The 127,395-nt window shown below is 41.0% G+C and overlaps 1 protein-coding gene and 1 non-coding gene across 3 annotated transcripts; one reads left to right on the forward strand and one right to left on the reverse strand.

Moving 5' to 3' along the window:
- The first annotated feature begins 23,855 nt into the window (after positions 1-23,855).
- Positions 23,856-23,926, forward strand: trnae-uuc. The gene has a single exon. It is a non-coding gene; the product is annotated as a tRNA-Glu (tRNA).
- A 25,219-nt stretch (positions 23,927-49,145) lies between these two features.
- Positions 49,146-121,491, reverse strand: LOC103185165 (melatonin receptor type 1B-like). 2 transcript variants are annotated; one of them, XM_042334294.1, is made up of 3 exons: positions 121,446-121,491; positions 111,386-111,514; positions 49,146-50,014 (listed from the first exon to the last, which is right to left on the reverse strand). In XM_042334294.1, the coding sequence occupies exons 1-3, from the start codon at positions 121,489-121,491 to the stop codon at positions 49,146-49,148; spliced, it is 1,044 nt and encodes a 347-aa protein (XP_042190228.1). The 2 variants fall into 2 exon arrangements, with proteins under 2 accessions (XP_042190228.1, XP_042190227.1); XM_042334293.1 differs by lacking the exon at positions 121,446-121,491 and having other exon boundaries at positions 111,386-111,575.
- Between the last annotated feature and the right edge of the window lie 5,904 nt (positions 121,492-127,395).

Here is a 127,395-nt window from a genome sequence, read left to right on the forward strand (position 1 = left end):
TTTGTATGTGCCTTGGATACAGCTTATATTCACGTTCTAGAAAACTCCAAAATCAAAAAGGCAAGATTGCGACTTTCACTATATTCAGGCAATACTGTAGAAGGTTGGCTTCTTTCATTTTTATAATTGTTAAAACATTCAGTAACTAAATTACTAAGGTAACTTCCAGAGATCTTAATAGAGTCATAGTCCAGCCTGGCACTCCACTTCAGTGCTGGATTTTCAGAATGCCAAGCTTCAAATGAAATGTTTAACTGAGGCTTCCTGTTCATGTCGATGTTAACGATTCGATTCCATGGTACTATTTGATCAGACAAGGAAGTTTCTCCTAGTGTCCTGGACAACAATCTCCCAGATAAAACTGATCATGGTTATTTGTGGGACATCGCTGTGAGCAAATTGGCTTTTATGTTTGTCTAGAAAATATGCAATCACTGCACTTCACAGTAAACATCCAGTGAAGTGCTTTGAGCTGTTTTGATGACATAATAAGGCTCTATATTAAAAGTCTCTTGACCAGTAGAATGCAGATTCTCATAACCCAGAGAGCAGGCAGATGAACAGAATCTGGTCCTTGCCAATACATTTCTGACCAGCTCATGAGAAGAAGAGTGAGAATGTGAGTTTGTCTTGTTTATAGACATAGGAATTTATAAGACCAAGAAATGCCATTATATTCCCTCTGGTGAGTCCTAAGACAAAATAAAATCCTACAGTACACTAGTTCCCATACCTCTCAAATAAATTCTTCAGCAATATATAATTTTCTTTTGAATTTGCTGACGAGTTTTCCTCTGCCACTTTGCTATTTTTCTATGCCTCAAGGAAAAACTGTACTATCTCTCCAGACACTTCCATTTAAGATCAGATATTGTTGCATTTGAAAAAAAAGAACATAAGGGGTGAGGCAGTGGCGGAGTTGGTCAATGTTGCGGAGGTGGGGGAAGGCAGAGCAGGTCATGCATGGATATGGGGGAGAAAGGACATTTGAGGGTCGAACAAGATGTCCAGGTTCCTAACTGCTTGGTGAGGTGGAGTTTGCAACCGTGGATGCTGATGCTGCCAGTGCCTGAGTTGCTGAGGCGCTGGCGCATGCCAATCAGAAAGGCCTCACTCTTGCTGACATTCAGCTGTAGAAAGTTGGCTCTCATCCAAGACTTGATGTCAGATAAACAGTCTGTCAAGAAGTCAGTTGTCCTGGAATCGAGAGTGGTGGCAGAGAGATAGAGTTGGGTGTCATCCGCGTATATGACAAGTCTTATGATGAAGCTTGGTTGCAAGTTACAATATGGAAAACATAATTTCTCACTTTGACAAATGTAAAAAAATAAAAATAATATTAGCCAACATGGTCTGCTATAGAAAAAGAATCTTTAGCCAAGACTGAAACAGAGTTTTGCACAGTCAGTGAACAAAGGAATATGTCTAGGTTTTTTCTCAGCTTTATTCTTTGGCGGTGACACATATTACCTGACACATACATTATCTGTCTTATCGCTACACTTATCAACCTTTGGCAGTGTGGTCCAGTGAAGGTTGGTGAATTTACTGACAAGCAGAGAACAGCCCACAAAACAATGAGATAAGCAGATTCTCTCTACAACTACCAGTATTGAGATTTTGTCTAGATATTCTGCTTATCAGTATGGGACAGGTGACAGTTGAAACTTACAGGATAGGTTGCTAATATGAACAGATAATGACTTCCAGCTCAACCATGCAATACAATAGCAAAACATATGCAATGGTGAAACTAGAGCTGGACAAACGTCCATCATATCGGGTTGCGTCAACATTTAGGTGCACTATATTCAACTAGAAGCTGAAAGATTCAGTCAATGTGTCAGAACACCGACGTATATTTTGGAAAACTACAAGCGTGGTGTGATGATTAATCCTCTATTGGGAAAAAAACAGGTTACTGATATACGCTTTTATTTGAGTCACCATTTAACCACCTTGTCCATTGTCTGGGTCAACTTCAATCTAAACTTAAATGTTGTAGTTCCTGTGTACTGATTGTGGCTGAAGCAAAAAGCAATTGAAGAGAATAGGCACATCTATAAGCACACAAAACTACTTCCATGTACCAAGACAACTTTATTCATTTCATATATAACTTTCAAGGAATTGCTTGTGACTTCAAGGAAAGGGTCCAGCATTGATTCCATAATGTCTGCAATGCAAAAATATAATTATTATAAAACAACGTGAAACACTACACTGCAAGTGGCTATTAAAGTTCAATCAATTATAACATTTAAAAGGGAATTAGAAAAATGTAGAAAGATTTTTTTTTTAATCTGGCTTTTATGCATGACCCAGTTAGTAAGCACTCTCTCCTCTGAGTCAAAAATAAGGCTATAGGTTCATGTCCCGCATTGGGAATTTGAACTCACAGTCAAGGATGACATTCCAATGTGATGTTGAGGATGTGATACAGTGTTGGAAGTGCAGCCTTTCGGATGAGAAATTAAACCCCAGACCCCTTCTGCCTATTCAGGAAGACGTTAAAAGATCTCATGGCACTATTAAAAAAGAGAAGGGAGTTTCTGCTGGTCTTCTGGCTATCAATCCTCCAAATAAAATTCATCATAATTTCATAGCTGTTTGTGAGATTTTGTGTTGAGGAAATTGACACACTTAAAATCCAGTGAAACGCTTTGAGACGGCTCGACAATGTGACAATGTGATAAGGCGCTATATCAAATACAAATGCAAGGATTATTATTTGATGTAGCGCCTTTCATGTTGGGAGGAATGTCACAAAGCACTTCAGAGGCTTTTACTACAAAGTGTAGTATCTGTGCATTTGTAAAGCTGTAAAAGTGTCATAAGCTAGGCCAATGTGAGTATATCTGTGTGTCTCTTTCTCTCTATTTGTGTTTGTGTTTCTGTGAGTGTCTATGTGAGTTTGTCTCTCTCTCTGTGTCTGTGTATGATGCAGGGCCCTGAGAGGCAAGAGATGGGAGATTCTGTAGCCCCGCAATCAGGATACTATGTTTTTGTGTCTGTTTTTTGATGGATCTCCAGATCCTTTGGGCCTGCGCTGGTGTTCCTCTCACCCACCCCTCCCCACAAAAAGGGCCACCCAGTTTTTGTTAAAGAAGAAATTAACATTTTTTTTGCAACAATCTAATGTGTTTTTTTCTCGTGTTTAGTTTTTATCAATAAAGTGAAAAAATTTAGATTGGCAGTAAAATGCAACTCATTAGCATCAATCAAACCTGCAATTTCCTGCAAAACCTAACCAAATTTCCCCGCAAATTTTGGTGAATATTTCCGCACTTTTCTATTGGCCCAGGTCATAAGAAAATGCATGAAAATGGATTAAAGTAGGTTATGAAAATGCTTATTTTGATCAGTTGTAGCACTGTTGCCAATGAGTTAAAAGGTTATTGATTCAAGGCCCATGTCTGGATTAAGCTCATCAGTGTAGCACTGAGGAATCACAGCTGAGGTGCTGTGTTTGGATAAGATATTAAACTGAGAGCAAGTCTCTCTATGCTTCAGGTGGATGTTAAGGATTCCATGACCCTATTTGAAAAGAGATGAGAGTTTCTCTTATGTCTTGGTCAACAATCCCTCAAATAAAATTGATCATATTGACCTCATCTGCCCTTGCTTTGTGCAAAACAACAATAATGAATAATAATCCTTACTTTTGATATAGCACTTTTCACATCTAGACGTCTCAAAACGCTTTACAGAATGTGCTGTAAAGTGAATTGACTGTATATGTGTGGGCGAAACCCGGAAGCCAATTGTGCATGGGAGTGTCCCACAAACAGTTGTGGATTGAAGCGCAATATGATTTTTTTTATTATAACAGTGCAAGTTCTTATCTGTCTAAATCACAATGGGGAGTGAGCACAGCTTTAGTATAACTGGTTGAATAGTTTCCTGTGTTAAAATATCAATATGTTTCTGAGTTCAACTCCATTGCTAAATTTATTGCTGTTATTTATGGACTGTCAAATAGTTTCTGGCCTATTTGTTTTATTGTAATGTTAGCACTTGTTTCTGTCATTTCTCTTTCAGTCGAATCATTGCAATTTAAAAAAAAATATTTTGCTGAGACTGCTGTTGCTGTGCACAAAGTCTACACTGTACAGAATTCCATGACTGAGTACTGAGAGGGAAGCTATGCGATGTCTGTGAAATAATAATAATAAATGGTGTATTTGATATTGCACCTTAGAATGTGCTTCATGCAGTTTTATTGTAAAGTGAATTTATGGGCTTACACAGAGGTTAAATTTGCACCTAGCAACACCTTCCTATGAAGTGAGTGACTAATTTTATTTGGGGGATTGTTGGCCAGAACACTGGGAGAAATTCCCTTCTTTTTTCGAATAGGGCCATCAGATGTTTACTGTCCTCTTGAACAGGCAGACTGGACCGTTTAACATTTCATCTGATGGATGGCACTTCCTATAATATTCCCCCAGCACTGCATTGAAGTGTAAGGCTAGACTATGAACTCAAGGACTACATCTAACATCTCTGGTAGTAACTTTAGTAATTTAGTTGCTGAATCTTTTAAAGAATTATAAAAAAGCCAACCTTTTCTTGAATACGTCCTGAATATACTAAAAAATTGCATTCTTGACTTTTTGAGTTTAGAGCAGAAATACATCTTGGAAGGTGAACATAATCTGTTTTAAGGCACACACATAAATGGTTAGCAGTAAGATATGAAGAAATGATCAGCACTGTATTTCACAGAGACAACTGAGCAGGACTGCTTAATATGATATAGTGCAGAACAGAGTTTATGTGATGTGATATAGCACAGGCACACTGCAGCCATATTCAATTATGTTTACATCTTCTTTTCGAAAGATCTTCCACCACACATGATTAGCTAATGAAATGGTGATCTTATATAGACATCAGATTTTACTGCTGTTGAAGTGAATGTATGTGCTACCAGCCTAGTTCAATTCCTTACGGTAAATATAGAGGGCAGAGAGCATGACTCAAACTGAGTATACTGGAATGAGTCTGTCTCCTTCCTACAGCAAGCAATCCATAAACTGTGATGGCCATTATGAGAGGGAAGTACAATTCAATCAGGAATGTCACCAATGTCGCACTCCTGAACTCTTCCCTCCGTAGGCTACAGATCATCCAGAACTCTGCAGCAGGCTCCGTGACCCTATCACCCCCATCCTTGCTCGACTCCACTGGCTTCCCATCACACAGAGGATACAGTTCCAGATCCTGGTCCTCACCTTCAAAGCCCTCCATGGTCTCGCTCCCACCTACCTCTGTAACCTCCTAACCCCCTACCATCCTGTCTGCTCCCTCCGCTCAGCGGGCTCCGGCCTGCTTCACATCCCCACCTTACTCGCTCCACCATTGGCCGGTGGGCCTCCTTCTGCCGCTCTGTCCCCACCCTCTGGAATTTCATCCCACAGTCCTTCCGTCTCGGCCCCTTCCTTGCCTCCTTCAAGACCCATCTCAAGATCCTCCTCTTCGACCATGCTTTCGATCAACCTGCTTCACCTCCTGCCCTCCACACTCCCCCATTTTGACCCCCAGCTCGGGTCCAAAACTCTGACTGTCCTCCCTACATGAAAGGCACTAAACAAATATAATTTTGTTGTTGTTGTTGCTAATGACATTCAACACGGATTTGTTAAAGGCAAATCATATCTGTCAAACTTAATTGAGTTAGTTGATGAAATAACAGAGAGGAGTGATAAAGGTAGTGCAGCTGATGCAGTGTATACGGACGGACTTTCTGAAGGCATTTGATAAGGTGCCACAAGATAGACTGAATTGAATCCCATGTGATAAAAGCAATAGTGGCAGCATGGATACAAAATTGGCTGGGAGACAGAAAGCAGAGGGTAGTGGTGAATGGTTGTTTTTCAGACTGGAGGGAAGTATACAGTGGTGTCCCCCAGGAGTCAGTATTAGGCCCACTGTTCTTTTTGATATCCATATATGACTTATAATAATAATAATCCTTGCATTTGATATAGCGCTTCTCACGTCTTCTCGACATCTCAGAGCGCTTCACAGAATAGACTGTAAAGTGAATTGACTGTATATTTGTGGGCGAAACCCGGCAGCCACTTGGGTATAAAGAGTAACATTTTAAAGTTTGTAGATGGCACAAAATATACATCACCTTGGCTGATTGAGATCGTTTTTGTTCATAATTGAAGCACATGCAGAACTGTGAAATTTGATCTTAAATTGGAAGGCAGATTTTTAAATGTGCCTTTCAAGTTAAGACAATTGATAACTTTTCACAATTCTGTACATTCTTTAGGGTAAAATCGACTTAACAGACCTAGACCAAATGAAATGTCAGGCCAATATATAAGGGTATGGGAAAATAATAAAGATAATCCTTGCATTTAATATAGCAACTTATCGCTTCATCGAGATATCCCAAAGCGCTTCACACAATATACTATAAAGTGAAATGACTGTATATTTTGTCGGCAAAACTTGCTGAGAATTGCACCCAGCATGTCCTAAAAACAACCAAAAAAGGATGAGAATGGGACTATACCTCTTTCCTAGCGTCAGAGGAAGTACAATGGGCAAAAGTTTTTTTTCTGTGCTGGAAATTTCTGTGGCTGATTTAAAACTTTTATACTGGCAAGTAAACTGTCACAGATATATTCACCAAACTACAAAGATTTCAAGACAGCTGGAAACATTTTTGAAACAGATAAAAGGTATCTCACAATTATTCTGAAGTGTCTCACAATAATCGTTTCAAGAAAACATGAGTAGATTTTTATATAAGAAGAACGTGAAGCATTTCATAAAACATTCAAAACATTTCAGATAAAGTGACCGGTGATGCATTACAACCGATAAAAGATGATTGCCTGTGGATTTTATTGCTTTACAGTATGACCTAAATGTCATTGTCCGCTTTTAAAATTAATTTAATTCATTTGCTGAAATCTTTGCCCATGCCTTTGTCACTTCCCGACTATTCCAATGCCCTCCTCGCTGGTCTCCCCAGCTCCACCATACACAAAATCCAATTAATTCAAAACTCCGCTGCCTGCATACTCATCCACACAAAAATTCTGTACCTCTATCACATCAGGCTCCTTTGACTCCCAATTACCAAATGGAACGATTTCAAGATCCTCTCACTTATTTTCAAATTCCTTCACTCCCGTGCACCTCCTTACCTATCCAACCAGCTTACCCCCAACTCCACCACCCTTTGCCTCTGCTCGGCTGGCTTCAGCTTCCTGTTTGGTCCTGGTCTCCTCTGCTCCACCATTGGTGGCCATGCCTTAAGCCACTACTCCCCGAAACTTTGGAACGCTCTCCCTCAATCCCTTCACCTTGCCCCCTCCCTCCCTATCTTCAAACCCGGCCTAAAAACCTTCCTCTTTGATCGTACTTATGGTCACCTCTGTCCTCCCTCCCCTCCTGGCTTGTTAGCAGACTCTGTCACTCTCAAGCAAGCACGCTGGGAACCTACCCTGCACGAAGGTTGCTATATAAATGCAAGTTGTTGTTGTCTTTGATTTAACACATTTTTTAGGTAAAGTGCTTCCTTCTTATAAGAATGTCATTCTAATCTAATTTTCTTTAATAAGAAGTCATTTTCCCAAGAACCCTGAAGAAGTTCAAACTGTTCTTTAATGAGATTTTCTTTACATGAAACTCAAAGCAATCGTGAACAATATTTTAGTGATATTATAGAGAATGCTATCATTTGAGTTAGGCTGACATTCGACGTGTGGCTGGGTTCTATTCCTTTTTTGAGACATGGAAAGAGATTGTGACCTTGCTTCAATATGCAAAGTCGATATATTAAAATTGCAACTTAAAATGAAAAATAGCAATCAGGCCGAAATGAAGGGTTTTCTAACTTTGTGACTCCAACTATAACAAAATGTCTGCCATCAGTATTTAAGATGAAAAGCATCTTTTCATCTTAAATACTGATGGCAGACATCAGTATTTAAGATGAGAGACAACTTTCTTCAGCTCAACGTGCGTAAAACTGAGGCCCTCCTGATTGGCTCGCGTCAGCGCCTCCGCACCTCTGGTGCTGACAGCATCAGCATCCAAGGCTGCACTCTCCACCTCTCAAAGCCGGTCAGGAACCTCGGTGTTCTGTTCGACCCTGAGCTGTCTTTTCTCCCTCATAACCGCGCCACAACTGGCACCGCCTTCCATCACCTCCGGAACATCGCCAGACTACGGCATTACCTCACCCCTCACACTGCTGAAACCCTGGTCCACGCCTTTGTCACCTCAAGGCTGGACTATGGAACTCTCTCCTCGCCGGCCTTCCCGCCACCTCCCTCCACAAGCTGCAGGTCATTCAGAACTTTGCAGCTCGTGTACTGTCCCGCACCAGGCTTCGTGACCACATCACTCCCACCCTCGCTCGCCTCCACTGGCTCCCCATCCCCCAGAGGATCAAATTCAAGATTCTCATCCTCACCTACAAGGCCATTCACGGTCTTGCTCCCTCCTACCTCTCCGACCTACTATCCCCCTACTTACCTGCCCGTACCCTCCGTTCCTCTGGCTCCGGTCTGCTCCACATCCCCCGCCCCAACCGCCCTACCATTGGTGGCCGGGCCTTCAGCCCCTAGGCTTGGAGCTCTATACCCCAGTGCCTTCGCCTTGCTTCCTCCCTTTCCTCCTTCAAGGCCGGTCTCAAGACCTTTCTCTTTGACCGTGCCTTCAGCTCCCCTCTCGACTCTCTACACCCTCCTCGCTCCTTCCTTTCCCTGCCCTCACCCTGACCATTTCCCCCCTGCTCGGGTCCTGACCCAACTGTCCAGCGCCTTGGGACGTCCTCCCGACGTGAAAGGCGCTCTGTAAATGGAATCTTGTTGTTGTTTTTGTTGTTTAAATACTTGGCCATCAAAAATGATTTATCAATTTGAGATTTGACAGATTTAAATTTCAAACTGTTCATTTATTGCTACATGCTATTAGCATAAGGGTGCAGAATTAACATACTAACAATGGGTCAAAAGGGGTGAGAGGTGATGGAATATATGGAGTCAGTACAAGGAAAGAGGGTTGAAGGAAACATGATTCGATTTGTTAATAACGGGTTGTAAACGACTGACAAAAGATTGGAGGAAGGTATAGAGGGAGTGGGATGAGAGTATAAAGACAGGGAGAACAAAGAAGGAAAAACAGAAGGGAAAGATCGGAGGAGCACGAGGGAAGACTTGATAGAAGATTAAAAANCTTGAATACCCAGACAAGACAGATTGGAACCTCGGCTGCTGAACGTCCCGACCCGCGGTAGTATTGCTTTATTGTAATCCCTCCATGGTGTAACTTTATGGAACTAGTAAAGTTTGTCTTAACAGATTTTGCCTAAACGGAATGCTGGGTGACCCTTCTTGATATCCAACAATGCGCTATGATTTCCAACTTTATGATTTAATTCCTTTAATCACTAATCCTTATTACAGGGATCAAGTTGCTTCACAAGGATTTGCAAAACTGAGTTTCAAACACCCATACTGTTAAGGACTGTTAATCCTTGTTTTTTCAAAATTGATCATCAAGAGTCTGTTCAGGAACAGGACCTACTGCTGGGTAACGTTGCTACTGACCTTCAGAACGTGGTAAGGATGGTCCAGGGCTTCTAACTCGTTTCACATCCTTTATGGCTTCTTGTTCCTTTTGAGGAAGACATAAACTGTTAGATTACCTGGAACAGATGGTGTCAAATATGGGTTTAGTCTGCGGATGGAATGGGCAGGGGTATATATCTTAAACTTGTGTTGGGACTTGGAAGCACATAGTTTAAGATGATAGTCCAGTGCAGTGCTTGGGGTGTGCTGCATTATTGGAGGTGCCACCTTTTGGATGAGACATTAAACCGAGGTCCCTTTTGCCTGTTCGGGTGGATGTTAAAGATCCCATGGCATTATTCGAACAGAGAGATGACTTTTTCCCATGTTCTGATCAACAATACTCCAAATAAACAGTCACTTATTCCATGGCTGTTTGTCTGATATTGCTGTGTCTAACTGCCTGCTGCGTTCGCCCATAAGCGCTCCGGAACATTAGCCTGCTTGAAGGGCGCTATATAAATGAAGTTGTTGTTGTTGCTGTTATACAGGAATAAAACTCCACTTTACAGTGCGTCTGTGAAGGGCTTTGAGGCATCCTCCTGACTATATCACATGTAAGGATTATTATTAATCCTTACGCCAAATAACTATCAAATTACCTCTTGGAATTGTGGAATATGGATATGACATGAAGGGCAATGCTTGATGTTTGAAACTTTGAAGCAGTACAGGGGATCTTTTTTGGTCTTGTACAATTCTATAACTGCTATTGAACATTGATTACTTCTATGTTCCTACTGGATGATGCATCTTAGTTAATGGTATTCCATACACTTGTTACATGACCACAAACTAGTATTCAGCACAGGTTTCAGTGATCCATTACTTAGCCTGTAATAATGACGCATTTTCTCTGCAAATGAATCAGGAAAAGAAAATAGATCCTAAAATGTCATCTCCTAAGCAAGAAAAAAAGGAATTGCAAACAGGATCTATCTACAATCAAACAGCATCAGTCAAAACACTTGGTAAATAGCTTTGTTTTCAAAGTGGATTGATTCCTCTGTCTCTGCAATCTCAAACAGAACAGACTAGAATTTGCAACAATTTTGCCCTGATTTTTAAGAGTATTTTTACAAAATGTTTCAGCAACTGCAATTTTGTGGAAATGGGAGTTGGGAAAGTGGGAAATTGTAATAGTCAGAATGTGCAATGTGACGTGTTGTATAATAAGCTTTTTCAGAACTTCTACAGCTTGTTTTTCTCCACCAGGACCCCTTCCCCCCCAACATCAGAGATCTCTACTCAGGTCATTGTTCACAAATATTGGCAAGTATGCCAATCCAGTCACATTTGTACATTTAAAATACCACAAGCAGGACTTCGCGGATTCAAGTGCAATGTCTCTGAATGCTTGTAAACAAGGATTAACAGTCTCATGTGTGGGTGTTTGAAACTCAGTTTTGCAAATCCTTGTGAAACAACTTGATCCCTGTAATAAGGATTAGTGATTAAAGGAATTAAATCGTAAAGTTGGAAACTGGTGTCATAAAGTTTAGCAGAAAGGCATTCTCAAGTGCTTTCAATTTGACAAGCCAGTTTGTTTATTTAATGCATATACCAAGGCTGCAGAAGTCTTGTCTAGGAAGAGTGTTTCTAACTAAGTACTTGTATGTTTCATTCAGTTATGTAAATAAATATCTGGACCACAGTGCAGAATCAGTTCTCTTCTTTCAAGGTTGAGTTTAGCAAAACGCTACATAAAATCTTACTCACTCAGGACTATTTAGAAGCTGGACTATTTGAATGATTAGATTACTGTAATACCTACATGTCCTTCAATGTATCACCAATTTCTGTAATACTAAATTAGTATATCAGCTACATTGCTGAAGGAATGGATAGACCGGGTTTCAACGGAAGTCATTGTTCATAGTAAAGTTTGCAACCAGCTAAATCATCTATTATTCCATGATCTTTAGTTTCATGTAAATGAAATTGAAAATGTAATGAATTGATGAGATCAAAAGGGGAACAGCATCTTTTTTTATCCAAACTCCTTTGTGATGTAATTTGTTTTAAAACCTGTAACATTAATTCATTTGCTGCTCTGCTTTCTTCTGCTTTCTTCTCCCTGTACCTTCATTGAGCTCAAATCCAAATTCATAATTTTTTGATATTCTATTCAAATGTGCTCTTTCCCAGGAGCTTGTGACTATAGATCTCCTCACTTGCTTTTCTCTTTCCATTCAGTCAGGAAAGTGTGTGGGTCCATAGCAAAGAAGATCACAATATGGACATTGAATGAGCTGATTGTTTGTTTATATATCATATTAATTTAGGCATAAGGAAATGTTCAAAGTAGTTCACAGTAAATGAACTCTGCCAAGATTTTTGCTTCATTCTCCAAAAGGCTTAGCCTTCATATGTCATTGAAGTCAGCTACCCCAGTAAAGCTCTCTTTAATTTTGCTGGAAAATAAATGAGATTATGTGTTAAAATTCAAATTATGTTACTCCCAAATGTAAAATCTTTAAGGCTTTTCCAGGAACACAGACAGATGTACTTTACTAAGAGAAGAGGCAGAGTCATTATAACCACCACATGCCCTTTAATTAGAAAGCATCTGTTCCCATTGGAATTTAATATTCAAAAGTCTTCATTCATGGTACTAATGTATATTAATATAATTGTCATCTAACAGAAATAGAATCATGTAACTCTCTTAACTACAATGAGTAAAATATGAAAATTGAACATAAAGTTGAATTGGGACAAATTGAAGATTAATGGTGGAAAATAAGGTAATTATTCTCACATCAAAAGCGAGGTCCCAGTGAACTAGTGGTAGAATCTGGGCAATCCATGTTCCTTACATTATGATGGGATGCTTTTAACTAGGTGAGAATGGTCCGTTTGCCTTGATGAAAGCACGTGTTCTGTAGGTCAATGATAGTGCCATATCAATAGGAAAAAGTGGCATTCAAGTCCCATACCTTGAAATATCCCTGGACAGGATGAAATCTTGTTAGTGGAGTGAAGAAGACCAGAGCAGAATAGTGGAAATCCAGGGATGGATTAATGTTCTAGGACAGTGGTGACCAATCTTTTTGGTGGCCATAAATCAAGAAATATTCAATCAAGAAAAATCTGGAAACATACTTCTGATAGAATGTGGGCTTATCTAGACTAGTGTGAATGTTCGGCGGTAGGGTTAGGATTTTTCAGAAAATATTTTATACAAGAGATGTGGGTGCAGCAATTTTTCGATATTTCTAAATTAAGAAATTTGAAGTTCATGATGTTTACTTATAATGTTGTTGATTTGATGTTGACTTTTTCTAATGCCTTCCTCACCGATCTCCCAAGTTCCATTATTAATAAGGTCTTAATGATTCAAACATCTGTCACCAATGTCCTTCCCCTTAGCAGGCTCTGTATTCCCATCAGCCCAGTTCATGCCAGGTTTCACTGGCTCCCTGTTGCAGAATGGATCAATTTCAAGATCTTCACTCTCACTTTAAAATCTCTTCTCGCCCTGGCACCTCCCTACCTGTCTGATCTGCTCACACCCCGCTCAGCTGGCAGAGTCTATTACGCATCCCTGATTCTTTCCACTCCACAATTAGCAACTGTGCTTTCAGATACTAAGCCCCAAATCTCTGGAACTTGTTGTCTCAATCCCTTCACCTTGCACACAGCAATGTCCAGCAAATAGGACCTTGTGTTAACTGAATGATGACAACTTCAACACTGTCTCAGTGCTGCCCCAATATTAAATTGAAATGTCAGCCTAGACTCCGATTCCAAAGCCCGGAAGTGGGGCTCAAACATATAACCATCTCACGTGTATGTTCATTGTATGTTCTGAAATGCTGTACACTGTCCAGCGTCTTGGGACATCCTCCCGACGTGAAAGGTGCTATACAAATGTAATCTTGTTGTTGGTGTTGTTGATGTTCAGAGAGGAGAGTTCTACATATTTGTAGCACTCTCCTATAAGAGTGTCTACACGACCACCAGGAAGGTGGAAGGCAAACTAGATGGACCTAGTTTTGTTTTCATCTAGCATTTCTTATGTTCTTATATTTTTACAATACTACAATAATAACATTATTACTGATATTTCAGTAGATTTATCAGTATAATTTGTAATGTCTTTCAGCATTAGCATGGGCTCCAAATGTAAATACTCGGCAGCCTGAGGCAGGAATCTCTGTGGACCAACAAGCACTCAAAGAGTTAAAATGTGACATGTCATACCATTAGACCAAGCACAAATAGAGTGTAAAGATGTCAAGTTACGTGTTTGCTCATCATTTATGCACTTTTGTTCGGTCGTGCTAAAATCATTTGAGGATGATTTTAGCATGACTGAATCCTCTGATATTGTTCTGCAGAGTGGCATCCGATTCATATTAGGAAAACACAGAACCATTTTCCCCAGGAAGAAAGGCTGATGAACCAGCACTGAGAAATAATTAGTGTCAGATCATTTCAGTTGGCAGCACCTTTTTATCAATGTGAGTTCAGTCATCCACTTTACTGTAATATTTTATATGTTCTTGTTAACCCATTCATTAGTAATAAAGCTGCTTATATTTTCTATTACTTTATAAGTATCAACATTACCTTCTTGGAGGGGACATATATTTTCAGATGATCCTTACAATAATAATATGATACTCCTAGTCTTTGTGGAGTCCTGTAGCTCAGTGGTTAGAGCACTCGATTTGCAAGTGAGAGACCTGAGTTCAATTCCAGGCAGGGCGAAACCTTGGGCAAGTTTCCTTACTCCACACGCCTAATAATAATCCCTTCAAAAACCAAAAACAATAATTAATTGGTCATTTTCAATCTACGACTGTTTGTGGGACATTGCTGTGCGCAATTGGCTGCCGCGTTCGCCCACAAATATACAGTCAATTCACTTTGCAGTATGTTCTGTGAAGCGCTTTGGGACGTCCTCCCGACGTGAAAAGCGCTATATCAAATGCAAGGATTATTATTTATTATTATTATTATATGGCACCTTATTACATCATTGAGATGTCTCCAAATGCTTCACACGATTTTGCTGTGGTGACTGTGTATTGAATGGAAAACATAGTAGCCAATTTGTACATAACAATATCCCCCCAAACAACCATGAATTGAATAACCAATTGTATCTGGATGATTGTTGTCAGGACACCAGGAGAAATATCATCGTCTTTCAAATAGTGTCGAGGGATTTTTCTTCTCCACCTGAACAGACATAGAGGCCCTTGGGTTAACGTCTATAAAAAAACAACATCTCCAACAATGCAGTTGTCCCCTACTGGAGTGTCAGCCGAGACTGTGAGTTTAAAGTCTTAAAATGGGACTTGAACCCTCGAGCTTCTGATTCGGGAGCGAGAGTGCTATCAATAATCAACTAGACTGACACTTATCAACAGCAACAATATTGGAGATTCCCATATCTGCTCCAACTCTACCCCAATCTAATCATGAGCTACACTTTCCTCTACCTGGCCTCAGATTGCTCCTTCAGCCACTGAGATCCTTCAGTTGTTATTTTAGCTTGGTGCCTTTTTGTATTGCTCAATGTTAATCCAGTTTTCTTCCCTGATGAGTGAGTTTAGGGATTTCCAGTTTCAAAATTCCTACCCCTTGGTGATCATCACTTCTGGAAATAACTCTTCTTGCTTTCCAAACTGGGGCTTCCTGCAAACCGTTCTGCCTGCAGTGATGCTAAGACTTCACTTTGTGGCTATTTATGGGACATTGCTATGCACAAACTGACTGCAGAGTTTGCATACAAATGCATTACAAATCGGTGAAATTCTCTAAAGCACTTTGAGACATTTCAATGATGCAACAAGATGCTATATCAAATACAAGGATTGAGATGTCTCAAAGACTTCATAAGGCGCTATATCAAATGCAAGGATTATTATTATTTTATTATTAAGGATTATTATATTATTATTTTTACTTCTAGGAGTTAAGGGTTTCTGGTTTGTTCTGATACTTACATTTGATTATTTCAGTTGTCTAACGATTAGATGTATGAACTTTTTGCAGTCAAATAAAGAGGTATTGAATTACCCAACACTAATAACTCCACTGCAGATGTGTGCCTTTAACACTGGAGAACAGCCTTATGAAGCCTTATGTTTAAGTCACAAAATCAGAAGATTACTTTGCATAAAGAAGGCTCTTTGGCCTATCTGATCTCATCCTTCCAAAACACGCACCCCCTCTCCCCCCAATCTCCCATCACTACATCACTGTTTTTAAAAAAAAAAAATTCCATTGTTCTGGCGTCAACCAGTCTTCCTGGTAAACTTTTTCAGTCATTTACTACCCTCATGGTGAATAAAATCTTCCTGGTACCTGTCCTGAAATTACCTTTTGCAACTCTAGACCTGTGTCCTCTCGGTTGTCCAGCACCTTGGGATGTCCTCCCGACGTGAAAGGCGCTATACAAATGTAATCTTGTTGTTGTTGTTGTTTTTGTCTATATTGGATTGGTGCATCGTTCCAGGTTTACTTTTTCAATCCCAATTAAAATTATACATCTGTGCACGATCCTTTCTGAGTTATCTTTTCTCAAGACATTTAACCCAAATATAATCCATGCACCTTAATAAAGTTGATTAAAATAATAAAAGTTGTGAGCCCAACTGAATCTGAATGATGAAATAATGAATTACTGCAGTATATGATCAAATGCCACTTTACACTATAGACCTTAGAACAGTTTTCAGCATGACAACAGTAAGTTCTGTTGCTAGATGATACTTTACACACTTTACTCCTGTAGCTCAGTGGTTAGAGCACTCGCTTTGCAAGCGAGAGACCTGAGTTCAATTCCAGGCAGGGCGAAACCTTGGGCAAGTTTCCTTACTCCACACGCCTAATAATAATCCCTCCAAAAAAACAAAAACAATAATAAATTGGTCATTTTCAATCTACGACTGTTTGTGGGACATTGCTGTGCGCAATTGGCTGCCGCGTTCGCCCACAAATATACAGTCAATTCACTTTACAGTGTGTTCTGTAAAGCACTTTGGGACGTCTTCCCGACGTGAAAAGCGCTATATCAAATGCAAGGATTATTATTATTTTAGTATTACATGAAATCATTCAGCATGATTAATGGATTAAAATGAATAGTGAAACATTAGGCCATGTGCACTACTTAACAACCATAAACCATGCCAGGTTTCCTACTTTACTAATGGTCTTTAACATATGGTGCTATCTAACAGTAGAGTGGCATTCTTTAAGTGATTGATGAAAATGAGTATTATGCGGCAGCAAATTGCACACAGCCATGTCCCACAAACAGTTGTGGATTGAGTGACCATTTTTTTTTAAGGGATTATTAAATAATTCTATTTACTGCTAGGTAAACAGAGGCATGTGGATCAAGGAAACTTGTCTAATGTTATGGATGTTTAATACAAGTACCCTACAAAATTACAATACAATACAAAATTACATTTGTGTAGCGCCTTTCATGTCAGGAGGACGTCCCATAAATAGAATCATTTAAACAATTTATTATGAATTAGGAACATACCATTGCAAATTCTTAGCCATCCAAAACTGTTTCCATCTAATTTTTTTGACAAACAGTTCTCCCAAATGCATATGTTTGCCATATGTTAGCACTGGGAGTTGGATTACAATATAAAATGACACTCTGTGGAAGGGAAGGAAATGCATGAAGCAGATTTTTAATCTCAGCCTTGTTGTGAAAATTAAATAGATAGCAGAACAGGGGGAAAAAAATGTAATTAACATTTTTTTCAAACGTACAAAAAGCCCTCTCAAGCAGAATATTTGTTAGTAAATTAGTTATGTAATTTAAAATGTATAATTGGAGTTTTTTTATTTTACATCCCAATACTCACTTTAAAATGAGTTGAAAGAGTGTAAGATACATTAAAATGATATAATATCAGGTGGCAGTTCAGAGTTCGGTACTTTAAGACGATTTTCTCATTGAAATACATGAGCTAAAAAGAACTCAGATCACTCTGTTTCAATAAAACAACAAAGGTAAGAAAGATGAATCATATCAATTATGGTACAAATTGTCTTAAAAGGAAAGCTGTTATGCTTCTCTATATGGTAATTCAACTTCTGAAGCATTTAAAGAGGAAGAGGGATTTGGAGTAAATGAGAAAGTGATTTGAGTCGAATTTTTAATGTGAACTAGTTGTCTGAACGTTATTTACAGTAAAGAATGAAGAATATTAATCCAAAACCCTATTTTCCAGGTTATAGATAATTCAACTCATTAGGAAAACACTTTAAATTAAAAAAAATTGTGTAGCACCTTTTGAGTTAGGAGGATGTTTCAAATGCTTCACAGGATATACTGTGAAGTGTAGTGACTGTGTATTTAGTAGTTGAACAAAGCAGCAAATTTGCTTACAGTAATGTCTCACCAATAGCCATTCAGTGAATGATCAATGTTGTTTGGAGGACTCTGAAAGAAACTCGCTTCTCATTTTGAATGGGATCTTTAATCTTGCTCCCACAAATTACACAGTCAATCCACTTTACTTTATATCCTGTGAAACACTTTGACCTGTCTTGACAACATGACAAGGTGCTATATCAAATGCAAGGATTATTATTATTATTTAAGGTCCACCTGACCAGGCAGATGGGACCTTGGTTTAACATCTCATCTGAAAGATAGCACCTCCGACATTGCAGTGTCCCCCGTTCTATTCTCATGGTATAGATATCCAATTTACTTTAGTTATTCTTCCCATGAGGCTCTGCAGTTTGGTAATTTGACCAAAATTAACTTCATCTATAGATCTTGAAACTGAACTTTTTTACAACCATTACTTTGATGGGAATGATCCCTACTTTGGGGGTTAGATTATATGATTTGCAAATTGAAAATCCTGCAAACCTGGATGTAGCTACTGACAACAACTCAAGCATCCATTAATCTCATTCTTTCTTCAATAAAGTCTGATTGTGACCAAGAGAGAGCTTTCAGTAAGAAATCGATGGAGATTGCTGTTTGAGTGCAGGTCTTGCAGGTTGGCATGAGATAGATCTGGGTACGTGTGGGATTCACTGTTCATGAACCCTAAATTAGACTAATTTATCTGTTAGAGGTTAGGATTAGAAAGAGACATTGAAACAAGTCTATATATTTTTATAACGCATTGGGATAGAAGAGTATCCCAGGGCCTTGGGATGTCCTTCCGATGTGAAAGACGCTATACAAATGTAATTTGTTGTTGTAATTGTGTACAAAATCATGAGGGGTTTTGACAGGCTACTCTGAGACGCTAGTCTGTGTGAAGGACACTATATAAATGAAAGTTGTCATTGCTGTTGAATAGACAGAAACAATTTCCAATTGTAGGACAGTCGATTACTAGGGAATTCAGATTTAAGGCAGCCACAAGAAGAGTGAAGGCAGAGTTTAAGAGAATTTTTTTCACAAAGAGAGTTTGGGAATGTGAAATAACCTGCCAAGTAAGGTGGGTAGAGTCCTTTGTGGGTTTCAAGAGGGAAGTAGAAAGATATGTGGAAGTTAGAAGTTTGAATGGTTATTTGGATAGGGCAGTGGGATTGAAAGTACATCTATGTCTCCACAATGAGGATCGTTTTGACTGTGCCTTTGGTCGTCCTCCCACCCCCACCTTGACCCTCTTGATTACATCCCCCAGCTCAGGGGCAAACCTGACTATCTAGGTCCTTGGGACATCATCCTGACGTGAAAGGTACTATATGAATGCAATTTGTTGGTGTTGGGAAATGCAAATAAGATAACTCCAATCAATTTTTTGCATTTGATATAGTGCTTTTCATGTCTTCTAGACACCTCAAAGTGCTTCACAGAATATACTGTAAAGTGAATTGACTGTATATTGGTGGGCAAAAGGTGGCAGCCAATTGCGCACAGCAGTGTCCCACAAACCATCGTGGATTGAGTGACCAAATTATTATCATTATTATTTTTTTCTTGTGGGATTATTATCAGGCCTGTGGAGTAAGGAACCTTGCCCAAGATTTCGCCCTGCCAGGAATTGAACCCAGGTCTCTCGCTTACGAGGCAAGTGCTCTGACCACTGAGATACAGGACTCCACATAACTTTATTATGAGGGTGGAATTGTCATCGACCACTCTAATTATCTGTGCATTCAATCTGCTTGCATTTAATTGGTGACTTTGCAATCAGGATTGCTCACATTATACACATTATACAGCTCTCAAAGAATCATAGAATTATACAGCACAGAAGGAGGCCATTCAGCCCATTGTGTCTCGCCAGCTCTTTTAAAAGAACTATCTAAACCAATCCCACTCCCCCGTGTTCTCCCAAGCCCTACAAACTTGTCCTGCCCAAATAATTATCTAATTATTGAGATTGACGTCTCAATGACATTGTTCTACTCATTCACCACTGATTTGGTCAGCAGTTCTCATAAGAGCTCATAATCCTTGAGAGATTTTTAAATGATCTGAGTAAATGTAGGCTCTATTACTATCTTGCTGTTAAGAATACATATAATCACCACATAAGTGGATGAATCTTTGTATTTTTCTATCTCTGACAGCAAATTAATTTTGGACAGAAACGCTTTCAATGCTTCTGAGACTTGAGTGCCACTCCTTCAGTTTCTGAAATTTGTTTTGAACTAAATTGATCCTTCGAAAGCCACTTCACTAGCCTGGGAAATTCACTATAAGCAATAGTACCCCATGATGCTCCACAGTCCCAAATGCTTCTCCTTCAGTTTTTGAAATATTTTTGTCAATTCCATGAAAACATTCAACACAAATACCCCATTTCTGCAAACATATTTGCATTGCCCAGTGACTGGGCCCAGCCAAATATAAGGAAGTGTGGCCCTTTAATCCACTGGGTGCTAACTTCAGAGCATTCAGTGTCCCTGTAATTCAGACCTGCACATTTAATCTATTCAGCATTTCTTACATTCTTTTCTTGCAACCTTTCGTCAGTAAGGATAATGGAGTTAAAACATTTCAACGTGAGATGTGTTTATTATCACGTATGCATTGGGGAATTTCACACGTAAGTAGACAGATTGGTTACAGAGCAAAGCTTGTTAATAACTCTTTACCCATATGGCCAATTGTGATAATGGCCCACGTTCTGGTTTAATCCAAAAGTGAGAAACAGGAAGAAAACCTGAAAGTTCTATCACCTGCTCTATCTTTACCCAGCCCATGTGTGAAGGCCACTCTTGCACTTCTTGAACTACAGAGGAACGATTGGGCCTGAATCTTCATTGACTTTACAGAATCAATTCACTTTACACTATATTCTGTAAAGCACTTTGAGACGTCTCAAAGACGTGATAAGGCTCTATATCAAATGTGAGGATTATTATTATTATGGAGCAGTAGGCCTTAAGGACTAATAGTGCCCTGAGGTTGCAGGTTTAAGTTCTGTTCTTTGCAAAGCTACAATTGTGGAGTCCTGTAGCTCAGTGGCTAGAGCACTTGCTTTGCAAGCGAGACACCTAGGTTCATTTTCAGGCAGAGCGAAACCTTGGGCAAGTTTCCTTACTCCACACGCCTAATAATAATCCTTACAAAAAAACAATAATAAATTAGTCATTTTCAATCCACGACTGTTTGTGAGACACTGCTGTGCGCAATTGGCTGCTGCATTTCGTCCACAAATATACAGTTAATTAACTTTACAGTATATTCTGTGAAGCGCCTTGAGACATCTAGAAGATGTGCAAAGCGCTATATCAATTGCAAGAATTATTATACTATATATTTCAATGTGGAGAAAAACGAGGTAATGTATTTTGGTAGAAAGAGTGAGGGGAGGCAATATAGGCTGGTAATACAATCTTAAGGGGGGTGAAAGAACAGATCTGGGGATTCAGGTAAATGAATCCTTGAAGGTGGCAGGACAGGTAGATAAACCTATAAAAAGGGCATATGGGATACTAGGCTTTAAAAATAGGGGCATAGAGTACAAGAGTCAGGAGGTTATGATTAACCTATATAAAACACTGGTTAGGCCTCAGTTAGAATAATGCGCCCAGTTCTGGGCACCACACTATAGGAAGGATGTTAAGGCTTTGGAAAGGGTGCAGAGGAGATTTACAAGAATAGTACCAGGAATGAGGGACCTTGATTATGAGGAAAGGCTGGAGAGGCTGGGATTAGTCTCATTGGAGCAGAGAAGGTTACGAGGAGACCCAATAGAGGACTTCAAAATCATGAGGGGATTTGATAGGTTAGAAAGGGAAAAACTGTTTCCACTGGTGGGTATGTCGGTGACTCGAGGTCACAGATTTAAAATAGTCTCTAAAAGAAGCAGAGGGGAGGTGAGAAGAAATTTTTTCACGTAGCGAGTTGTTCAAATCTGGAACGCATTGCCTGAAAGGGTAGTAGAGGCCGATTCGATAACAACTTTTAAAAATGCGATGGATGGGTATTTGAGGAGGACGGGTTTGCAGGATTATGGGGAAAGGGCTGGGGAGTGGGATTGACATTACATTGCTCTTTTCGAAGAGCCGGCACAGACGCGAATGGCCTCTTTTTGTGCTGTACGATTCTATGATTCCATGATTCTATGATATTATTACTGTTACTAACTAGCACACAGTCCTCTGGTCAGCCTTGCATGGGTATTTCCAAGAGTATATATTGCAGCTGGTCAGTAATTGCCATAGCCTTCTCTCTGTGCCTTACTTTGGTTGCAGTGCTGACGTATCTGACTTATCACATTTCCAACCATTTGTTTCTTTTGTTTAACTCTGGAAAAGGCTATTAATTCACTTCCTTCAGTTAAGACATAAAACCAAAGTCCTGTCTGCCTGTTCAGGTGGACGATAGCAATCCCATTGCATATTCAAAAAGAGAAGGGAGCTTCTACTGGTATCCTGGCCAACAACCCCCAATTAAAATTGATCATTTGTGTCATGGTTATTTGTGGGACATTGCTGTATGCAAATGGCTGCTGAATTCATTTACAAATACACAGCCACTGCACTTTATAGTACATCCGTTTTCCGAGACTCTATCTTGCATGAAAGGGGCTTTATAAATGCAAGTTGTTGTTGCATCCTGTGAAGCTCTTTGAGACATTCTCCTGATGTGAAAGGTGTTATACCAAATACAAAGATTATTGTCATATTTATTATAAGAAGTTATACAAATGTATAAGAAACAGTTACTCTGAGCAGCTATATCATGTCTCTAGCAGCCTCACACAATTGTGTACAACTTTCTGAAGGTGCAAAATAGGATATTTCTTGCCTGTAGCATCATACTGTACTTTTTTTTACCGTGTAGATTTCAAGTCAGAGTTTGTACTGAGGTGGAGAACAAGAGGTAGAAAGTTAGAGAATCAGAGAGAGACAGAGAGAAAGACTGGGAGTGAGCTAGAGAAAAGCAACAATTTAATTTATATAGCACCCTTCACATGAGGAGGATGCCCCAAAGTGCTTCAGAGAGCAGATTGGGAGCCCAAGCCTGATGGGTGGGTGGGTGAGAAGTAAAGTGGGTGGAAGTACAATCAAAAACATTGGTCTCAAGGATGGTTTTGAATGTCGGGAGGGAGGGAATAAAGTGGAGAGAGGCTGGGCTGGAGTTCCTGAAAGCAGAGGACGAATGGCTGAACATTTGATGTAGATCAAGCAGATGGCAAGAAAAATTCAGTGCCAAAGTGCCAGAGAAAGGCAAAAGCTAGCACAGAATGTACTACATTATCAATATGACTCCTGATGGAACATACTTTTGTTTAACACTATACACAGTGATATCCACTTATCCACAATGTTTGATTATCCCCAATAGGGCCAATTAATCCATATCATTAAGAACAGGCTTAATATGAGATATAATATGAGATTTAATATGAGATACAGAGATAGATTGTTAGATTGATTGTTAGAATGGAATACCCAATCTCTCCCTGGAGGAACACATCCCGCTTACCTAATTCCGGAAAGTATTAGGTGCAAGTTGGCAAGAGCCCCAGAGTATGCGTTGGGGTACAGCTGGAGTCTGACCAGCTAACGCCGCATAGCTTGCCATTGATATCACTGTCTGGTAAGTTTTCCCTCTGCTTGTCCAGCTAGGACCACCCTACCCTTTAGGGCTTCGGTTTGCAGTGTTAACAGGAGTTGATGGAAGACCAGTAACTGGTCTGCCCTTCCAAATCCTGCCAAGGAGCCAGGCTGGCTGTGCTGTTATCAGCAGTGCCCTGGAATACTACGGATCCAACCAATCACATTGGGAGGAGATAAGTGGGAGCCATTAATTTCATTGGAGTCCTTTTCATAGGGAGCCCTGTAGCTCAGTGGTTAGAGCACTCGCTTTTCAAGCGAGAGACCTGAGTTCAATTCCCGCAGGGCGAAACCTTGGGCAAGTTTCCTTACTCCACACGCCTAATAATAATCCCTCCAAAACCAAAAACAATAATAAAATTGGTCATTTTCAATCTACGACTGTTTGTGAGACATTGCTATGCGCAATTGGCTGCCGCGTTCGCCCACAAATATACAGTCAATTCACTTTACAGTGTGTTCTGTGAAGCGCTTTGGGACATCCTCCTGACGTGAAAAGCGCTATATCAAATGCAAGGATTATTATTATTATTATTATTGCCAAATTTCTCTATTTTTAACATTCCAAACGTGGCAGCCCTATAGTGCACATGTGAATTAAGGTTTTACATTTAGTCATTTTATGATGTCCATCTCTCAAACTGTGCAAATCTAATGTTCCTTATGTTAAATCATAAAGCATATGTTAAATCATCCTTAAAGTGCTTTTTGTGATAATTTCAAATTCATCCATTAATGCTTCATTTTATCATTATTTTATTGCATTTTGTGGAAATACTAGCAAAACATAATTTCAAGCGCATTTCTACATAGCAGAATTTAAAAAAATTAAAAATGCTTTTATCTGAAGTAAATTGTAATGGTCCCATTTATCCACCTCCCTTGCTCCTCCTACAATCATTTGTACACTACAAATTCATAATTCAAAGACTGGTGAAAATAACTGAGCAGGGTCCCAGTTCCTGACTCGATTTGTAATTCTCAGTACTGTCAACCAACAGTGCAAGTATTGAAACATATAAGAACATAGAAATGCTAGACGAAAAAAGACTGAGGTCCATCTAGTTCGCTTTCCACCTTCCTGGCGGTCGCATGCACATATGTCCCAAACTACCTGTGTACTAAATCCCATAATGTTATTTAATAATAATAATCCTTGCATTTGATATAGCGCTTTTCACGTCGGGAGGACGTCCTAAAGCACTTCACAGAACACACTGTAAAGTGAATTGACTGTATATTTGTGGGCGAACGCGGCAGCCAATTGCGCACAGCAATGCCCCACAAACAGTTGTAGATTGAAAATGACCAATTTATTATTGTTTTTGGTTTTGGAGAGATTATTATTAGGTGTGTGGAGTAAGGAAACTTGCCCAAGGTTTTGCCCTGCCTGGAATTGAACTCAGGTCTCTCGCTTGCAAAGCGAGTGCTCTAACCACTGAGCTACAGGACTCCCATTATTTCCTAAAAGAAAACTATCTAATCTGTGTTTGAAAGAATCAACACTTCCTGCTTCAACTATCTCCTTAGGGAACCTGTTCTACAGGCTCACTAAAATAGTGTTTGCCTAGATTTGTTCTGAATTTCCCCCCCTTCAATCGTGGGTTGTGTCCTCTGGTTTTATTATTCTGGACAAGTTGAAACAGCCTGTCGTGATCTATATTGTCTTACCCCTTTAGAATGTTAAAGACAGGAATCATGTCACTTCTCAATCTTCTCTTTTCCAGCGTGAACATGCCCAATTTACTTGTCACTCCTCATAGTCCAGTCCCTCCATTCCCTCAATCATTTTGGCTGCCCTCCTCTGTATCTTCTCAATTTTTCCAATCTCTTTTTTGTACTGCATGACCAGAGTTGTACACAGTACTCTAAGTATGGTCTCACCAATGATTTATACAGTGGCATGTTTACCCCACTATTTCAGCTTCTTATTGATCTTTTGATACATCCAACATATGGTTTGCTTTATTCACTGCCACAGAGTATTGTTGGGAGAGCTTTAATTTATTGTCAATCAGGAGCCCCAGATCCTTTTCATTTTCCATTCATATCATTTTCCTTCCGTTCAAACAATAGTCCCTTCCAGGATTTTTTGTCCCCATGTGAGCACTTTATATTTCTCCAAATTGAATTTCATCTGCCAAGTACTTTCAAATCCTCCTGTAACCTATTTTGTTCAGCTTTGCAATCTATTACCTTTAGCAGCTTGGTGACATCTGCAAACTTAGCCACTGTGCTGGCGACTCCTAGTTCCAGAACATTTATAAAAATAGTAAACAAAAGAGATCCCAAAATGGACCCTTGTAGAGCTCCACTGCTAAAACTTTCCCAGTGTGATGACATTCCCTGTACCACCATCCTGATTCTTCCAGTCAACTAGTTGCGTATCCATTGTAATATACCTCCATTGATTCCTGCTTTCTTTACTTTCAATACTAGCCTCTCAAGATGAATTGTATCAAAGGCCTTACTGAAATCTAGAAATACTGAAACTGTGCATCTTCAATACACCGTATTGTAAGGAGAGGAGGCAACAACAACAAACACTTAAGTAGTTAAACATCTCAAAACACTTCACACAGACAGAGTGGGAGACTGAGCAGAATGGAAGGTGGATACTATAAAAGCAAAGATCAAGCAGTTTTTAGAAAAAATTAGGGGATTGGGTGAGATACAGGGATTTAGGGAGAGAATTCCAGAGAATGGGGCAAAGTGGAATTAGGTAAGCAGGATGCAACCCTCCGGGGAGAGAATGTGCATTCCATTCCAAACATGGAAATTTCCCTGTTCCCGAAATGTGTGGGACTCTGTCTTTTTTGGATGCCCTCAATCATGGTGATGGGTTTCCACATGTGTCAGACATCTGACTGACCAAAAAAACCTTCTTGAAATATTTTTGATATTGTGCTCTGTTTCCTGATGCTCTTCAGAGTTTATTTTCAGATAAGTGCACTTTAAATATATCTTTGTTTGTCTCTGACGATAGCTCTGTAGCTCCTGAACTGCAACAACTACTCACAATTACTAAAGTGATTATTACGTTATGTGTTCGACCTTTGTACTTAATTTTGAGTTAATTTTACTTAGTGTCAAATTGGCTCTTACTTCTGAGTCAGAGCATTGTGGATTCAAGCCCCACATTCAATCTTGGAACTCATATAGCCTTAGCTGACACTTCAATGCAGTGCTGGGGTGTGCTGTATTGTTGGAAGCGCTGTCTTTTGGATGAAACACTAAACCAAGACCTATTCAAGTGGAGGTTCAAGATCCCATGATACTATTAGAAAAGAGAAGGCAGTTTTTCCTGGTGTCCAGGCCAACATGCTCCCCAGATTAAAAATTGGTCAATCACTTTATGGTTGTTTGGTGTGTCAGTTTGGCTCAGTGGTAGCACTCTCGCCTCTGAGTCGGATGGTTGTGGGTTCAAATCCCACGTCAGGACTTGAACTCGCATGTTCTAAACTGACACTCCAATGCAGTCCTGGATTGTGCTGCATTGTCAGAGATGCTGTCCTTTAGATGAGATGTTACACCACTGTCTGCCTGTTCAAGTGGACCTTAAAGATCGCATGGCAATATTTAGGAAAAGAAAAGGGAGTTTCTCCCCGTGTCCTGGCCAATAATCCATAAATAAAATTGATCATTCACTTCATGGCTGTTTGTGAGACATTACTATGTTCAAATTGGCTGCTCTCTTTGCCTACAAAATACACATGCCACTGCATTTTACAGTAAATCCTGTGAATCTCTTCAACATGTCCTCCTCACGTGAAAGGCACAATATCAAATGTAAATTTATTATGTTACGCGTCCAGCCTGCTGTGGTAGCTGGATGAAAAAATAAAACTGTAGAGAACAAATATAAAGCAAAGAATGGACCATTCCACAGTTTGATGTTTTCATACACCTTAAGAGGTAATGACGGCAAAAAAGGAGGAATTTCAGTTTAATCGATGAGAGCACATTATAAGCAAAAAAAGCAAAAACAGGAGAGCAAAAACACAGCCAGCAGATATAAAGACACAAGATTAAAAGAAAATGATGATTTTTATTCCGGAGACATGTACTGGGCAGCACTAGGGAATTCACCATGCTATAATAAGGCCCTCTGGCCTTCAACCCTCACTGACCCCTCTTCTACTCTCACCCTCCTCCACAACACCCTCTCCTCCACACGCAACACTCTTGCCCCCACCACCTCCCGTACTGTCTCCTACTCTCGCTTCTCCCCCTGGTTCACCACCCACCTCCGCTCACTGAAGAGCCAGGTGCGGGCCGCTGAACGGACCTGCCTCAAATCTGGCCTAACGGTCCACCGACAAATCTGGCTGGACCTCCTCAAAATCTACCGCTCCACTCTAGCCTCGGCCAAGTCATCCTTCTACTCCAGGATAATCCTGGAGGCGAAGAACAACTCCAGGCTTCTGTTTTCTACCACATCCCGACTCCTCCGTCCCCCACGCCACCCCGCGGAGGTCATCTCCTCCAACCTTCACTGCGAGGAGATGCTGGATTTCCTTGAATCCAAAATCAAGGGAATCCGCTCTGCGGTCACTCCCCCTCCAACTTCCACCCACCCCCCACCCCTTCTCTCCCAAACTCCAACTCCTACCCATCCTCCCCTATACACCTTCGAACCCGTTTCCCCACCCTCTGTCACCAAACTTGTCCTGTCCCTGAAACCCATCACCTGCTCCCTTGACCCCACCCCCACTCCACTCCTTATCTCTCAGCTCCACCTCCTTGCCCCACTTATCACAGACATCATCAACCTGTCCCTCTCCTCTGGCTCTGTTCCCATTCCCTTAAAAACTGCCATCATCACTCCCACTTTGAAAAAACCCTCCCTTGATGCGTCGCAGCTATCAAGCTACCGGCCCATCTCCAACCTCCCCTTCCTGTCCAAGGTCCTTGGAAGAGTTTTCACCTCCCAGCTGCACTCTTTCCTCTCCACCCATGCATTATTCGAACCCCTTCGGTTGGCTTTCCGTGCTGCCCATAGCACAGAAACCGCCCTGGTCAAGTTCACCAATGACATCTTGACCATATGCGACCAGGGCTCCCTCTGTCTCCTCGTCCTCCTCGACCTATCGGCAGCATTCGATACGGTCGACCACGCTTTCCTCCTCCACCGCTTGTCCTCCCACCTCAACCTTCAAGGCCCTGTCCTTGAGTGGTTTAGGTCGTACCTCTCCCACCATCTTCATTTTGTTTCCACAAACGGCTTTTCCTCCAGCCCCCGCACTGTCTCGTGCGGTGTCCCTCAGGGCTCTGTCCTCGGTCCCCTCCTCTTCACCCTCTATATGCTCCCCCTCGGTGACATCATCCGCAGACATGGAGTTAACTTCCACATGTATGCGGATGACACCCAACTCTACCTTTCCTCCTCTACTCTCAACTCCACGACCACCGATGTCCTGACAGCCTGCCTGTTCGACATTGAGTCCTGGACGAGAGACAACTTTCTTCAGCTCAACGTGCGCAAAACTGAGGCCCTCCTGATTGGCTCGCGTCAGCGCCTCCGCACCTCAGGCGCTAACAGCATCAACATCCAAGGCTGCACTCTCCACCCCTCAAAGCTGGTCAGGAACCTCGGCGTTCTGTTCGACCCTGAGTTGTCCTTTCTTCCTCATATCCGCGCCACAACTGGCACCACAACCTTCCCATTCAATGCCCCCACTCCCATTGGCCTCCAAAATGTCTGCTCCCTCTTAAATAAAACTTTTACAAATCCTGATCTCATGGTGGATGAACAAGTAGACATCCTCAGACTCATGGAAACCTGGTTATCCCTAGGTGACCCTGTTCCACTGATCGAAGCCTTCCCTGCCTGGTTAAACTTCTCACCGCACCTGTGGCTCCAACCAACGTGGTGGTGGGATGGCCATCACCTCCAAAGCCTCCCTTGGTCTACCCAAGTTCTTGCCTCACAAGCGAGAGGACCTGGGTTTGATTCCCATCAGAGCGAAATGTTGGGCAAGCTTCCTTACTCCACATACCTCTATTCACCTAGCAGTAAGTAGGAACCCATTGTTAGTCAATTGGTGGATCGCTTTTCTTGGTGTTATAATCCCTACATAAAAATAATACTAATAATTTGGCCACTAAATTCACTTTACAGTGTATTCTGTGAAGTGCTTTGAGACGTCTCTAAGACGTGCTAAAGCGCTATATCAAATGCAAGGATTATGATTGTAAGCGGGGCATCTATGAAGCTGAAATGGGTACAAGGTGACACTCTTAGCAACAGAATGCCAGAATCAATCCCGTGAATCTACTTAACATGTCCTCCTAATGTTAAAGGTCACTACAGTATATCAAATGTAAATTTATTATTATTATTATGTTTCCAGCTTGCTGCAGCGGTATGAATCGTCCATTTTTTTAAGCCAGGAGGATTCGTAGCACTCTATGGCACTGTTGATGAGAATTGGCTCATCAGTAGGACGTTGGAGAGGAAGGAGTCCTCCCACACAGCTCCTGTTAGGCTTGCAAGCCAAAGCCAAGCACTTACAGGGTAGGGTGGTGTTAGCTGGACAAGCAGTCAGAATCTTGCCAGACAGTGCTTTCAATAGCAAGCTTTGCGGTTTTAATTGGTTACACTTGAGCAGAAGTCCCAACTCACACTCTGGGGTCCCTAAGCCTTGAATCTTGTCAAACCCTTACCTAACATTTTCCGGAATTAGGTAAGCAGGAAGCAGTCCTCCGCATTCCATTCCAAATACTGGGTTTCTAATGGAGATGACATGAATGGAACTCTCAGACTGGTTTCGAGACCCTTAAAGCATAGTAATGGATTTGCACATGTGTCAGGTGACCAAAGGTAAAACAGCATTTTAAAAGCTTACTTTTTTAAAACACCTCAGTGAGGTGTAATGGCAGGGTAAAGACAATGGGGAGTTAACTTACATTGCTACAGTATATAGTTACACAAATTAGCCACTAGTTGTGACTCATGAAAGTATTTTAGTTTTAATGTAGTGTATTCTTGCAGCAGTTTTCATTATCAACTAAGACAATATATAGTGTAATAAATTTAGAAATAATCATATAGATTTGCATTTTTCCTCTCAAGCTTCATGGCTTTACGATCCATATCGATGATGGTGATATGGTTTGGATTGTAGTTGAGTTAGCAGTAACCTGAAAGTCAGAAAGTGGAGAGTGTCACTGAAGGACACCTAAAACTCTTATTCAACTTGTATGGTCTGCGTGAAAAGCAAGCCTCCTATTGTGCAATGTTTCTTGGTTGACAGTCTTTCCCCGTTAATTCCATATCAATATGGAAACATTTGTACTGCATCCTAAAAGCTTTTGAAGTCAGCACACAGATTATAAATCTTCAGATGTCAGTGGCTGCAACTCATCCATTTCATACATATTTTTGCATAATGCTGCCTTTGATGATATGAAAAGAAAGTAGCATCCTGTTAATTCCTCTCCAATATTACACATTTCCCTACATATTAATAAATGTATTTTTAATATTCAATTAGTGGAAATTCTTAATAAAATATTGTAATCATGAAACAACATTTCCAGGATATTCATAATTCAAATGGATAGTAATTGTGATTCACGGTTGACCACTCACACCATGAAGCAATGACATCTTATGTGTAATTTCCCAATCCCAGAAATGCTTTCATCAACAAACCACATTTTCAAAATCATCATTACCAGAAGCTATGATTCAAGCAGAAAACATCAATGCATTTCAGTGGCGTTTCAGTGCACACAGAGCACAGAAAGGAAATACAAGAGTATGAAGGGAGGCTTGGGAGAGGTTGAGGTACATGTGGAATATAAACTAGTCTGGCCAAATCCCCTGTTTCTGTGCTATAGATTCTACTTCATTTATGTAATTCTGGTTCAGATATTGTCATATTTGGGATACTGTAATACAGGCTCAGAAATCCTAACTCAGTGTTAACACTGTGGTAGATCTCGGCTGACTGAAAGAAAAGAAAAATAATTAGTATCTGAGCGTCTGAAAAAAAGGATGAATCGGGTGACAACTGCTTAAAAAAACAATCTTTAAATCACATTCTGAAAAAAANTTGTTATTTTGAGTATTTGGAACATCATAGATCAAACCAAATTCAAGTACAGATGCTCTGAGCCATTGCAGGACAACATTTTCCATGTATTGCTATTTATTTGGACTGATTCCTATTTTCTGCACACAAATGGATATAACAAAGGTTTAGCCTGTCAACTGTACCCTTGTTACATGACAGATTCACTGTAGGTACATTTTATCATACAGTTTTACTATAGATGAGTGTTATTCCGAATGCCCACCCTTGTTCCTATGTTCCTTATCTGATGTCTGGAGCGTGTCTTAACTTCAAGACGTTTTGCTGCACTGAAACTTTGCTTGAGCTCAAAAGTTTTTACAGGAACATACTTTTTTTTAATGCACTGGACTAAACTCCAACTTTTAAAAAATCATTCTGTTTAAGCACACTTGATTTTATTTCCATCTATATTTTAAGAATCTTTCTGAAGTCGCAATTCAATCTGCTATGTGAAGAGAGGTAGAACATGAACTGCTAAAGATGAGTGAACTAACTGCAGCATTTAGTGATGATTGCAAATTAAATTGATTGTAGATTTTGCTGACAGCAATGTTGGGTACAACAACAACAAAATTACATTTATAGAGCACCTTTCGCGTCGGGATGATGTACCCAATGTTGGGTAAATTCAGTATGTCCCTCCAAATGACAGCAGGATGGGTAAGACTGACAGTGGGCCTAACCAGAAAGTCTATGATCCCAAACTAGACTCCCATGTCTTGCTTGATTTCTGTAATAAAAGAGTAGCAGCACAGGGATGAGAAAGACATTTACTTTGCTCTGATGCTCTACAACCCCATTATCACTCAAGGGATGAACAGCCCCAGAATTGTGCATCAGTCTAAACTATGAGCTTAAATTGGAATGAAGGTATTAGAGGGTATAGGGAAAGAGCAAGGCAATTGGATTAGGATGGGTGGCTTCTTGGAGGAACAAACAATGCCATGAAATAAGGGGCGGAATGGCCTCCTATTGTGTCATGTATTTCTATGGGTAATCTATAAAGACAATAACAACATTATTCCAACGAATACTGAAGTACCAAAAAGATGCTTGAATGGCCTTGAATTAATAATAATCCTTGCATTTGATATAGCGCTTTTCACATCTTCTAGACATCTCAAAGTGCTTCACAGAATAGACTGTAAAGTGAATTGACTGTATATTTGTGGGCGAAACCCGGCAGCCAATTGCACACAGCAGTGTCCCACAAACAGTTGTAGAATGAGTGACCAAATTATTATTTTTTTTGAAGGATTATTATCCCCGGAAAAACACTCCGCCAATTGATTAACAACCGGATTCCTACTTACTGCTAGGTAAACAGAGGCGTGTGGAATAAGAAAACTTGACCAACATTTCACCCTGCCGGGAATAGAACTCAGATCTCTCTCTTGTGAGGCGAGAGCTCTAACCACTGTGCTACAGGACTCTACAATTAATGTGGTTAATGAACAGTTAACAAGCTTATTGGTATATAAGGAGAGAAGAAACAGAATGCAGACGTTTGGGAGTATGATTCTAAATCATTTACAGCTCAGTTCTGTTGGGATACCAATTCTCTATCCCACATAGGACAAAAAGGGATGTAAAAGAGAAAAATACCTATAAAGAAATGCTTGTGCAGAGAAATGCTTGAGGAAGTTTAGGGGTCATTATGGACTGCTGCCTGGCTGTCAGTATCTGTTTGTAATATGTGCTTGCTCTCCTGTAGTTTTCATTGGAAGATGGCATCTGTTACTATCATCATTATTTTTTCTATTGCTCTGTACACATTGATTTGAGAGTTGACCGCTAAGGACAAAATGATCACAATGGCCGTCAATCAGTTCTTTTGTACTCACTCTGGTTTTCAGGCTAGAAAATGTATTGCACAACATGGGAACTAGCAGTTCCATAACTGAGCCAAAGCCTGACAAACAGCATCACTTTCTGAACTCATTTAACATATTCACATCTTCCAACATAATCCACCTGAAACATTTTTAAAAGTCAGAAGAGGGTAGCAATAAAGAATAACAATATAATCTTCGCATTTGATATAGTGCTTATCACATTGTCAAAACAATTTTACTGTAAATTATAGTGACTGTGTATTTGTAGGTTGCGTAAATATATAACAGTAAACACTTTACTGTCTATCCTAGTTCACTGGCCATTTATCTATTGAATGATCTGATTTAACTCTCATTTACTTTCCTTGATCCAATGATTAGTTCCACAACAAGTCAATTTGAGCCATTATATTGTTAGGTTGATCCCAAAGTAATTTGTTTGGTTTGATGACTGCATGATGTGATAGAGATGTCAGAAGGTGTTTGCTTAACCAAAATCTTCAATGCCATTATCAGCCTGTAGTGGTTGAGATCATCCTTTTGTCCATTGTTACGAAAGAGAACAATTAAGACCATTTTGCAAAAAAATCAGGAACATTTCCAAAGCTTTGATCAGATGTCCAGAAACAAGTGCAATCTTGGCAAAACCGTTCACCGTTAATTATATACTTTTGTTTTCTGGATTAGTGAAGGGATTTCATTTACCAGCTTTTAATGTTAATATTGAATTACATCTCTCCTTGGCTTAATATTATTGATTTCAATGTCATTATTACCTAGACCAGATTTGCAAACACGTATCGGATTGAATAATTCAGACTTTGAAGAAGCAAAGGTTTCATAGAGAGTAAAATTGGAGATCTTACTTAATCTTTTTCATCTCCTGTCAATCTTTACCTTTTCTTAATCATTTCACAGAAGACTTTCAGATACTGTACTTTCATTGAGATTTTTATTTCACATACTGAGTTATGATTTCAGACACAATAGAATAAATACGTGGTAATTATGACTGCTTATCATTAAATTCCATTATGACAATTTTTTTTCATGCATCAGTTTTCTTAAAAACTAATTGAGAAAACAACACAAAAGTGTGATGCATATTTTGGAGAAGCCATATCAATTATCACATGCAGTAATAATTATCACATTGAACAATTTTGATTTTGAAATGCCATAGTGAGTCCTTGGTTTATCTGCAGAGTTCTGGGAGTGTTTTCTTCTTGAACTTTTTGTCTTGACACAGCCATGACTGAACTGGAACTGGCTATCTCAGTACAATGTAATGGATTACTTTGGGATGGTTTACTCTGTTATTTGGAATGTGAAACCTCACTTATTCGAAAATTGGGTTTGTGTCATGCTTCATGAGTATTAAAAACCTGAGAGCAGTCAAGTTCTCATGAATCTGAAAGGTCATTTGACCTTGATGAGATATTCAGATGGATTGCTGGAATTTCTTATTGTGACAATGATCGGTGCAGAGAGAAGTCAATAATCATAATTCTCTGCACGCAGTCAAAAGGTTCTAATACTTGATCACTGAGCTTGAACCGCTAACCACAGACCAGCGATTTGAGTGAATGATTGTTTTGCGATCGACCCAAACGTTGAAATTCCTCATCTGATGGTTCATTGTACCTGCTGTATCATTGAAATGAAGCCATATATATGGCAGTAATAAATATCAAGTGATTTATCTTTATTAAAGCCAATATAATTACCATTGGAACTATATTTTTCTCCTTCCCTCCTTGATCATGTATTTACTACAACAACAACTTCCACTTCTATAGAGTCCTCTATGCAAGGCAGGGTAGCATCTCAGAGCGCTTTAAAGCTACCAAGCAGTAAAGCTTGCTGTGGTGATTGATAAAAGAGTGTAATGCAATATGCAAACTATTGTTTACATAAACTATACCAGACATAACCAGTGGTCCCATAGTGATGTTGATGTACTTGTGCAATTGCTGTTACATCAGCAGGAACATCAGCTGCAAGCTTTTAATTCCTAGTCCTATTTATAATTCTATTGTCATCTGAATGTTCAATGGTAAGAATAATGTTGAATGAATTATTTGAGGGATTATACAAATTCATCAATTATCTGATTTATATCTGTCGATGACCTAAGTAGCACCTTTCTTTGTCACTGTGAATATTAGCTACTCCTGACTTCACTCTCGAGTTTACTTCACATTGTGCATTGATTATGCAGGTGCAAAAGATGGAGTTCAAACTAATCCAATCTGAAAATAGAACACTAGGAGATCACTCTTCAGTCTCCACAAAATAATGACGGAAATATATCAGCAATCACACCAGTTCATTTTCAATCAAAATATTGTTTTAATTCTGATTGTTACCCAAACTTTTATATTTACAACAACAACAAAATTACATTTGTATAGCGCCTTTCACGTCGGGAGGACGTCCCAAAACGCTGGACAGTCAGTGTTTCGGACCCGAGCTGCGGGTCAGGATTGGGGAGGCTGGAGGGCAGGGGGGGAAGGAGGGTGATCAAAAGTACAGTCGAAGAGGAGGATCTTGAGATGAGTCTTGAAAGAGTCAAGGGAGGAGGCGAGGTGGAGGGACTGTTTACATGTGGATTTATATATGGATATGTACATACTCTTACTTAGGTAACTAAAAGAATTAAACAAAAAAAGCAAAATTCTAATGTTTGCCTACAATCTGTTTTGCTTTTCAAATGGTACTCTTTCTTCATTTGTACAGAAAATAATTAGGCAAGTCCTCTCTCTCTTGTTTTCTTGTCTCCATGGTTTTGCTCCAGTTTTCTACTTAGACCTTGCTTCTATTGTTCCTCCTAAAGGCCTCTCCAGATAAAGTTTCGGAAGTTTGCTCACATGACGGAAAAACTTTAATCTTTAATCTAAATGCTCCGAAATGCAATCTGACATGAAGGGTGCTATATAAATGCAAATGATTGTTGTTATAATCTTAAGAAATCATTGATTTAAGTTTCGGGCAAGCTTTAAAGAACTCATTCAATACAAGGTATGGGGGAACTTGGCCATCATGCATGGGAGAATTACCATGAACCATTTTAAGGTTTTACTGGTTGAACAGGGAAAGGTGTTTTTCAGACATAATGGAGGCCTATTGTTGACTGAATGTGACAATACTTTTTCACACACACATACACAAGTTTGAACCCTCTTACAGATTAAAATATTGTCAAGGGGACATGAACTGTTTTGTTTCTCCAATCTGTTTGGGGAAATGTGTAAAATGCTCACTGCCACCACAGCTATAATGGGGATTATACAGTTGGATGATGAGAAGCAGTAGCAGCCTGAGTCCCAAGCTGATAGGACCAAATCTGCACAGAATGGGAAGTTGAAAGGAACAAGAAAAAGATGGATGTTCTGCCAGATGTCATGGTGGTTAGATGTTTCTGAACCACAAGATGGTTCCTCAGTTTAATATTTCATACAAAGAACAACACCTCCAAAGGTGCAGCAGGAGTGTCAGTCAAGATTATCAATTTGAATATCTGTATGTGGGCCTTAAACCCACAGCCTAGAGACCCAGAGGTGAGAGTGCTTTCAACTGAATCAAATATAGCTCCCATTTTGGCTACTTTTAGGGAAAGAAAGGTAGCTCTCCTAACTCTCTTCAGTCTATGCTCTATCCCCCAGTGCCTTCGCCTTGCTTCCTCCCTTTCCTCCTTCAAGGCCGGTCTCAAGACTTTTCTCTTTGACCGTACCTTCAGCTCCCCTCTCGACTCTCTAACCCCTCCTCGCTCCTTCCCTCCCCTCATCCTGATCATTTCCCCCCAATGCTCGGGTCCTGACCCAACTGTACAGCGCCTTGGGACATCCTCCCGACGTGAAAGGCGCTCTATAAATGGAATCTTGTTGTTGTTGTTGTATGCTGATTTATCCATTTATATCCAGACTGACCTTGGGAATACTTTAGGCAGCCAGCAGGTCCACAGTAACTCAAAAATCCACAAGCTGTGTAGTTGTTTAGTTCTATCCATTGAACATTTCTCCTGAACCAGAAACATGAACTTTGTTTATTGCAATGTCAAACTGAATCAGTTTCAAAATGTCTCTTTCATCGTAACTTGAAGAGAAAATGACTGAGAGATAAACCAATTGAGAGCAAGAGACACAGAGGGAGAAAAGGAACCACCAACCACTCTCCAACTTGCTTGATTCCCATTGACCAGCACCAGCTGCTACCATTGCTATCAACTATCATTGTTCCTCTGTATCTAACTTGAGTTTGGCTACTGCACAGTTCTGGGAAATAGAGGGAGATTTAGAGAGAGGCACTGGTTGTTTACAATGTACATTTCAGTAAGAAATCCTTTCTGCTCTTCTGTCTCACCTGCATGGTGTGCATTTGATATAATCAGATGCTGATTTGGATGTCAATATGTTTGAAAATGCAATATCTGCCTGTTGAAATGGACATTAAGGAACCCGTAGCACTATTTGAAAAGAGAAGGAAGTTTCTCTGGGTTCCACGTGATCTTTAACATGCCCTTGGACAGGCATATAGGACCTCAGTTTAAGGTCACATTTGAAGGTGGCATACAAGTGGCATTGGACTCCCTACTGGAGTGGAGAATCCTGTATTGTAGCAGTAAGATGTTTGCCTCCCTCAAAATCCAACTAGTTGGTGCTTTCCGCTGGATTTTGTAAATATTGTAAACATCATTGTAAATAGTCAGTTTACAGGATCCAAAGGAATGTTTTTAAATTTCCTGTGAATTTACTTGGATACAAACCTCCCCTTCTGTTTTAAAATGTTTTCATTGAATAACAATGTGGTGGAGGAGATCATGCAGCTTTTTAGGGCTTGGCTCCACATTTCTTCATTTAGTATATATCCCTGTGGCATCGGTGCAGCCAGATATCCAGAATGAGAGAGAGATAAACCTCCTGGAATCATTTTCCCTGAGAGCCAAACATGCCTACTGATTGGGCACCACAAAAGTGACTGAACATTTGTTGGCAGTCAAGCCAGCAGCAGAAGCAGCAGCCACCAAACCCTAATCTTCTGAAACCATTTCTGCCAAACTCTAGCTTTTCTCTACATAACAACAACTTGCGTTTATATAGTGCTCCTCACCAGGGTAACGTCCCAGAGTACTTGACAGTAGCACAGCTCTGAGCCGAGCTGGGGGGAGGTGACTTTAAACACAGTCAAAGAGGAAGATATTCAAGTGCGACCTAAGGTGGGGAAGGGGAAGGCAAAGCAAAGGGATAGAGGAAGAGTGTCCCACAGCTTTGGGGCATAGTGACTGAAAGTGCGGCCACCGATGGTGGAATGGAGGACACAAGCAGGAAGGTGGAGCCAGTCGATCAGAGGCAGCGGGTAGTAAGTTGGTGAGTAAGGAGGTCAGAGAGGTAGGGAGATGCTTAGGCATGGAATGATTTGAAGATAAGTGTGACAATCTTGAAATCGATCTGTTTAGTGATAGGGAGCTAGTGGAGCCTGAGCAGAACTTGTGTGATACGTAGTTTAGGGCTATTTTCCTTTCCCTCATTGCCCTCCAAGGGTAGTTGTTGATGGAGCTGAATGCTACAAAACATAAACAGTTCAATATTTTTAAAATCTCTGTGGGTCACTCATTTCCACTAATGAGCTTGCTTATTATATTCAATGATACAGGACTGCATGAAATAATTGGCATCTTAACTTTACCACACTAGGAGCAGCACAAGGCTGCTCAGGAGAAAATTGCATCTTATCCTCTCCTTACAATTGAGGACTTAACATCTGCTTTTTTTTTTCTTAACGGCCTTAATCCCCACCCTTGACGAGTTGAGATCTCCTGCAGTTTCACTGTAGGGCAAAATCAAAATGTGCAGCATTACATAAATATCTGAACTCCAAGAAAAAAGGTATATTTAGCAGAGCACAAAGCACTAAAGGGATTTTGGCTGGAATAGAAAAATAATACATGATACAGGCAAGAAATAATCTAAATAAGTACTAAGATACCCTCATGAGTCAACATTTAATAGAATTACAGAAATTTCAGCACAGAAGGAGAAGATTCAGATCACTAGTCCTGTCTAATACTGCAATATAATACTAGTTCCCCCACTATTTCATTTCTCTATTCTCCCCTGTACTCTAGTTTTCAAGTGCTGATCCAATTCTCTTTCAAATATCAAAATTAACTTGTTTAAATAGTTACATCGTTACCATTGTCAAATATTGCACATTTTCAAAAGATTATTTCTGGTCAATTATTTATGTATGCACAAGTGCTGGAAATGAATGTACATGTTCTCAGGTCCTTGCCAAACCTTAGGCCCCAAGCATTTTGAATACATGGGTGGAAGCTCATGTATAAATATTGGCACAGAGTAATTGGACTGAATGGCCTGCATCTGTTCTGTCCATAGTAACGTTGTAGGTTCCTTAATCCAAGAGCTGTGTGGTTGCTTAGTCCTATACATGCACCACTTCTTCTGAACAGGAACATTTTTGTTGGGAACATCAAACTGAATCAATTTCAGAATGTCTCTTTCATCCTAACTCGAAGAGAGAGTGACAGAAAGAGAAACAGAGTGAGTGTTTCATGTGGAAATAAAGAAACAACTTGCTGTAATGGGAAAATGGTAGGATGGGCATTCCGGAGGATGAGGTGAAATGAGCCTCCTTCATTCAAATCAATCTCATAATGAGGGGCTTTTGTAGAAAACTACAAGAAGTGGTGATGTAAACTACGAATTAGCTGAACCAATTTAATCTGTGTTGAGCATGAAGTATTCAAAATTTGTCAAAGAAAATAGTATTTAGAAAATAAATGTAGATTTACATGTGCAAAGAATTCTCTCCTGGAGCTAGATTTTCTCTATTTATATAACATATCAGAGCGTGCAGAATTTAGCAAGTTGCTGAACTCAACTTTGAAGTCTACTATCCAGTTTCATACAATTCTTAAAATAATTTAGAGAAAACGACTTCAAAATTAAGGTTGTTGTTTATGAATTTGCTAAAATACTGGGTAATTTTAGCTCCGGCCGGAATTTATATCCAATAGTGCCCTTTAGTTCTGTGCAAGGTGAGTAATTCCACTTATTGATGAGTCCAAAATAAGAGAGTATAAATACGCAATAACTAGTAATCAATTTAATAGCAAATTCAAGAGGAGCTTCTTCACGTAGGAGAGAATGTGGAACTCACCAGCTGTAGTTGAAACAAATACCATGAGTGTATTCAGGAGAAAATGTAATCAAGTGCTTCAAGACGCTATACTGTATAAAGGGCACAATATATAAATGCAAATTATTGTTGATGCATAAATGAGGGAGAAGGAAATAGAGGGATATAAGGGAAAGGAATAGGAGGGGTTGGGAGTTTATATACCGTATAAACACCTCCATGGACTAGTTGGCCCAAATTACCTGTTTTTGTGCCGTATGGTATTGTTGTAACTCTGGAGCTTTAGATAATTTTTCATTTCAATGCCTTTTTGTGATAACTAGATGGAGGGAAATAAGTGAGAGAATGCAATGTACGGTACCCACCCCAGTACTGGAAAATGTTGCTTGAACTCATCATCAAACGTTTTAGCAGAAGGGCTTAGTTGTTGAATAATCTGTTACAAAATTCCCAATGTGCACAGATGTTTTTGAGAATATTTGTTTTGAGCATAATCAGTTGTAGGATTTTGACATGAACCAGCACCTCAAGGGATTGCTTGTAAATTTGTCCCTAATTTTGATCTTAATTTATTATAATCCATATCAAACATTTCATATTATCTCAACCAAAATGCCTGTCACATTGTTTAACTTAAAGTAACTTAACTTAAAACATTTTTGGGGTTATAACATGCAGAGCAGTTGTACAGTAAATCCAGGGATAGAAATGGTTCCTAAACAGTGATCAAAAAATAGATTTAGGAAGTAAAGAAAATTTGTTAAATAAACCAACTAAACTGCTACATATAAAATGATATTACAGCACAGTTAGTAAAATGAGGTAAAATTGATTATCGTAATAATAATAATAATAATCCTTGCTTTATATAAATAATTAATAATCCTGGCATTAATAAGGAATCCCAATAGATTGCCAGTTGACCTGCAGGAACTCTACTCCAGATGTAAAGTTCATTTGAGTTCCCACTTGTGTGACCAACTCCCAGGAGCAATTCCATTTGTGTGACTTGAGTTTCTTGTGAAGAATACGTTTAAGAAATACCAAAACCAGAGTAGAATTTCTCCTGGTGTCCTGGCCAACAGTCCCTCAGATCAAAATTGTCATTCACTTCATGGCTGTTTGTGAGACATTACTGTGCACAAATTAACTGCTACATCGCCCACAAAATATACTGTCACGACACTTCACAGTAAAATCGTGTGAAGTGTTATGAGATATTGTCACAACATGATAAGATGATGTCTTAAATGTAAAGAATATCATTTCATGTTTACTTATTATTTATTCTGAGAAGAACATTGTTATCTGCTTCTACAAAATACATAGGTGCTACATTTCACAGTAGATCCTGTGAAGACTTTGAGACATCATCTTGTGGTGAAATACTCTATTAGCCATAAGAGTCCTTTATTTTAAGTTAAACAAGGCTATTTCTTTAAATATGTCAATGTAAACTGTAATTGCTGATTGGATAATTGCGTTGAGATGACTAGGCTTGAATTAACAAAATTATACAGAGAAGCATTATTGGGCAATGTTTGTTTCTACAGATTTTAGTTGAACTCTGTCCCAAAAATCTTGAAAGATGAACAAATTGAATTAAAATGGCGGTAAGGTAGATTATTATTTCCAACTGATATTAGAACAGGTGCAGATGTTGAGAAACTTCCGATCTTCTAAAAAAAATTGGTAAACAGCTACAATTTCCCAAGGTTAAAACATTAACTATATTCTTTCAAGCAGAGGATTGTGGAAATGAATCAAATGTTATCGCTAAAATAGATTCCAAATTGTTTAAAGGAAAAGTGCATTTTATCTAAATCCGCTATTAATGTCAAGCATTCAAAAAGGATTTTAAAAAGATTTATTCCAGATGCTGGGATGTTAAGACCAGATTGACCCAATTGAATATTTACTATAGAACCTCGGATCTGCAGTAATAAAAAATGTATAATCTGAAATTTATAAGGGTTAAAAGTCTAGCCTTTTACCTCTGGAACCTGGATTCTAAAACACCCAGTCACATGGGAAACAAAATCTTCTCTCCTTGACAAGTGCTAAGCGTTCTGTGAACATAGATGTTGCTAATCCAGCAACGACACCATTGAGTGCCCACTAATGCTTCTGCACTAATTAGACAGTCTCACTGAAAGAGGCCACAAGGACAACTGATGCAGGGAATAGAAGCACAATACCACTGCAGGGGTTGCGTCCCTTCTGTGACTGAGGCTAACATTGGGGGTCAAGAAAACACTGTTGATAATCAATAGCTGTGTTGCCATCAGTGACAACATTACTTTCAACTTGGCAGTAAAGAGATAGCAGCATGCCTCTAAAATATTTTAAGACTTATTTTATCCTCGTCCTCTCGGCTATGTAACATATCATGTAACATCCCTAGGATAAGAAGGTGGGCTTATTCCAAGGAGCTATTAATAGTAACTTATTTCCAGTCAAGAGGAGCAGCAAAGAATGACCCTCAGTAAATCTTTCTTCTCGCAGAGAAATTCCTTATTTCAGCTCAACTTGGGTCAGCCTGGCTCAGTGGTAGCTCTCTTGTCTCTGAGTCAGAAGGTTGTAGTTTCAAACCCTTCATTAAGACTTGAACACACATAGTCTAAGCTGACGTGCCAATGCAGTGCTGGATGTGTTGCATTGTCTGGAGTGCCATCTTTGTATGAAATGTTAAAACTAAGGTCTTATGTTCAGGTTGACGTTAAAGATCACATGGCACTATATGAAAAGAGAAGTGAGTTTCTCCTAGTAACCTGGCCAACAATTCGCCAAATAAGATTGGTCATTCATTTCATGGGTATTTGTGGGGCATTACTGTTTGCAAACTGGCTGTTTAATTCACCCACAAATACACAGTCACTCCACTTCATGGTATATCCTGTGAAGTGATTTGCAATGCCCTCCCAACATACTAGGAGCTATACCAAATGCAAGATTATTATTATTATGATTTATTTCTTGGACATTTGGGGGCCATTTAACTTAGCGTTACTGAATTATTATTCACTGTTATCAACATTTAACATCATTGACAGGAGCTCAATCATGTTGCAATGATCCTGTACAGGACTTGTGGAGTCCTGTAGCTCAGTGGTTAGAGCACTCGCTTTGCAAGCAAGAGACCTGAGTTCAATTCCAGGCAGGGCGAAACCTTTGGCAAGTTTCCTTACGCCACACGCCTAATAATAATCCCTCCAAAACCAAAAAACAATAATATAAAAATTGGTCATTTTCAATCTATGACTGTTTGTGGGACATTGCTGTGCACAATTGGCTGCCGCGTTCGCCCCAAAATATACAGTGAATTCACTTTACAGTATATTCTGTAAAGCGCTTTGGGACGTCCTCCTGACGTGAAAAGTGCTATATCAAATGCAAGGATTATTACTATTATTATCCACTAGGAGGTCTCAGCTAACACGTGAACTTGTAATATCCAGTTTTGACAACTTGTTAAAACAGTTGGTATTTAGTAATAATTTGAGAGAAACAATTTTTGTAAAAATACAGTGATGAATAATATAGGTGGGTTGAGATCTGAGGAGTTTAATATTTTTGCAAAGGCTGTTTATGAATTCTTCAAATCAAATAAGCAGCGATAAATAATGACTGGAGTGTCACAATGCAAATCTGTGCTTAAAGGACATTTGGAATTAGTTATGACCCCCTTTGCCCTCCTCTTAATTCCAACCCCCAGCTTGGGTCCAAATCCTTGACTGTCCAGTGCCCTGGCATGTCCTCCTGACTTAAGAGGCGCTATATAAACATAATTAGTTGTTGTTATGCATGAATAATGCAAGCACATGTTTAGTCATGCACAAAAAAGTTAACAGCTTTCTAAAGTATCCACTTCCATAACACAAACTGATTCTGAACACTGCCTTTCTACACTGAGAGGAACACAGACTTTTGAACTCAGGGGATGTCCTCAATGTTAGGAAATGTAGCATCATTTACATCTTCCTGCATCATTATGCTTTTATAACAGACAACTAAACTTTACATCAACCCATTTAGATTGCAGTAATAAGCATAGTGGTGAACAGCATATTTGACAAGATGCTATTGAGTTTAATATTTATGGAAGATTTTATTAAAAATGCATAACAATCATGTCATTCTTTTTCTTATGTTCGTAGCCTAGTTGTGTTTGTACATAAAACATTACATTTATTATACAAAGTTAACTTTTAATTATTTGACTTATATAAGCATACATATATATATATATGAAAATCCCAGGCAGTCAAAACCAAATTCAACCAGCCAAGGTGTTAGCTTGAAGTCTTAACATAAGTAAAAGTAAAATAGTTCTTGGTATCTCCTTTCCAACTGAACCTGAGATTCCAGTTAACTTATTGTTGCCTTTCCAAAATCAGATATTGGACTGAAAATATTTATGTACATTGAAAACCAAGTAGGATTGAACATGTGGTGATTTCCAACAATAGCAAACCTTTTGTCTCAGACTTATAACAGGATTTTCCATCACAGTTAGGGTTCAGAAAGTTTGTCCATGTTAGTAAACAATAATGCACGTGAGTCTCCCAATATCAGAATAACTTGCATTTGAACCGAATGGCTCATTTAGTTCACATCTCACTATCTGTCCACAAATTTCAATGGCTTAATGGATAACCTAACCACTTACTGATTATAAGTTCTACTCTGTGAAGTGCTTTGAGAAGTCTCAGTTATGTGATAGGGGACGATATCAGATGCAATTATTATTATGTTGATTCAAATTTCCCCTGGTGGCAAATACCGCAGGTTTACATAACATTAACTTGGTATTGTTCTATTAATACAAATTTGTCCATACTGATTGCATGCTGATTCCCTAGAGTCATATCACCTATCTCTAATCTTCCAATTCACTCTTTTCCTGCACCTTAAAATTGTGAAATATCTTACGTGACTACTTCATCCTGCAGCTTTATTTTCCCCGGTATACACACATATACACACACACGCAAAATAGCAAATTTATGTTTATATAGAGTCTTTCATGGTTCAATTGCTTCACAGAGACTGAACTGAGGGGAAGATGGCCAAAAGTACAGTTGTAAAGAATGATCTTAAGGCAGGCTTTAGAAGTGGGGAGGGAGAGGGCCAGGCAGAGAGAATACAGGATTCCAGAGAGTAGGGGCAGAATAGCTGAAAACTCGTCCAAGAATGGTGGGGTGAGTCGGGCGGGGGACATACAGCAGGCAAGTGTTTGCTGGGCGGAGGAAAATTCACATCTTATCTGGATCCCATCATAAAAATCAATAGAGTCAAACTTTTTTATTTTTGGTAAAATACTTTTAATAAAGCAATATTTTGAATATAGCTTAGCATATATTTCAATATCAATTACAATGTGGCACAACATTTTTTGTTTTGTTACAAAATTACAGCTGTGATGGAAAAATATTAAACGCTGAAGACCCTAGGTACAGTACTCTAACACATTAGCATGATTGATTCAGGGCTATCCAGGACCTTTAATAGCACACTTAAACAAAACCAATAACATCTGTAACTCATGCTTTAGTACGAGTGATCTCAACTTTGCAGTGGTCCCTGAAATGTCGGTATGTCTAGATGATGCTGAACTTCAGTCATTTGTAAAGTCAATGATCATGTCTGCATAGATGCTTTTCTGGTAAATATACAGAGGCTGACATCTTATTTACATCTATTGCATGCAACATTTTATTTTAGAAGTAGAGCTCTTTGCAAAATGAACCTTAGTTACGATGAATCAATACAATTTACATAAGACAAACAATTTTAGGCACACTGTAAACTGTCCTTACTGCCACTGAGTATGTCAAAATTGACATTTGCAGATCAAGTTTTCTTGCACATCAGAAGTTTTAAATGAAATATCACAATGGTTAGTTATACAGACTGATGGAAATGAGCCAGCCAGCCATCAGGTTTCTTCTGATATGGCAGATACACAGTAAATGTTGCTAGTTGTGTCAGTTTTACTTGGTCAGTTATTTAGACTCTGTATTAAATTCGTCTGAATTAAAATGACAACAGTTTTTCCACGGAAATCATCAACTCTTGCAGCATAAGATCAATTGCACTCTGGGATCTATGTGCTATAATTAACTGGAAGAAACCACAACTTTCACCTCAAGAGGCTTGAGGGTTAAGCCTTTCACTGATACTCACAAGGGTTGAGCCCAAAGGGGTAAATTTTAATAAACAAAATTTTTATAAATAATCCACCGTCTTGCTTCCCCTTACCTCTCCGACCACCTAACCCCTTACCACCCTGTTCACATCCTCCGCTCAGAGGGCTCTGGCCTGCTTCACGTCCCCCACCTTGCTCGCCCCACTATTGGCTGGCAGGCCTTCTGCCACTCTGCATCACCCTCTGGAACTCCATCCCACAGTCGCTCCGTTTTGCCTCCTCCCTCACCACCTTCAAGGCGGGGGATGTGAAGCAGGCCGGCGGAGAGAGTGAACAGGATGGTAGGGGGTTAGGTGATCGGAGAGGTAGGGAAGAGCAAGACTGTGGAGGGCTTTGAAGGTGAGGACCAGCATCTTGAACTGTATCCTCTGTGTGATGGGAAACCAGTGGAGTTGGGTGAGGATGGGGGTGATAGGGTCGTGGAGCCTAGTGCGGGAGAGGACACGGGCTGCAGATCCTCCTCTTCAACCTTGCTTTCAATCTCCTGCTTCCCCCCTGCCCTCCAACCTCCCTCACCCCAACCCCCAGCTCGGTTCCATAACTCTGTCTGTCCAGCGCCTTGGGACGTCCTCCCGACATGAAAGGCACAATACAAATGTAATTTTGTTGTTGTTGTTTGAGCTTCATTATATAATAATAATAATTATTATGTTGCATTTGATATAACACCTTAACACATAATTGAAAAGTCTGAAAGCAATACACAGGATTTTTATAAAGTGTAGTGGCTATGTATTTGTAGGTAAACATGGCAGCCAATTTGAACTCAACAATGTCCCACAAACATCCCTGAAGTAGATGTTCATTTTTATTTGGGTATGTGTTAGTCAGGATACCAGAGCAAACTCTCTTCTCTTTTCGAGTCGTCCCATAGGATGTTTAGTGTCCACCTGAACAGGAGGAAGGGATGTTGGTTTAAGCACAACATTAAAAATTGTATCACTTTCCTTGTGACTTGTGGCTGGGTTGTGAAATTAACGCAAAAGTATATAACAATTATTTTTAATCTCTCTGGGTGGCGTTTGAGATCCCATGTAGAATGAGGTCTAACAATCGTAGCTCACATAGAGTGGATATTCATTACCAATTAAACATTTTCAAAGTATATTTTCATAATTTTACACAGATTCAGATGAAACAAAGCTTTTTATTATTAATAATTGTGCAAGCAAAACAACTAATTTTAAACTTACAAAACATGCATTTTTAGAAACTGTTAATTGAGATACTGTATAACAATCATTTTTATTCTTTGAAATATTTTAAACTGGTTAAATTTACATTTTGGGGGAGATCTCAATTTAGTTTTTATTCCAGCGATGTATTTTCTGACCTTTTCTTTAAGAACTTTAAGAATATTTCTCCATTGTATATAATTTTTTTTATATTTGTATTATTTGAACTTCTTAATATCAGAGCTCAATTGTAAAGTAGTACTAAAGTTTTTTTTATTAACCTGGTGCAAAGAACAATTTTTTCATGCATTATGATCTACCTTTTGGCTGATGACACTGTGCTGTGCAAAATTCAACTAGGTTTGGTTTGACTGACTTGGAAAACTAGAGCGAAGTTGATTTCTTCTATTTGTCACACTGAGGACACCCTGTCTTTTAGCCTGAAGAACTTGGTTCAAACACTGTCAAAGATAAGTGATCAAGTGATCCTACAAGTGGGAATGAACCGATGACATTTTAATCAAATCCCTGGGATGCATGTGTCCCTTAGGCACACTGGAAATATAGTAATTGTTTGGTAAGGTTGGCTTTGAGGCAATAATTAAGTGGCTGGAGAATACTCTTACCTAAGAGCTGGGAAATCTGAGACTTCAATAATGGGGATTACTCCTTGCGCTCAAAGCTTGTAAAAACGTAATGATATATGTGCATAATGATCAAGTGTCCCAGATCTAAAGTGCTGGCACAGTATGTGCTCATTTATGAAAATGCCTGCACCAGCACTTGCTAATTCTTAACACCAGCAACTACAGTGACCGACCACTTGCTGTAGTGACCTCCACTACCATCTATGTATCGGCCAAGAAAGGTGCAAAATGGCCAAATAAATCCATTCCCCATCTCTGTAAACGTGTATCTTAGTGATTTTAAAAAAGAGGTTAATCACAAAAAAGCAACAACCTTTGGGACATTATACTTTCAACAAAACCCTGGAGCTTCTTAAGCACAAGTAACATGAATTATAACTCAGTGCATTTAGTTAAAGGAACAATTTACAAAGTGTCTGTTTTAATCTGTTCATTGTTATTTAATGCAGGTGATGGTTTTGTCTTCATTGCCTCGGTTCCTCCTCTTGATGTTTCCTGGAAGAAGCGACTTGGCATCCACATGGATGTTATGATCCTTTTATACTCCTTTCTAAAATTTTGGTTCATCAATCCATATATTATTGCATTAAGGCAACTGTTAAAGTAGGCCATGAAGTAGCTGAGGATAAACAACCATTCAGGGATTTTTGGTGCAATCTTCAATGGATTGATAGCCACAGCCAGGCCTATGAAGTTCAGGGGTGCCCAACAAACTGCAAACAGCACAAATACTACAAACATAGTCAGAAAGTTTCTGAAATCGCTCTGCTTGAGCCTGGGCTTCACTTCTGTTTTGACACGTCTCCGCACTTGAATAACCAAGATCCAAATTCTCAGGTAACAGAACGATACGACTGTGATAGGAACGAGAAAGTGAACTACCACCACAGAGATGGTGTAGGATGAACTAACTGTCTGGGCAAACGTACAGGAGTAAATACGGGCGTCGTACTGTAAGGATCCCACAAAGAAATTTGGCACGATTGCAAGCACTGTCAGTGTCCAAATTAAAACCACAAAGATCATGGTGTTTCGACAGCTGTATAACTTGTCATAAGTCAGGCTATGGCAGATGTAGCAGTATCGGTTTATCGCGATTGCTGTGATGTTGAAAATGGAGCCTATCACACTCAGCCCCATCAGAAAGCCACTCACGGTGCAATGAATATCTCCAAGAGCCCATCCGTTGTGAAAAATTGCAAATAGTACCAGTGGATATGGATATACAGCCACAACAAGGTCAGCAAAGGCCAAGCTTACAACAAAAACATTACCTGTAAGAGAATGAAGACAAAGCTGTTAATACAACTTAAAAAATCATTTTAACCCACAAATAAACTGGCACTTTATCTCCTGTATCTTTCAGCTACCTCTCCATAAAAAGAACCTCTGGCAACCTATGAACTATCCGTTTCTATTTGGTGAATGTATTACGTGAATGCTTTCTTTATAGAAGCCTCTTAGAAAGACAAGAAAATAAGTGCTGCAGTCTTTTTTTTCCAAGTTCGCTTAATACAAATGTTAACGAGTGTTAAAGCTGAACCTAGAGGATATTGGCTTGATTGTCTTAGCAAAGTGGTCAATACCTTTGCTTGTTAAAGCTTCTTTAGGGAAAACAGATTTCTAAAGAGTTGGCATCTTACTTTTCCATTTTAGAATAACTAATTTATTCACTTAAAGACGTAAGTGTAAAAAGAAATTGATAGAGGGCTATAAATGAACGAAAGATTTTTTTACTCAGAGATTGTCCCGACTCATTGCAATAATAATAAATAATAATACTTGTATTTGATATAGTGCATTCAAGTTGAGAGGCTGTCTCAAAGCACTTCACAAGGATTTACTGTAAAGTGTTGTAATTATATTTTGGAAGCAAAATGTGATAACCATTTTATGCCTAGCAATGTCCCGCAAATAGACCTGAGGTGAATAATCAATTTTATTTCAGGGATTGCTTGCTTGGGCACCTGGAGAAACTCTCTTCTCTTTATGTATAATGCCATGGGATCTTCAGTGCCCACCTGAAGGATACCATCTCCAACAATGGATTGAGTTGGTGTGTCAGGCTATGAGTTTATTATTCAAGCTTAATGTCCTGCCGATCTTTACTGGTCCCCTGTTCATTCACATGTTCCCAAATTGTATTCAAACCATTGAAAATATGGAAAATATTACAACAACTTGCACTTATATTAGCTCCCTCCACGCAGGGTAGCTTCTCAGTGCCTTAACAGTGGCAGAGCCTGACTCTGAGCCGGCGGGAGGTGGCCACAAGCACGGTTGAAGAGGAAAGTCTTCAGGTGGGACTTGAAAGAGGGTAGAGAGGAGGCAAAGCGGTGGGATTGAGCAAGAGCATTCTAGAGTTTCAGGGCATAGTGGCTGAAAGCGCAACCTCCGATGGTGAAGCAGAGGGACGAGAAGGGGGCCAGTGCCAGTCGAGTGGAGGCACTGGGTGGTGGATTGGGGAGTGAGGAGGTCCCAACAATTACAACCCCAACACAAATGTTACAAAAGAATATATGAAAATAATCACTAGAGAAGTTTTAAATGATTGACGGCTAAGATCAATTAAGTTTGAGCCAGGAAAATTTTTATCTGCTGTGCCTTCCACATTGGTGTTCCCACAAATATTTATAAAATGCTTTACAGTGATAAATTGTTTCTTCCAGGATTCACATTTCTGCTGACACATCTGTGCCATATAAATACACGAAAACTTACATAACTCCTATCAGTCAGGAACATAACATTTAATATGATTTACGAGAAGTCCGAGCTATAGACAAACTGTATAAGTCGAAGAAAATCTGATTTCATCAAAAATTGCCCCTTTGATTGTGTAATTCAATGCAGCCAGTAAATGCACAATATTTTTCATTGCCATTGGTAAGTGTGGATCCGGTGGTGGGTCAAGACTACGTTTCCCACGATTCGATGCTTCTTGATAATAACTTTATATAAATTCATAATAATTAATTGAACATTAGTTCTGGTGACAGAACGTCTGTGGCCAATGTGATTCCAGTTAACTATATTATCTGTCCAATTCAGTATTAAGAAACTCACATCACTAACCACCCATTGCTGCCAACTAATTTCAGGCATGAAATACGGATATCGGAGTTTACACAGAACAGCCACATCGGATTTTAATGCTATTATCCTGATGCAATATAAAATGAATCAAACTGACAGAGGACCAGTGTATGCCTCTTTCCACTTCAACTGTTTTGCTCAGTTAACACTTATGAAAAAAATATGCAACATTTAGTAATAGTGTGTGATAGTTTAAATCAATCTGCATCAACAATAACAACAACTTACACTTATATAGAGCCCTCCACCCAGGGTAGCGTCTCACAGCGCTTAACAGTGGCGGAACCTGACTCCAAGCTGAGTCGGGGAGAGATGGCCGTAGGCACAGTCGAAGAGGAAAGTTTTCAGGTGGGACTAGAAAGAGGGGAGAGAGGGGCAAGACAGAGGGATTGAGGGAGAGTGTTCCACAGTGTTGGGGTGTAGTGGCTGAAAGCACGACCTCCGATGGTGGGGTACAGGGTGCAAGCGACGAGTAGGAGGCCAGTGTCAGTCAAGCAGAGGCACTGGATGGTGGATTGGGGAGTGAGGAGGTCAGAGAGGTAAGGAGGTGCCAGAGAGTGAATTAATTTGAACACGAGTGTGAGGATCTTGATGTCAATCCATTCGGTGATGGGTAGGCAGTGTAGACTGGCCAGAACTGATGAGATGCCCCACCAGCCTCAACATCCAACAAATAATTCTCTGCAATTTCCAGCACCTCCAGCATGATACTACCACTAAACATATCTTTCTCTCCTCTCTCAGCATTCCGAAGGGACTGTTCCCTCCGTGACTCCCTGGTTCATTCTTCCATCACCACGAACAGCTGCTCTCCTCCCCCCAGCACCTTCCCATGCCAGCGCAGGAGATGCAATACCTGCCCTTTCACCTCCTCCCATACCACTGTCCAGGGCCCCAAACAGAATTTTCAAGTGAGACAGTGATTTACGTGCACTACCACCAGTGTAGTTTACTGCTTTCGGTGCTCAAGATGTGGTCTCCTCTACGCTGTGGAGATGAAACGCAGATTAGGTGACCAATTTGCTGAACACCTCTGTTCTGCCCGCAAGCACAACCCTGAGCTTCCAGTTTCCAACAAGATAATGTCAATAATGTGTATTAAGATTTTATATGGATTCTGTAAGTCCATTTTAGTTTAATTTTGAAATTGGTTGCAGTAGTATACTCAACAAAGCTTTATTCTTCTTAGCTATAAAATGATCTTTTCACAACTGGTGAAAGCTAGTAAGAATAAGGTGCTCAAAATTTAAAGGCAAAAAATATAAGAAATAATATAGCTACAAAAGATGCGTATCTGCCAAATTATTATTTAATATCTCATTCTTTATTATTCTTGTTTGAAACTGACAACAACATAGAGATTGGAAGAATGGTGATGAACATAGCAACAGATTAACACTCTAAGTAATGCCAAATCAAACAAAGCGGAGCCAGAAGAAAGAATTATCCCATGTACACAATCCAGTGCCTTGTTGTCTGCCAACCCACAATTATGTTCTCCAGGCAACAACACAACTTGCTTTTATATAGCGCCTTTAATAATAATAATAATCCTTGCATTTGATATAGCGCTTTTCACGTCTTCTAGACGTCCTAAAGCGCTTCACAGAATATACTGTAAAGCGAATTGACTGTATATTTGTGGGCGAACGCGGCAGCCAATTGTGCACAGCAATGTCCCACAAACAGTCGTGAATTGAAAATGACCAATTTATTATTGTTTTTGGTTTTGGAGGGATTATTATTAGGCGTGTGGAGTAAGGAAACTTGCCCAAGGTTTCGCCCTGCCTGGAATTGAACTCAGGTCTCTCGCTTGCAAAGCGAATGCTCTAACCACTGAGCTACAGGACTCCACAAATCACACAAGGTCATGTCTTGGCACACTTAACAGTGGTGGAGCCTGTGGGGAGGAAGGAGATGACTGTAAGCATGGTCAAAGAAGAAGATCTTGTGGAGTCCTATTGCTCAGTGATTATAGCACACGCCTCGCAAGCGAGGTGAATAAGGCGTGTGGAATAAGGAAACTTGCCCACATTACCCTGCCGGGAATCAACCCCAGGTCTCTCGCTTGCAAGTTCTCTAATCACTGAGCTACAGGTCTCCGTTCCACAGTTTTAGGGCTTAGTGGCTGAAAGCACGGCTGCTTATGGCGGAGTAGTGGGGAAGAGTATACGGCAGCAAAGGCGAATTGAGAAGACAGCACGGAGGGGAGAGATAGGGGATGGCACTCATAGTGTTATTTATTTGGTTGGACAAAAGTCCAAGCAACAGTAAGTGTTGGTATCAAACAAAGGTAAATGATAGTGAGTATCAGATAAGGTTAAAGATAGTGGTACCCTCTACTCCTTCCCAACCCAGAGGCAGTGCACATTCCAGAAGTGGCAAACAGATACTCTGTCCTTGTGAATTATCAACAGTACAAACTAAAGTATAGCAGCCTTTACAGGTGCCAGATTTGCAACCCGTCAAAAGCACAGCATTAAACATGGCAAATGTGCATTCTGATGTTGACATATCTGCTGGATGTATTGTTAAGGATATGACATAACAATTACAAAGCCACAGATTTATGAGTTAAAGGATCTGATCCACTAATTGTTTTAAGGCATGGAGATATAGCATAAATGACATAAAAAACATTTAGCTCCCACTGACAATTGGCAAAATACCCTAATTCAGCACATCAACCTTTCCTTCACACCATTGCAATTTCCAACATAATAATGTTCAGTTTTCGTATATATGTACTTGTATGAAGTTCAGTGTAAAACAAAAAATCACTTTGCATTCACTGGCGTTCACGATGCCACACCATAGAAATTTTGTACCTGAGAACATGAGGGTAGTTCTAAAATGATAACACCTCCCAACCTTTAGATGAGACATTAAACTGAGATCCTGTCTGCTTGTTCAAGTGGACGTTAAAGATCCCGTGATACTTTCAAAAAGAGAAGGGAGTTTCTCCTGGTATCCTGGTCAACAATCCCCCAGATAAACTTGGTCACTCACTCCATCCTGTTTGTGAGACATCGCTGTGTGGCACTGGCTGCCGCGATTGGTCCACAAAATGCACTTTACAGACAATCCACTTTACAGTATATCCTGTGAAGCATTCTGAGTCTCAATGATATGATTAGGAACTATATCAAATGCAAGGATTATTATTATTAGAATTCTTCCTATGCCAGGGACTCATGTTCAAGTAAATTTGCAACAGTCATATGATCTCCCTGCTTCTCCCCCTGCCCTCCACCTTCCCCGACCCCAACCCCCAGATCGGGTCCAAAACGTCCTCCCAATGTGAAAGGCGCTATACAAATGTCATTTTGTTGTTGTTGATGAGTCAGCTAGACTAAAAACACTGCCACTTCACATATGAATGGAAGTTACTTTTCTTAATATATTTCAGCTTCTTAAAATAGCCACTTTTTCTCTTTTACTATCAAGAGTCCTCTGAACAGGTAGATGGGACATCAATTTAACATACCATTGAAGAACACAACGTAAGACAGTACAACACTCCCCGTGTATTACACTGGAGTGTCAGCCTGGACTGTTCCATTCCACGAACACCAGATCTCATTCCAGAAGCTTTTTGATCAAGTTTGTAGTTAAGACTTTCAAAGTATCTTAAACATACAGAATTAATGGTAAATCAAATACTCACTCTTCTATTCCTAAAAAATTAGAGGAGAGGACATACATTAAAAAATGATACAGTATGAAACAATATAGCCAGGCTTGACAGATTGCAAATCAGGAGTCAGATGTAATTGAATTGAAGTGGATGTTCGTCTGTAGATACTCTTGACTCACAATTAGAACTGACAAACTAAGTCTAGTAAATGACTCCATCTATTAATTATGCATTTCAAAACTTGAATTTAATTGTTTATATCTAGACGTAACTGTCATTAGACCTAAGGTTCAACACTCAAAGGGATTTTCGTTCACTTTCCAGATTGCCATGGGTGTAATGAAACATAACTCAGCTAAGGATCTTGTGACTGAGCCATTACCTTTAATTGGCAGAAGTAATTTTTTTAAAATGACATAATTGAAATTATTCATCCCCTTAATTAATCACTTCGCTTATTTAGCTTTCATTACCATGTTACTCAGACTGTAACTTCACGCTCCAGGACAATGCTGTAGCGGAGTGGATGCTGCATTGTTGGAGGTGTTGTCTTTAAGCTGAAACATTAAACTGAGGTCCTGTTTGCGTGTTAAGTTGGATGTTCAATTGCAAATGCACAGTCACTACATTTTACAGTAAATCATGTGACACACTTGGAGATGACCTCGCAATGTGAAAAGTGCTATGTCAAATGCAAATATTAATATTATTTTTAGTACAGCACTTAGCTTAATATACTTAGATGATTTACATAATATAATAATTATCAGCCAAATGTCTTGTTTGGACTAATAATATTTCCCTGTTTATGGAGTTGAGAAAGTAAACTCAGAACAATAATTCCAGACATCTGGACAAGAGGGAATAGGTTCAGGAAGATTAATTTTCAAGATAGACATCAGAAAATGTTTCCTTACACAGGAGTGTAATTGAAGACTGGCGTATCTTATGGATAATGGTGGAAGTCAGGGGGAGTGGAGGTCAAGAGGAATAGTGGTGGAAGTCAGGGGGAATGGTAGTTCTTGATGCTTGTGGAAAGCCGGCAGAGTGCTACTTCAGCTCACAGTCTGCTGACATTCCAGCGTAGATTAGAAGATCAGCCATGATTGAATGGCGGGCCAGGCTCGAGGGGCCGAATGGCCTACTCCTGCTCCTACATGTTATGTTATGTATGCTGTGCTAGGGGTACTGCATTGTCAGAGGTAACACCTTGTGGATAAGATATGAAACCTGTTCAGGTGGATGCTGAAGATCCCTGCTCACTTTGAAAAGAGAAAGGAGTTTCACCCAGTGTCCTCACCAACAATCCCCCAAATAATATTGGTCATTTACTTCATAGGTATTTGCAGGATACTACTGTACACAAATTGATTTTGATGTGTTTACATGTTTACCTACAAAACCACAGTCACTATGCTCTACAGTAAATCCCATGAAATGTTGATGTTTTGATGATGTCATAAGGCATTATATCAAATGCAAAGATTACTATTATTCTGGAAGGCTGACATCAAAGTGCTTCATCCTTCTCTATCAGTATGTTTTTGTGGACTGCTTTTCTTGTGCTCACATTGTTGTACTTGCTGAACAAGAGAATTGTAGAGCTTTTAGTTAGGTCACCCTCCCTGCTCCCACCAAGGTTTTATTTTAAATGACAATACAACATAACAATACAAATTTACATTTATATAAACCTTTCATGCCAGAAATTTGTTCCAAAGGTTTAACAGTGCTGGCTGAAATGATCTCCCTTAAACAATGGAAGCTGGCTCTATATCATTCCAAAGATCAGAAAGACATTCACTCATGTGAATTGTTTTGCATATTGACTTTATTTGATTACACTTAATTGGATTAGACTGGATTACTTATTGGCGTGAGCTTTCATTCTTAAACTTGTAAAATGTAAAAGAACTGATATAGCAACACGAGTGAAAGAATTTGGTTGGATTTTAGATGTTAATTTTCATTACCTTTACTTTATTACCTTTATTTTTAAAACAGGTAAAATTAGTGTAGACTTAAATAAATTTTAAATCTTTCACATCCAAGGCTGTATGAAGTTCAAAGCTGCAGTGACATTTATTACCCTTTGAAGATAACCAGTTCCCAAATGACTGTTCAGTTAATCACTTTTGGCCTAGAAATATAATGTGTTAAAGTAATACTTCGGTGATTTCAGAAATTTAAATGAGCGGTTTTATTCTGAGCTTTAAGGAATTTGGATGTAAATGGACTAAATATAATAAAACCATTTAAGTTCCTTCAAGGGTCAAATAATTACTCTCCCTTTATCCCAAAGGAAGGAATCTGCTAGAAAAAAATGATTTAATAGAAGATATTGCTTGCTCTGTCTGGCCCATTGATAACACAGAACAGGATTTATGTTGTAAACCAAGAAAGTAATTCACCTCCCTCCCACATTAAACAATTTGCTTTTGTTGAATTAAAAATGCCTCTGTTGTTTTCAGATGGATTGACAGTAATTAGTGCCATGGCACCTTTAAAGGTGACCTTAACAGGTAGCTGGGATCTCGGTTCAACAACAGCAACAACAACAACTTGCACTTATGTAGCGCCCTCCATGCAGGGTAGTGTCTCAGAGTGCTTAATCAGACTCCGCCACTGATCAGCAATTATTCATTACTGTTCAAGTATTATTCAACAATAATATTCATTTATTTGATATGGTACCGTTCATGTTGGGAAGGCGTCCCAAAGCACTTCACAACATATACTGTAGAGGGAAATGACTGCATGTTTTGTGGGCAAACGCGACAGCCAAATAGCGCACAGTACAGTCCCACAAACAGCCATGACGTGGAGTCCTATAGCTCAGTGGCTAGAGCACTCACCTCGCAAGCGAGAGACCTGGGCTTGATTCCTGGCAGGGCAAAATGTGGGCAAGTTTCCTTATTCTACACGCCTCTGTTTACTGAGTAGTAAGTAGGAATCTGGTTGTTAGTCGATTGGCGGATTGCTCTTCTAGGGATAATAATTCCTTCAAAAATGTATTTTTTTAAAAATCAAGAGACCTGGGTTCAATTCCCAGCAGGACAAAACCTTGGGCAAGTTTCCTTACTCTACACACCTGATAATAATCCCTCCAGAAAACAAAACAATAATAAATTGGTCACTTCAATCCACGATTGTTTGTGGGACACTGCTGTATGCAATTGGCTGCTGCATTTCACCCACAAATGTACAGTCAATTGAATTTACAGCATATTCTGTGACATTCTTTGAGACGTCTAGAAGACATGAAAAGCGCTATATCAAATGCAAGGATGATTATCATTATTATGACATCCTTTCAACACTTAAGCCTGTCTGCCAAGACCAGCAAATCAATTCTGGCTCCATTTATAAATAATATTTTTAAAGCTTTTGAGGTTATTGAATAGATGTGCTTAGAACTTAATATCTCATCCAATACAGCAGAGCTCTGTCCAGCACTGCACTGAAGTGTCAGCCCAGACACTCCCTTCCAGAAACAGAACATAACATTTACACAGAAATAAAAACAGAAGTCACTGGGAACATTCAGCAGGTCAGGCAGCATCTATGGAGCATCACCAAACACAAGAAGGGAAACGGATACCAAAGAAGGTGAACAGCGTAAAAGGGAAAAAACAAAGTCACATCGAAAAGAGCAGAACTTCTTCAAGGTAGGTATTCCAGGAAGAAAAATGGCAGTGAATTAAACAATAAACAAAAACAGCATCTGTGGCAGCATCTGTTTCTCCTCTAGTGTTTGATGATGCATCCATAGATGCTGCCTGACCTGCTGAGTGTTCACAGTGACTTCTGTTTTTATCTTAGATGCTAGCATCTGCAATATTTTGCTTTTCATAACATTTACATAGTACCTTTATCATATTGGAAGGATGTCTTAAAGCACTCAACATTGTTGGCTCACGCTTTCTCCCTCTCTCTCAATCACCCCTCTCTCTCTCAATCACTTTCTCTCGCACACACTTTTTGTCTTTCCATCTCTCACACACTCTTTCTCTCAATTACTCTCTGCCACTTCTCCTCTCTCACACCTTTTCCTGTCTCTCCCACACTCTTTCACTATCCTTCATCAGAGAGAGGAAATGTATAAGACTAAGTAAGCAGGATCTCCTTGGAGCTGAACTGGCTCCAAGGTGACATGCCTGGCAACGGAATGTCGGAATCAAGCCAGTCGTCTGTGGTGGTCTCGGTAGTCCAGTTCCTGAGACAGGTGGGTCCTGGCTCATCGACAGGACCTGGAATGGCAGACCAGTCACTGGGAGCAAGGAATCATCCCACAGCTCCTGTTAACCCTGCAATCCAAAGCCCTAATGAGTAGGATGGAGCTTGCAGGAAGGCTTGCCAGATAACTATATCAATGACAAGCTATGTGGTTTTAGTTGGTTAGGCTCCAGCAGTACCCCAACACACACTATGGGGTCCCCAAGTATTGTCTCTTGCCAACCTGTGCCAAATACTTTCTAGAATTAGGTAAGCAGGATGCATCCATTACATTCCAATAATTCATCTCTGGAATTTCATGTGTCGGTGGGATGCATGGAATTCTCAATTTGGTTTGGATATTCTTATGCATGGTGATGGGTTTCAGCATGTGCCAGATACCCAGCTGTCCCAAACAAAATACAACCCCATGAGGTACACAGTTTAATATCTCCCTATTTGACCTAGCTTCCATAAATGCAACCCACTGCTTTCTTCCTTTCAGCCAACTTTGAATCCATATGTTGCCCTTGATATCCAATGTGCTCAGTTGAGAACAAGTCTTTAATTTCACCTACAAAGCCCTCCATGGCCTCACCTTATCCTACCTCTGCGACCTTCTAACCCCCTATCAATCCGCCCATTCCCTCCGCTCAGCCGGTGTTGGCCTGCTCCCGACCCACCCGTCCCATTGGCAGGAGAGCCTTCTCTGCCCTCAAACTCTGGAATTCCATCCCCCAGTCACTCTGCCTCGCCCCCTCCTTAGCCTCCTTCAAGTCCTGCCTCAAAACCCTCCTCTTTAACCATGCCATCGGCCACCCCCTCCCCTGCCTTTCTCCCCCCTGACCCCAGCTTGGGTCTGAAATGCTGTACACTGTTCAGCGCCTTGGGACGTCCTCCTGAAGTGAAAGGAGCTATACAAATGTAATCTTGTTGTTGTTATTGTTGTCGTCATTTGGTATTTTGTTAATCACCTTTTGGAAGTCAAGCCATGCACTACGTCGTATGGCTTCCCACAATCAGTTGGGTTGTCACCGCCTGAAAAAAGTCTGAGGGTAGTCAGACAAAGTCTACGTGTTCTGGAAGTTGTAGCGCAAGGAGACAAGCAGGGTTCTAGTGGATTGCCATAAAATACTATCCAACATCTCTCACCATATTATTGACTCTAAAGAATGAGTCTAGTAGTTTCGGACACCAGATAATTAAGCTTTCTGAGACCAACTTAATTTAACAATCAATGATCAGCCCTGAAAAGGTACAGATAAGGCATAGTTACCTAATCTGGAGAACAGAGATACATACAATGGCTTTCAACTTGCTATCTTTTCGAGTCTGCTCTTATCTTCCTAGGTCTGTTCTAATAAAACAACAGCTATACTGGCTACCTTTACTTAGCCTTTCCCTCACCTCTAACTAAAAACTGTGGTTTGGCTTACAGAAACCGTTTTCTTGCTTTCACTCCTCAGCTAACAAAGACTGTCTCATTTGAATATTCCTTTTGTACGTGGGGGGAACCAGCAAAAACAAGGACATTAGGTCAGGAAAGGATTGGACTTTCATTCCTCCTCATTTTAGTACTAATCGAGCAAGGAAAAGACAGCAAGCATTAACAGGTCTAACAAGGTTACAACATTTTTAACAAAATTTCACTTGAAGGTACAGCAGTGCAAATGTTCAATAAATTTCCAATATAGACAAAATGCATAGCAGTATATCAGCATAATGGTCAACTTACCAGAGTTTCATCGGTTTACAATATAAAGATAAGACATGGGCTTGAGCCTTCAACCCTTTCCATATTGAGTACCTAAATAGAGCACGGTTGCTGCGTTTAGACATTAATGAATACCAACTTAAAGATTATGAAAGACAGAGGAGAAAATGAATATTATTTTAAAGCCTAAGGTCAAATAATATAGAGCTGTATGACTTAAGGAAAGTAAACTCCGGGACTATGAGAAGAAATTTGGAGAAAATTCAGAGAATAGAGATGCAACAATAACATGCATTTCTTTAGCATTCTTCATGCGTTTACACAGATGTAGGTGGGCAGTGAGCAAGGGAGAAGGAGCATAAATGGAGGGGGAGAAGCAGGTGGCCATAGGCATGTTCAAAGAGATAGGATTTGAGGTGGGACAGAAACTGAGGGAGCAAGACAGAGTGGTGGATAGAGTTCTAGAGGTTAGACAAACAAGAACTGAAGGATCAGTGAATGGAGAGAGCAAAGGACATACAGCAAGCCCGAGTTGGGGCAGGTAGGCGAGCTGGGAAGTAGGAGATCAGAGAGATAAAGAGGTATCCGATAGTGGATAGATTTATAGTGAGCATGAGGACTTTGAAATTGATCCGCTGGGAGACAGTGCAGATTAACAAGAACTGGGGTGATGGGTATGCAGAGTTTAATGCGGGTGAGGACAGCAATATAAAAGAGTCACAGATAGATCAAATAGGGAAGTTGGAAGAAATTTCTTCACACAGATAGTGGGAATGTGGCACATGCTACTACAAGGCGTTGTTGAGGCAAATAGCATAGATGTATTTAAGGGAAAGCTAGATAGGTACATGAGGGAGAAAGGAATAGAAGGTTATGCTTGAAGGCTTAGTTGAGGAAGGGCAGTAGGAGGCTCATGTTGAGCATAAACACCGGCATAGACCAGTTGGGCCAAATGGCCTGTTTCTTTGCTTTATATTCTAATATAGGATGCTGGTGGCAGAGCCAGAAAAGAAAACTGTGGAAATTAGTATTCAGATCAGACCAATTTCTAATTTTGTATTCTATATTTATCCAACTATGCCACCTAGCTGTTAAAAATAAATATATTAAGTGTTATTGAACCAGTTGATGTGTGTGTGTGATAGAAAGTAATTGTATTACATTAAATTGTACTACTTGCTTCAACAATGCAAACTGGAGGGCTAATATAGACCACCTTCTCAAAAGCAACAAAACTTTACGAACAACATTTTTTTTATTTAGAGCAATTGCAAGTATCAGGGTTTATTTTCCCAATTGTATTCAATTGCCAGATCAATACATGTGTAAATTGGTCTTGAAGTATATTTTCCCCTACTGGATTATTTTATTTTGTATCATGAGCAGAGGAATTTCTTGAAAGAAAAAGCTCCAAGTGTATATTCACCCTGCTTCCTTAATCCTCGATCTGTTGAAATTAAAACTCATCATTCCATCTCATGCCCCAGTGCACCCTATTCCAAATTCTTATAATTGTCAAAATGTTATCCTGCCTCAGTCTCCTCTTTCTCCTACAATCTAGTAGAAAAAACAATCTTGGTTTCATATATCCATTACTTAATTTATTTGATCCTCTCCTATTATTTCCAACCTTGCTGCTGTCCTGCATTGATGTTTTATTGCCCACTTGTTTCCAAGGATAAATGACTAAGACTTGTTGTTTGATGTAACCAGGTCATTAATGGAGGAAACTGGATGACACTTAACATAACTGGATTTGTAAAATGGTTTGATCAGAATATAGATTTAACTTTCCCTGAAGTGAAGAAGTCAATTTTAGTTGTTTAGAGACCATTGAAACCTTTCAATCTTGAAGTGCCAGGGTTTCTTTTGAGTTCAGAGAAGCCACATTGAGGTGTGAATATGTTTAGAGAACAATAGAATCATAAGGATAAATAATAATCCTCATAATTAATGTAACGCCATATCACATTGTCAAAATGTCTCAAAGTACTTCACAGGATTTTATTGTGAAGTGTAGTGATTGTATTTGTAGGCAAATGTGGCAGGCAATTTGTATACAGCAATGTCCCACAAATAGCCATGTCACGAATAAGCAATTTTATCTGGGAGACGGCTGGCCAAGACACCTGGAGAATCTCAATTTTCAAAGTGTCAAATCGTGGCATGGGATCTTTAACTTCCACCTGAACAAGCAGACAGGACCGCAGTTTAACATTTGTTCTGAAGACAGCTCCTCTGACAGACAATGCAACACACCATCAGCACTGCATTGCAGTGTCAGCCAACACATAATATATAGCACTTGACCCATCAAATCAGAGTGGTTCACTAATCTAATTCACCTAATCTAATTCCACTTTCTCGCTTGTTCCTCTATAATATTCCTTTTTTTAAAAAAGATCATTCAAGCATTATGGACTCTTCTTCAATAGCAGTTTGTGGCAGAAAAGTCCAAATTGCAATTGCCTTGAGTGTAAAGAATTATTTTAACCAATACTACTCTACTAACCTAAAGAGGCTTCCTCTGGCCCATTTGCAAAGTCCAGGATGAAGCAGTGAAGTGGATTTATGGCAAACACAGGAAGTGGCTGCGGGGACCAAGGGTCCGGCCAAACTTGCTGAGCAACAACTGCAACAACTTGCGCCCTTCAGGAGGGATAACGTCTCAGAGCATCCTGGAGGTGGAATCAGCTTCACAGAGGACATGCCTATTTGCCAAAGCCACTTACATGATGCCATTAAGCAGCCAGATAGCTGATGAGGAAACTCTTGACACTTGGACCAACAGCTGCTGGAAGGTGAACACGTGTTTGTACCTTCAGTGCTCGGAATCCACCTTGACTGCTTTGCAGGATCTAGGCAGCTGTTGCTCAAGCTCCACACCTTCAATTGGTGGAACCCTCATTAGGAAGGGACGTTTGCCTGAGTTCTGGGCAGGAAGATGGTGGCAAAGATGCAACCATTCAAATGCAAGGATTATAAAGATCTCACGCATTTCATGCTGAGCTGCGTTGCCTACCAGGAAGCTCGTAGGGAATCCCTGGTACCTATCATCCAATTAGTGAGAGCTCTCTTAAAACACTCCTTTAATTATTTTCTTGAAATTTGTGCTTTCTTGTTACTGCGTCACTAACTAGTGACAATAATCTATTGCTATTTAATCTATAATAACCCTTCATAATCTTATTCTATCCCCACCCTTAAAAGACATAATTCTGAATACATCAACAAGGTTACCTGTTAAGTCTCTCAGTGAAAAAAGTCCAAACTTAAGTCTCCCTTAATATTTGAAACATCTTGTTCCTTGTAGCATCCTGGTGAATCTCCATTACAACTTTTGCATTGTTTCTATATCCTTCCTCTAATGGAATATACTCCAGACCCTGTGATATTTAACAAACCTGTAAAATCACCATGACATCCATCAATTTTCTTTCAAGGAGCTAGGCCGATGCTTTGTATCATCATCTCTGACAAATTTACCTTTTCTTCAAATAAAACTTCATCCCAAGAGCAAATACATTTAGATTTTGCTGTGCAAAGCTTCACAAATTAAAATGACTTTTTTTTTAATAAATTGAATTTATCAGCTGCATCAGAAGTCACAGTACAAGATGTAAATGCTACCCTATAACTACTGAAGGATTATGATAAATAACTCAAATAACCAAATCAATGACTTTTCTCAAATTTGCCAAATTGATATTGAGGAGATGATAAAAACAGTAAAGGCTAGATGATAATAATAACAATCCTTGCATTTGATATAACACCTTATCACGTTAGGGAGACATCTGAAAGCCCTTCACAGAATATATTGTAAAGTGGATTGATTGTGTATTTATGGACGAAATGCAGCGCATGGCAATGTCCCACAAACAGTCGTGGATTGAGTAAGCAATTTTTTTTGAGGGATTATTATCCCGGAATACTATGCGCCAATCAGCAAACAACTGGGTTCCTACTTACTGCTAGGTAAACAGAGGCATGTGGAATAAGGAAACTTGCCTAAGGTTTCACCCTGCCTGGGAATGGAACCCGGGTCCTATCGCTTGAGAGGCGAGCGGGCTAATCACTAAGCTACGCAACTCCATAAATGTGTGAATCTATTGAATAATATCTTTATGGCTTGCAATATTTGTTCATGAATAAAAAAATCTAGCTAGCCTTAAAAGGTACTAAATTCTGATTAGAATTTTGTACAATTTACATTTATATAACGCCTTTCACATCGGGAGGGTTTCTCAAAGCACTTTATCTTTCAAAAAGCACGTAAACATGATGGTTTAGTAATGGATCATTCACAACACTGCTTAAGAATTACAACTGTAAAATACAAATTACCATCCAAACTGTTCTGCAAAGGATTAGTTTTCCTATTAGAAAGCTTATGAAAATAATCTGTAGCTAAGTGTTAACTAGGTTTGATTAAATGGAACAGCAAGAATTAATTAGGATACATCCCAAAAAGTTTTGGTTAAGCATTTCCCAAGTAATATCACTCAAGTTGGATAATTTACTTAATGCAATTTTATGTTCTCATAGCATTCGGCTTCAAGATCCTCACCCTCGTATTCAAGTCCCTGCACTCCTCTGCACCCCCCTACCTCTCTGACCTCCTCTCTCCTCAAAACAGCACCCGTTGCCTTCGTTCCTCCGGGTCTGGCTTCCTCCTTGTCCCCCAAATCCTCCGCTCCACCCTCGGCGGCCGTGCCTTCAGCCACTATGCCCCGAGGCTCTGGAACTGCCTTCCTCACTCCCTTCATCTCGTTCCCTCCCTTCCCATTTTCAGGTCTCTGCTGAAGACCTTCCTTTGCGACTGCGTCTTTGGTCACCTTCCCCCCCCCTCCCCCTGGCTCGGTCCCGGGATCTGAAACTGAAAAGCGCTCTGAGACTCCGTCCGGGTGGAGGGCGCTATATAAATCCAAGTTGTTGTTGTTGTTGTTTTTGTTTACTTTTTAATTTTCTAAAAGCTAGGCAAGAAAATGTAATCAACCAAAAACATGAAACAAAATAGCTTGAGCCATGCTGATCAACAGCTTCTTTTAAAAATGGACATACCTGGTTAAATGGGGAAGAAAAGAAGTTACAATAATATTTGTAGTTGATGTGGCCTGAAAATCGCGAGGTGCTCCAAATTAAATGACTGTGTATGTGAATACAATTTGGACAAGGACAATTACCACAAACAAAACAGACACAGGAATTTCCAAGTGTAGGTGGCATGCACAGAACCTTCAGTCTGGTTTGGATAATCTTAAGCATGGTATTGGGTTTCTGCATGTGTCAGACATCCAGCTGTCGAAAATAATTTCACAGTCTATGAATTAATCTACAGACCTTCCTGAACTGTGCTGATCAGCAGCACACCAGGTAGTGCAAATACCCACTAAGTTCAATGCCAAGCATCAACCAATCATTGTATGTTATGCTTCTGCATTGGATTTCTTCTACAAAAATACACAAAGCATTCTTCCAATGTAAAAGGTGCTATATCAAATGACTATATCAAATTAATTATTTTTTAAAATAAATAAACTGCAGGGCAGTTAGCTTTCTTCATGAATGAATGATTCATAATAAATTGTAATAATAAAACCAACCAATTTCTAATAAAGTCAATCACACATTAAGGAAATATAAAACATTTATCACTGTAAGGTGTGAATGTTAAGTTGTGCCATAAGTTCTCTTCATGCATAACATTTTCTTAATGCAAGTTTTAATTGGCAATAATCATTGCAATTGGTTTGGCGCTTTTCAAGGACTTCTCAAAGGACTTCATAGGATTCCCGGTGAAGTGAAATGACTATAATTATAGGCAAATGCGGCAGCACTCTTGCAAACAGAAAATGCATAAGTTTCCTATTGACCATGAAAATACTAATCTAATGGGATCCATGTAATATACTGAGTGTTTTTAATCCAACTAACTGCAGTGAATATCATTTCACCAATTTCATATTTTTGCAATGTCTCCTTAAGAGAGCTTCCTGTCATGCACAAACACATCTCTTATGTAAAATAAGGAAGTAAAACATGAAATGTGGCATCAAACAGATTAAGTGAAACAATCCCTCTAATCCATTCCTGTTGCAGCAACCATCAGAATTAATACTTAATACAGAATGTGAAACTGCAAACATCTAAATGTAAATGTAATTTTTTTNAGGCAAATGTGGTAATCAATCAGCATTGATTATCAACCTACATCCTCTTGTTCTACTGTCTTATTGCATCCTAAAGTATTATTCTTTATATTTTAAATCCAATTTAAAATCTTACATACCTCTTTGAGGTCCCCTCTAAGTCATTTTCTCTTAAGACTAAAGAGCCCAAGCTTGTCTAATTGCTGCTCACAGGTCATTTCTCTAATACTGAGGATCATCCTTGTTGCTCTCCTCAACACTGGTTGTAGGTTATCAAGCCAAGAACAATTCCCTACTTGCTGCTTTGTGGCTTCTTTCCTTGATGTGAACCATTGTTTATTGTGTCCCACTTTACATTCTGATATCCTTTTCAGAACCTTGATAATCATATGGCGATCCTATGCATGTTGTGGAATCTATACGCTTAGCTGACTTGAAGCTGACCCTTCTTTGGTGGCGATACAACAAATTATGCACACGAAAAGCCCCCCATTTATGTTTCAGGAGTTGTTTCACCAGGATAAAAAAAAATTCTGCCTGTGAAAAGCTGTAGCTGTTTTGCAACGGTTCTCACTCCTTGATATATGTGCAAATTTTATTAATGATTTTGTACTAAGTGACTTCTGCTTCTCTACTAACTCTGTCCCTATTTCAAAGGTGATCCAACCAAGTCAGATTCACACAAAGTATTCCCAGTTAACTCCAATGCCCAGCAATTGGAATGTCTAATTGGAGTCTGCTCGCACTAGTAGACCTCTGATTAGACAACTATTCTCCGAAGTGCTCACTCCTTTTATTATCTAGAATACTAGAGACTCGAAGATACATTCGGTAGAAACAACTGCTCTTTATTAAAACCTAGTAACCCGAGGCTACCTTGCATATAAGGAACACAATAATTTAAGATATACAGCACAAGCATAACTTTCATACATAACCATAACAACTGGCAGCACAATACCATATTAGTAAATGTATATTAAACCAACCCAGACTGTACAGTAGTCCTGTACACGTCAATACGTTCTTGGTGACGACCATTAGTTAGTGACCACGAGGAGCGCCGAGCATTGCTTTATATCGGCATGTGGCTCCACCCACCGCATGACGCGAAAGCGAAGGCTTTTTCCCGCGTTAGCGCCCATGTGTTATTTTACTCTGCAGGCTGCTTGTTAGCTGACTGTCAATCAAACAGCCCTGGACCTATACATTGCTGCAACTCGTGTACCTCATGTACCCTGTTTGCTAACTCTGCTGCAAGCAGCTTCTGCAACAGAACCCATTTAAAGGGGCAGGCCTCCCCATTTCCCTTAAATAATATTATATAATTATACATACATATTATTTACACGTTACAAAAGACTGCAAGAGTAGGGTAAATGTGACAGTTTGGCTCACTCCATGTTCTCGAATTCAAGATCCTCATCCTCACCTACAAGGCCATTCACGGCCTTGCTCCCTCCTACCTCTCTGAACTATTATCCCCCTACCTGTACCCTCCGTTCCTCTGGCTCCGGTCTGCTCCACATCCCCCACCCCAACCGCCCTACCATCGGTGGCCGGGCTCTCAGCCCATAGGCTCTGGAACTCTATCCCCCAGTGCCTTCGCCTTGCTTCCTCCCTTTCCTCCTTCAAGGCCGGTCTCAAGACCTTTCTCTTTGACCGTGCCTTCAGCTCCCCTCTTGACTCTCTACCCCCTCCTCGCTCCCTCCCTTCCCTCCCCTCACCCTGACCATTTCCCCCCTGCTCGGGTCCTGACCCAACTGTACAGCGCCTTGGGACGTCCTCCCGACGTGAAAGGCGCTCTATAAATGAAATCTTGTTGTTGTTGTTCTGCTATTTGCTGCCACCACTGCAGGATTCAAACATTAGCACAGGTCAAAAACCTAATTTCTGCTGATTGAGATGGAAAAATATATAAATATTTTCAACTAACATCTAATTAGAGCTAAATTAATGCTAATGAGAAACTACAACAACAACAACAAAATTAAATTTGTATAGCATCTTTCACGTTGGGAGGACATCCCAAGGCGCTGGATAGAATTACGGACCTGAGCTGGGGGTTAGGGTTCAGGGAGGGTGGAGGGCAGTGGGGGAAGCAGGGAGATCAAAAGCACTGTCGAAAAGGAGGGTCTTGAAGGTAGAAAGGATGGGAGTGAGGCGGAGGGACTACGGGATGGAGTTCCAGAGGGTGGGGGCAGAGTGATGGAAGGCCCGCCCGCTAATAGTGGGGCGCGCAAGGCGGGGTATGTGAAGCAGGCTGAGCAGAGGGAACGAGCGGGATGGTAGGGGGTTAGGAGATCGCAGAGGTAGGGGGGAGCAAGACCGTGGAGGGCTTTGAAGGTGAGGTCAGGATCTTGAACTGCATCCTCTGTGTGATGGGGAACCAGTGGAGTTGGGTAAGGATGGGGATGATAGGGTCGGGGAGCCTGGTGCGGGAGAGGACACGGGCTGCAGAGTTCTGGATGATGTGGAGGCTGTGGAGGGAGGAGTTGGGGTTGCCGACAAGCAATAAGTTTGCATAGTTGAGCCTCGATGTAATGAAAGCATGTATGAGAGTTTCCTTGCCCTGTTGTGTGAGACAGTGGCGGAGCTGGGTGATGTTGCGGAGGTGGGGGAAGGCAGAGCGGGTCATGGTGCAGATGTGGGATAGCAAGGATAATTAAGGGTCAAACAAGACCCCAAGGTGCCGGAGTGGCTTAGCAAGGTTGAGTGTGCAATCATGGTTGGTGATGTTGTCAGCACCTGAGGTGAGGAGGTTATGTACTAACATGCTATATATTGGATGTACATCATCTTGCAACCTCTGGTTGGGAGGTAAATCAATGCACTTACTGTGTATGCAGTATTTATGACTTTCAATCTAAATGTAGTCCCTTGATTTGCTCACGTAAATTATATTCTATTCATTGGTATTGAAACAATTGCAAAATTACACTTGAATATAATATATGTTTTATACAATGGGACACTGCTGTGCGCAATTGGCTGCTGCATTCCACCCACAAAATATACAGTCAATCGACTTATATCGCCTGCAAAACACATTGCGACACCTCAATGACGTAATAAAGGTGCTATATCAAATGCAAGTTTATTATTATTATGGTTTCTGTATTAAAAGACATATGATTGGTATCTGTTCTCAACCCAGGTTTTATTTCTAGTAAGAGGAAACCTGTTCTACTCTTCATTATCAGGTTAGATTTCATTCTGCAGTAATGTATCTTAAAGGGTTTGCTGATGGTACAGATAAGACAGAGATCAGCCATAACCTAATAGAGTGGTGGAACAGGCTCGACGAGCAGAATGACCTAATCCTATGCCTATGTTCCTGATGTAGTGCTCTTTCCATCTGCCTGGGGACACTATTTGTTCATGATTCAGACTGAGAACCACAACAATAACTCACCAATAACATTTTATAAAGCAGAAGACGATTTAAAAAATGAATGTCAGCTCGACCTGACGTCAGGATCACTTCAAACCAGAATCACATTAGCTCCCACATGATGGGCAGAATTTATATGGTATAACTCATCCAGTGATACTGCAAGACTATTCACGGATGTTTCAGTCTGTCTACGGTGAGTTTACGATAGTTTGATGAAGCTTGGCTTGATCTCTTCAAATTAAATTAATCAACTCACAGCAACTAACAAATAGTAAAAGGTTTACATTCCTTCAATAGTCTTAGTGAAATAATTGGCATCTGATTTCATGTGGGTGTGATACAGTTAATTTGTCAGTAACCTTAGGCATAGTGAACTCCAGTGCAATAAGCTTTCAAATCCAGGCAGCTAGCGCAGAGAAGCTCCAATTTATTGGTGAAGGAAAGTGACATCTTTATTCCTTTCAGAGGTTAATCCTGCAATAAAGGTTAATGATTTTAAAATTATAAAATAAAGGTTTCATGCCACAAACTGGTTAATGGATTGTAAAGGACCGACTGTGAAAACAACAACTTCATATCTATAATGCCCTTCATGCAGGATAGAGTCTTTGAGTTCTGTAAAAGCTGTTTCATGGCAAAAACCTCTTTTCAGTCCTGTACATACATCACACAGACAAGTGAGTCCTCAGCTCCTCTAACATCTCATCGTTGAGCCGAAGTTTTAGTATTAGAAGTGACATAAAGGGTAAAACAAAGATGACGCTGTGAGATTTTTTTCTGTGGTCGAGACACTAATAATGATATTGCTTTCACCAGTAGTACTTCTTCAATACCACTGTACATACTATTGTGTGTGTAAGAGAATAGAGATGCCCAGGAGTGGAAAAAAAATATTTGGTCCCTATAGGGAGTCCAAAAGTTTGTGAAATCTCAAGAAACCAGCTTTAAAGTTGTAAACATTTAAAAAAAAGCAAGGATCATTATTATTATTTGTTGCTGTTATATATCCTGATTGGCTCGCGCCAGCGCCTCAGCACCTCAGGCTCTGGCAGCATCAACCTCCATGGTTACACACTACAACTCACCAAGCCAGTCAGGAACCTAGGTGTCTTGTTCGACCCTCAACTGTCTTTTCTTCCCCACATCCAAGCCATGACCCCCTCTGCCTTCCCTCACTTCCACAACATCGCCCGACTCCGACATTACCTCACCCCTCAGGCCATTGAAACTCTTGTTCATGCCTTCATCACCTCCAGGCTCAACTATGCAAACGCACTGCTTGTCGGCCTTCCCAACTCCTCCCTCGACAGGCTGCAGATACAACAACAACAACAACAAGATTCCATTTATAAAGCGCCTTTCACGTCAGGAGGACGTCCCAAGGCGCTGATAATCCAGAACTCTGCAACCTGTGTCCTCTCCCGCACCAAACTCCGTGACCCCATCTCCCCCATTCTCGCCTTGACCCCAGCTCAGGTTTGAAATGCCTTGGGATGTCCTCCCGACTTGAAAGGCGCTATACAAATGTAATCTTGTTGTTGTTGTCCTGTATCATTATCTTTTGTTGCTGTTATATGTCCTGTGCTGATGAAACCAGAGGCACAGAAATAAAGATTAGCTTAAAATAATTTATTCTTTATCAGAGAAGTTTGTGGACTGTAGAAAATGTTTTATGTTGAAAAGCAAACATCATGTGCAGATGTACAAATGTCAGGGGGAGGGGAGGTTGACATAGAAAGCAACATTTCAGAGAATATCTAATTTGATCTCAATGTCACTACTTCAAACTAGTAATAATAATAATAATAATAATCCTTGCATTTGATATAGCGCTTTTCACGTCGGGAGGACGTCCCAAAGCGCTTCACAGAACATACTGTAAAGTGAATTGACTGTATATTTGTGGGCGAGTATCAAATTTAGGCAACTCCTGAAAGCCAAACTTTAAATTGTTGTTGAAATGACACCGTGAACATTTCCTTTCAGTTGTTAATTCTATCACAAAGTAAACAATCTCAATTTAACAAAGAAATGAACTGTGTGATTTGTTTCATAATATATTTGTTCAGTGCTTGAAGACACTATCCCGTGTGAGGGCACTATGAAAATGTAACTTGTTGTGTTTTACAGAAAATTGCAAGGTTTTGATTCAAACATGCAAGGTCAGTTACTTTGTCCAATATCTAGTAGAACAACCAATTTCTTTATCAAATTACTTGTGTAATACTTATATTGGCTTTAATAATAATAACTTAAAAAATTATCTTTGCATTTGATATAGCATGTTTTATATTAGGAGAATGTCCCAAAGTATTTCACAATGTGAAAGACTGTATGTGAAAACAGTGGCCAATGTGTGCACACCAAAGACAACAAACAGCCATGGAGTGAGCAATTTCATTTTTATGATTTTTGGCCAGGCACTGGGAGAAACTCCCTCATCATTTCAAATGGGATCTTTGTCTACCTCGAAGAGTTTCTCCTTGTGTCCTGGCCCCAAACCCTCCTGATAAAATTGAGCATACGTGGCTGTTTGTGCAAATTGGCTGCTGTGAGATAATAAAGCGCTACATCAATTTCAACGATACTTATGTATGCAATTGGCTGCTGTGTTTCGCCCACAAATATACAGTCAATTCACTTTACAGTATATTCTGTGAAGCGATTTGAGACATGTGAAAAGTGCTAAATCAAATGCAACTTCACTTCCAATAGTGGCAACTTCACTAAATGTAGCGAAAAGGACAATGTTTTAGTGTTGTCATTTGTAAATGCCGAATGTTTTCAGTTATATGTACCTTTGTAAATAGAGCACGGACATACATACTGGATTGAAATTGAAGAATGTGTATTTACCATATTGTAATTATTCTGTTTAATCAGCCGGTTTACTTAATAATAATAATAATCCTTGCATTTGATATAGTGCTTTATCACATCTTTTAGACGTCACAAAGCTCTTCACACATTATACTGTAAAGTGAATTGACTGTATATTTGTGGGGGACATGTGGCAGCCAATTGCACACAGGAGTGCCCCACAAACAGTTGTGGATTGAAGTGACCAATTTATTATTGTTTTTTTTCTTGAGGGATTATTATCAGACGTGTGGAGTAAGGAAATTCGCCCAAGGTTTCACCCGGCCGGGAATCGAACCCATGTCTCTCGCTTGCGAGGCAAGTGTTCTAACCACTGAGCTACAGTACTCACTTCTTCAAGAGCAGGAGAAAAAAAATTACTTAATCAATTCATCCATCCATCCATCCTTCCCCTTCCTTCCTCCCTCCTTTGTTTGTTTGTTTATTCAGAAAGATGTGTTGCTGACCGTGTGCTTGCTTGAGATATGAGTTGATAAATGTTGAATGATGAGGCCGAAATTATCCTGGCTCAAGGGTTTCATCAAAGGTTTAACATCAAAAAGAATAGCTGCAAGCTCAACTTGTACTTGCTAAGTAGCAATCCAATATCATGACCACAGCTGAAACCATGAAGCATTACTATTCCACTGCAGGATAAAGCCTGTTCAGTACTTTGGATACTTTTGCTTATAAAATGAAATTAAAGGATAGCAATTTGTGTATTTTTAAGGCAAAAAGATGACACCCAAATATACTCGACATTCCAAATATTTAACAAGTATTTACAAAATACAAAATTACATTTGGGTCCTAGGTACAAATTTAGACTAAAATGATAGAATACGAGTCTCTTCTCTCTACCAGCCAGGTGAAGGAAGCATCCTGGGTGAATTGTTCTTGACATAAGAAAACTGGGAATATATATACTTTTGCTAAGCTTTGTTAAATATAAACCATATATTGTAGTCATCTTAATACTTTAATCCTTTTGATATTCTGTTAAGCTGTTTTAATATGTATTTTATGTTTAATAGTTCTCGAACATTTATACTATTATACCCTGTTTAAATGAAAGTTTGCTAAAGAGAGTAGTTTTGATACTTTGATGGACCTTCTGTAGCTTTGATGCAAAACAGACATCCTTTTCTCTATGTGCCTATACTTTCAAGTCAGGATGTTTTGACAGTTTACTTGATTGATATGTGTCATTCCTTTCTTGCGTGGGTACATTTATGATGAGAAGTAATGTAACACCAGAAGGATAACACCAGACCTTTCTTTTCGGCCGCGCCTTTGGTCAGCTTCACACCCCTCCCCCTGGCTCGGTCCCGGGATCCTAAACTGTAAAGTGCTCTAAGACGCCGTCCGGTGCTATATAAATCCAAGTTGTTGTTGTTGTCATTGATATTGTCTTGAGTGAGAAGTGGAACAAAGAAACAGGCGAATGGTATGGTTTACCAAGCCCTCCGGGATGCTACCCAGTGTGAAGTACACTATGTAAATGCAAGTTGTTGTTGTTCTTATTGTTATTGGTTTACCATAGAGATGACTTCAGAAAAAGGGGGTCTTGATTAAAGAGGGTGTTCTTCATCTCATTTTCTTGTTTTACTGATGTGGAAAGTTAGGAAATTGATAAGGATTGTTGGACAACAACTTGCAATGATATACCACCCTTCATGTAGGGTAATGTTTCAAAGTGTTTTACAGAAACAGTGTCAGATGTTAAGCAGGGAGAAAGCAGACCGTAGGCACAGTCAAAGAGGTAGGTTTCCAGTTGGCTTTTAAAGACAATTGGAAAGAGGGCAAAGTGGAGGTATTTTGGAAGGGAGTTACAGAGGGTAGGGCATAGTGGCTGAAAGCTCAGCAGTCAAAGGTGGGGCAGACAGAATGAGGAACATACAGCAGGATTGATTTAGCAGAGTGGATGTGGCAAGCAGGAGAGAGAGGCTGGAGAGAATCAGAGACTTAAAGAGATGCGAGGGCATGTATGGATTTGTAGGTGAAAGTGATAACCTGAAATTGACCTGGTGAGAGCCATGGAGAGAATGGAGCTCCCAAGGGACATGAGTGATAAGCAAACAAAGCTTAGTGCGGATAAGCATGTGCAACCTTTGTTGTGCTGCAAGGAGAAACTGGAAATAACAACTAGTACGCATGAGGGAAACACCAATACCCGGGTATGGGGAGAAGCTATGGAGGGGCATTAGCATGTGTGGAGGCATTAGCATGGGTGGAGGCCCAAATAGTTCACTATATTTATACATATGGTGTATAAACACTGGTGAATGGCTTGTCTCAGTTCTGTAGATTCCATGCAATTCAATGTATAAATCCATGAGTTTTTGCATATAACATCTACCCTTCAGAACACAAAAGACATAACTTGCAGTAGAGGAAAACACAGCAACAGATTAGCAGTGCCACAACTAGTAGAAAAGTACAGGAGATGAAATCAGTAAGTATCAATCATTGTTTATAATAATAATCCTTGAATTAGAAATAGCACCTTCCATGTTATGAGGATGTCTCAAAGTGCTTCAAAGAATTTACTGTAAAGTGTAGAGACTGTACAATATTGTGTAGGTTGAAGTCTAGAAACTCTTTACTGTGTTTGCAAAAGATTTGTGTCCGGTAGTCAGCAAACCTTTCCTCAGCACTCTCATCTTTGGATTCACAGCCTGATTTGGATGACCCAATAGTTTCTCTGATTTCAGGCTTTCTGAACATTTCACACAAGCTATTAAGGATACATTGCCCCAAGCACCAGCAACAAGCTCATATTCTTCTGCTGTATGGTCGTCCGCATTCTACAGTGGTTAAGAAGGCCCTCAGACATTTAGATTTCCTACAGCTTTCCGGCAGGATCTTCGAATAGACTATTTACGGCAATATCAAATGACTGAAAAAAAACTTGTTGGTAAAGCCTCCAGTACCACAGCTGTTGTTGTGGTTGTTCACTGTTGAATACTTTGAACACTGCCTTGGGCATGTATTGACTTCAATGACAAGGGAACTTTGGGATTAAATACTGTGTGCTTTCTTGCAACAATGCCAATGCCAGACATCCTTGATTCACTGCAACATCAGAAACTTAGTCTCTTTGCCAGAGACTACTTTGTCCCACAGTGGAGTTTTCTGCTTAAAAATGACCAACTTTCACCAATAAATATATACAGTAGGAAAATGTTATTCCCACCAACATAGACTGTTCCCCTCAATGATTGCAATTGTGTCTCATTGTGCCTTTTCCAATGCACATTTCACATTTCTTGTTGCTTCAGTTAAAGTCTAACAACCATCTTCTGATAGTTGGACTTCCAGATGTGTTGTTGTGCCAGTGAAGACCTTGACGCCCAACTCTCTTCACATTATAACCTTAAACACCCAACTTGATCTGTTTTTTTTTCCATCCCCACCTAGAGGACATAAGGTTCAGCACAAAGATATATGTAGTATGAGACCAGAGGCACTTTGTTTTTGAGTTACGGTATTTCGAGGGCTTATTTTGCTGATGCTGACTGGTCTTATTGTCAGTCTTCTCACTTACACTCAGTTGAGCAGCTACAGGTCTTTGGAATAAATTGAAATCTTGCTTATGGAAAATATCACTCTTGAAAAGTTGAAGACATTGGTATGATTTGCAATTCAATCTCATGGTGCTGATCATTTTCCCTGTAGCCTCTACCACCTTCATCTTAAAAGTACCCGTCCTCTCTGGGCTATTTTAAGTCAAATCAAATGACACAGAGCTTCCAACCCCTCCATTACTGAAGTCTTACTGAAGTGTCAAACTGGGTGTTTGGTAGCACCCTCATTCTGAGTCAGAAGGTTGTGGGTTCCAATCACAGACTGAGTCTTTCAACTCATAATCAAAAAACTCATCACCATGCTTAACGGCATTCAGAAACTCATCACCATGTCTAACGGCAATCAAACCAAACTGAGTATTCCATGCATCCCACCTACACATGAAAATTCCAGAGATATTTATTGGAACGGAATGTGCACTCTTTCTCTCTCTCTTTAAAAGTTTGTATCCTGCTTACCTAAATCTGGAGAGTAATAGGAACAGGTTGGCTACATCTAAGGCTTGGGGACCTCAGAGTTTGCATTTTGGTATTGCTAGAGTCTAATCAGCTAAAACCATACAGCTTGCAATTGAAAATGCTGACTAGCATCTTTCCCACTGTTTGTCAAGTTCAGACCATTCTATCCATTAGAACTTTGGCTTGCAGGGTTAACAGGAGCTAAGTAGGAAGAATCCCTGTCCCAGTGACTGGTCTCCCCTTCCAAGTCTTGTCGAAGAGCCAGGCTCGCTAGCCTGTCATCAGCATTGCCCTGGAGTACCGTGGACATGCCTGACTGAAGAACTGGACTACTGAGACTGCCACAAAAGGTTGACTCAATTCTGACATTCCTTTGCCAAACATATCATCTTGGAGTCAGTTCAGCTTCAAAGACACCCCATTTAGGAGGATACTCACTAGTTGGTCATTTGACATCCGACAAGCGCAGGTTTGAGTTCTCACTAAGTGGATAGCTTTAGAGCGATACATAAAAAGAAATATTTACAAGGTTATAAGGAAATGATAAATGGGATTGAATGGATTGCTCTTTCAAAGAGCCAGGACAAACATGGTGGGCTAAATGGCCTTCTTCTATGCTGTACATTTCTATAGATCTACAGCTCTATGAATGGCCTTTGGAATGGTATGTTATGTATTCAGGAGACCAGAAGCACTTGGACTGCAAGCTACAGTACTTGGGGGTTAAGGAAAAGATTTTCAAAGCAGTTCATAGAGACTGAAGGAAGAAAGGTGAGTCCTCTATCAGGGGGAGCAAAAGGTAAGAGGGACCTCCTTGGATTAGAGCTCGCTTCAAGGTGACGAGCTTGGCAATGGAATATCAGAATCAGTTTGGCAGTTTTGACAGTCCAGTTCTTGAGCCATTCCAAGGTACTGCTGATGACAGATCAGTCAGTCTGGCTCATCAATAGGACTGAAGGGGCAAACACTGGGTCACTGAAGCAAAGATTCTTACTACTCGGCTCCTGTTAACACTGTAACCACAGCTTTAACTAGTATGAAAATTCAAGCTGGACAATCAATGAGAAGCTTGCCAGACAGTGCTCTCGACAGCAAGCTATGTGATTTAAGGTTGTTAAGCTACAGCCTAATACACACTAAGGGGTCCCTGAGATTTGGCATTTGCCACCCTGCACTTAATACTGTCTAGATTTTATAAGCACAGATGCATCCTTCCAGGGATGAGCGCACATTCCATTCCAGACACGCAGAAATTTCCATATGTAGGTGGCAACTCTCAGTCTGGTTTGGATGTAAGAGATTTCTGCATGTGTCAAAATGACCAAAAAGCATCAGACCAATATCATTACCACTTTGATAAGATCATAAATATCGATTAATTCAACAACAATCCTCTAATTATATAGTATTTCACGTCGTGCAGTACCTTGGGCTGGCTTCACCGACGGTTTAGATTCAGAACTGATTATTTTCTTCTTTCTGTTCTTTTATCATTTTGCCAGTGATCATTTATCTGTGCCGCAGGCAGCCGAGAAATTCTGGATTCTGGAGTCAGACTGGCTCTTCTTTCAGCAATTTTCATTAATGTTTTGTAACAAGTGATAGCCGGGTAATCTCTTAAATTCACTCACCTAGTTCTCTTAATTATGAGGCTACAATTGCTTAAACAAGGCTTTGTACCCTTACGAGTCCAGAACAACACTCTGAAGGGAAGTAATTTCGGAGCAAATGTGATGAAAATGTTCTTAAAAAAAAGATATAGTGATTTTTATTGTGCTGAGCACCAGATGCTAGATCCCTACGTAGAGTATTGGTTAGTGCGCTCACCTCACAAACAAGAGGACCCAGCCTTTGCTTCCTGGGAGGGGCCAAACATTAGGCAAGCTTTGTTACTCCACATGCCTGTTTACCTACCAGTAAGTAGGAACCCGATTGTTAGTTGATTGGTGGATTGCTTTCCGGGGGTAATAATCCCTCCAAATAAATAAATAATAATTTGGTCACTCCATCCATGACTGTTTGTGGGACGCTGCTGTGTGCTATTGGTTGTCACGTTTCTACCACAAAATATACAGTCAATTCACTTTACAATACATTCTGTGAAGCGCTCTGTGACGTCTCAGTTATGTGAAAAGGCGCAATATCAAATGCAAAGATTATTATTATATTATTTATCTGGGAATGGAAGAATTTCTCATTGGAATTATAAAGGGTGCTTTAACCCTAGATGTGCCATGGATGAGGTTACTTGTCAGATTTATTTGCTTGCTTGCCTTTCTTTTAGGATATACTAGCTTGCAGTTCATTGCTCTATTGCAAATCAAATGTAAATTTTGCTATGCCATGCAAGATGCATGACAAGTTATGGCTTATCAAGGAAAAACTGTTAAACAGGCTACAAGAATCCTGGAATCGAGGACAGAGGTGATAGAGAGTTATCATTAACATTTATAATCCCATGGAATTCACTTTTAAGATGTTAAGAATATTAAATTTTAACAAGCAATATAACTTTTAAGATTCAGTATTATTTTCAATAATGGTAGTTTTAATGATATATATATATATATGGAACCTTCTCTGCACAGACTATGACATTCGATTAAATCCTAAGTTGTTATGAGCTAGACCAGCTATGAGCTAGAAGTTGACTTTACAGGTTGCTTTGATGCTATTTATTGCCATTTCAATTAAACGTTTACAGTAGTTTTATCCATGTAATAAAAAAAGATGTGTAACATGCTCTACCAAGAATAAACATGTCATTATGACTTCTAAGACTACACTTTATAAACAAGATTACATTTGTATAGCACCTTTCACGTCGGGAGGACATCGGGAGGACGTTAACCTTGTATGAGACAGGTATCCAGTATTCATTTCTCAACCTTCCAGCAAAACAGCAGAGGAGTTCCTAAGAGTTCACAACACATACTTTTTTGATATTGTTGTGAAACATTGAGAGTAACATTGAGATTAAGACAACTTCAGACTTTCCTTCAAAATGTATGGAAGCATTTAGCCAGAAATCTGGTTATCCTTGTGCTGAATCTGTCTGCTGTGTTGGACCTGTGCAGGTAGCTGAGATGTACTAAGTGATAAAGATGCTCCCTTTGGAAATGGAAATATCTCCCCAGTTGCTACTTTATTTTTGCTAACCATGCTATTATAAAAACCAAATGCTTGGACCTGCTTTCTTATCCTCTAATACTCATCAATATAATGAAATGTCATCACTATATCAAGCGGTACAACTTCTCTATATGAACAGGAACAGGTGCTCTCCTTCACCAGTGCAAATTAAGATGAGCAATCTTCACAGCAATTTGTATGGTAGCAGCTGGTTGTGGGATATATCCCTTCTGCCCTCCCACTGGAAGCTATGGTGGAGTACATGGCTTACAGGAATAATGCATAAATCAACAGCTATCCTCAGTGATGATTTTAAAAAATATCACTTATAAATAAAGCTAAAAGTACCTGAAGTGACCCCCAGCTGAATTTTCTTTCAATAACAATTTGCACTTATATAGAACCATCCATGCAGGGCAGAGTTTCCAGAGTTTCGGGGGGTAGTGGCTAATGGTGGGTCGGAGGCTGCAAGGAACGAGCAGGAGGCCGGTGCCAGTCGAGCAGAGGGGCCGGGTAGTGGATTGGGGAGTGAGGAGGTTGGAGAGGTTGGGACGTGCCAGAGAGTGAAGGGATTTGAACACGGGAGTGAGGATCTTGAAGGTGATCCGTTCGGTGATGGGGAGCCAGTGGAGTTTGGCCAGAACTGGTGAGATGTGGGCACGGAGTTTAGTCCAGGTCAGTATGCGGGCGGCAGAGTTCTGAATGAGCTGGATATTTTGAATAGTGGAGCTGAGGAGACATGCAAGGAGTGCGTTTGAGTAATCCAGGCGGGAGGTGACGCATATTCGAGGGTCTAGGCTGCACTTGGGTTAAGGTACGGTTGGAGACGAGCAAAGTGGGGCGGGTGGAAGAAAGCGGTCCTGGTCAGGAACTGGATGTGGGGGAGGAAGGACAGCTGGGGGTCGATCCAGATGCCTAGATTGCGCACTGGTTCGGTGAATATGAGGAGAGCCCAGGGAGGTTGAGGAGTTTAGATCCGCAGGACTGAAGAGTATGGCTTCTGCCTTGTCCACATTCAGCTGCAGGAAGTTTGTTCTTATCCAGGCCCTGATGTCTGCCATACAAGCTGATGTACCATCGGCGGATCTGGAGTTGGTATTTGAGGAGCAAAGTAGATTTGTGTGTCATCCACACACATGTGGAAGTCTACCCTGTGTCTGCGGATGACATTGCTCATAGGGCATACAGATAAGGAAAAGAAGAGGGCCAAAGATGGAGCCCTGGGATATCCCGCAGGTGACCGGGTGGGGGCGGGAGGAGAAACCATTTACTGAGATCAAAATGGAGGCAGTTGATTAAGTAGGACTCGAATCATGCGAGTTTGGTCCCACTAAGATAGATGAGGGAGGAGAGGCGGTGGAGGAGGATGGAGTGGTCGACTGTGTTGAACATGGCAGAGAGATCCAGGAGGACAAAGAGATAGAGGGAGCCCTGCTCACAGATAGAGAGGACGTTGTTTGTGACTTTGACAAACACTGTCTGTGTGCTGTCGGCAGGGCAAAAACAGACTACAGGGGCTCAAGGAAGGAGTGAAGGGAGTAGAGGGTAAGGTGTGACCAAAGTTGACCTGCAATACTGCATTCCAGGACTTTAGCAAGGAGGGGTAGGGTGGAAATGTGATGATAGTGTGAGAGATTAGAGGGATCGAGGGTGGGTTTTTTGAGTAGGGGTGTGATAACAGCAGTTTTCAGGAGGAATGGAACAGAACCTGAGGAGGGGTCGTGGGGGAGAAATAATGGTGGAGTTTGTGGAGCAGGGAGAGTTTAGGATGGTATGGATGAGGGAGGGGGAATGGGTGTTTGCCTTTCGGAGGTGGTTTGTGCGGAGAGAGTGAGCAATGGGACAGCCAATCCCGGGAGCTACGATGGGCCTGATGGTGGATGCCCAGGCTGGAGCAGAGGGAGATAATGGTGGGCTGCAGGAGAGTGAGAAGGTGAGGAGGGTGGTGGGAGAGAAGGACAGAGTGCGAATAGCGGATAGTGGGGGGTAGGAGCTGGAACATTTTCAGAAGGAATGGCTTGAGTTGGGGCGACAGCCAAAATGCGCACTCAGAGACCAGGAGCGAGTGAACAGCGGGCTTCGGGAGGCAGCGCAGGGGGGAGAGAGGGGATGATGGTCATGGTTTAGGTACCAGAGACCGTGAGGGAAGGGAGGACATGGTAGCAGAAGGATTGTAAAATTTGCACTATACTTACCCTACCCTGACGGATTTGAAAATGGCTTCTACGGACGAACAAAGGATTTCACAGAGACTTTCATACTACAATGCACATATACTGTGTCATTGAAATGGACAAATACCACATCATCTTTACAGTTATGCCTTTTCCAAGCCACTGCACTTTTGCACCTGCAAAATCTGTCTATACTGATAATGGCGAAACTAACTTTTTCTGTCCAGTCAAATCTTAGCGTATGTTGTTATATTGCTTGAAGCACAAAACATGCCCTGATTTTTCTTGACAAAAAATTGTGAGCAAGGATTTTTGCCATACTAGAAAGTGCCTTTTGTTATTGCTGAGCAATGTATTACTTACAACAAGAATAACTTGCACTTACGTTGTGCTCTCCATGCAGGGTAGCGTCTCAGAGCACTTACTATCTTTCATTGTTTTATTCACATATGGTGAATAGCCCCGCTATACCCCATTCTCCCTTATGTGGTTGCTAAGGTTGGCTGGCCTTGTTCTACCCCCTAACAAACCAGTCAGAGAGAGCCTCATGTACAACGTTGTGCTTGGTTATAACTCCTCCCATGTAACTCTTCCCCCGTACATGAAATGTTTTTACACTACTGACCAGGGCTATAAGAAATGTTTGGCTGTGGGAATTTTAATAATAATAATCCTTAGATTTGATATTCTGCCTTTCACGTAAGAAGAACATCTCACAGGATTTACTATAAAGTGGACTGTGTATTTTTATTGGCAAACTAGGCAATAAAATAAAATTATTGCCCACATCAATATGAGTATAATATAAGACAGCTACTTACACATCTGAAAGAGAGGTTAGGGAGGAAATTCCATGTTATTCGCCCACATAAATATGTTATTCGCCCACAAAATACACAGTCAATTCACTTTATATAGTATTCAGTGAAGCGTTTTGAGAATTCTCAATGACATGATAAGGCACTAGATCAAATACAAGGTTTATTATTATTGTTAATAATAATGCAAAATGCATTGACATAAAGGAACCTGATACATAAATGAGGTGAGGGAATCGAGAAGGGAAGAAGGGAATAGAGGAACGTGGGAGAGAGGATTAGGAGAGGCAGAGGCTTATGTGGAGTATAAACACCCTCAGGGATTAGTTGGGCCAAATGGCATAGTTCTGTGCTTTGTAAATCTATGTAAATATAATGAAGTGTGACGGTATAATAGTAGAAAATAGGCAAAAATGTGACATTGCGAAAAATAATAATAATAATAATCCTTGCATTTGATATAGCGCTTTTCACGTCGGGAGGACGTCCCAAAGCGCTTCACAGAACACACTGTAAAGTGAATTGACTGTATATTTATGGGCGAACGCGGCAGCCAATTGCACACAGCAATGTCCCACAAACAGTCGTAGATTGAAAATGACCAATTTATTATTGTTTTTGGTTTTGGAGAGATTATTATTAGGCGTGTGGAGTAAGGAAACTTGCCCAAGGTTTCACCCTGCCTGGAATTGAACTCAGGTCTCTCGCTCAAGAGAAAAAAATCTTCTGAATTTTAAAATGCACTCTTTTAAAATAATATTTAAACCTCATCAGTGCTTTATGTGTATTGTTCTATTTATTCTGTGACAGAACACACATTATTGTTTTGGGTTTGGATAACAAAATGTTAACTTAGAAACGCCACCATGTGGTTCAGCTTCTATATGCACCTAAGACAGCGATCTCCGTGCAGAGACAATACAAAATGTTTCTTTAGTTTTCGTAAACTGTATTCAGCCATTTGTACTCATAATTAATAAATTTAGAATAATTCAGCATTGAGCTCAATATCTGACTGCAAGTGTTCCCCTCACAGAAATTCAACTCTCTACCTATTGTGTTTTGCTGGATGTGTCTAGCTTTAAACTGAATTATTAATTATGTAAGAAAGCAAGATTACACTGATGAATAATTTATGATTTTTTTTGCAATCCAATGATTTTTGAAGTGTGATAGCTGGTACATATATTTTATTGTTTTCCTATTGCGCTTATCTAATAGTTCTGCCAGCACAGGAATTTGCACTGCAACAAACATTTCTGATGAGTTTGACATTAATATTATCTGACATTATCTGAGTAATTATCTGAATTTGTTTCAGTGAAAAATGTATCAATTTACAATAAAACAACAGAGAGAGCATAAAACCAAACTATGATTTTAGCTGGAAAATTCCATGTACATGCATGACACTAGTAAAGCATATGGAATGAAGTAACTCCAGGAATGAAATTCCATATACAGAATCTATTCACCCAGGAAACTCACAGGGAGTTACTGGTGCCTGCGATTTATTTAGTGAGAGCTCAAACCTGAACTTGGTGTATGTGAATAGACTTAACTTGTTACAGCATACAGCACTGGTTATCATTATACACGAGCTGACCAGAACACGGTACAGCCTGAGAATGACATCTGGGGATCTAAATTCAACTGATTTAGCAATACAGCCCAATATCCTAACAAGTCAGACAGAATCTCCGGAGAAAGTAAGTGAGTCAATGTTTCGGGTCCATGACCCTTCGTCAGAACTGGCGAAAAACTCTGTTTTCGTTTTCAGATTTCCAGCATCTGCAGTATTTTGCGTTTTGTTTCAGCCCTATATCCTGTTTGCCTTGTTTATTGCTGCCTCACACTGTTTTGACATATGGTGTGACAAGTCAAACTAACACGCCTAGATCTCTTTTCAGCTTCCCCTTTGGCAAGTTCAATGCCATCCTTGGAGTATCTGTGTTTTTCTCATTCGGCTTCTGTTAACCCTGTGAAACAAAGCCCTGACGGGTAAGATGATTCTAGCTGAAGAAGCAGCAGGAAGTTTGCCAGACAGTGTTTCAACAGCGCGCTATGCAATTATGGTTGGTTGAACTTCGATAATGCTTTAACACACCGTCTGGGGTTCCCAAGTCTTGGCTCTTGCCAATCTATATCTAATACTCTCCAGAATTAGATAGGCAAGGTATGTCCCTCCAGGAAGTCAATGTACAATGCAATCCACAGGTACCTTTTCTGAAGAAAGATGGCATACGTATGTAGAATTCAATCTGAAATGGATACTTGTAAACATTGTGTTGCGTTCTGCACATGTTAGACACCTGGCTGACCAAAATGAAACTAGGGCATCTGAGTCAGAGGACTGATACCATACTCCATAATATAGAAGCAAATTAGAAGAAGAATATGTGAGGCTCTATACAATACAATTTATATTTATGTAGCATCTTTCACATCAGTGAGGTCAAATAGTCCTTATATGGACCTTGATTGATGTTCTGTTTAATGATAGAGGTTTCACAAATATAGTTGTACCTTATCACTGGAGGTTAATGAATAATACTTGTGTTTGATGCAGCACTTTATTGCAATTAAAGAGTAGTGCTCAAATGGTTACTTTAAAATATAGGTAAACACAGCGGTTAATCTTGTTCATCAAAGTCCAATTTATCTACATTACTACTGCTCCTACAACTTGCATTTATATAGTGCCCTTCACCTGAGGTATGCTCTTACTCAGATGAAGGGCACTGTATAAATGCAAGTGTTAAGATGCACTTAACAACACTGTGTTTTTTTGCTGAGTTGGAAAAAGAAAGGAGGTGATTTAAATCATAGTCTTTGGGAGTGCATTGAAGATGGGCAAAGAGTTTTCATAATTCTGGTGAATTTTGACAGGATTCTGTTCAACATCTCATTCAAATAACAACACTTTAAACAATGCAGCACTTCATCAGAGTGTTACCTGAGAATTAAAGCTCAAGTCTCAAAATAGGGCTTGAACTCTCAGTTTTCATGAACCTGAGTTATGAATGTTACTAATCCAAGCTGACATTATGACAAAGAGCTTGACTGTCACACAATAACTATAATTTTCTCCTGTTCGCACCTTGTTTCCCTCAAATGTTGTTGCAAGGCTCTCAAGCATGTTGGATACTATGAGGACCACAAATGTGATATTTCATAACAGATTATATGTCTAATAATTATCACACCACATCTATTATGAAATGTCACATTTTCACTTCTATATTTGGTAGCAAATGAAATCATACCAGAGAAAACAGCACCTAAATGCTGGGGCTCACTATTATGCTTGTTCTATAACAACATTGACTACCTTCTCCTTCCAACCGAGGGGAATGGGGGCGTGGGGATGTGAAAAATGACTGAAAGAATGGTCAAAGAGTTAGATCTTGAGATGAACCTTAAACGAAGTGAGAGAGAGAGCAAGTCAACGGGGAGTGCCCTGGAGAGTGGGGCAGAATGGCTGAAAACCCGACTGTCGATGGTGGAGAGGATGAGGGGAGATATGTAGTAGGGCGGAGCTCATTCAATATGCTAGTAAGTATGTTTGTTAGATGTTTGCAAAAACATTTTATTTTTCTCATTAAGTATGCAACACTTGGTTAAACATTATGTTTCAGATTCAAATTAAGATAAGGGAATCAGTGACAGAACGAATACCTTTTACTGTTGCTTGTTCCTTCCTGTTCTATGGCTGTTTTGGAGTTTTGTCACATACATTACAAAACGAGCTCCTTGTAGTTTTGCATAATGTGAAAATAATAGAAAGTACAATAGGCAACAAAGTGATGTGGAGAAAAAGGTGAAAAGGTTTGTGCCAGCAGAAGATTGTACAGTAAAACTTGAATGTGTTTTATCTTTATAAATCGTATAAATGTCCAAGTCGTGTATTCACCCGCGTCCCATTCAGTTTCCTATTAAAACCACTTAAAAATGTATTTACATTATTTGCATTTCTCACCTCCTAACTCATAACGCTGATCCATTACTCCTGCACTTACCGGAGGCCTTGAATCACAGGAAATTATGTCCTTAACCATCAATGCATGCATCGAATATAATTTCAGTATAACTTTATTTCCCATGGTTCAACAACAACTTGCAATTATATAACGCCCTTCATGCCGGACGGTGGCTCGGATTCAATCGATTCAATGCAATTCCAACTTTTGCCAGTAAATGCACATGCAGTGACATGTCAAGACACATGTGCATTTATAGACTGCAATTCCGAATTACTTTATGTTGCATTAAATTATGCATGCGCAATGTAGATTAAATCTGATTTTCTACAACTTGCACAATTTGCCTGCAGCAGTAAGACATATTAAATGTTATCCATTGCAAAGCTGAATTCTTCGGTGATAGAAGAAAGGCACCAGACCACAACATAGGAATGGATATAAGCCTGAATAAATGGAAACAAATGAGTGTGATGAGTTATATCCAAACAGTGAGATTGCCATTACAACATCATGTGCCTGTAACAAAAATAGGTTTCTTTTGAATTCGATAGTGGTGGTTGCTGGGGTCACAGAAAGACTGCACACATTATACTGGTGTATAACATTATACCCAATAATGTTAGAAACTATGGGGACCAAAAGTCCAATATTTCATAGCAGATTCTATATGTAATAATTACTCTGTCAATCTATTCGGAAAGTTACATTTTCTCCCCTAGCTGTATACTTTTAAAAAAATACTATCAATGTACATTTGATCAAGGTCCTCGATCTAACTTTCAAATACCTACGTGCCCTTGTTGCACTCTAGCTCTGTGATCTCTGAAGTCCCGACCCAATGCCTCTCCTCTGCTAACTCAGGCCTGCTGAGCATAATGCAACAACAATAAATTACATCTGTATAGCGCCTTTCATGTCTGGAGGACATTCCAAAGCACTGGACAGTCGAGGATGTGCACCCGAGCTGTGGCTTAGGATCATGAGAGGAGTGGAGGGCAGGGAGGGTGGGGATAGGAAGGTGACCAAAGACACAGTTGAAAAGGAAGGTCTTACAACGGGACTTGAAGGAGCAAGGGAGGGGTGAGGCAAAGGGACTTCCAAAGGGTGGGGGCAGAAAGGCTGAAGGCTTGACTGCCGATGGTGGGGTGGGCAGGGTACATCGAGCGGGCCAGAGGTCCTCTGACGCATTAGTAGCAGGCATGCTTTAAGTCACTCGGTCCATAGAATTTTCTTAACTTCTCCAGTTTTCACCCTCCCTCTACTTTCAAAACACAACAACAACAAAGTTGCATTTGCATAGCGCATTTCATGTCAGGATGATGTCCCAAGGCGCTGGACAGTCAGAGTTTCGGATCCAAGCTAGGGGTTGGGATTGGGGAGGGTGGAGGGCAGGGAGATCGAAAGCACAGTCGAAGAGGAGGGTCTTGAAGGAGGTAAGGTAGAGGGCAAGGTGGAGGGCCTGGGGCATGGAGTTCCAGAAGATGGGGGCAGAGTGGCAGAAGGCCAGCCCAACCAATAGTGGGGCGAGCGAGGCAGGGGGCGTGAAGCAGGCCGGAGTCCCCTGAGCGGAGGGTGTGAGCAGGATGGTAGAGGGCTAAGAGGTCCCAGAGGTAGGGGGAGCAAGACCATGGAGGGCTTTGAAGGTGAGGACCAGGATCTTGAACTGTATCCTCTGTGTGATGAGAAGCCAGTTGAGTCGGGCGACGACAAGGGTGATAGGGTTACAGAGCCTGGTGCGGGAGAGGACACGGGTTGCAGAGGTCTGGATGGTCTGCAGTCTATGTAGGGAGGAGTTAGGGAGGCCGACAAGCAAGGAGTTTGTATAGTCAAACCTCGATGTAATGAAAGCGTATATGAGGGTTTTGGCAGCCTGCGGTGTGAGACAGTGGCGGAGCGGGCGATGTTGCTGAGGTGGGGGAAGGCAGAGCGGGTCATGGCACAGTTGTGGGGTAGAAAGGATATTTGAAAGTCAAACAAGATGCCAAGGTTCTGGACTGGCTTAGTAAGGTGGAGTGTGCAACCATGGATGGTGATGCTGTCAGTGCCTGAAGGGTGGAGGTGCTGACGGGAGCCAATGAGGAGAGCCTCGGTCTTGTTGACGTTCAACTGAAGAAAGTTAACTCTCATCGAGACTTGATGTCTGACAGATATTCTGTCAGGACAGCAGTGGTCCTGGAGTCAAGGGTGGAGTCAGAGAGGTAGAGTTGGGTGTCATCTGCATACATGTGGAAGTTGACCCCATGTAAGTGGATGATGTCACCAAGAGGAAGCATATAGATATTGAAGAGGAAGGGACCAAGGACAGAGTCCTGAGGAACACCGCACGAGACGGTGCGGGGGTTAGAGGTGAAACTGTTTGTGGAGATGAAGTGGAGGCGGTGTGAGAGGTACAATCTGAACCAGTCAAGGACAGAGCTGTGAAGGTTGAAGTGAGAAGAGAGGTGGTGGATGAGGATAGAGTGGTCAAAGGTGTCAAAGGCAGCATCAAGGAGGACAAGGAGGCAGAGAGATCCCTGATCACAGATGGACAGAATGTTATTTGTCACTTTGACCAGGGCTGTTTCTGTGTTGTGGGCGGCACAGAAACCCAGTTGGAGGGGTTCGTGAAGAGAATGGCAGGAGGGGAAGGAGCGAAGCTGGGAAGCAACATCTGGGAAGCAACACCTTGGAGAGGAAAGTGAGGTTGGAGATGTAACAGTAGTTTGAGAGCAGTGATTGGTCCAGGGAGGGTTTTTTAAGGATAGGGGTGACGATGGCCATTTTTAATGGAAAGGAACAGTGGACAGGGAGAGTTTTATGATATCTGTGAATAGAGGGGCAAGGAGGTGGAGCTGGGAGGTAAGGAGAGGGGTAGGGATGGGGTTGAGGGAGCAGGTGGTCAGTTTCATGCGGGTTATAGTGGTGGTGAGAGATTCACCTCTTTGATTAGCCTTTGACACTTCCCTCCTACCTCACTGATATCCTAGCCTACGAGGACTCCCATTCTGCCTCTGTAAAAACATTTTGGGATGTTCTACATGAAAGGTGCTATGCAAGTGCAATTTGTGTTCATAAAACCTTCCTTGATTAAAGAACCTCGTTAGTTAAGGAACGGAATGTATTCAGAAACACCACAGTTTGTCCCAATAATACTTCAGAACATTATTCTTTCCTACTATTACAAAATGATTTTATGAATAACAATCCATTAATAATACTTTAAATAGTAAAGGTTCTCATTATTTTTAGAAATTAAAGCCTTTTGCAGACCTGACTTGTCATTTAACTTACTTTTTCAGATACACCATAGGAGCAGGACAAGAGGGTACAGGGTTAGGTTTGTGAAGAACAAACTTAGGAAAAGGTACCAGAAAGTGCTTCTTTTCCAGTTGGAACACATTACAGGAAGGGGTTAAATGCTAGGAAGGTCGATTCATTTCAAGAAACAAAGTGATGTTAATGGAAGAAGGTACAGTTGATATTTTGGAAAGGTAAGATCAAATGGGTCAAAAGACCTTCTTCATACAAAATTATTTTCTTATCTTTTGACTGTAAGGCATTGTAATGAAGATTGATGTTCCCACAGGAGAGAGGAACAATCAGAGAGTGAGTACCCTTGTTTACCTTCCAAAAGCCAATTGTAAACACAGACGACAACAACAACTTGCTTTTATATAGCGCCCTTCACATGGATAGCATTTCGGAGCACTTAACAGTGGCAGAGCTTGACACTGATCAGGGGAGAGCAGGGAAGTGCCATAGGCACCATCATTCGATGCGATCTGAAGATGGGCAAGGTGGAGGGACTGAAGCAGAGAGTTCCAAGGTTTGTGGGGCAAGGTGGCTGAAAGCACATCAACCGAGACAAGCTGTATATAAGCTTTCCATGGAGTTTTCAGTGGAGCTCAGTTTAGTTTAATGGATTGAGTCTTATGATGTTTAAAAATTAATGTCAATAGAAAGAAATGCTGTCATTTTACCTGCATGACCATTTAATCAGGAGAATCTTCTTGAAGGTCAAATTTCTAGTATCCAAACAGTAGTTTGGGGATTGAAAGAGAATGGCAGGCAATCAAGTTGCAGGCAAGCTTACAATAAGTGTACTCTGAAATTATTTCAAAAGTAGTCTCGTTATTTGACTTTCAACTCATTCAACATGTATTGCTCATAAAAATAGCATTAGACTAACATGCACTTTGCTCTGTCTAATTCCCTGGCCTCCTACAGCTTGGAGAATCTGAAATTCTGGCTGCTGGACAGATGTTTCTGATAGTGACCCACTGTTCACTCCACTACCTTTCATCTGATTCCTTCATTCTCGTGGCTATCAACACTCCCCAGTAACAACAATTCAGTGGGATGTGGGACCGTTGATACCAGAATATAAAGCGTATAGCAATTATAATATTTAATTACAATTCTTGCCAGAAAGAGCTATGTAGTATATTCTTAAATATCTTCAGAAGACAATGTGTCAGCCAGATGAACAATGCTGTTAGTCCAGACTTCACAGATTTTGCAACTGAGAATGGAGGTGAAGGGAATACGTCCCACACATCTAGGTATGTCCAACATAAAATATACACTAACTAAATTGATCGAAGATCAGTTCCTGAAATCCTTCTTCCTGTCTTCTTCCGTTTTTAGGAAATGTTCCAAAACATTACCATATTCATCTCTCAATCAGGTTATCGAACATGCTGTAGAATTCTGTAATTACCGTGTTAATAATATCTTAAATTATATTTGCGATGTTTATATATATATATATTTGAGATATATGATCAATCGCATATGAGGGGAACTAGTTGTGACTAGCTTTGAAGAAGATCCTTGCTCAAGGAGGAGAAACAAAAGACAGTTTATAACCAACAAACATTTTCAGTCATTTTCTCATGGAAAAAAATGGTCTGCAGCTGGAGAGAGCTATGTTGCATTTGTTTTTAGAAAGGAACCATCTTGCAAAAGACAATAGGTGAAAGATCACTTAACAAGTTGTATAAAAGGAGATCGATTCAGAAGAGAATCAGAAGAAAGAATTGAAGGAGAGGGATCGAAATGGACGTGCCATCATACCTGGATACTTTTGGTAATCGAATTGAACATACAATAATACCTGGATACTTTTGGGTGATCGAACTGAGAAATGTACAACAATACTTGGAAACCTTTGGATAGACATATATATTTGGATTAAAAACGACACATTAAAATGGATATTAAATTGGGACATTGCTACTCTATCTATATCCAGATATTATGGCATGTCCAATTCTATTATGGCACGTCCAATTCGATCCCTCTCCTTCTTCAATTCTTTCTACTGATTCTCTTCTAAATCGATCTGCATTTATACAGCTTGTTAAGTGACCTTTCTCCTATTGCAAGGTGGTTCATTTGTAAAAACAAATGCAACAAATTGTAGTGACGGTGTATTTTGTGGGTGAAACACAGCAACCAGTTGTGCACAGCAGTGTCCCATAAACAGTTGTGGATTGAGTGACCAAATTATTATTTGGGAGATTGTCGGTTAGGACACTGGGAGAGAGAGAGGAACTCCCTTCTCTTTTTCAATAGTGCCCTACTAGCTCTTATATCTCTTATCCTCTTCTACTGTTCATTCACTGCAGTCACTTGATGAGTGGACTCAACCCAGAAGAGATTTATTTTTCAACCCTGCTCTATTTTTCACAGGCTACAGGAGAAGCCTTTTAGTTTGACTGATTTGCTTATTAAATGCTTCTCAGCGACAAATCTCCCCTATGAATACAAGAAAATAATTCAAATACCCCCAATTTTGTTTGGAAACTTAACTTGAAATAAACTTACTCAAAATCTGTTTGGAGCACACAGATCCTTAGTTATGTCTCTGTAGTTGTAGTGTAAAGGTAATTTGCTTAGAGCTTATAAATGTAATTCCAGGCTAACATTCTGATACACTGCTTCTGATGCATTGTTGGAGCTGCTGGACCTTTGGATGAGATGTTAAACCGAGGTCCCGTCTGCCAGTTCAGGTGGATATTAAAGATACCATGTTGCTATTCAAAAAAAGATGAGCGTTTCTCCCAATGTCTTGGCTAATAATCCTCCGGATAAAACTGGTCATTAACTTCACAGCTTTTTGTGGGGCATTGCTGTGCATAAATTGGATAATTACAATTATTCACTAAAATGTTATTAAAAAAAGACAATTATATCAATCCTGTACTTCCCAAAGTAAGACATCTGTTATCTTTTATGCCCCTGCATTGTTATTTAATAGTTAATACAACAACAACAATTTGTAAAGCGCTTTTCAAGTCAGGAGGATGTCCCAAGGCGCTGAACAGTCAGGGATTAGGACCCGAGAGAGCTATGTTGCATTTGGACCCGAGCGTGGGGGCCGCAAGATTGGGATGAGGGAGGGCAGAAAGGTAGGAGTGCGGCTGAAGGCACGGTCAAAAAGGAGGGTTTTGAGTCATGCTTTGAATGAGGCAAGAGAGGGAGCAAGGTGAAGGGATTGTGTAATGGAGTTCCAAAGGGTGGGGCAGAGAAGCTGAAAGCCCGGCCGCTGATGGTAGGGCGGGTTGGGCGGGAGACATCGAACAGGCTGGAGCCAGCTGAATGGAGAGAGCGGACAAGTTGGTAGAGGGTCAGCAGGTCAGAGAGGTAGGTGGGGCCAAGGCCTTAGAGGGCTTTGAAAATGAGGACAAGGATTTTGAATTCTATCCTCTGAAGGATGGGGAGCAGTGGAGCCGGGCAAGGGAGGGGGTGATAGAGTCATGGAGCCTGATGCGGTGGAGGACGCGAGCTGCAGGATTCTGGATGATCTGCAGGTGTAGAAGGAAGAGTTGGGGAGATTGACAAGGAGGGAGTTTCCATAGTCAAGCCTTGAGGAGACGAATGCGTGAATGAGGGTATCAGCGGCCTGAGGGGCGAGGCAGTGGCAGAGTCGGGCAATGTTGAACCTTGGGCAAGTTTCCTTACTTCACACCTCTGATAATAATCCCTCAAGAAAAAAAAACAATAATAAATTGGTCACTTCAATCCACAACTGTTTGTGGGACACTGCTGTGTATAATTTGCTGCTGAGTTTCCCCCACAAATATACAGTTCACTTTGCAGTATATTCTGTGAAGCGCTTTGAGACGTCTGAAAGACGTGAAAAGCGCTATATCAAATGCAAATATTATTATTTTAGTATTAAGTTGCGGAGGTGGGGGAAGGCAGAGCGTTTCATGGCACGGATATGCGGGAGAAAGGACAGTTGAGGGTCAAACAAATCTCTTAGGTTCCTGACTGGCTTAATGAGGTGGAGGATGTATCTGTGGATGCTGATGCTGCCAATGCCTGAGGTGCGGAGGCGCTGGTGCTAGCCAAGCAGGAGAGCCTCGGTCGTGCTGACTTTCAACTGTAGAAAGTTTGCTCTCATCCAGGACTTGATGTCTGACAGAGTCCTGTAGCATTTTGGTTAGAGCACTCACCTCGCAAGCGAGAGAACCTGGGTTAGATTCCCAGGCAGGGCAAAGCTTTAGGCAGGTTTCCTTACTCCACAAGCCTCTGCTTACCTAGCTGTGAGTAGGAACTAGCTGTTAGTCTATTGGCGGATTGCATTCCAGGGGAAATAATCCCTTCTAACCAAAATAAAAAATGTTGCTACTTAATCCCCGTTTGTGGGACACTGCTCTGTGCAACTGGCTGCCGCGTTTCACCACAAACTATACAGTCAATTGACTTTGCAATATATTCTGTGAAGCTCTTTGAGACTTCTCAATGATGTGATAAGGCTTTATATAATAATAATAATCCTTGGATTTTATATCGCGCTTTTGTGGGCTAAACGCGGCAGTTAATTACGCACAGCAAGTGTCCCACAAACAGAAAAAAAATGGGATATATAAAGGCAGTGCACCCAGTGAAAATGGCGACAGAATAAATTATGGAATTGTTTTGTGTTTTTGACTGGACCCAATTTCATTTCCATTACATTCCTCGTTCACTCCTCGCCCCATCATTCACTTGTTTACTCACTCACTCATTTCATCCTTTGCCCGGACAAGATCCAGTTAAAAAAATTATAATTATATATATCAAATGCAAGGATTATTATTATAACACAACTGATAGTACTCTTGCAGCAAAGGTTAAGAAAATAACCCCCTAAGTTTCGTCATAGCAAATGTTTTACTGAATGCCATGTGGGAAATATTGTGCTTTTCACCCCAAAATGTATCACGAGTTATTATTATCATTATTATCATATACCACATTTGTGACCCTTATATGTGTTGTAGAAAGTAAAGTAAAAATAAGCAAAATTAAGAGCTCCTTTAAGAACTTGCCAAATTTTGGATGTTCCAAAATGCTATATAAATTTGCATCTACATAAATGTAGAGTGAATTTGGACACAGGTGAAATTTTTCCCCATACATTTGTGAAAACTGAGATGAAGAATTCATTTAAAACCTTTGCAATTTCTAGATCCTTTATTTTTATCCAACTTACCATTTAAAGGAACTGCCTAGCCTTCAGCATATTGTCTTTTTTTAACATATCTAAAGGAAACTTGAATTCCACTTGCTGCTGTCTGCAATAACACTTTCTATGTTTCACAAGATCATAAGATCACTTTGGATGAAGAAGGCCCTGGTTTATCGATCATATCCTTCCAGAATACACCCCTTACCATCTTCCCATCAGAACAGAAAGCTGCTTTTTAACTTCCAACATTTGTTTGCAAGCAACAAAATCCCTAAGGTGAAAAGTAAAAAAATTAGGCAAGTACTCCATAGTATAAAATGTTCAACATTTTAATGGACATTTTTACCTTTGAACAAATGAAGCGGAAGAAATTCCACCTGCGGGTAGATTTATTCTATTTTCTTAGCATTTCAGTGTCCAGAATCTGGCAAATTGTTCAATTTTGTCTTAACTTTAATGTTGGTTTCTATAGTTCCTTAAAAGAAACTGGTTTCAAAATTAAGGCTATACTTAAGATTTATGCCAAAATGTAGACACTCTGAATTACTCGCTTAATAGAGCAAATGTGGATCCAGGTGGAAAATTCTTCCCTTCAAGAGCATTGAGGGAGATCTACTTGAGATCTAAATAGTGGTATTTCTCAATAGGATTCCTTATTAATTATTAATAATAATACATTATTGAGAAAGAATCTGAATTGTACAGATTTGGACTCTTTCCGGTAACCAGAAGCACTTCATGCCTACCTGCAGGAACTCCGCTCCCACACAATCTACTTCAGAAGCAGAGTTTCCACTACCAGGACCAGAAATTCTAACACATCATGTTAAGAACTATTAGAAATTGGAACCCCCACCTCCAATATGAAAGTTGCCAACCTTAGTTATAGAAAGTTACTGTCCACAGAAAAATGAGATCAGCTGAGGCTGATAAATTTACAAACAATTGGAAAATCATCTTCTTAGTTTTGCATATGTGATAATTGGAGAACTGTCAATAATTTGTAATATTGTGAAAAAGTTTCATTAGGCAGACATCTACTAGAAAGTAGCAGATTAAATCCTCAAAGAAGATAGTCTCTATGTAATTTTCAGGGAATAAAAACTTTGAATGAATTCTAAAAGGTTTTAGAAATTCAACAGTAATGCTCAATACTTTCCATTTCATTAGCACAAAATGAACATTGATGGGAGGGAAGGTTGGGTTTAAATTAAAGTTAGAAAAAGAAAACAGTTGGTGGGGAAGTGTGCTAAAAGGAAATGTCTTTCTTGTTTTAAGACAGACCAAATCGGCTGTAAAAGAACATGTATATGAACATGTATATGAAAGTACCACTTTGTCCAGCGGTACTCTCCAGTTCAAAAATAATTAATTTTTTGTCATGTATTAAATGCATTACAATAAAATTCTCAGCCTGCAAGTTATACTGGATATTTAGTATGCAATGCATTATATTTAAGCTTCGGAGAAATACTGAAATCTTATAAACTAAATTTGTTTTTAAAAGATTAAAGATTAGGGATAGGGTTGAAACTCACTGCTAACATATACTCTTTAGGCTGGGATAGGAAATCAAATTTATCATAATGAATTCTAGATGATACTTTTGACTAATTATGATCCTATCCAGTTAGGATCATGTTATATAATGTTATACTACACTTTCATCGGATTATCATAGAAGTTGAGTAAAAAAAGTAAGTAATCCTCACCTCCCACCATATTAAAGATTCTCATCCTGACATTCAAATCAAAATATACAGTCAATTCACTTTACAGTAAAATCTGTGAAGCGCTTTGAGATGTCTCGGAGACGTGATAAGGCACTATACCAATATATTATTATCATTATAAATCCACCCTTCCTCTGAGACCTTCTTCAACCCTGCTGCCCCAAATATTCCCTCCACTCAGCTAACACCTGCCTGCTTCTTGTCCCCGTCCAATCTCCCCCCACCCGTATCAGTGGGAGAGCTTTCTGCTATTTGACTCCACTATCTAAAACTCAATGCAAGCCTCCGTGTTGTCCCCTCCCTCACCACCTTTAAATAGCCTTAAAATCTATATTTTCACTGCAATTTTGGTCATTGTTGTGCAAAAAAAATTACGTTTATTTAATAATAGAGTGCACATGGTTTGGATGGTTAATAAAACATGGAGCCAGAAGTGGACCTGCATGACCTGTTGAGTGTTCCCAGCGACTTTTGATTTTGTTTCAGATTTCCAGTATCTGCAGTATTTTGCGTTTTGGATGTGAAATAACATGTTTATGCACAAGGTTACTAAGGATGTTCTCCCAGCGGTGCACTGCAAAGGAGAAATCTTGTCCCCAGTAGTTTCACACATGCACATAACCAGATTTCTGTTTTGCCGTTATACTAATTTCTGTTCAGTATAAGGTCAGACATAGATAGGAACAGGTTTATAGATTGTGTTGTAGCCAATTTATATTTTTTATGATGTCCATTTATTACACTGTCCCAAATAGTGTGGTTAATCAGCTCTCCATACTGTATATATCAAGGACCTGGAGATATAAAAAGGAGCATGTCTCAAGATGACACTAAGCTAAGAGGTGTAGCGAATGATGAAGGGAACAGAATATTTCAAATGGAAATAGGCAGATTGAGTGAGAGGGTGAAACTAAAGCAGATGGAGCTCATTGTAGCAAAGTGGGAGATTGTACACTTTGGACATAAGAATAGTAGATCGGAATACATTTTAAATGGGGGAGCATTATGTGGGGTTGATAAGCAAACGGATTTAGTGACCAAGTTCAGAAGTCATTAAAAGTTAGGTTGCAGGTGCAAACAAAACCATCAAAAAAGTGTATGGGATGCTGGGCTTTATCATAAGAGATCTACTTGAAAATAAAAGCAAAATGTATTGCTGTAGTTGTACGGAATACTGGTCAGACCTGATTTGAAAAATAGGTTCATTTGCAGGCACCCCAGCATGGAAAGGATATAGAATAAATTCAGAGAAAGATAATGCAACAGAATGACACCTAAAATTAATGGACTTGGCTAGGGTGAGAGATTGGGTAACCATTTATATTCCGTAAAGCAGTGGTGTTATAATTGAGGAGCTTCAGATAGAAATTGGCAAGATTAAGGAGATATACGGGTTAATAGTGGTTAAAAAGCACCTGGGGAGGAAAACTGCACCACCAATGGTTTTGACATAACGTGTGTCTCATGCAACAAACCCAATGTATATCACCCCTCCTATTCACCTCACCTACAATCCTCTATTCCCTAAATTTTGTGACCTTAATACAAAAAAATGGTTCTACAAAATACACAGTTGCTACACTTTACAAGACCTCTCCTCAGTGATACCTGGGCAAACCAGACTTCTTGTGTAGCAACGTGACACAGATGGTTCCATGCACAAGGTGCATTTTACGTTCAGGAGTGTTTTTATTGATACTCACTCAGTTTTACATTGCATTTTTCCACTTCAAGCACTTACTTTCAACGCATGTATTTTAAATCCATTAAAAGTGAATCATAACCCATTCCTTTGTGCAAAGGACTGTGCAAATATACATTCATATACAATGTATCATATTTCAGAATTAATTGAAGTGTTTTAAAGTGAGATAGCTAGATAATTGAAAATAGGGTTTTTAAAGTAATAAGGTTATTATGGGATGCGGAAATAGAGTGGAGGAGTAGCGAACAACCATTTTCACATGTCTTTCAGACTGTTGTAAGGGGATAAAATTGAGGATTATCAGTAAAAGGAAAATTGAGGGGTTAGACATTTTTGTGAAGAAGGTTGCTAAAATGTGGAATTATTCCCCACAAATGCTTGTTGAAGCAAAGTCTATGACAGTGTGTAAAAGAAAATTGGATAAATGCTTAAAAATAAATAATAAAGATGTAGGGAAAGAGCAGACCAACCAGATTAAAGTAGATAGCTCCAGTGAGGTGACTTACATCAGCACAGATAGGGGATAGAATGACTTTGTGCTATGAACTTTCAATAATTCTATGAAATTATAAATTCATAAAGAGCTACCATGATCTAACCTAATTTAATGAGCTCACAGGAACTTCTGTTCCTATTTATGTACTGTAATTTGTAAAGCTGAGATATTTTCTTGGAAATCCGTAGAAACTCAAGCTAAAATGCCCAATTATTTATCATACGTTTAATTTATATACAGTTACATAGAGTGATATAACAGACCATTCATACCAACTAGTCCATTCCAATGGTTATACTACATACAAGCCTCCACTCCTCCTATTCCCCTCATCTACACCCTCTATTCCTGAATTTATGTCCTCATCACACCAGTCCTATAAAATATACAGTCAACAACAACAAAATTACATTTATATAGCGACTTTCATGTCAGGAGGACATCCCAATGGACTGGGCAAACAGTATATCAGGCCAAGCTAGGAGACCGAAAAGGCGGGGAACATGAAGCAGGCTGGAGCCCACTGAATGGAGGGATCAGGAAGGATGGTAGGCGGTTAGGAGATCGCAGAGGTAGGGGGGAGCAAGGCCATAGAGGGCTTTGAAAGTGAGGACCAAGATCTTGAATTGTATCCTGTGTGTGATGGGAAGCAATGGAGTCGGCCATGGATGGGGGTGCTAGGGACACGGAGCCTGGTTTTGGGAGAGGACATGGGATGCAGAGTTTTGGATAATCTACAGCTTGTGGAGGAAGGAGTTGTGGAGGTCGACAAGCAAGGAGTTTGCATAGTCAAGCCTTGGAGATTATGAATGCGTGTATAAAGATTTCGGCAGCCTGCGATGTGAGACAGTGACAGAGCTGGGCGATGTTGCAGAGGTGGGTAAAGGTGAAGTGGGTAATGGCATGGATGTGGGATGGACAGGGGAGTTGAGGGTCGAACAGGATGCCGAGGTTCTGTATTGGCTCTGTGAGATGTAGAATGCGTGCATGGAGGGAGATGCTGTCAGAGCCCGAGCTATTGCGGTGCTGACGGGAGCCTCGGTCTTGTTGACATTCAACTGTAGGAAGTTAGCTCTCATCCAGGACTTGATGTCTGACTGGCAATCTGTGAGGACAGCAGTGGTCCTGGAATTGAGGGTGGAGGCAGAGATGTAGAGTTGGGTGTCATTTGCATACATGTGGAAGTTGATCCATGTCTGCAAATTATGTCACCAAGGGGGAGCATATATATATATATTGAAAAAGTGAGGGCCAGGGACAGAGCCCTGAGGGATGCCACACATGACGTTGCGGGGGTTGGAGGAGAAGCCATTCGTGGCAGCAAAGTGGAGACGGTGGGAAAAGTAGGATTCGAATCTGGCGAGGGCAGGTCCATGATGTTTGAGCTGAGAAGAGAGGCAGTGTAGGAGGATGGAATGGACAATAGTGTCGAAGGCAGCAGAGAGGTTGAGGAAGACAAAAAGGCAGAGAGAACCCTGGTCGCAGTTGTTCAGAATGTCATTAGTAACTTTGACCAGGGCTGTTTCTATGCTGTGGGCAGCATGAACACCCGACTGGAGGGGTTCAAGGAGGGAATGGCAGGAGAGGAAAGAGCGAGGCTACAATGCGTCAACTTGTGCCAGGGCCTTGGAGAGGAAAGTGGGTTGGAGATGGGGCGATAGCTGGAGAGTAGGGATGGGTCCGGGGGAGGTTTTTTAACATAACATAACATATAACATAACATGTAGGAGTAGGCCATTCGGCCCTTCAAGCCTGCCCCGCCATTCAATCATGGCTGATCTTCTAATTTAACTCCAGCTAATAACCTGACCCTGCCTTATCCCCATATCCCTTAATCCCTTTTGCAATAAGAAATCTATCTATCTCAGTTTTGAACATGTTCAAGGACTGAGCGTCAACAGCCCTTTGGGGTAGTGAGTTCCATACATTCACCACCATTTGAGTGAAGAAGTTCTTCCTCAATTCAGTGTGAAAGGGTTGGCCTCTGATTTTAAGATTTTGACCCCTGGTTTTAGTTTCTCCAACCAGGGGAAACAATCTCCCACTATCTACTCTATCATGCCCTCTGATTATCTTATAGGTTTCTATAAGATCCCCTCTAATTCTTCTAAATTCTAGAGAATATAGGCCCAAATTGGTCAGTCTACCCTCGTAACTCAACCCCTTCATCCCTGATACTAACCTAGTAAATCTACACTGTCCTCTGTGTTGACACTTCCTCCTAGTTTTGTGTCATCTGCGAATTTAGATATATTAACTTTGATGTCCTCATCTGGATCGTTGATATAGATGGTAAATAGCTGAGGCCTAAGGACTGATCCTTGTGGCGCTCCACTCGTCACATCCCACTAATCTGAAAAGGACCCTACTCTTTGTTTCCTACCCGTTAACCATTCCCCAATCCACGTTAATATGCTCCCCCCAATTCCATGGGCCCCTATCTTTTGGACTAACATTTTATGCGGCACCTTATCGAATGCCTTCTGGAAGTCCAAATAGACCACATCCACTGATTCACCCTTATCTAGTTTACTGAAAATATCCTCAAAAAACTCTATGAGATTTGTCAAACATGACTTCCCTTTTGTAAAGCCATGTTGACTTGGCCTAATTATATTGTGCTCCTCTAAATACCGCACTACCACATCCTTAATCAATGATTCTAATTTTTTTTCCTATCGCTGATGTGAGACTAACTGGCCTATAGTTCCCCATCTTTTCCTTTCCACCTTTTTTAAATAGTGGTGTGACATTTGCGATCTTCCAATCCATGGGGACTGTTCCAGAATCCAAGGAATTTTGGAAGATCAGACATAAGGCCTCCACTATCTCATAAGCTACCTCTTTTAAAACCCTGGGATGCAAGCCATCCGGACCAGGGGATTTGTCACTTTTTAGTGCTAACAGTTTCCCTAGCACCAATTCTCTACTAATGAAAATTTCCCTACGTTGCTCCCTGTCCTTAACCCCTTGGTGCATCTCTATTGTTGGCAGACTTGTTCTGTCTTCCAGGGTGAAGACAGATGCAAAGTACCCATTTAGGGACTCTGCCATGTCCTTATACCCCATTGCAACTTCTCCCGTCTCTGACTGAAGTGGACCTACGTTTACCCTCACTAGCCTAATCCTCTTAATATATTTGTAAAAACTTTTACAATCAGACTAAATGTTCCTAGCTAGCTTGCCTACTCATACTCCTTTTTCTCGCTCTTAATGAGTTTTTTAGTTTTATTTTGCTGGTTTCTAAAACTCTCCCAATCTTCAGATTTGGCGCTTTTCTTGGCAGTTTTATAAGCCTTTTCTTTTAATTTGATGCTTTCCCTAACTGCTCTAGTTAGCCACGGATGAATTGCTTTCCCCGTGGTGCTCTATTGTGGAGTCCTGTAGCTCAGTGGTTAGAGCACTCGCTTTGCAAGTGAGAGACCTGAGTTCAATTCCAGGCAGGGCGAAACCTTGGGCAAGTTTCCTTACTCCACACGCCTAATAATAATCCCTCCAAAACCAAACACAATAATAAATTGGTCATTTTCAATCTACGACTGTTTGTGGGACATTGCTGTGCGCAATTGGCTGCCGCGTTCGCCCACAAATGTACAGTCAATTCACTTTACAGTGTGTTCTGTGAAGCGCTTTGGGACGTCTTCCCGACATGAAAAGCGCTATATCAAATGCAAGGATTATTATTATTATTATTCTGCAAGGGAATATGCAACCGCTGAGAATTTTGCACTACATCCTTAAGTATTTGCCACTGTTGGTCTACATTTTTACCTCCTTATCTTATTCTCCAGTCTATTTTACCTAAATCTCTCTTCATACCTACAAAATTAGCCCTTTTTAAATTCAGAATACTTGCCTCGGATTTAACTATATCCCTCTCTAACTTAATGCAGAATTCCATCATATTGTGATCACTCTGCCCTAGAGGATTCTTAATACCTACACTGCCAACTAGCCCTGTTTTGTTACACAAAACAAGGTCTAGGATGGCCTGTCCCCTAGTTGGTTCCTCGGCATGCTGCTCTGGAAAGTTATCTCTTATACACTCAATGAACTCTTCTTCTGACCTACTTTTGCTGATTTAGTTTTCCCAAGCTATGTGGTGATTGAAATCACCCACTATTATCGCTTTAACTTTCCTACATGCTCCACTGATTTCTTGATTGATATCCTGTGCTATATTGTGATTTTGAGGATGGGAATGATGACTGCTGCTGTTTTTAGTGGATTGGGAACTGTGCCAGTGGATAAGGAGAGGTTGATGAGGTCAGTTAAAAGAGGGGTCAGGAGGTAGAGCTGGGAAGTGAGGATGGGGTCGAAGGAGATGATCGTGAAAGGCGCTCTATAAATGGAATCTTGTTGTTGTTGTTGTTGAGGTGAGGGAAGAGAGGAAGACAGGGTCAAAGGTGCGTAGGGAGGGATGAGTGAGGCCCGGGCAATGAGGGTCGTGTGTGGCAATGGGGTAGCGGTGGATGGGGGAGAGGTAGCTGAACAAATCCTCTCAATTTTGGACTCAAAGAAGTCCAACATCTCCTCTCAGTTGGAATTGGAGGAGAGGATGGGAAGGTGGACGGAGGAGGCGGATAGTGGTAGAGAAGAGGAGCCTGGAATTGTCCTTGGCGTGCAAGATTAATTGGAGTAAAAAGATGATTTGGCAGAGTCACTACACTTTACAGTAATTCCTGTGAAGTACTTTGAGATGTCCTCCCGACATTAAAGATACTATATGAAGTGCATTTATTTATAAGCAAATTAAACACCACAGAACTGAAAAACACTATACCAGATTCATTTTAAAAACATAACTTCAAAATGATTATTGTCATTCTCATCAAAACATTAAGCAATCTTCTCAAGTCCTTTCAAGGTCTTGTCCCCCTCTCCTAAAGGAGTCCTGTAGCTCAGTGGTTAGAGCGCTCACCTCGCAAGTGAGACCTGGGTTTGATTCCCAGGCAGGGTGAAATGTTGGGCAAGTTTCCTTACTCCACACACATGCCTCTGTTTACCTAGCAGTAAATAGGAACCCAGTTGTTTAGTGGATTGGTGGATCGCTTTTCCAGGGGAAATAATTCATTAAAAAAAATAAAGCGGTCACTGAATCCATGACTGTTTTTGGGACACTGCTGTGCGCAATTGGCTGCTGTGTTTCCCCCACAAAATATGCAGTCAATTCACTTTACAGTATATTCTGTGAAGTGCTTTGAGAAGTCTCGAAGACGTGATAAGGCGCTATATCAAATACAAGGATTATTAGTATTAGTACCCTATCGAAATAGTCAAACTCTTCATTTCCATTCCATATCCAGCGCTTATCTAAGTCTGACCTGTTCCTTGCTACCTTTGCTCCATCATTTGTTTCCAAACTTTCAGTCTTCTTACTCTGACCTCTGAAACATTGATTTACTACTTTATTTCTCTGCCTACAAAAACTTCCTAAAAATATGTATTTTTGAAAGAAAATTGATCAACTTAAAATCTCTGAGTTCCCTGTTTTGTGACAACTGTTTTAATTATCAAGCATTTCAGCCACTCTGTTACATAAAACGTGCTGCATAACTATTAACTGTAATAATATAATAATCTTTGCCATTGATACATGCCTTATCATGTCAATGAGACATCTGAAGGTGCTTTCCAGGAGTTTCTGTGAAATGTAGTGACTGTGGATTGGCAGGCAAACACTACAGCCAATTTGCACACAGCAATTTCCCATAAACAGCCATGAAGTGAATGCCTTCATATGAATGCAAGCTGTTATTGCCATCAGGCTTGCCAAATCACTCTTACAATTTTATAGCTTCATGACCTACCCACCATCATCTGTAATACAGTAGGCAGGAGATATAGAAAGAAAGCTGTTTCTGGATATTTGTTTCAGTGATAGATTTGGATGCTTTGATAGATCTCCTTATATAGATTCATCATTACGTTCTTGAGCATTGTTTTCATATGGTTAACAATATAAACTACAGTTATATCTCTGACTTCTGTGATGTTAAGTATCACCTGATATATTGTAGATTGCTCCTTAAAAGAATTCTTATATCCCTTCTTGGGAAGAAACCTACATTGTAAAGGAAGATGTCTTTTAACAAATCTGTGTTGTCTGTCATTAATTAACTTATGTTTTCCTAAGTGAAAATTAATATTGTCCCGGTTTATGGTCTCTAGAGGTTTCCCCACCACTGACGTTGGACTGAATGGCTTGTAGTTATCTGGTTTATCTCTCTCCCCTTTTTTGAACAGGGGTTTAACATTTGTATCCCTCCAGTCCTCAGGCATTACTCCCATATCCAAGGAGTATTAAAGATTGTGGCCAGAGCCTCCGATATTTCCACCTTAGCTTCCCTCAGTAACCTAGGATGCATCCCATCCGGAACAGATAACTTTTCTACTTTGAGTACTGCTAACCTTTTAAGTACCTCCTCTTTATCCATTTTTATCCGATCCAATTTCTCTACCTCCTCCTCCTTTATTGTGGCATTGGCAGCATCTTCTTTTGTGAAGACAGATGCAAAGTATTCATTCAGTACCTCAGCCATGACCTCTGCAAGAAGTTTTCCTTTTTGCTTTCTAATAAGCCTCATCCTTCCTATGACCATCCTTTTACTCTGTATATGTTTATAGAAAACTTGTGTTCCCTTTTATGTTACCTGATAATCTTTTCTCATACTCTCTCTTTGCCCTTCTCCTCTGTACTTTTTGTATTCTACTTGATTCTCTAGTGTATTTTGAACCTGACATTTATCGTAAACCTTCTTTTCCTGTTTCATTTTAATCCCAATTTCCTCAGTGATCCAGGAAGCTCTAGCTTTAGATGCACTACCTTTCCCCCTCATGGGAACATGTTTGGTCTGTACCCTAACTATTTCCTCCTTGAAGGCCTCCCGATGCTAGTTTACTGTTTTTCACCTGCAGCTCACCAACCTTACACTCCGTGCATTTACGCACATGCACTCTAAAACTGCATTTGTCTGCTTTGCATTTTCCCCTGTCTGATCCCTCCTCTTTCTGGACTACTCTTTATTCCAAAGTTATTCGTCTATCCCAGTCCTCCATATTCCTTGTTCCTCCTCTCTGATGCTACTTTGTGGTACCCCACCCTTACCAAATTAGTTTAAACCCTTCCCCCACAGCACTAGTTCACCTCCCCCGAGCAGTAAGTAGTAACTCAGTTGTTAGTCGATTGGCAGATCACTTTCTGGGGGTAATAATCCCTTCAAAAATATAATAATAATAATTTAATCACTCAATCCACAACTATTTGTGGGACCCTGCCACGTTTACACATCTGTCACATTTTGCCCACAAAATACAGTCAATTCACTTGATAGTATATTCTATGAAGCACTTTGAGACATCTCGAAGACATGATAAGGCACTGTATCAAATGCAAGGATTATTATTATTAGATAAATGCAATTTGTTGGTTGTTGTTGTAACCCCCCCTCCCCCCAGCCAACTAAGAATGGCATGCCAATTATGTAACTGAAATTGCACCAAAGCCAGGAAAATACTGACATTTATAATGTCACTTTTATTTTAATAGGCAGCAGTTGCTCTTTCAGGGTCTTGGTAAAATGTACGAAAATAAAACACAATATTTCGCTCATTTTATTTAAAGATATACTTCCTGTTGGATATAAAGATAAACATTTTTGTCAGTATTTTTCCTTCAGGAACCATTGTCTTTTTAACACTATATACAACAACAAAATTACATTTATAGAGTGTCTTTCATGTGGAGAGGACATCCCAAGGCGATGGACAGTCAGGGGTCAGGACCCGAGCATGGGGGAGGGGTAGGGAAGGCAGAGAGGTGGGTGGGTGACTGAAGGCACGATCGAAGAGGAGGGTCTTGAGACCGGCCTTGAAGGAGACAAGGTAGGAAGTGAGGTGAAGGGATGGGATGGAATACAAGAGTGTGGGGGCAGAGAGGCTGAAAGCCCGGCCACCGATGGAAGGGCGGGTCGGGCGGGAGACAGGGAGCAGGCTGGAGCCCACTGAACGGAGAGAGTGGGCAGGTTGTGTATATGTGCACGAGTGCAGCAACTGCAATAATTCACATTCCCTTTTCAAGATAATGATATGGAAGGACTATTTTATATACAGACATATCCTCAGCTTGCATCATCTTGCCATTTGTATTGATATGAATACATGATCTAATGCTATCTTGATATTCTACATTAACATTGTTTTTTTCAGTTCTAAATGTATTATTTCCACTGTTTGTCCAGTCAGAACCAACCTACACAATATGGCTTTGGCTAGCAGTGTTAATAGGATCTAAGTGGGTAGAGTCCCTGCCCTCAGTGATTGGTCTGCCTATCCTTCAGCCAACCTTCTGTGATGGTCTCAGTCATCCAAGACTCAGGAATTTGGATGACTGAGACCATCACAGAAGGTTGGCTGAATTTAAACATTCTGTTGCCAAGCATATTACCTCAAAGCCAGCTCACCCCATGCTATAATGGTGATAAATCTCAAGAAGCCATTATGTTTGTAAGTGCACACATTTAGTTACCTTATAGCTTTTTCCCTTCACTAGTCTTAAGTAAAAAACCATAACATGATTCCTTAAAGGTTCTAAGGAGGTCAGTGGACTCACCTACCAAATAGTACTTCTTTCAGATGATTAAGGTGTAGATTAATAATAATAATAATAATCCTTGCATTTGATATAGCGCTTTTCACATCGGGAGGATGTCCAAAGCGCTTCACAGAACACACTATAAAGTGAATTGACTGTATATTTGTGGGCGAACGCGGCAGCCAATTGCGCACAGCAATGTCCCACAAACAGTCGTAGATTGAAAATGACCAATTTATTATTGCTTTTGGAGGGATTATTATTAGGCTCTGTGTGAAATAAGGAAACTTGCCCAAGATTTCGCCCTGCCTGGAATTGAACTCAGGTCTTTGGTGATAGGCATTTCCACCACTAGATAGGCATTTGGTGGTGGAAGAGGTGCAAAAATCATGTTTAAGAGAGAAATAGATAGGAAGTCCTCAACTGGGGGTGGGGAGAGAGAGAGAGAACTCAGAGAGCCAAGTAAATAAAAACAATAATCCTTGCATTTGATATAGCGCTTTTCATGTCTTCTAGACGTCTCAAAGCGCTTCACAGAATATACTGTAAAGTGAATTGACTGTATATTTGTGTGCCAATCCGTGACTGCCCAGTGATGGGGGGGGGGCTCAGGAACCATTCCCTGGGGACTTGGGAAGTATTCCAATTCCCCATATAGCCAGTCCCACTCCTGTTGTGACGAGTGATCAATTGGACTCTCCAAGTAACACTTTCACCGTCTTTTTCAGTGGCACTCAATGTCGGTCCTTTTAACAGCTCATTGATTAAAGAAGTGCGTCTCAGTTGTAAGAGTCGCATCGCTTCCCACTTTTCCAAGTCATGTCATTCCCCCCCAAAAAAGGAGGAGAAGGGCATGAGATCTTAGCCTCTCCGCCAGTGCCATTCAATAACCAGAAAGTACTCTTAGGCAATGAGACCAGACTTGTTTCACTCAATGTGTCCCAAGAGGAATTAACGCGCTGTTGCCAGAGTCTGTCTGTCTGTCTGTCTGTCTGTGTCTCACTCAGTGTCTCGGGGGAACCCCAGAAACACGGCGACAACATTGCCGGATCGTTCCACGAGCAAAACGGAGTCCGCAAACTTAACGGGGACTTTTAGCACAAACACCGAGAGCAGCTAAACATGACCACAGTACCTCGACCGGTATAAAGTTCCTGCGGGAAATCGGGGCGGTGAGCCTCCCAACAACCAACCGAGTGCTGGAGGTTCCTGTCCACCTTTTTTAGAGCAGCAAAAAAAAATAAAGCCGATCGCAGCATCACTGGGGGTGTGGGGGGTGTGTGGGGGTGTGAGGGGGGGGGGGGTTTGGGGGGGGGGTCAGTTTGCAATGAACCCCACTCATTGCCATCCGTGGTCTGCGATTCTGACCATTTAACACCTCGCAGTCGTTTTTTTTTACTCAACCTGTTAAAAAGTAGATAGAACACTCCGAGAGTGGGGGTTTTTTTTTAAAATTAAAAACATTTAATTTTTTTTAAATTCAAAAAAAAACACAAAACGCACAGACACACACACACACACAGAGAGAGAGACACACACACACACAGCACGAGTTTAAACCACAGCCCCTGCAATCTCCACCACTGTCACCAGAGCCCTCCATCCTTACTTGGTCGAGAGAGGAATCGCGGCCGCCGAGCGCTGTGGGGACCACACACACCCGTTAACCTGACCCTAACCGGGAAGTTGGTGTGTGCAGAGTTATTATTATTTTTTTTTGGGGGGGGGGTTTAAAAAAAAAATACCCAAACCACTCTGCCCGGGATCAAAAGGATTTTTCCTCCAGTCGAGTGCGACGCGCGAGTTTAGTGTCACCGGTGACACCGAAACCGCAGACACCCGCTGTCGAGAGTCGTGATGTCGTTTCCCCCCTCTGAAGTCTTAACAAAAGTCCGTAACGCACAACGTTAGCAACAAAAAAAAAACCACCAAAAAAAAAACCACCAAAAAAAAAAAAAACAAACCCCTTCGCGGTATTCCGCTGCCTTTCCAGTGGATGATAACTTGTAACGTGCGGTGATGCAAAACCAACTGGTGGCAAAGGAAACGGTCCTGAACGGCGATGGGGAATGGAACTCGTCGCGTTAAAGCGCGCACCGCCTCCACACACCCCCCCCCCCCGCGTTATAAGCAGAGAGAAAAAAAACCCGCGAACTTTACTGCCAACGCGCTCTCGAGCGCAGCTCAAGATTTGCCGAGAGAGGGAAACCCCGTCGTGGGGTGGGGTGGGGTGGGTGGGGGGTGGTGGGGGTTGTTGGTGGGTGGGTGGGGGGGTGGGGGGTGGGTGCGGGGTGGGTGGGGGGTGGTGGTGGGGGTGGTGGTGGTGGGTGGGTGGGGGGTGGGTGGTGGGGGGTGGGTGGTGGGGGTGGTGGTGGGGGTGGGGTGGGGGTGGGTGCGGGGTGGGTGGGGGGGTGGTGGTGGGTGGGATGGGATGCGAATCCCTTCGAACACTTACCGGCGTTTCTTAATTTTTTATTTCTCAAGACGGACCCGATGACGAGGAAGTTGCCGAAGATGTCCACCACGGTGGTGAAGATGAGCGCCCCGGCCAGCGCCGTCACCACCCCGGCCGGGCGGGAGGTCCCTTCCGACGCCGGAGACCTCTCCGAAGCCGAATAATTCCTCAGCGAGACATTGTGTGGCATAGCGGAGCTTCGGGGATCCCCCCCTCTCCCCCCGTGTCCACGGCTCTCGTGGTCCTCCCTCGAAGCGCCCGCGACCAGAGAGAGAGAGAGAGAGAGGGAAGGAGAGAGGGGGAGAGGGAGGGAGGGAGAGAGAGGGAGAGAGAGAGAGAGAGAGAGAGAAGCCCGAATGGGACGCTCTCTACGGCAGCAAATAGTGGGATCTGTTCCCTTTTGCGCCCATCCGGAGAGGGCGACCGGGTTTTTAACGGTTGCAAATGTGTTACGCCGACCAGTGAAGTGTTCGGTATTGATTAGGTCGCAGGTGGGCGGAGGCACCGACACACCTTACCTTTTTATCTCTCTCTCTCTCTCTCTCTCTCTGTCTCTCTCTATCTCTGTCTCTGCCCCTCTCTATCTTTATCTCTCTGCCCCCCCCCTCTCTCTCTCTATGCCCCTCTCTCTCTCTCTCTGCCCCCCCTCTCTCTCTCTTTGTCTCTCTGCCCCTCTCTCTCTCTCTCTGTCTCTCTGCCCCTCTCTCTGTCTCTCTGCCCCCCCCCTCTCTCTCTCTCTGTCTCTCTGCCCCTCTCTCTCTCTCTCTGCCCCCCCCCCCTCTCTCTCTCTCTGTCTCTCTCCCCCCCCCTCTCTCTCTCTGTCTCTCTGCCCCTCTCTCTCTCTCTCTCTGTCTCTCTGCCTCTCTCTCTCTGTCTCTCTGCATCCACAAGAAAGCTGTGGTGTTGGTGACCGGTTGGATAATAGATCAGCAGCAGTCACCGATCAGCCACCGAACCAGCCATCCGAAACTGGGAGTGATTTCATGGCCATCTGGCAAGTCACACAGGGGGGGGAGAAGAGCAAAGCCCCTGCAAGAGTGAGGAATGGTGACACCGATGAAGGATCGCGCAGAGGGAGGAAGGAAGGAAGGACACTGACACGGGAGCTGTCACCCACCCTATCGGCTGACCGACCATATGGCGCTCGCCACAGCGAAAGGGGAGTCGTTCAGGGTTAACGCTGCGAGGACGGGATTTCGGGGGAGCAAACGGACACATTTCAGCCACGTATCACATACATAGAGTAGTGTGAATCTATACTATTAATATACTATTAACACATGCATCCCCCCTCTCTCTCTCTCTCTCTTTCTCTCTCTCTCTCTCTCTCTCTCTATATATATATATAAACAAGAAGCCGCGTTGCTTGGATTATATGCAATGATTGTAAAAAGTGATCACGAACTGCAATGAGATAAATACATTGATTGCTTCCAAGTTGCTGGAATGTCGCTTCAATCTGAAAGCCTGTACACTGGGGGGGAGCAGTCTCAGCACAATTGTATGTGATTGATTTAAAATGACCTCCCTGCCAGCCTTTCCCCCCCCCCCACCCCACCTCCCACCTCCCGAGAGCAAGTGCATTCCCGGGTACCAGGCAATACATCACATTATCTGAGACCTGTGTGTGACAGACAGACAGACAGGAAAACTGCCGACAAGTTTATGTTTCTCAATGCACAGATGTGCTGCGCTCAGATCATGAATGGGATTACTGTGATCGCGAGCACAAGATATTTCTCTCTCTCTCTCTCTCTCTTTGTCTGACCTGTTTTCGTTTGTTCAGCTAAATAAAAGTGAACAAGTCGTAGTGAACCCAGGGGGAAAGCAATTGCACCCAGTGTCTGATCTGGGGGCGAGTGTTGCTATTCGCAGCTTTTCGACAGTGCACAGAGGCATTGCCGCCTCTCGTATATTCAGGGCAGTGTTTCGCAACCACTGCGTTTGCAGCTGGAGCTGATCTCTAAACTCTTGGAGTCGGATCATTTTTGAATGAATTTTCTACAGCTGAATCACGTGTGTCTTTAAAGCCCCCCCCCGACCCCATCTCCTCCCCCCTCCCCTCCTCCCAACCTGACGCTGCCGAAGGTTCACTGTGCGATCACTCAGCCGCGGTCGCACATACACTCCCAGATGTTATCTTTTTTAACGCGCAATGTGGGGTCGATCGCGAACAACTTGGAGGTTAAGCGACGTGCAATGTGTGGCTCTGTGTGTGATGTTGCCTTTTGCTTTGCTGTGGTGGGGTAAGACAGTCAAACGTATTGGGTTTTTTTTTCGGTGAAGACATTTGCTGTAATGCATCCAAACTTCCTATTGGAAGTGCAGTATAATTCGTATCAGTGCTGGGGGTGGAGGGGGGGGGTGTAGCTGGTGTTTGTTTGCAATGTGTCTCATACCCCATCGTAACAAAAGGCTGTAATAAAACACGAATATTACTAATACCCAAAGGGAGAAATGTGTCACAATTCATTTATTTCCTCCTCAAATCGGCAAAGTCCCAACAGTATTACCAATCAGCTTTGAGAAATAATTCCCCTTTTAATTGCCATTTGTGCACGAAGCACTCAGTTTGGTTCAGACTACAAAAAGCCCAGACCGTGATCTCCAGGGAGGCTTTATCAGATCAGCAGGAAAATCTGCTTTGCCGGCGATTAAGAAGTTCGGAGGAAGAAATTGTGTTCCCTGATCGGAAACGTTGGTTTGCATCTATTTTCTGGTACCGTTGGTGGCATTGCAAAGCGTTTAATAGTCTCCAAAAAAAGCAAATCCGCGTGGGAGTCTCTCTCTGGCATTGCACGCATTTTTAAAATTGTATCTGTGTTTGAAGGGTGACATCAAGCAACTCAACTGTGCAGAGCAGAGCTTTGCTCAATTCTGTTAGTCCCACAAGAATATGGTCCCTTATACATAATAATAATAATAATAATAATAATCCTTGCATTTGATATAGCGCTTTTCACGTCAGGAGGACGTCCCAAAGCGCTTCACAGAACACACTGTAAAGTGAATTGACTGTATATTTGTGGGCGAACGCGGCAGCCAATTGCGCACAGCAATGTCCCACAAACAGTCGTAGATTGAAAATGACCAATTTAATTATTGTTTTTGGTTTTGGAGGGATTATTATTAGGCGTGTGGAGTAAGGAAACTTGCCCAAGGTTTCGCCCTCTGCCTGGAACTGAACTCAGGTCTCTCACTTGCAAAGCGAGTGCTCTAACCACTGAGCTACAGGACTCCACCGAACTCCATGACCGGTTATGACAAATGTGAAGGCACCAGGAACTTATAGTCATTCCACCAATGGAAATATTTCTGGCATTGCATGTAATCGGCGCATAAATGTACTTTCAAATGAAAAGATTTTTTAATAAAGGTTTTTGAGGAATTGTGTATCTCTGCAGAGCAGTTGTGCTATGTGTGGGGAGGTTTATTTGTTTTTATCTCCAGGGATATTTGCCCATAAAACTGTTAGATTAGAGGTTATTGGATACGAAATTGAATGCATAACACCTACTGCGAGCGCTAGTGAGACAGTGTACATCACACAATCATAAGTTTTAATGATAAATTGGTTTATATCGATTCTTCCATTCTATCGAACTCAGCTCTCACTTGTTAAAACTTCCGTTCCCAGGAATGAATATGGGTTTGGAGTGTAAATATGTGTATGTGGAGTGGGTGGGGGTCGCCTCATTTTTATTCCCACGTGTATTGGGCTATGTTGAATAATAATAATAATCCTTGCATTTGATTCAGCACCTTATCACATCGTTGAGACGTCTCAACGCGCTTCAGAGAATATATTGTAAAGTGAATTGACTGTATTTTGTAGGCGAAATGCGGCAACCAATTATAATTATAATTATACTAGCACTGGTTACCCTCTGTGCAAAGATCAATGATTTATTTTCGAAAAAATGTTAAAAATAGAATGCACTGTTGAGTATGTAGATGGTTTCTCCTTGTTGAGTAAACAGCAATGTAATTTTTTTCCCCATGTTCTTTTGTTGTTTATACATGAGCTAGACTGTTAATGATAATAAGAAACAATGTTATCTTCTGAAGAATAAATTGTGTTCTAAAGAATTTCCTTCAGAACCGTTTTTCAAAATGTGCTTAATATTTTGCTAGGAGCTGCCTCCAATAGAACAAACAGAATAGCCTAACAACAACAAGATTACAGTTGCATAGCGCCTTTCACGTTGGGGGGATGTCCCCAGGCGCTGGACAGTGTACAGCATTTCTGACCCGAGCTGGGGTTGGGGGGGAAAGGAGGGGAGGGGAAGGGGGGTGGCCGATGGCATGGTCGAAGAGGAGGGTTTTGAGGCGGGACTTGAAGGAGGCTAAGGAGGGGATGAGGCGGAGTGATTGGGGGATGGATTTCCAGAGGTTGGGGGCAGAGTGGCTGAAGGCTCTCCCGTCAATAGTGAGGCGGGTGGGTCGGGGGACGTGGAGCAGGCCAGAGCCTGCTTAACAAGAGAGAATGAACGTAGTTATTCCCCTACTTAATAATAATAATAATAATAATCCTTGCATTTGATATAGCGCTTTTCACGTCGGGAGGACGTCCCAAAGCGCTTCACAGAACACACTGTAAAGTGAATTGACTGTATATGTGTGGGCGAACGCGGCAGCCAATTGCGCACAGCAATGTCCCACAAACAGTCGTAGATTGAAAATGACCAATTTATTATTGTTTTGTTTTTTGGAGGGATTATTATTAGGCGTGTGGAGTAAGGAAACTTGCCCAAGGTTTCGCCCTCTGCCTGGAATTGAACTCAGGTCTCTCACTTGCAAAGCGAGTGCTCTAACCACTGAGCTACAGGACTCCACAATTCCTTAAGTGGAATTGTCATTCTGGCTCAGTTAGAATCATAGATATTTACAGTGCAGAAGGAGGTCATTGGCTCATCAAGTCTCCACCAGCTGTCAGAGCAAGCTTGCTTTCAATCCCATTGCCCTACTCTATCCCCTTACTGCTTCAAGCCTCTAACTTTCATACAGCTGTATACTTCCCCCCTTCAAACCTACAATGGGCTCTGCTTCTACCACCTTACTTTGCCGGGCATTCCACATTCCAGCAACTCTCTGGGTGAAAATAAAATCTTCTAAACTCTCTTTCGACTCTTTGTGTGGCTCTTGGTGAATATAATAAGCGGGCGGGGCGGGGGGTGAGGGGTGGGGGGGGTTGTCAGGAGGGGCGATTACCCACCCGTAGCAGCCTTTTGATGTATGTATGGCACCTTTTCAAGCATATTATGAGAGGAGAAACAGCACAGAAAACAACGGGAAGAGAGCTGGAGAGGGAGGTATGAGGTAGTGTGGAGAACAATGGGAAAGTGACACCACTAATAACTCATTGCCCCCCACCCCACTCCTCCCCCGAGGCTCTACCACTGATCTTATACTATGTCCCTAGCCACTGAGTTGCCTTATCAGTGGAGATAGTTTCTCTCTATTCACCCTGACAAAACCCCTCAAAATTTTGTACCACTCTATCAGGTCCTCTCTCATCCTTCTTTGCTCCAATGAAAACAAATCAACTTCTCTGATCTTTCCTCATAACTATAACCCCTCATCCCTAGTATCATTCGCCCACAAAATACACAGTTACTGCACCTTACAGTATATCCTGTGAAGCGCTTTGAGACATCTTGACAATGTGATAAGGTGCTATATCAAATACAAGGATTATTATTATTATTGTTATTATAAACCTCGTCTGCACCCTCTGCACCGCCTCCAAGGCCTTAACATCCTTCCTGAAGTGGAATTGAAGTTGGTAACACTCTCACCTGTGGGTCAATACATTTTGGGTTCAAGTTGCATTTTGGGGACTTTGAATTCCTATTCTCGACTTGCGCTCCAATGCAGTACTAGGGGAAGTATTGCACTGTTGGAAATGCTGTCCTGCAGATGAAGCTTTGATCAATGACTTGTCTATCTACTCAGGTGTACATAATAATAATAATCATCATTACCGTCATCAAGTTATTTTTTACATATTAAATCAAAACTCAAGATATCAACTTAGGATTTGGAGGTACCTACAGAGAATGCTCAACAAAACCAAAACAGATTAATCCATAGTTGCAAAACAACAACAACAAAATTACATTTATAGAGTGCCTTTCACGTTGGGAGGATGTCCCAAAGTGCTGAACAGTCAGGTGTTGGGGCCCGAACATGGGAGAGGGGTGGTGTAGGGGTGAGGGAAGGCAGAGAGGTGGGAGGGAGACCAAAGGCACGGTCAAAGAGAAGGGTCTTGAGACCGGCCTTGAAGGAGGCAAGGGAGGAAGCGAGGCAAAGGGACCATAGGATGGAGTTCCAGAGTGTGGGGGCAGAGAGGCTGGGGATGATCTGCAGCTTGTTAAGGGAAAAGTTGGGAAGGCCAATAATGAGGGAGTTCCCATAATCAAGCCTTGAGGTGACGAATGCGTGGGTGAGGCTTTTGGCAGCCTGAGGGGTGAGGCAGTGGCGGAGTCTGGCAATGTTGCAGAGGTGGTGGTAGGCAGTGCTGGTCATGGCACGGATGTGGGGGAGAAAGGACAGTTCAGGGTCAAACAAGATACTCAGGTTCCTGACTGGCTTAGTGAGGTTGAGCATGCAGCCATGGAGGCTGATGCTGCCAGCGCCTGAGGTGCGGAGGCACTAACGCGAGCCAATCAGGAGGGCCTCGGTCTTGCTGATGTTGAGTTGGAGAAAATTGGCTCTCGCCCAGAACTTGATGTCGGACAGGCGGTCGGTCAAGACACCAGTAGTCCAGGAGCTCAGGGTAGAAGCAGAGAGATAGAGTTGGGTGTCATCCGCATACATGTGGAAATTTACTCCATGTCTACGGATGACATCACCAAGGGGGAGCATGTAGAGGGTGAAGAGGAGGGGACCAGGACAGAGCCCTGAGGAACACCGCACGAGACGATGCGGGGGCTGGAGGAGAAGCAGTTTGCCGTGACGAAGTGGAGACGGTGTGAAAGGTAGGACCTGAACCAGTCAAGGACAGAACCTTGAAGGTTAAGGTGGGAGGAGAGGCGGTGGAGGAGAATTGCTGTAGGCAGCACGGAAACCCGATTGGAGGGTTTCATGGAGGGAGTGACAGGAGAGGAAAGAACGAAGCTGTGAGCCAATGGCTCTCTCAAGGACCTTGGATAAGAAGGGGAGATTTGAGATAGCTGTGATGGATCAAGGGAAGGTTGCTTCAAGGTGGGGGTGATAGTGGCTGTTTTGAGGGGGGAAGGAACATTGTCAGATGATAGGGAAAGGTTAATGATGTCTCTCCCTGTCCAACAAAGGGACTCAATAAAGATACACTGAATGTATAATAATTCAAAATAATATCAAGAAAAAACAAAATAGATCATATTCTTTTGCTTAATATACATTTCCTCGCCACTTAGAAGACCATTAAATGTCTCAGTGTGAACACTGTGGAAAATGTTTTTCTTGAACCAGAGCTTCAATGTTAACTTCAAATTCAGTGGTGGCTAATGTCAAATTATTGAAGAGAGACCTAAGATATATAAGGGTGTCTCCAGCAGGCCTGTTGTTGTGTTTGGACTTAACATGTATATTTGTTGTATTTTGTTTTGTGTAGAGTTTTGTAGTGCTAGCTGGTAATGGACTCCTTAAACACAGATATCACCTGCAACCAAACAAACCACTGAGGTTTTTCATTACTTTGAATAAACAAGTAATCCACTTCCTATTTACACTGAAATTTCTCTGTTTTCCACAACTATCTTGAATTTCTTACTGATAGTTCTGCAGTTTTAGGATTGTAAAATATGTAACAAGACCTTTTTTAAAATATTCCTGCTGCACCTCTCTTCCCATTGCTCGCCACGCTGTCTCTCATTAAGTTGTACAAGGTAGTGCGGAGTTATATGAGTCATATCTCCCGATCTGCCCCTCTTCCCATCACTTTCTGCGATGCCTCATATGAGACTGACCATATGAGAGGTACAGCAAGGAGGTAAAATTATGAAGTCGGAAATGATTCATGGGCTGGATTAAATCATCCCTGAAGCCGAACGAGGCCTCCGGGCCGCCAGTTGGACCACTGTGCCTTAATCTATCATCACAAGTTTTTCTCCTTTTGCAAGATGCAATTTTTTTTGTACAGCTTGTAAAAGAATAAATCACCAAGGCAATAATCAAATCTTTTTTATTCTGTTACTAATGATACAGGCACATGACATTTCAGGAAGTGAAGAAAAGATGTAAGGAATGCAAATTACACCCATTTCATACCAAAATATCTGGTAGATGTAATAGCACACTGGTCATTATAAACATTGAAAGAAGCTACCAAATGTCAATGAACTCTTTTATTTAGAGATGAACCATACAGTTTAAACAATCTGGATGGTAATTTTGAAAAGAGAGCAGTGCTCTGATCTGACTTTTAAGTAAAATTCTGCTGAACAGATCAATGTTGCTATACCTTGTAAAATATTACCAGGATTTTGGGATGGAAGAATTCATGGTCATCAGAATTGAAGTGATAATATAAAGGTTGAAAACATTTGCCCACATTATAAACACCCACTCTGAGCGTAAAGGAATCCAAGGTCATGTGTAGAACTGATAAAATCCAAGTTATCCCCTGTGCCTTAGCAGTGCTTGAAAAGAAGTCCCACCATAATAACATAGGATTTCTATTATCCACATCAGCTCCTATTATGGCTTGTATGATCAGGTTATGAATTTATAGAATTATGGGCAGTTTTGAGCTTTTGACGTAACCATATGGATCTGGAGTCAGCTACAGCAGTATCGGAAAGGGCAGGTAAATGGGCTTGAAACGATTGATTTTGAGGGAGCTGGCATAGACACGATGGAATGAATGTCCGTCTTCTGTAGCTAAATTTCTATGGTTCTATGAATTGGGTTGTGACTTCTCAAACTCATTGCTCAAACGCAAAGGTGAATGGATAGTAATCTAATCCGCTAACAATGCTGACCTCTTTTATATGAGATTATTATATCATCAGTGCATATCAATCCATGTCTAACTTTGTTTACATTAATAATAATGAACAAAAATTATACTTAAATCTTTAACTTTAAATGTTTTATTTGACTATGTTGATTAAGCACTGATGTTCAGGAAAGATAAACTGCAAGCTTTGATCCCTTACAATTTTAGGACCCGATCCTTATTTCAAATTGCAGAAGACATACAATGGGAGCAGAGAAATAGCCAGTTGCATCTATTTGTTGGAACATCTCTGACACTCATGTGAGGATACACAGCAAGGGTTGGTCCTTTACCAACATTACTGCATTAAAAACACTTTAGCTGCATACGTCACAAGTGTCTATCATGTGGCGTTGTACCAGATGTTTATTTCTAAAGTTTAATTGACCTTTTTTAAGGATAAAGTCAACATAAAAGGGGTGCATGAAAAGCTTAAATTACCGGGTTTCCATGGTAAGACATGTACAAGGTAGGTGCACTTGCAGAAGACACAAACTTGCGGAAGACTGTGGAATCAGAGGATGCAGCCAGGATCTTATAAAGAGAGTTGACAGGGTGTGCATGTGATCTGATCACTGACAAATAAAGTACAACAAAAAAAGGACGGGATTTTGTTAGTCAGCTGGATAACGCAGAAGCCCATTGGCATGTTTTCCAAACCTGACTCAGAGTTCCACATACGCATGCTACCTATGCATGGAAATTTCCCTATGTCTCTCCATGGAGAGAAACAGCCTGCTTCTCTAACTCTGGAAAGTATTAGACACAGGCTGGTAAGAACCAAGCCTTTGGGACCCCAGAGTGTGCACTGGGGTACTGCTGGAATTTAACCAGCTAAAACTACATAGCTTACCATTGTGAATACTATCTTGCAAGCTTTTTGCTACTGTCCAGCTGACTACCCTATCCATTAGGGTTTGGCTTGCATGGTTAATGGGAACTCAGTGGGAAGAATGCCTATCACAGTAATTGGTCTGACTCTCCAAATCCTGCTGACAAGCTAGGCCAGCTGGTTTGTCATCAGCAGTGCCTTGGAGTACTGCGTAAGTACCTTGCTCAGGAATCAGACTACTAAGCCTGCTACAAGAGGTTGACTTGATTCTGATATTCCGTTGCCAAACATATCACCCATTGAGTCAGTTTAACCTCTTACCTCCCATCTCTTTCTGAAAAGGATAGTCACTAGTTGGTCACTTGAAGGCAGATATGCTCCATTAATGCATTAAAACTTTCCAAAAGGAAAGTAGAAAAAGACCTAAAACTTGTCATCCATCATGTGAGGCAGCAATAAACAAGATTAAAAAGTATGTTGGATTATACTGTGAATCCATTTAGTTCAGATCCCCAGAATCCCTGCCTAGCTGTACAGTGCTCTAGTTAGGCCACACATGGATCACTGAGAACAGTTTTGGTTGCTGGGAAACAAGGGAGATCTCTAAGACCCTACAGGCAATGGAGACCAACAAGGCTGATCTCCAATATTAATTATGATATTAATTATGAGTCATAATTAGATAAACTAGGAATCTTCAGACTGAAAAAAGGATGTCTCAGAGGGAACCTTTAGCAGTCAATAAGATGCTAAATTGGATATGTAATAATAATCCTTGCATTTAATATAGCGCCTTATCACATCTTCAAGACGTCTCAAAGCACTTCACAGAATATACTGTAAAGTGCAATGACTGTATATTTTGTGGATGAAACGTGACAGCAAATGTGCACAGAAGTGTCCCACAAACAGTCGTGGATTGAGTGACCAAATTATTTTTATTTATTTTGAAGGGAATTCTTAACCCCGGAAAAGCAATCCGCCAATCGACAAACAACCGGGTTCCTACTTACTGCTAGGTAAACAGAGGCATGTGGAGTAAGGAAACTTGCCCAACGTTTCACCGTGTCGGGAATCAAACCGAGGTCCTCTTGCGTGAGTGCTCTTAACCCCTAAGCTACAGGACTCCATAGATTAGAGTATACAGATACAGGATAGAGAAAGAAGACCAAGAACAAATGTCTCAGATACCCTATGGCAGCAGAACAAAAGACCACTGATCTAAACTCATTTGAGAAACAGATTGATGTAATGGGAAGACCATAGGTGAGAATTTCTAATGAAACCAAACAGCATATTGCACAAAATTATGTTTTTCTTGTGGTCCAAAACTTCACTGGAGATGCTTAGTTGCAGTTTCTGACCACAGAATGCCCAGGCATTCATATTCTGTATGTTTGACATCCCATATGTGTACTGTTCATCTACTGGAGGCTTGGAAGCCCTAAATTAGTTACACATAGGCCAATATACATTGAAGTAAATCATCGTAAACACATGAGAGCATTTATATCCTTAAGAATCCAATGCAACAGAATATAGGCAGGTATGATATATATCCCAACTCTTTGTGGCAGATACTAAGTATAGGGTTAAGTTGCCTAGCAAAAGAAAAACAATTGCAACAGAAATAAACTCCTTATCGCTTAGGAACATAGGAATTGCTAGAGAAAAACAGACCAAGGTCCATCCAGTTTGCGTTCTACCATCCTGGTAGTCACATGCTACAATAATGGAGGTGTGATAGCAATTAATTCTGTATGGATTAGTCTTCAACAGAGTGTGAAGCTTTAGGAACCTTTGTTCCAAAATTGTCTGGTTCTTCCAAGCATACTACACTTGTCGGGTCTCAAATTACTCATATACTGTAACCTCAAATATTAATTTCTAAAAGAAATCTAACTCAATTGTATCATTAACACCTCTTTAACTCATCATCCCCTGCTTTCTACCCTATTTTCTCCTTTGTCTTCCTTGCCCTGCCTCGCCCTTCTCTGTTAGCCCTTAAAAGCCTCTCCCTCCCAACATACCCCACTTCTGACGAAGGGTCGTGGACCCGAAATGTTGACTCACTTTCCTTTCCCCATAGATGCTGCCTGACCTGCTGAATGTTCCCAGCGACTTCTGTTTTTGATTTCAGATTTCCAGCATCTGCAGTATTTTATGTTTTGTCTAACTCATTTGTATTTTAATGACTTGACACTTTCTGCGTCCAGCCTCTCTCGGGAGCCTGATCCATAGATTTACCACACACCCAGCATTGACTCCACTGCTGACATCAGAGACTGCACCAAACCCTTATAAGTAACTTGGGCCGGTGGAGATGGAGGTCTACAACTACAACAACTTGCATTTATATAGCACCCCTCATGCAGGGTAGTGTCCTGGAGTGCTTGCCAGTGGCGGAGCATGATGCCGAGCTGGGAGGAGGGGACCTAGGCACGGTCAAAGAGGAAGGTCTTCAGATGTGACCTGAAGATGGAGAAGGAAGGGACAAAGTGAAGGGATAGAGTAAGAGTGTTTCAGAGTTTGTCTGAAAGACCAGCTGCCGATGGTGGAGCGAAGGGTATGAGGGACATACAGAAGGCCAGAGCCAGTCAAGCGAAGGCAGCGGTTTGTGGGTTGTGGGCTAAGCAGATCGGAGAGGTGGGGAGGTGCCAGGGCATGAAGGGATTTGAAAACAAGTGTGAGGATCTTGAAATCAATCTGTTCAGCTAAAGGAAGCCAGTGGAGGCAGTCTAGAACTGAGAACTGGTGTGAGTTGGATAAACAACAATAATACCCCAATGCAGCCATTGGAGGGTGGATTCCCAAGCCTTGGCTCTCAGCAGCCTGCATCTAATACACTCATCCCTGCATCCCTCCAGGGAGAGAGTGTGCATTCTGTTCCAGACACATGGAAATTTCCATGCATAGGTGGCATATACCTAACCTGGGTTCAATTCCTGGCTGGGCAGGGCGAAACCTTAGGCAAGTTTCCTTACTCCACACATGCCTGTTTACCTAGTAGTAAGTAGAAACCTGGTTGTTAGTCAATTGACAGATGGCTTTTCTGGGGGTAACAATCCCTTCAAAAAATAAATAATAATAACAATAATTTGGTTACTCAATCCATGACTGTTTGTGGGACACCGTTGTGCACAATTGGCTGCTGCATTTCACCCACAAAATATACAGTCAATCCACTTTAAAGTATATTCTGTGACGTGCTTTGAAACTTCATTCATGCATTCATAACATCAAGGCTTGACTATGCAAACTCCTTGCTTGTCAGCCTCCCCAACTTCTCCCTTCATGGGCTGCAGATCGTCCAGAACTCTTTAGTCCATGTTCTCTTCCCAATTAGGTTCCATGATCCTATCACTCCACCCTCAATTGACTCAACTGGCTTCCCATCACACAGAGGATATAGTTCAAGATCCTGGTCCTCACCTTCAAAGCCCTCCATGATCTTGCTCGCACCTACCTCTGCAACCTTCTAATCTGCTACCATTGTTAGAATTTACACTTTTTGTATAATGTTAGAATCACAATAGATGTTGCGAATGGGTTAACTTTTAAGTTAAGTGTGGGGGGCAGCTGGACTGAAACTCATGAGTTTCCCAGGATCAGGTGAATGTCTCAAGGATAAGATGTGTACTACTGCCCTACAAGTACACAAGATAACGGACTGTCTCAAGGACAGTGTGTTTGTGTGTGTGAGGCACACACACACAAACACACTCATATGAATATTCATATGAATATGAGATGTTCACGTGAACCCAGCATGATTTCGACCAGGTGATCTAATGTCCACACCATGATTGGATGAACATTCGATAACTTTGTGTATGGGAGATGGAGCCGTCCCGGGTCACGGAGACAAGGATACGGGAGATGGGGCCATCCCGGGTCGGGGAGACAAGCGTACGGAGATGGAAGACTGAGAGCTAGAAACACTAAGACTGAGGATATCAGATGGAAGATTGAAAGCTGTAAGCAAGAAGACTGAAAGCATGAAGAATCAAGCTTGTGTGCTGGAAAGACACAGTGTTGAACTCTTGAACTCGAGATATCTATAGTGGTGTTATTCTGTTATAAGATCTGTTGATTGTACCGGCCTTTGGTCTGACCCATCGGGATATTGGGGAATAACGAACGAATAATAATAAAACAGTCTGATATCTGGTTAGAGGAATTAGCATTATTTCCTTACAGATTTCGCTGATTTTATTTTCTAACAGTTTTGGCGTAGTCGGCAGGATTCCCCAGTAAACAGACAAGGGAGGTACAATCAAGCCTTGATGAACATTTAATGATGTTGCATGTTTGAATACATCAAGGTCTGATTGTTTTTAAAGCTGAATATTTGACTATATCACCTAGGAAGTTTGTGATTGTCTCCTTGAATGTTTGAATGCATCAAGTAGAGGACAGTAGTTTTGAGTAAGCTGTGGGTGATACACCAATGTGTAGGTAGGGCCAAGCTTGAGTAAGCTGTGGATGCCACACTAAGGTGTAGTCGGGACCAAGCTTCGGTAACGGTCAGGCGTTTGAGTACGCTGGCGATCGCACCAGGCATTTAAGTGCGCTGATGTGCGTGTGAACGACATTTGAATGTGTTGATATATTGTGTGTTGATGTGGAAATTGTGTAAGTGATGGAGTAACTTTCGGGCGTTCAAACAGTCAGTGGGAAATCCCCTATTACCTCCGGGTAAGGAGAGGGACCAGGACCGACAGTAATTGAATGTTGTTATATTTCAATTGTGACTGTGGTCTCTGGAAATAACCTGTTGGTTGAGACTGAGCTGTGAAACTCGAGAGAAAGCTCATTAAGAGATTTTGCCTCCTGGAAGTACCATCCTCCCTCCCAGGTTGTGTGACCTTGTACTATTTTTCTGACTTTGTATTATCTGTCTTTTTGTACTATCAGGTTGTGTAACCTTGTATTATTTTACTGATTTTTGTACTATATTCTTTTTGTAGTTTTGTGATACCTCATGTTCATTCAGTATCAAGGTGGGGACTGTTAGAATTTACACTTTTTGTATAATGTTAGAATCACAATAGATGTTGCGAACGGGTTAACTTTTAAGTTAAGTGTGGGGGGCAACTGGACTGAAACTCATGAGTTTCCCAGGATCAGGTGAGTGTCTCAAGGATAAGATGTGTACTACTGCCCTGCAAGTACACAAGATAACGGACTGTCTCAAGGACAGTGTGTTTGTGTGTGTGAGGCACGTACACCCCATGAGGTGTTCACGTGAACCCAGCATGATTTCGACAGGTGATCTAATGTCCGCACCATGATTGGATGAACATTGGTATAAGAGTTCTGATAACTTTGTGTACGGGAGATGGAGCCGTCCCGGGTCGCGGAGACAAGGATACGGGAGATGGAGCCATCCCGGGTCGCGGAGACAAGGATACGGGAGATGGGGCCATCCCGGGTCGCGGAGAAAAGGGTACGGAGATGGAAGACTGAGAGCTAGAAACACTAAGACTGAGGATATCAGATGGAAGATTGAAAGCTGTAAGCAAGAAGACTGAAAGCATGAAGAATCAAGCTTGTGTGCTGGAAAGACACAGTGTTGAACTCTTGAACTCGAGATATCTATAGTGGTGTTATTCTGTTATAAGATCTGTTGATTGTACCGGCCTTTAGTCTGACCCATCGGGATATTGGGGAATAACGTACGAATAATAATAAAACAGTCTGATATCTGGTTAGAGGAATTAGCGTTATTTCCTTACAGATTTCGCTGATTTTATTTTCTAACACCATCCTGCCCACTCCCTCCGCTCAGCATGCAGTGGCCTGCGTCACATCCCCACCTCGCCTACCTCACCATTGGTGGGCAGGCCTTCTTACACTCTGCCCCCACCTTCTGGAACTCCATCCCACTGGCCTCTGCCTCATCCCTTTCCGCGCCTCATTCAATACCCATCTCAAGACCCTCCTCTTCAACCGTGCTTTTGATCACCCTGCTTCCCCCCCGCCCTCCACCCTCCCCAATCCCGACCCCCAGCGTCGGTCCAAAACACTGACTCTCCAGCATCTCGGGATGTCCCCCCAACGTGAAAGGCGCTACACAAATGTAATTTTGTTTTTGTTATTGTTGTTGTCTCAAAGATGTGATAAGGTGTTATATCAAATGCAAGGATTATTTATTATATATCTGTGAAACTCTCAGTCTGGTTCCCACCCTCT

Source organism: Callorhinchus milii, unplaced genomic scaffold (assembly GCF_018977255.1).
Source record: "Callorhinchus milii isolate IMCB2004 unplaced genomic scaffold, IMCB_Cmil_1.0 Scaffold4, whole genome shotgun sequence".
NCBI classification, from domain to species: Eukaryota; Metazoa; Chordata; class Chondrichthyes; order Chimaeriformes; family Callorhinchidae; genus Callorhinchus; species Callorhinchus milii.

Bases quoted from the DNA above. Each gene is read 5' to 3' on its own strand.
- LOC103185165 (XM_042334293.1), bottom strand. From the start codon at position 111,575: ATGCCACACAATGTCTCGCTGAGGAATTATTCGGCTTCGGAGAGGTCT. The intron at 50,015-111,385 runs GTAAGTGTTCGA...ATTCTCTTACAG, and splicing joins TAAAAAATTAAGAAACGCCG to GTAATGTTTTTGTTGTAAGC.